The sequence below is a fragment of the Populus alba genome, chromosome 3 (assembly GCF_005239225.2).
Source record: "Populus alba chromosome 3, ASM523922v2, whole genome shotgun sequence".
In the NCBI taxonomy this organism is placed as follows: Eukaryota; Viridiplantae; Streptophyta; class Magnoliopsida; order Malpighiales; family Salicaceae; genus Populus; species Populus alba.
In genome coordinates, this window is record NC_133286.1 from 3048108 (window position 1) to 3167538 (window position 119431).

General features: G+C 35.7%; 12 protein-coding genes and 2 long non-coding RNA genes across 19 annotated transcripts; 12 read left to right on the forward strand and 2 right to left on the reverse strand.

Annotated features, from left to right (window-relative positions):
• Positions 1-501: 501 nt before the first annotated feature.
• On the forward strand, positions 502-4270 carry LOC140955407 (uncharacterized). The gene is made up of 7 exons (XM_073408144.1): positions 502-1279; positions 1439-1535; positions 1863-2061; positions 2149-2757; positions 2851-2988; positions 3100-3320; positions 3535-4270. Exons 1-7 carry the CDS (start codon positions 502-504, stop codon positions 4268-4270), a joined length of 2778 nt encoding a protein of 925 aa, XP_073264245.1.
• Positions 4271-4279: 9 nt separating this feature from the next.
• On the forward strand, positions 4280-6486 carry LOC140955408 (uncharacterized). Its single transcript, XM_073408145.1, has 4 exons — positions 4280-4522; positions 5138-5479; positions 5663-5993; positions 6134-6486. Exons 1-4 carry the CDS (start codon positions 4280-4282, stop codon positions 6484-6486), a joined length of 1269 nt encoding a protein of 422 aa, XP_073264246.1.
• Positions 6487-29120: 22634 nt separating this feature from the next.
• Positions 29121-36168, forward strand: LOC118029196 (uncharacterized). Its single transcript, XM_073408146.1, has 21 exons — positions 29121-29245; positions 29408-29500; positions 29629-29677; positions 29788-29849; positions 29950-30134; positions 30226-30406; positions 30489-30532; positions 30616-30904; positions 31139-31291; positions 31562-31741; positions 31974-32153; positions 32432-32611; positions 32844-33023; positions 33262-33438; positions 33673-33852; positions 34088-34240; positions 34503-34679; positions 34917-35093; positions 35327-35506; positions 35742-35921; positions 36130-36168. The coding sequence occupies exons 1-21, from the start codon at positions 29186-29188 to the stop codon at positions 36166-36168; spliced, it is 3099 nt and encodes a 1032-aa protein (XP_073264247.1). The 5' UTR covers positions 29121-29185.
• A 12-nt stretch (positions 36169-36180) lies between these two features.
• LOC140955335 (uncharacterized) lies at positions 36181-37430 on the forward strand. Its single transcript, XM_073407806.1, has 3 exons — positions 36181-36334; positions 36568-36747; positions 37028-37430. Exons 1-3 carry the CDS (start codon positions 36233-36235, stop codon positions 37253-37255), a joined length of 510 nt encoding a protein of 169 aa, XP_073263907.1. The 5' UTR covers positions 36181-36232; the 3' UTR covers positions 37256-37430.
• Positions 37431-46803: 9373 nt separating this feature from the next.
• Positions 46804-48207, reverse strand: LOC140955333 (uncharacterized). The gene is made up of 2 exons (XR_012169297.1): positions 48148-48207; positions 46804-47105 (listed from the first exon to the last, which is right to left on the reverse strand). It is a non-coding gene; the product is annotated as an uncharacterized lncRNA (long non-coding RNA).
• Positions 48208-52273: 4066 nt separating this feature from the next.
• On the forward strand, positions 52274-66986 carry LOC118029202 (uncharacterized). Its single transcript, XM_073408147.1, has 18 exons — positions 52274-52388; positions 52542-52634; positions 52704-52752; positions 52863-52924; positions 53008-53192; positions 53284-53464; positions 53547-53590; positions 53674-53962; positions 54198-54377; positions 62007-62186; positions 64114-64293; positions 64563-64730; positions 64987-65166; positions 65403-65567; positions 65813-65992; positions 66226-66405; positions 66639-66806; positions 66957-66986. Exons 1-18 carry the CDS (start codon positions 52365-52367, stop codon positions 66984-66986), a joined length of 2538 nt encoding a protein of 845 aa, XP_073264248.1. The 5' UTR covers positions 52274-52364.
• LOC140955391 (uncharacterized) lies at positions 54687-57224 on the forward strand. Its single transcript, XM_073408125.1, has 8 exons — positions 54687-54788; positions 54997-55176; positions 55317-55332; positions 55429-55592; positions 55826-55993; positions 56239-56406; positions 56652-56819; positions 57042-57224. Exons 1-8 carry the CDS (start codon positions 54687-54689, stop codon positions 57222-57224), a joined length of 1149 nt encoding a protein of 382 aa, XP_073264226.1.
• LOC140955392 (uncharacterized) lies at positions 57538-61941 on the forward strand. The gene is made up of 13 exons (XM_073408126.1): positions 57538-57615; positions 57871-58050; positions 58284-58457; positions 58693-58860; positions 59107-59286; positions 59524-59692; positions 59801-59829; positions 59940-60119; positions 60353-60532; positions 60766-60945; positions 61179-61346; positions 61592-61759; positions 61912-61941. Exons 1-13 carry the CDS (start codon positions 57538-57540, stop codon positions 61939-61941), a joined length of 1884 nt encoding a protein of 627 aa, XP_073264227.1.
• On the forward strand, positions 66948-69113 carry LOC140955409 (uncharacterized). Its single transcript, XM_073408148.1, has 6 exons — positions 66948-67231; positions 67464-67643; positions 67879-68049; positions 68283-68462; positions 68696-68866; positions 69075-69113. Exons 1-6 carry the CDS (start codon positions 67001-67003, stop codon positions 69111-69113), a joined length of 972 nt encoding a protein of 323 aa, XP_073264249.1. The 5' UTR covers positions 66948-67000.
• Positions 69109-70373, forward strand: LOC140955364 (uncharacterized). The gene is made up of 3 exons (XM_073407924.1): positions 69109-69279; positions 69513-69683; positions 69974-70373. Exons 1-3 carry the CDS (start codon positions 69178-69180, stop codon positions 70127-70129), a joined length of 429 nt encoding a protein of 142 aa, XP_073264025.1. The 5' UTR covers positions 69109-69177; the 3' UTR covers positions 70130-70373.
• Positions 70374-77227: 6854 nt separating this feature from the next.
• On the forward strand, positions 77228-84195 carry LOC118029235 (uncharacterized). Its single transcript, XR_004684149.2, has 2 exons — positions 77228-77934; positions 83782-84195. It is a non-coding gene; the product is annotated as an uncharacterized lncRNA (long non-coding RNA).
• LOC118029216 (partner of Y14 and mago) lies at positions 83084-88109 on the reverse strand. Of its 6 annotated transcripts, none has more exons than XM_073408265.1 (6): positions 87773-88109; positions 87528-87644; positions 85739-85972; positions 84607-84650; positions 84438-84497; positions 83247-83386 (listed from the first exon to the last, which is right to left on the reverse strand). In XM_073408265.1, exons 1-5 carry the CDS (start codon positions 87920-87922, stop codon positions 84455-84457), a joined length of 588 nt encoding a protein of 195 aa, XP_073264366.1. In that variant the 5' UTR covers positions 87923-88109; the 3' UTR covers positions 83247-83386; positions 84438-84454. The 6 variants fall into 6 exon arrangements, 5 of the variants coding, with proteins under 5 accessions (XP_034888936.1, XP_034888945.1, XP_073264366.1 ...); XM_073408266.1 differs by having other exon boundaries at positions 83268-83386; positions 84441-84497; XR_012169436.1 differs by lacking the exon at positions 84607-84650 and having other exon boundaries at positions 83298-83386; positions 84438-84559; positions 87773-88107.
• Positions 88110-90199: 2090 nt separating this feature from the next.
• On the forward strand, positions 90200-92125 carry LOC118029241 (putative pectinesterase/pectinesterase inhibitor 45). Its single transcript, XM_035033078.1, has 2 exons — positions 90200-91187; positions 91431-92125. The coding sequence occupies exons 1-2, from the start codon at positions 90200-90202 to the stop codon at positions 92123-92125; spliced, it is 1683 nt and encodes a 560-aa protein (XP_034888969.1).
• Positions 92126-94930: 2805 nt separating this feature from the next.
• LOC118029252 (separase) lies at positions 94931-117147 on the forward strand. Its single transcript, XM_035033091.2, has 27 exons — positions 94931-95728; positions 95904-96081; positions 96167-96271; positions 98322-98456; positions 98561-99051; positions 100042-100147; positions 100292-100417; positions 101528-101821; positions 101904-102020; positions 102161-102379; positions 102533-102634; positions 102773-102919; positions 103007-103372; positions 103470-103559; positions 105582-105845; positions 105944-106067; positions 106172-106918; positions 108187-108418; positions 108644-108746; positions 111455-111652; positions 112671-112726; positions 112804-113033; positions 113118-113364; positions 114369-114777; positions 115679-115918; positions 116076-116163; positions 116266-117147. The coding sequence occupies exons 1-27, from the start codon at positions 95052-95054 to the stop codon at positions 116781-116783; spliced, it is 6609 nt and encodes a 2202-aa protein (XP_034888982.1). The 5' UTR covers positions 94931-95051; the 3' UTR covers positions 116784-117147.
• The last annotated feature ends 2284 nt before the right edge of the window (positions 117148-119431 follow it).

The following is a 119431-nucleotide window of genomic DNA, read 5'->3' on the forward strand; positions in this document are numbered from 1 at the left end:
AATGGACAATGAAGAGAGAGCTCAGTTAGAAACTCAACACAAAAAAGAGATGGAAAGCCTAAAGGAGGATATAGCAAGGCTTACTAGTCTACTCGAGCAAGCTTTGAAATCCAAATATGGAGAAGGAACATCTTCTTAACCATCGTTCACAACTCAATTACAGCCAATGCCTACAGCTTCATTTCGCCATCAGAACCTCATGATGTTGCTCATTTCCTACCTGCTCAACCAGCATTCCCGATAAGGATTCCCCATATTGTTCCAAGAGAAGAGGAGCTCCAAAGGGATAGAACGGTGGACGAGGATGGTCAGGAGAAACTAGCTGCTTTAGAAGAAAGAATTAGGGTCATCGAAGGAAATAATTTGTATGACCCAGTAAAGGCTGTCGAAATGTGTTTAGTGCCTAATGTGGTTATTCCCACGAAATTCAGAGTACCATAGTTTGTCTAGTATACTGGAACTCAATGCCCGATAACCCATCTTAAAGCATATTGCAATAAGATGGCGAAGGTGGTTCATGATGAGAAGTTATTAATCCATTTCTTCCAAGACAATCTGAGTGATGCTGCTCTTGCCTGGTATATGCATTTAGATAACACCAAGATTAAAGGTTGGAAGGACTTGGTGGATGCTTTTATTAAGCAATATAAGTTTAATATGGATGTTGCCCTAGATAGATCAAGTCTACAAGCTATGGAAAAGGGAAATAAAGAGTCTATAAGAGAGTATGCCCAAAGATGGCGTGAGGCCGCTGCACAAGTTAACCCTCCATTGCTAGAGAGGGAAATGACGGGTTTATTTTCAAACACTTTCAAAGCCCCGTATTTTGAGTACTTGGTTGGTAGTGCCGCACAAAATTTTTCTGATCTGGTTTTCATAGCTGAAAGGATTGAACACGCTATTCAAGCGGGAAGAATTGTAGATCTAATTGAAAAAAGAGGTTTTGTTGGAAGGAAGAAAGAATCAGAAATTCATAATGTCGAGAGGGGAGGAAGAGGAAGGAAAGTCTACCAGGACAATTATAACTTCAAAACCGTCACACCTACTCCTTCCATATCTAAAATAAAATTTGCTTCACCTACCCACAACCAAAATAACCCCATAAATAACCCAAGCAACAATACCTACCGCCCAAGAAGAAATTTCTCAGAGGAACAAGTACAACTTCCGCCATTGCCTCTAACTCTCGCCGAAATGCATAAAAGGCTTTTGAGCATCGGCCAAATATCACTTGTTCCTTTACCCCCTTTACAGCCACCATTCCCTGCTTGGTATAAACGTAATAAAAAATGTGAATACCATGCTAGTGCCTCCGGTCATAACATTGATGGATGTATTGCATTCAAAAGGAAAATACTCCAACTTATCAAAGCGAGGTGGATTTCCTTTAATGATTCCCCGAATGTGTAATCCAACCCTTTACCAAACCACGCTTCAGGAAGTGGGGGAGTCAATAGCTTGGAGGTGGGAAAAGAGGGTAAAACAATACTGAAAGTCACAATGGATAGTTTGTATGAGATGTTGAAACAAGCTGGGTATCTCAAAATACCAGTCAATGTGCATGCTGTAGGAGGCATGAGCGAATATTGCAAATATTATCAGCAGTTTGGGCATGATATAGACTCTTGTGAGGAGTTTAATTGTGAGGTGGAAAGCATGATGATGCTAGGGGTGTTGAGATTAATGAAACATGAAGAAGATGATTTGGTAGGAACATTGAATGGTTATGGCAATAAGGAGGAAGTTTGTTGATATCAACCAACTGAAGGGGGTCTACCTAAAATGATCCTAACCAAGCCTCCGAATACTGCTAGCGGAAATTATAATGCTTTGCCTTATAATTATGGTTATTCCTTTTGTAGCCCGAGCCCTACCCTAGCTTTCAATGCCGAGGTAGGAGGACTCACTAGAAGTGGGAGATGCTTTACTCTCGAAGAGTTAGAAAACCATAAAAAGGATAAAGGGAAGAATGTGGTAGAGACAGAGGAAGTTAATAAGCCAGTAAGTGATGAAGAAGCTAATGAGTTTTTGAAATTGATGAGGCATAGTGAATATGGCATGGTGGAATAGCTTAAAAAGATGCCAGCTAGGATTTCCTTGTTATCACTGATATTAAGTTCAGAACTCCATCGAAATGCCCTCTAAAAGGTTCTCAACGAGGCATATGTTCCTCAAGACATCATATATGATTCTATAGAGCATTTGGTGGGTAGAATTCAAGCCACCATCTATCTTTTCTTCACCGATGATGAACTTGATCCTGAGGGGGCCGGCCATAATAAGCCGTTGTACATCACCGTAAAGTGCAAGGATTGTGTTATTGCGAAGGTGCTCATAGATAATGGCTCTAGTTTAAATGTGTTGCCAAGACATGTGCTGGATAAAATGCCTATTGATGCCTCTCACATGAAGCCTAGTACCATGACTGCTAGAGCATATGATGGGTCACCTAGACCAATCATCGGGAATATTGATGTTGAACTGGTTATTGGCCCTTGGCCGTTCCAACTAACGTTGCAAGTAATGGATATCCATCCATCATATAGTATTTTATTGGGGAGGCCTTGGATCCACGCAGCCCGAGCCGTCACATCTTCTTTACATCAACGACTTAAGTTCATCATCAATGGGAATTTGGTGATAGTGAAAGCTAAGGAAACTCTGTCAATGACAAGAAATATATCGATCCCTTACATAGAAGCTGAAGGAAGTACATATGGAAATCTGCATGCGTTTGAGGTGGTTAATGCTGAACAGGTACTAGAAAATACTACACAAAGAAAGCCAGAAATTTTTTATGCAGTAAAAATGGCTGCTAAATACTTTCTAAAGCACGGGCTGCCATTCCAGTATGACCCTACAACAGGAATGCCGGAGAGGATCAATGTGATAAAAATGAAATGCGCTGATCAGAGGTTTGGTTTGGGTTTTAAGACACGAAAGGCAGATTTTAAGAGAGCAATCGAGTCTAAAAGGAGAAGGAGGTTGGCTCGAATCGAAAGAAGGGAGCCTAATAAAGATAGGATACAAATTCCACCAATCCACGTGACATTCCCATGACCTGCACAAGTGATAAAGTTTGGTGGTGAAATTAAGAAGGTGAGCAAGGAGTTTAGTGGTGCTACCATTCACTATCTGGAAGGAACCAATGAACAAGAACCCCAAGGAGATTTTGAAGATGAAGAGAGCCCCTTTAAAGCACTACCCCAATTAACTGTGGGAGCTCTAGAAGATGACCCATCTGGATTCGTGAGAGAATTAGTTGATGGGGAAAAGTTAAACAATTGGGAAACTATGGAAGTCCCAATTGTTTTCAAAAAGTAATGCTTTCTTTACACTTTATTGTTTGAATAATTATGTGTTGCCAATAATGATGGCTCAAAGTATTGGCAATTAGGTTTTGTTTGAGCCCTTCTATCCTTTGAATTTTAATGAGATCATGCATGTTTTCTTTCAATCATACCTTCTTGTCTTTGATTGTTGTTTACTTTCCTGGAATTATACAGTCATAACCAAAAAACTTTCCGCTTTCAGGAAATCTGAAAGTGGATTATCGATAAACTCACAAACTCATTACACTGAAAATAATTGGCCCAAATTTGATGAAACTATAATTGTAATGGATGAGGAAGAATTTAGAGAGGAAGACCTCAAAAAGTTCACAAAGCTGGTAGAACAATCTGAGCATACATGGAAGCCTGCAAAAGAAGAACTAGAATTGATAAATGTGGGCACCAAGCTTGATAAAAGAGAGTTGAAAATAGGGAAGCTAATTGCTGCTGACATAAGAACAAAGTTGATTATTCTTTTACAAGAATATGTCGATGTGTTTACCTGGTCATACGCTGACATGCCTAGTTTGGATTCTGATATTGTGGTGCATAAATTACCTTTGATAGAAGGTTGTAAGCCCATTAAGAAAAAGTTGAGGAGGACAGGACCTGATATTCTGATCAAGGTAAAAGAGGAGATAACAAAACAATGGGATGTTGGATTTTTAGAAGTAGTTGATTATTCTCAATGGGTCTCCAACATTGTAGTAGTACCCAAGAAAAATGATAAGATCAGGGTATGTGTTGATTTTCGTGATTTGAATAAAGCAAGCCCAAAGGATGATTTTCCTTTACCCCATAAAGATGTACTTGTGGATAATACTGCTAAGAGCTCTACTTATTCATTTATGGATGGTTTCTCTGGGTACAATCAAATTAAGATGGCTGAGCAAGATAAGAAGAAAACAACATTCGTCACCCCATATGGAACTTATTGATATAGAGTGATGTCTTTCGGGTTGAAGAATGCCGGAGCAACTTATCAAAGAGCGATGGTGACATTGTTCCATGACATGATATACAAAGAGATTGAGGTATATGTGGATAATATGATAGCCAAATCCAAGGATGAGGAAAACCATATCCCAACTCTAAAGAAATTATTCGGAAGATTGAAGGAATATCAGTTGAAATTAAACCCCGCGAAATGCACATTTGGGGTGAAATCTAGGAAGTTGCTAGGTTTCGTGGTAAGCAACAAAGGTATAGAGGTAGACCCTAACAAAGTAAAATCCATACAAGTTATGCCAGCTCCTAAAATTGAAAAAGAAGTTTGAAGTTTCTTGGGGTGTTTAAACTACATTGCTCGATTTATTTCACAACTTATAGTCACTTGTGAACCAATATTTTGATTGCTCCGAAAGAAAAACCCGGGGGTATAGGATGAAGATTGTTAAGAAGACTTTGATAAGATCAAACAATATTTGCAAAGGCCACCCCTATTGATACCTCCTGTGCCTAGGAAGCCTCTCATTTTGTATTTAACAGTGACCCAATCAGCAATGGGTTGTGTGGTCGGCCAACATGATGAGTCCGGGAGAAAAGAGCAAGCTATCTATTACCTCAGTAAGAAATTCACAGAGTGTGAATCCCGTTATAGTATGGTAGAAAAATTGTGTTGTGGTCTGGTATAGAGTGCAAAGAGGCTCTGACAATATATGTTGTACTACACCACCTGGTTAATCTCAAAGATAAACCCTCTAAAATATATCTTTGAAAAACCATACATGTCAAATAGATTAGCAAGATGGCAAGTGTTATTAGCTAAATATGATTTCATCTATAAGACCAGAAAATCTGTGAAGGGAAGCGCAATTGTTGATCATTTAGCCGATAATGCCATTAAGGATTATGAGCCACTGAAGTTTGACTTTCTTGATGAAGATGTGCTAGTAACGGAAAAGGAAAAGAAGAGTGGTTGGTGGGCCATGTATTTTGACAGCGCAGTAAATGTATCGGGCAACGGGGCAGGTGCTGTGATAATTTCCCCAGAAGGAAAGCAATATCCCATTTCAGTAAAGGTGCATTTTAGTTGTACAAACAACACAGCTGAGTATGAAGCTTGCATCCACGGATTAGAAGCTGCATTAGAGATGAAGGTAGGGAAATTAGAGGTATATGGAGACTCAATGCTAATAATATGTCAGGTAAAAGGTGAATGGCAGACAAGGGATGAAAAATTAAGACCATACCAGGAATACCTCTCCAAATTGACTGAAAGCTTTGATGAAATAGAATTTACTCATTTGGGGAGAAACAAAAATCAGTTTGCCGATGCGTTAGCTACCTTAGCTTCTATAGCTATAATTGATTGTGGTGCCAAAATTTAGCCTGTAAGCATCGAGATCAGAAATTCTCCCTCTCATTGTTGTTCAATAGAGGAAGAAACGGACAAAGACCCATGGTACACGGATATAAAAACATTCATCCAGCATCAAGAGTACCCGTCAGGAGCCTCGAAGATAGATAAAAGGACCTTGAGAAGAATGGCTATGGAATACTACATAGATGGGGAGATTTTGTATAAAAGGTCATTTGACGGGACTTTACTAAGGTGTCTGAGTGATTTGGAAGCCAACAAGGCCCTCCAAGAAGTGCATGGAGGAATTTATGCTACCCATGTAAACGGACACATGATGGCTAGGCAGATGCAAATAGCAGGTTATTTTTGGCTGACCATGGAGAAGGATTGCATAAATTTTGTCCGAAGGTGCCATAAATGTCAAGTGTATAGCAACAAAGTTAATGCACCTCCTTATTTAACATGGTGTCTCCTTGGCCCTATGCAATGTGAGGAATAGATGTGATTAGGCCTATTAATCTAAAAGCCAGTAACGGACATCATTTTATCCTTGTAGCGATTGATTACTTCACCAAATGGGTAGAGGCTTGCTCATATGCCCATATGACTCAGAAAGTGGTCAAGCGATTCATCGAGAAAGATCTAATATGTAGATATGGTGTACCCGAGAGAGTAGTGACTGATAATGCTCAAAACTTCAATGGAAAGATGATAGCGGAGCTATGTATAAAGTGGAAGATCAAGCATTCCAACTCGTCCCCTTATAGACCCAAGATGAACGACGTTGTAAAAGCTGCTAATAAAAATATAAAGAAGATTGTTCAGAAAATGGTGATTACTTACAAGGATTGACATGAATGGCTTCCTTATGCTCTCCATGCGTATTGAATAGCAGTGAGGACATCAACCGGGGCTACACCATACTCTTTAGTATATGTAATGGAGGTAGTGGTACCATTTGAAGTAGAAATTCCCTCTTTGGGTCAAGATATGATATGAGCAGTTAAACATGATCGGTGAAAAAAGACTAGCTGCAATTTGTCACCACCAACTATATCAAAAAAGGATGGCAAGAGCATATGACCGAAAAGTTCAACCAAGAGAATTCAAAGAGGGAGATCTTGTATTAAGAAAAATCCTACTACTTCCTAGTGATGATCATAGCAAATGGGTGCCCAATTATAAGGGCCCATATGTAGTAAAAAAGGCATTCTCTAAAGGAGTGTTGATATTGACAGGAATGGATGGAGAAGATTTGAGAAGACTAGTGAACTCTGATTCTGTAAAGAAATATTATCCATGATTGTATAAATCCTCATCAAATCAATAAATCAAAATTTCGGCCAAGAACTTCTCTTTGTATACCTTCCATCTTTCTCATAAATGTTTATCGATATCAAAGAATCCATCAATACACCTTTGCAACCTCGTATGATCTCATAAACTCGATTCATTTCCCCCAACCAAATGCTAGAATGAATTTTGAAAACATGAATTTGCTTTTTGAAAAAAAAATGATTTGAGGTTTGTTTAAAGACAATATTTTGACATTCTATCACAGAGGTGACCAATCTTTTTTTAAAAAAAATGAATAAACACCCTGACCCCATGACTCTTAAATCATGTGTTTTTAAATGTATGAATAATGATATGTAGTGAACTCATTGCTTATGACTCATGAAATACATCTTTGCAAAGACCAAACCATCATACTAGATGAAGTCAAAGTTTATTGATCATAGCTGCTTGCGCTTGAAATGAGGAGAGGCCATCTTTGTTATTCCTTTCACATTCTAAAATAAGTACATCCCTTGCGATCCCTCTTTGAGCCTGAATAATTTTTCTTTCATGGAAAAAATCATGACTAAGATCACACCCCACACAGGGGGTAAGTGAAATTTCAATGATCAAGAAAAATGATAAAGCTGTGAGAAAGCCAAAAGGCAAAACAGCCTAAGAAACTCAAATGCTAGGGGGCATGCCCAAATCACAAGAAAAAGTGATAACCAAGATAAAGTGAGTATGCTCTAGCAAAGCAATAAAAAAAAAAGGCAAATCAAAGAAGAGTGGAAAAAGAAAATATGAATGACGTCAATAGTCAAACTATTGATAGTGATCTTTAGTCTTTGAAAACCTGAAACACTTTTTGAGCCTTATGAATCCTTTTCTTTCATAGCAAAAAACCACAGCATGTGTTACATGCCTGTAGAAGTCCTTTCTAATCAAGCAAGCAAGCAACTTAGAACAATAAACAATGCTCTCAAAATGCAAAGAATACTTTTTCATAAGATTCATGCCATCAAGAACAAACTATTCATTATTATTCATGCTGATAAAAATGAGTGTTCAAAAAGAGACAAGTTTTTTTTTCAAATAAAATCTCGAGCTTTTTCTCGAGCCTTCCACTCAGAAAACCTATAAAAACAAAAGGTCATCTCATGATGTATTTTCACCGAAGACTTCATTGCCAAACATAAGAGAAAATAATCTCTTTTCCAAGAAAGAAAATAACTAAGGAGTTGCAAGATTTCAAAAGCAAATTATTTTAGACTCATATCGAAATAATTTTTATTTTCAAAATGCAAGATCAAGATTTCAAAATTCATTCTAGACAAGGTTTTTTTTATTAAAAAAAAAAAGGAGAGAAGGGTTACTCAAAACCATCATTTTTCTGAGTGTATAATGGAGCACACTTTAGAACAATGACTCGTACAAGGGGGCAACATTATGCTTAAAAAAGGATTTGATCCTTTCGGGGAACAAAAGAGGTAGGAAAATTTCCTACAATCAGTCAAGGGGACATTCTTGTTTGCAAAAGGCATCTTGATCTTTTCAACAAGTGACATCGAATGTTGTTGATAGTGAGATAAGGAATTATTGAATGATTGTCTCAAGTTGATCAAATTTCTAGCAAGTGAAAGGGTCACCATGGGCCCCGTAAAGGATGAGCTGTGTAAATTATAAATATTTTGGAAAGGACTTACAAAAGTTAACTCGAGTAGGCTAGAAGCCAAGCGACAACGAGGACCTAAATCAGAGGTAGCAAGTCCTCATTAATCAAACGACAAGAAGATTAAGAAGAAATGGGGGCCTATATTTCAAATCAGGTAAAGATGCATACATATCATCTAAACTTTGAGACACTGGAAAATGAGTTTTGTAAATTTCATAAGAGAAAATTCTAGCGGAATCCATCAAGTGGAAGGCCAACTTGAAATGGCCAAAGATTGAAATTGCTTTTGAAAATTTTCATTTTTGAGAATTTTTCAACCTAGGTAGGCCACCCATGATAATTAGGCCACTTGAAAAATCTCTGTGTTTTTCCACTTCCTTCGAATGCGCCTTTGAACCCTTGACCATCCAAGGTAATGTGTTTCCTACCCTACCTCCTTTCGAGTGTGCCTTCGAGCCCTCACCTCATTTCTTTTCGAGTGCGCCTTCAAGCCCTCGACTATCAAAGGTAGTGCGTTTCCTACCTTACCTCCTTTTGAGTGCATCGTCAAGCTCTCACCTCCTTCGAGTGTGCCTTTGAGCCCTCATTTTCCTTTCTCTTTTTACTGGGTAGGTAACCCATTACAATGTGAGCACTTTTGAAAAATCCTTATATTTTTCTAATTGGGATGGTAACCCATTACAATGTGACCACTTTTGAAAAATCCTCGTAGTTTTCCCACTGGGCAGGTAACCCATTACAATATGACCACTTTTGAAAAATCCTAGTATTTTTCTAAATGGGCCGGTAACCCATTACAATGTGACCACTTTTGAAAAATCCTCGTATTTTTCCCACTAGGCAGGTAACCCATTACAATGTGACCACTTTTGAAAAATCCTCATATTTTTCTCCCTGAGCAGGTAACCCATTACAATGTGACCATTTAAAAAAAAAATCCTCGTATTTTTTCCCCTGGGCAGGTAACCCATTACAATGTGACCATCTGGGCTGGTAACTCATTACAATGTGACCATTTTTGAGAAATCCATGTATTTTTCAAACATCGAGTAGGTTGCTTAGAACAATTAGACCACTCATGAAATTCTTCGCGTTCTTTTATCATCGGGCAGATTGCCCAAAACAGTTTCATCCATTTCAAAAAAAAAACAAAAAAAAAAGGTGGATCACCTTCCAAATGACTTGTTTCTTAATTTCTACATCTCTCTGTAAAGGTCGTGTGTCAATCTACTGTTTTCAAAGTTTTCAAGACTAAAAAACAAAAAGGTTCTTTCTTTATCTACTTTTCTTTATAAATTTACTACACAAACCTAAAAGAAAATGGAATTTTCCAATATCTTTGCATTGTAAATATTATAAAGAGGGCGCAACTGTCATAACCCAAATTTTGACCATTTTTATTTTAATTATTATTACTATTTTATTTATCGAAAAGGATAAAAAATGATGATAAAAAAATAATGATGATGAAAAACAAGTAAAATGAAGAATGAATTAAAATTTGGGTTAAGGGCAACATGATGGAAAGTTTTGGGGTTTAATTAAACTTTGTAATTAATCTAATTAATCCAATCAAGGGCTTAATTGGAGAATTGATAAGTTTTGAGACTTAATTGAGCTTGTAATTAATTTAATTAATCCAATTAAGGGTTTAATTGGAGAATTGATAAGTTTTGAGACTTAATTGAGCTTGAAAATTAATTTAATTAATCCAATCAAGGGTTTGATTGAAGAATCGATAAGTTTTTGGACTTAATTAAGCTTGGAATTAATTTAATTAATTCAATCAGGGACTTAATTGAAGAAATATCAAAATTTGGGGTTTAATTGGGGTTCAAATTGCAAAAATTAAAATCCAAGGACCAGCTTGAAAGTGGCCCAGAAATGCAAGGATCCAATTATATTTTAACCAGGGGTTTGATTGCAAAATTATGAGAATTACAAGGACCAAATTCGCAGCCCTTTGGAACATGGAAATGGGGTCGTTTTGCGAACTGTTCACCGTCTCTTTACTCTGCAACGGCTCTGCCATTAAAGGCAGAGGCGTTTCGTTTGTTGGTAGCCAACGCGGACGTTTCTTCGTTGAAGGCATCGGTTATGGAGCATTTAAGAGGCCGGCCGTGACCACCACCGAGGCTACCACTGGCTCTATAAAGGCTGAGCAAAGGCGACCTCGCAAAGAAAAAAAAAAAGAGCAAGACAGAGGGAAGAAACCCAGCAAAACAGAGAGAAAGAAAGTACACAGAGCAAAAAACAAAGACCAATACTAGTAATAAACCCAGAAAATCAACTTTGATATCACCGTCTTCTCAATCGCCCCTATGCAAACCAGAGAAAGAAGAACCCAAGCAGCAAGCCGTGACCTTCATCGTCACCAAAACAAGAGGAAATCATAAAGGGGAAGGTCATACACAGACGAGAGCAAAATCACTTTGCTGCAAGCCTCGCAATCTCCAGAAGCAGGTAGGTCGCACACCATCTTCTCTTCATTCTTGTTTGAAATTGTGCAATTGTAAAAATTGTGCGAAGGTAATTTAATTACTTCGCACAGTTGATGCACGCATGAAATTGCTTCACATGTGCATCCAATTAACACCAGCCGGGCCATTGGCTTGGGCCAGTGGTCGGGCTAGCTGGGCCCAGTCAAGCCCATTTTGGGCTGAGTTGGGCCCGACCCAAAAAAAGTATAGATAATAAAAAGTGTAGAAATTTTTTTTTGCATGTCTTAGAAATTTTTTTTTATCAATGTGTTGGTGTTAAAAATTTCATATGTTCTAAAACAAAATGTTTTTTTTTTATTATTCACTGATATTAGGATCAGGAATAATATATATATATAGGCTATGAATTTTTACCAACATTAGAGTTGAAATTATTCGTGGTGGAATTTTCAATTGGAATTATTTGTGGTGGAATATTTACCAACACTAGAGTTCAACTCCAGAGTTATTCGTGGTGGAATTTTTAATTGGAATTATTTGTGGTGGAATATTTACCAACACTAGAGTTCAACTCCAGAGTTATTCGTGTTGGAATTTTTAATTGGAATTATTTATGGTGGAATATTTACCGATGCCAGAGTTGGAAATATTCGAGATCAAATATTCATTGACGCCAGAGTTAGGATTATTATGATCAAACCATCATTTAAAAAAAAAAATACACATGCATTGATTTAAATTTATTTCTTAGGTTTATTCATTGAAGTTGGAGTCAATAATATCATACATTCTTACACACAAATCAACAAAAATTTTTAGCAAGTTAAGATTAAAACAGCAATGCAGCTTACCTCTGGTAGGGTGCGCTAGGGGTGCTAATACCTTCCCTAGTCTCAACCAGTCCTGTACCATAGGATCTCTCTTGACCAGTTAGGGTTCCTAATGACTATAATACTAGGTGGCGACTCCTTAAACGATACCTTTTTCCTAAAAGAACAAAATGCCAGAAATCTGTTCTTTTACCCTAATCAAGATTTAATTTTAAGGTCGCCGCGACGTCGAGTGTGACATTCATAATGCATTCCTCAATGGTGTTCTTGCTGAAGAGGTCTACATGAAACAATCTCCAAGTTTTGTTGATTCTACTCTTCCCTCTCATGTGTGCTGGTTGCATAAATCTCTATATGGTTTAAAGTAGGCCCCACAAGCATGGTACACTCGTCTGAGTGACTTTCTGCTTTCTGTTGGTTTTCATGTTTCCAAGGTTGACACCTCCTTATATATCTTGTTTGTTGGTGATGATATCTTCTATCTTCTGCTTTATGTTGATAACATTCTGCTTATGGGTAACAACTCTACTATACTTCACCGCCTAATACAATTACTCAACTCAGAGTTCAAGCTTCATGACTTAAGCAATGTTCACTATTTTTTGGGCATTGAGGTTCAATCCATTGCTATAGGTTTGATGTTACAACAACATAAGTATTTCATTAACATCCTTACTCAGGATGGTATGACTTCCTGCAAATCAGTTAACACGTCTATCTCTACTTCCAAAGTCACCATAATGCCAAATCCTTTATTTTCTAATCTTACACGGTTTTGTTAGATTGTGAGTGCTCTTCAATATCTCACCTTTACTAGACCATATGTCCACTTTGCAGTTAACACAGTTTGTCAGTTTATGCATGCTCCTACAGATTCTCATTGGGGTGCTGTTAAACGCATTATATGTTATCTACAAGGTACTACCTATGGCTTACATATCACTCGCAGTTCCTCCTTTGATCTACATGGCTTTACAAATGCAGACTGGGCAGGTAGTACTAATTATCGCAAATCCACGGGTGGTTATCTTGTCTTCTTTGGTCAAACGTCAATTTCATGAAAATCAAGCAAGCAACGCACTGTTGCTCGCTCCTCCACTGAGGCTGAGTATAAAGCCTTAGTAGATGGCACTGCTGAGGTTATCTGGCTTCAGTATCTATTAAGAGATCTGCAAATTCGTTCTACTTTTGCTTCTATTATTTGGTGTGATAATCTTAGTGCTCCTTATTTATCTGCAAATCCTATCTTTCATGCTCATACTAAACATGTTTAGGTTGACTATCATTTTGTACAAGACAGAGTTGTGAAGAAAGAGATTCAGATTTATTTTATCTCCTCTCATGATTAACTTGTCGATGTTCTTACTAAGCAGCTTCCTATTACTCCGTTTACTCCTTTTCGATTCAAGCTTCAGGTTGATCCTCCACCCTCAGCATGAGGGGGCATATTATAGAAAATATACTATATAGAAAATATTATAATCATACTCTTATGTTGTAATCTCCACCATTACTATTGTATATTACCCTATATATATATATATATATATATATATATATATATATATATATATATATATAGTTGAGAATAATTGGGAGGCTTGACCTAATGGTTAGCCAATCTTTTCTATATATATATATAGAAAAGATTGGCTAACCATTAGGTCAAGCCTCCCAATTATTCTCAACTCTTCAAGATGACATTTTAAAAAAAATATTAAGACAATGACATATTGGATAGACCTCGGTCCCCCGGCGACCCGAGTCATGAACTCTAATAGGATTAATAACTTTTTTTTATAAATTTTTTTATTTAATTATATGATAAAAATAGATACTAAGAAAATTGAGCGCCAACCTCAAAATAGACATTTATTTGAGACAATTATCCCCATAAAAACAAAATAAAATCCATAAATCAGCTTATTTCTCAACCAATCCAATATTAAAAGATGAAATCAAAAATTAATAAATTAAAAACAATTAAAAGACAAAAAAAAAAAGCATATCTTATCGGTAAGTAAACTTATCAAACATGTTAATCGGGTAAGCCGAGCTAGCATGCCAAACTTGTGAACTGAGTTATGGACTTTACTTGGATTATAAATTTTTTTTAACTATTTTTTATTTAACTATATGATAACAAAAATAGACGATTGCGAAATCAAATACCAACCCAATACCAAGATTTTTTTTAGATCGCAATAACCTCATAAAAGGTGAAACAAAACCAATTATGAAACTAAATTGTCAATTAACCTAGTATCTAAAGATGAAATAAGAAAAAAAAAAACTAACTGAAAAAAGTTAAACTTGTCAAACCCACCAACCAAATCAATCAGCCAAACATGTGAATAGGTTCATGGATTTTATAAAGTTTAATAACATAAATTTTCTCTAAAATTATTTTTTTTAACTATATGAGAAAAATAGACAATAAAAAATGAATTTCAATTAAAAAAAAAAAGACACCCCACCAAACTCGTAAACCATGGCAACTTGGGTTACCCTGACAAATCCGCAAACCATGCTAACCTTATAGAAATGTAAATAAAAAGAAACAAATTATGAAGTTAAATTCTCAATCATCCCAATATTAAAAGGTCAAATTGAAAAAAACATATTTGAAAAAAAAAGTATAAAAAAAAATTCAAAAAGAAAAAAGAAAGAAAGCAAAACATTATGGATTATTATTGCCATTTATAGTGCAATGCGAATGGGTGAATAGTGATTTCCTTACAACCTTTAATTCTTGTTTCTTTATAAAGTTTAATAACATGACTTTTCTCTAAAAAAATTTTTTTTAACTATGTGAGAAAAAAATAGATTATAAAAAGAAAAAAGTCAAGTTCAATTATAAAAAAAACAACCCACCAAACTTGTAAACCGAGGCAACCTGGGTTGCCTTGGCAAACCTTTAAACCACACTAACCTCATATAAAGGGAAAATAAAAGGAAGTAAATTATGAAGTTAAATTCTCAACAATCTCAATTTTAAAGGATGAAATCGATAAAAACATATTTAAAAAAATCATAACAAATTTTTTTTTTAAAAAAAAAAACAAAACATTATGGATTACTATTGTAACAATGCAAGTGCTGGGTGAACAATGATTTCCCTCTATCTTTTAATTTTTTTACTTTATATAGTTTAATAACATGATTTTTCTTTAAAACTATCTTTTTAACTATAAAACAAAAAAATAGACTATAAAAAGTCAAGTTCACTTAAAGAAAGAGAAACGAAAAAGGAAAAGAAAAAGAAATTAACCCCACCAAACTCATAAACTAGAGAAACCTGAGCTACCTTGATTGATAAATTCGAAAACCATGCTACTCACATAAAGAAAAAACAAAAAGAAAAAAATTTAACAATTTTTTTTTTAAAAAAAAGCATAACAAAAAAAAACAAAAAGAAAAGGAAAAGAAAAAAAATAATGAGATAAACACTATAACAATTCACAAATTTATGTTAATTTTTCTTATAAAGAAACCTATAGTATTTTCTCTAGTGCTTTAGTTTATGTTCATTTTTCTTGTATATTATAAGGATATCCTAGGCTGCTTTTTATAAGCAATAAACCAGTACATTCAACCTAAATAAAAGAGTCATATTAACTAATAACAAAAAGAATTGTGGTTACTGTTGTTTTTCAAAGTGTTTTTCACTCGGAAATGCATCAAAATAATATTTTTTTTATTTTTAAAATTTTTTTTTGATATCAGCATATCAAAATAATTTGAAATTGTCAAAAAAAATATTAATTTGAAATAAAAATAAAAAAAAATTAAATTTTTTTTAAAATATTTTTGAATTGCAAAAACATCTACGGGCATGCAACGATCTTCCACGCCCAGCCCCTCATCCATCATACCTGTGATTTGGTTATAGGCCTCTCTTGACCGTCGTCGCGTAACCGTACTCCCACCTTCAAGTGGACTCATGTCCTTGAGGTCCCCATATTGAAACTGTTCAAGCAGAGACTAATCCGTCTCTTACATGGCCTCCTCTTCTAGTAGATGCTTCCATTAGGCCAAGTTTTCTTCCTCAAATTTATCCCCTCGTTTAACCCATTGGGTGTATTAGTATCCACTAAAGGCTGAGTTATAGTTTTGTACCTGACATTTTGAAGAACTCTTGCCAAAATTTGTTGATAAAGACAGGGTCCCAATCACTAATGATAGACTTGGGTAAGTCGAGCAATTTGATTACTCCTCCAACAAATTTTTCAGCCATGATTTTAGCAGTGGAAAGATGAGATAGGGTTAAAAAATGTGCAGACTTACTCAACCTGTCAACAGCTACCAAGATCGTGTCCTTGTTGAAGGAGATTGGTAATCCTTCAATGAAATCAAAGGTGATATCATCCCATATTTGATAGGAAATGGGAAAAGGTTGCCGGAGCCCAGCCGGAGACACTATTTTTAGACTTCATCTTTTAAACAGATTTCATTGTTTCTTGGTGTACTCTTGGATTGCTTAATACATTTTTGGCCAATAAAATTGTTGAGCCAACCTTTTGAATGTCCGCAAAACCCCATATGACCACTTATTCTTGTTTTGTGGACTTCACACAATGGTTTGGTAATATATTAGCGTGGTTCCTTAACACTCTCGAGGCATTATATAGACTTCTCAATGGTGAAGAAGTCATTGAAATTAGGCATTGTCATGAAAGTAAGGGTAGTTCTCATTTCTTGTTTAAGAGCCAAGAAAGTTGCTTCAGCTTTATAATGCCAGTTGAACTTTCCCTTTTTAAGAAGGTTGGTGAGCGGTCGAGCTATCCTGCCATAATTTTGAACAAAAGAGGCTTAAAAAAATGTGTAATTCAGAAATATTAGTATGAGTTAGCCATGCTAACATTGCTGCAATTTGTTTTTCATCAACTTTCACCCCTTGATGAGTGATGATATGCTTCAAGTATTCTAATTCTTGCTGGCGAAACACGCATTTTCTTGTTTAAAATATAGTACCTCGAAGTCTTTAAGGTATGTTTAACATACATCATATGCTTATCCCAAGTAGGACAATATACTGGAAATTCATCAAAGAAAATAGGGTCGAAATATTGAGTTCATGATGGCTGAAATGTCGAGGGTGTATTATAAATTAAGAACAAAAGGCATTACTGGATATTTTTAGTGGTGATTTATGAGTTTGAAAAGTAGTTCTAGGAACATCAAGAGGATTTACTCTCACTTGATTATAGTCGGCACTCGGTGGAACTTGAAAAGTGAGAGGCACCATATATACAATACATCAAGCTTGTCATTTACCGTAGGAATGGTAAAGCGGTCCTTGATGGTGGCGACATTAAGTGCACGGTTGTCTGTACAAAATTGCCAATTTCTATCTTTTTCCTTCATTAGGACTACAGGTGAAGAAAATGGACTGGTGCAAAGATGAATGAGCCCTGAGTTCAGCATCTATTGGACTTGCTTCTCAATTCCCGCTTTCTGGAAATGGACATATCTATACATACAGACGTACATTAACTTGCTCAGTCCCTTCTTTGAGTACAATGCAATGATCTAGCTACCTCACGTGTGTTGGTGGGAGAAACCACTGGTGGTGGCTTTGAAACACTCAGAGGGGATAAAACACAAAGTTTTATTACAAAAAACAAGAAGCTTACAATAACACAAAAGCTTTAATACACACCCCCTCTCTCTCTATCTAGTGTTTCTCTCTAAACTCTTCACACATAATAACATAAGCTGAGCACTCTATTTATACACAAATTCAAAACAAGAAAATTCAACCTTCATGTGTGAAGGCGGCTGACGACTTGCGGCTAGGCGATGGCCGCTGGTTTCTGGCGGCTGGTCGGTGACAGCTGGTGGCTGGCTGCTAGTCGGTGACAGCTGGTGGCTGGCTGGGCGGTGGTTGCCTTCCTTGACCTTCTAGATTGAGTTTAAGTTCAACAAATCTCCCTTTTAAACTCAATCGAGAGATGTCATGCCAAGCATGCATTTTAGTCTGATAAATTCTTCTCTCTTCAATTGCTTTTCTCTGTTTGTAGCCTTTAGCCACTAATCTGGCTTTATATATTTGCACTTCTCCTTTTGCATTCTTCTTCATCTTGTAGACCCATTTGACACCTACTTTCTTGTTTTCTGGTAGATAAGTCAGCTTCCAGGTATCATTCTTCTCAATGGCATGTATTTCTTCATCCATTGCTTTAATCCATTTCTCTTCTGTGACAGCTTCATTGAAGCTTAATGGGTCACTATCTGCAAAGAAACAAAACAAAGTTGTATCTTCCATGACTTGAGTGGCATCGTACAGCTCTTCAAGATTTCTCATCCTTCATGGTCCTTCTGATGAGGATGCTGATGGTTGTGTTGATGATGATGATGACTCTGGTGTGTTCCTCCTGTTGAATATAGGGAATCTGTGTACCGGACTTTGTGGTTTAGCTGCTGGCACAATCGATTCTTCTACAAGTACTGTTGGTACTTCTTCATCTTCAAGGATCAAATCAGTGTTGATCCATTTGACTGCTTCTCGGTCATCATTCCATTGCCAAGATTTATCTTCTTCAAAGATAACATCTCTACTCATAATTACTTTCTTCATGATGGGATTATACAGCTTGTATCCCATTCTTCTATCACCATATCCGACAAAGATGCATTTCTTGCTTTTATCATCGAGTTTTGTCCTTCTTGCATCTGGGATCTTTGCATATGCCACACAACCAAAGACTCAAAGATGAGTAACACTTGGTTTGTGACCACTCCATGCTTCTTCTGGAATGACACCTTGCAAATTTTTGGTTGGGCAGCGATTCAGTAGATACACTGCACATGATACAGCTTCAGCCCAGTATTGCTTGGGCAGCTTCTTTGCTTTGAGCAAACTTCTTGCAATGTCAAGAATCGTTCGATTCTTCCTCTCAGCTACACCATTCAGCTGTGGTGTATAAGCTGGTGTTGTTTGATGTCTGATGCCTTGTTGTGTAAAAACAGCTTCAAAGTCATTTGCTGTATATTCTCCACCTTGATCAGATCTCACTGTTTTGATCTTATAGCCACTTTGCTTCTCCATAATTGCTTTAAAATCTTTAAAACAATTGAATACTTCTGACTTCCTCTTCAGAAAGTATATCCACGTCTTTCTACTAAAATCATCAATAAAAGTGAGGAAGTACCTATTTTGTCCAGTCGACATAGGCTTTATTGGGCCACACACATCTGTGTGCACTAACTCCAATGACCTCTTTGCTTTCCAGTTGACTTCTTTGGCAAAACTGGATCTGTGATGTTTGCTGAGGACACAACTCTCACAGACTTTATCTGGATGATCAATGTGAGGCAAACCTTTGACCATCTTCTTGCTTGCTAGCATCTTCAAACTTGTGAAATTCAGATGTCCAAGCCTCATGTGCCAAAGCCATTCTTCACTGTTGGTGATGGCGCTCAAACATGTTGCTGCATAGTTCGCTTGCTCACATATCTCTAACGGAGCTTTTCTTTGACATTCAATGCTATAGTGCCCAAATTGATTGCAACTATAACATTGGGTATTCCTCTTGTCACGGTTATTGTAACCGCCTCCTCTTCCTCTAGGAGTGAATGGTTGTTGTCCTCGACCTCCTATGGTGGTGTTTCTACCACCTCTTCCTCTAAATCTTGTATTCCAAGATCCTCTTCCTTGGAATCCCTGAAATCCTCCTTTGGATTGTTGACTTCTTGCTTGAGTGGTATATCCACTTGTTGAAGTCTCCCCTTGCTCATATATGTCTTTGAGAGACAGCTTTGCTTGTAAGGCATGCTCAGTGGCCTTATCTCCATTTCGCTTTACAATCTTCTGCTCATAAGCTTGTAAAGAACTTATAAGTTCATCAACTGTCAACTTGTCCACTTCTTTGGACTCTTCAATCGCGACAACAACAAAATCAAATTTTAGATCTAGGGATCTCAAAATTTTCTCAGTAATTCGAGAATCTATGATGGCTTCTCCATTTCTCCTCATCTGATTGACTATCACCATAATTCTTGTGTGATAATCAGAAATAGATTCTGAGGACTTCATTTGCAATAACTCAAATTCACCTCGTAAAGATTGAAGACGAATCTTCTTGATTCTGTCAGCACCTTTGTATTTTTGTTAGAGAGCCTCTCATATGTCATGTGATGTTTCAGCAGAAGCAATGATCTCGAATGTATCTTCATCAAGACCTTGATAGATGATGGTCTTTACTTTGTTGTCTTTCTTTCTGTTGACTTTCAGGGCTTGTTTCTGTGCCTCTTGTAGAGTATCTTCTGCTTCTTTAGACTCTAGTTCATCATAACCATATTGTACAATATCTAAACACTCTTGTGAACCAAGAATTGCCTTTAATCTAATGCACCAACTATTGTAGTTGTCTTTGGTCAGCTTCGAGATGAGTGTTTGTGTATTTTCTTCAGTCATTTTGCTCTTTGAATGACTATATCACCTTTTAGGAACCGAATTTGACCAAATGAACATTGTAGATCGATCCGGAATGGTCCAAATAGTAGGGAACCGGTCTGACTTTGTTGAACTCGAGTCAAAAATGGGGTGAACCGGTCCAAAAACCAATTCTGTACGGCGGGCAGTTCACTAGGATCGAACCGGGAATATTCTAGGGAATATTCGGTCGACTCGGCTGCGGCTGGGAAAAAAGCATGGTGCGGCGCGCATACGATGCTGCTTGAAGGCTCGGCTCGGCTCGGGCATGGCTCGGATTAAGGCTCGGCTGGACTCGGCTTGAGGCTCAGCTAGGACTCGGCTTAAACGGCTCAGCTCGGCTCAATATATGACACGCATGGACGTCAGTCGTTGTCTACCTCTAGCGCATGTGGTATGCGCGTGGTCGTCGTGTGGATCACCGCGGTCTTCGATCAAGCTGATTCTTGCACCAGTGAGTTCGTATGGAGGAGCTTTATACTGTGGAATGATCAAAACTTGTTTTTGACAACTTTGAAAATTCAGGTATACCCCAAAACTCTTCTGTTTTCTGATGAACGAGACTCTGATACCAATTGTTGGTGGGAGAAACCACTGGTGGTGGCTTTGAAACACTAAGAGGGGATAAAACACAAAGTTTTATTACAAAAAACAAGAAGCCTACAATAACACAAAAGCTTTAATACACATCCTCTCTCTCTCTATCTAGTGTTTCTCTCTAAACTCTCTACACATAATAACATAAGCTGAGCACTCTATTTATACACGAATTCAAAACAAGAAAATTAAACCTTCATGTGTGAAGGCAACTGGGGGCTTGCTGCTAGGTGGTGGCAACTGGTGGCTGGCGGCTGGTCGGTGACAGCTGGTGGCTGGCTGGGCGGTGGTTGCCATCCTTGGCCTTCTAGATTGAGTTTAAGTTCAACAACGTGCAGCTGGTGGCAAACTTCAGGGTTCTTAGAACACATCATCATATTCTTTTGACATTATCTGCCTTTTTTGTTGTTTATTATTAGGTGTTTGCATCATGTGATGTTGCTCTCATGGTGGGTTGTAAGCACATGCAAACAGCGTATGACCCTAGCAAAATTCATTTTAAATTTCTTTTAGTAAAGCCTACTGAATAGCCTGCATGTCTATTCCTTGTAGCCTTTGAGTCTGATTGTCCCAAATAAAATCCATGGTCAACTGTTAATTTCCAACTACAAACCACGAATCCCAGCATTTCAAGTCATTGGATGTCGGTGCCAGATCAAGACCTGACAAGGGTAGAGAGAAAAGAGTGAGGTAAAACTTGGTGCCTTATAAATCCACCAGTAGCTTATCAAGATGCCCTTGACACTTTAGCCTTTCTTCGATGGCCTCCCTGATAGTAAATCTTTTTGTATGTACCACTGGTAACCTGAGCATGTTTGCCGAATGATCGCCGATGAGATTATGGGTTGACCCATTATCAGTCAGCACTACTACTTCATTGTATCCCCCACTTGGCTGTCACACGCATGGTTCTTAGGGCTGTCCATCAGGTCAACGCATGCAACGAGATTAATTTTAGGTTTGAGTCTAGGTTCTTGTACTTGCTGATCATTGATGTCCCCCATGTTACCCGCATGTCCCTCCAAGAACAATAACTGGGATTTTTTGCATCTATGTCTGGCTGTGAAATTATCATTGCAATGAAAACAGAGACCTGGTGCTCTCTTCTTTTGCATTTCCTCTCATGGTAATCGCCTGACTGGAGCAACAGACATTGTGGGAGCATCACAAGCTGCTGGTGGAAGAGCTAGAGGAGATCGTGCAGGTAGAGGTGGCCATGAGAGATTTAGCTTTCGTGTGAGCTGATCATCTCTCATCCTTGCCAAGCTAATGGCATCCTTCAGTATTTTTGGTTTGAAAATCTGAATCCCATCAGCAATTTCAGCCTCCATGCCACCCATGAATGTCCCTGCTAATGCCTTTTGAGACGTCATGGAACTCTCTTGCCAACCTATTGGGATTTGCTATTAATGGGTATTATATAATAAGAATCTAATATAAGATGTTGTAATCATTACAGTTACTCATGTATCTATCAGAATAGGATTCCAATATAGGATGTTGTAATCATTACAGTTACTGCAGTGTTATATTGCCTCTATATAAATAGGAAGGTTGGCTAAGGCACAACCCAACACATTCCATTATTCTCAACTTGGTATCAGAGCCCCAAAACCCTAAAATAAATTAAACCTAATTTTCTCACAGCCTCCCAACCTCCCTTCTTCAATGGAATAGCCACCACATACATCTTCAAATTCTGCAGCACCAGCAGTCCAGCTTTCTTCTTCTCCGACAGTGCAGCCCTCTTCTCTTGCAGCGCCTCCTCTGCTTTCCTCTACTACATCACCGCCTGGATTCTCCTCTGCCATGGCTGGTGAACGCCTCCTCTTGCAGCCCACGTTTGCTGCCTCTACTGCCGCAAGCATTATCTCCCTTTCTCACACTCATCAAGTCATCTCCCTCAAATTAACAAACATCAATTATTTATATTGGCGTATGCAAATGCTGCCTTATCTCCAACACATGTTCTTACCCATGATGGTATCTCTCTTCAGGTAAATCCGCTTTTTCAAACCTGGAAACAACAGGACCAACTCATTCTAAGTGCTCTTCTTTCCTCCCTATCTATGGAAGTTTTGCATCTTGTTGTTGGCTGTCAAAGTTCTTGTTAAGCTTGGGGCACTCTTGAGCGAGCTCTAGCTTCCACCTCCAACTCTCGTATTATGCAACTTCACAGCTCTCTTCATGATCTTCGACAAAGTGATAATCCACTTCAACATGCTTTTTTTAAAAAAAAAAAATCTATTCTAATTTAATTTCACCATTAGGTTTTCTTTTGAGATCGTTTTGCTTTTACAATTTTCCCGAACCCGAAAGAGGCAGGAGAGAGAGAGAGAGAGAGAGATAAACTATAAATTAAAGTATTCCCTCTCCTTCTTCCTATAATATTCTTTGATCTAAATAATACACGCAACTCAATTTATGCAAAAAGCGAAGGCCTTATTTGATGAATTGGCCGCTGCTAGTCGGCCAGTTTCACTTGAAGATTTCAATTTATATGTCGTGGTCTTCGGGAAGAGTTTAAAGACTTAGTTACCAGTCTTATTACCAATGTTGAACCTTTATCATATGCAGATCTTCACAGTCATCTCCTCACACATGCATTTCTTCACAAATCTTCTGCTGCCATACATGCTCCTCTACTGCCCACACCCAGCATTCCATCTTCTGCTCTTGTTGCACAGCGCCAGACTTTTGGCAATTCTGGCCGTAGTAAGGGCCGCTTCAATGGTGGCTGGCGTCCCAACCAGTCCAACAGCAGAGGCAACCGATTTGCTGGCTCTAAACCTGATCACCACAGCTTCTAAAACTCCTACTTCGGTGACAATAGGCAGGGCTCTTGGCAGCGTAATAGGGGGAAGAATCCACGCTGCCAACTGTGTCAGAATTTCGGCCATACAGCTCCCCATTGCCCTCAATTCCAGTAGCGAGGTTATGGCCAACCTACTGCCAACCTGGTGCAACGCAATCTCTCCTCAACCGATTCTATTGATTGGTTTCCAGATACTAGTGCCAATCAACACGTCACACCTGATCTTGCCACCTTGACCGCTTCAGAACCGTACCTTGGTAATGATAATTTGCATGTTGGTGATGGTAAGGGCCTTCCTATATCTCATCTTGGTCATACAAAAATATATACACCACATCGTTCTTTCACCTTATCTAATGTTCTTCATGTTCCTGCAATCACAAAACCTCTTCTCTCTGTTCAGAAATTTTGTCTTGATAATAATGTTTATTTTGAATTTCACCCTCGTGTGTTTTATGTCAAGGATTTCAACACCCATGAATTCCTTCTCTCAGGTTAGAGTAAAGATGGTCTCTATGCCCTGACCAAGTCTTCCGTCACGTCAGTTCCTCAAGCCTATTGGTCTCCCTGCACTTCTGCCTCTGTCGATTTATGGCATCGTCGACTAGGTCATCCTACTTCACGTATCTTTGAATTGTTAATCTCGAAAAATAAGATTATTTGTAACAACAAATGTCTTAATTTTCAATGTCAATGTTGTCCTTTAGGAAAATCATCGCGTTTGTCTTTAGGACCTACTAGTCACAAAACTTCTGCTCTACTTGAATTAATTTTTAGTGATGTATAGGGCCCTGCTCCTCTTTTTTCTTCAGATGGCTATCGTTATTTTGTTATCTTCGTTGATGCTTATACTAATTATGTATGGTATTATCCTCTAGTTGCCAAGTCTGATGTTTACTCTGTTTTTCATCAATTTCAGACTCTTGTCGAACGTCAATTTTCCTTAAAAATAAAAGATGTTCAAACTGATTGGGGCGGTGAATACCGAAAACTATCCACATTTTTTCAGATCATTGGTATTCATCATCGTCTAATTTTTCCCCACACTCATGAACAAAATGGAACAGTAGAGCGTCGTCATAGGCATATTGTGGAAACAGGTCTCCGTTTGATTATTTATTTCAACGGTCTCCTGATTATCATTTTTTGCGTACCTTTAGGTGTCTCTGTTTTCCTTTTCTGCATCCATATAATAATCATAAATTGGATTTTTGTTCCTCTCCATGTGTGTTTTTTGGATATAGTTTCTCGCATCTTGGTTATCGATGTCTTGACATTGCATCTCACTGTATTTATATTTCTTGTCATGTCCGCTTCCATGAACATGTGTTTCCATTTGATAATTCCGAACAGATTGCAAAGGTCTCCACCACAACCCCCACCCCACTCGCTACTGTCACCCTCCTAAATTTTCTAAACCACCCACCGCTACCCGCTTTCACTAGCCACCCAAACAGCCCACAACACTCCGCTTTGCCACTCCAAACAGCCACCTGACCACAGCCTCCACCCATCCCTTGGCCATCATCCCATGCTTGTTTATCCAACCCTTATGATGCAGGTTCAGATCGTCAATTGGTCTCCTCTCCTCATGGTCTTGGGGCACTTTCCAGTCCCTCCTCTGCTTCACCCTCCCTAGCCAGCACTCCTGCAGCTTCAGTCTCTACCTCCAGCCCCTCCTCTACTGACAGTCCTATGCTTGAGGCTGCTTCTTTATCATCCTCTCCCGCTGGTCTGCAACTTATGGTTGATTTGTCTTCTTATCAGCTGCCACAGGTCTCCTCGCTACAACTGTCTTCCCCTACGTCTCCACCAGCACACAGTAGACATCCTATGACTCTTAGACCACGGTAGCCGAAGACAGCTAATCTAGTTGCTTCCGCTGCCGCTACTTCTACCTCCACACAGGTACAGTATTCTCCCTCTTCTGAGCCTTCTGCATTCTCTGATGCTGATCGGTATGCAGTTTGGCATAATGCTATATGTGATGAGATCGCCGTTTTACGCGAAAATCGCACTTGGTCTTTGGTTCCATTTCATCCTTCGATGAACGTTGTTGGTAGTAGATGGGTATATCGGATTAAACGTTGTGTTGATGGTAGTATTGAGCGCTATAAAGCGCGCCTTGTTGCTAGAGGTTTTACCCAGCAGGAAGGTATTGATTATTCTGAAACCTTCAGTCCAGTTATTAAACAGGCCACTATCCGATTGGTTTTCTCTATTGCGGTTTCGTGAAATTGGAAGATTCATCAGCTTGATATTCATAATGCCTTCCTCAATGGTGTTCTTACTGAAGAGGTCTACATGAAATAGCCTCTAGGTTTCGTTGACTCTTCTCTTCCATCTCATGTGTGCAGATTGCACAAATCATTGTATGGTTTGAAACAGGCACCGAGATCATGGTACACTCGTCTAAGTGATTTTTTTCTCTCCATCGGTTTCCGAGCTTCCAAGGTTGACACCTCCCTGTTTATCTTATCTGATGGTACTAATATCTTTTATCTCCTAGTGTATGTTGATGATATTCTACTCACAGGTAGCAACTCTGCTATGCTCCATCACCTTATACAGTTACTCAGCTCTGAGTTCAAGCTTCGTGACTTAGGTGTTGTTCACTACTTTCTGGGTATTGAAGTTCAGTCTACCAGTATGGGTTTAATGCTGCGTCAATATAAATATATTCTTGACATCCTCACCCGAGCTGGTATGACTTCCTGCAAACCAGTTGATACTCCAGTCTCCCCTTTGAAAGTCATTTTATTACCGGATCATTCATTCTCTGATCCTACACGATTTTGTCAAATCGTGGGTGCTCTTCAATATCTTACCTTCACCCGTCCAGATATATGCTTTGCTGTTAACAGAGTCTGTCAGTTTATGCATGCTCCTACAGATTCTCATTGGGCCGCTATCAAACGTATTTTACGCTATCTTAAAGGTACGGCATCTTATGGTTTCCATATCACTCAAGGCTCCTCTTTTGCTCTACATATCTTTACAGATGCAGATTGGGTTGGTAGTATTGATGATCGCAAGTCTACGGGCAACTATCTTGTCTTTTTTGGTCAGACGCTGATTTCTTGGAAATCCAGCAAGCAACGCACTATTGCTCGCTCCTCTACTGAGGCTGAGTATAAAGCCCTTGTTGATGGTACCGCTGAAGTCATTTGGCTTCAATACTTGTTAACAGATTTGCAGGTTCCCTCAGTCTTTGCCCCTACCATTTGGTGTGATAATCTTGGTGCTACCTATCTCTCAACAAATCCTATCTTCCATGCTCGTACTAAGCATGTTGAAGTGGATTATCACTTTGTCCGTGACCGTGTTGCCAAGAAAGAAATTCAGATTCATTTTATTCCCTCTCAAGATCAACTTGCCGATGACTTCACTAAACCGCTTCCTGTTGCATCCTTTACTGCTTTTCGATTCAAGCTTCGAGTTGATCCCCCACCCTTAGCTTGAGGAGGCATATTATATAATAGGATTCTAATATAGGATGTTATAATCATTACAGTTACTCATGTATCTATCAGAATAGGATTCTAATATAGGATGTTATAATCATTACAGTTACTGCAGTGTTCTACTGCCTCTATATAAATAGGAAGGTTGGCTAAGGCACAACCCAACACATTCCATTATTCTTAACTATGGACAACCTACTCTGTTTAGGGTTATCATTTGTCAATGGTAGTTACACCCACCATTGACAAATGCATCAACCCATGTGCAGCTGTTGTTGTTGAAGAAGAGGAGCCACCATTCTTGCCTATAAATAGGCAGCAAGAGAGCAGAACAAAGTGTAAGCGAGTGTAGAGAATGAGGTGAAGAGAAGAAAAGAGAAAGAGGAGGCAGCAGCCCTACTGCCATATGCAGCAGTGTATGTGAGTTGGGAGTTGAGTTAGAGTGGATGTGATCCTCCTCCATGTATTTGTTTTGTATTTTTTCTCTATCTCTAATAATATTAACTCTCCCGTGGATGTAGGCAATTTGCCGAACTACGTTAAATATTGTGTCAGTGTGCTTCCCCTCCTTTGAGCAAAGATCAGTACATCACCGGTCGGAATTCCCAACACAACCTTCTCAAACCCTCGCTAATAGTACTCATCAAAGTTTTCGCACTCTGAAAGCCCGAAACAAGCCCATAGCTCTTTTTCAATTCAATAAAAGTTTACATTTTTTTTTATATACTATTTATTTATGTGTTTAATTCCTTTTGTTTTTTTTTATTACAAAAAAAATGAAGAAGTTAAATTCAGTGCATATAATGTATTGAATTAAAATACTAAAACAAATTTTATAAATTGATTTAATTTTTTTTATTTAAGAACCAAATATTTAAATTTGAGTTGTATGGTGAGGCACAAATAATATTTAGTATTTGACTAGATAATTGCATGTATTATGTTGCGGGTCAAAATAATTTTTTTTTTTAGATAAAAAATATTCAGGCGTTGTTAATCTATTTTTTTAGAAGAAAAAAATAAAACTATATAAAAATTGATTTGATGTGATATTGTCAACTTAACAAGTTCAAAAATAACTCGAATGACCGAGAAAAATATAATTTAATTTAAAAAAATCAAGATTTTTTTTACATTATTAAAATTACAACATATTAGATCAATTCGAATCAACTCGGGTTAATTTGTTAAATTTGTTACCTAAGTCATGAGACCCTAACAACCTTTTAGAAATAAATAAATAAAGTTAAACCAAAATCAAAATCAACCTGAAAAATAAATCAAATAAAAATGATAAAATAAAGATTCAAATCAATTTAAATTAACTTAATATTAAAATAAATACACAATATTGTTCTGGCATTCAGTCTGTTTTATTTCTTGCCCTGAGTTTGTGTCTGTGCGGGTGAGAGAGATGCTAAACTAGAATTCCCTGGTCAAAACGAATCAAGATGATGCACCACATTTCTCATTTGCTAGGTGTTCTGGCTTGAAAAACTCTTGGCTAAAAGCGGGCAGTCTTCGTTTGTTTGTTTAATGATGTTGTCTTTTTTATTTAGTTTTGCTGTTTTTTAAGGTATCTATTGAAGCCTCTTAGGAATCTTCTTCCATGGGTGAAATTGCAGGTTGTGTCACAGGGTGCCATTAGGGCACCGATGCTGCGAAATCATCTCAGTTGATGTGGTTGGCCAAACCTCTCTCTCTTTCTTTCTTTTTTTTAATGAATTTTCGTCTTCAATCCTTGAATCATGATAAAATGGTTTCAATTTCTTCCTGAATCTGATCCTTTACTTGACTGGTAAATCTGAATCAAGTAAAGGAACACAGGTGGCATCCCCGTAACAGGAACAGATGGATACCAGTACCAGTTCGACAAGAAACGCATCACTTTCCTGGGCTTATAAATAAAAACCTGTAAGCTCACATAAGTTCAAAATAAACTCACTTTCCCTCCTTTTCTTGTCACTTCATATTTTCCCATCTCCCAGACTCTTCCCTTGTGAGTAACTGCAACATGAAGGTATCATTGTCTCCCAAGGTCAGAAAACGTATGGAGGGTCTCAGAAATCTTCAGGTTGCTCTACATATCCATCTACATTCCACAACAATCATTGTGCTGTTCATCAGCTTATGTTATTTTATAGCCAAGTTTAGAACATTCTTGTTAATGTTTATTACACGTATACATGATCATGGTACGCTTAATTATATATGTGCGCATTGATGTCTTCTGCAGAGCCAACATGATGAGCTGGAGGCACAGTTTCTTGAGGAGAGAAAGGCATTGGAAGCTAAATACCAGAAGCTTTATCAACCGCTCTACACTAAGGTATATATTGTCTTGCATTATTACTTCTGCATGTGTTACGTGAATGCTGGATCAGGGGTAGCATGCATTACAATTTTTGTTCTGTATTTCTGTTCTTAATTTAAGTTTTTGATGGACACTTGGCGCAGAGATTTGAGATTGTGAACGATCAAGAAGAAGCTGAAGGGGCTACAGAAGGTATTAGTGAATATTTTTAAGAGTAAATGTCGTTTTCGGCAAACATACACGAAGTATTTGAAAGCAATGCCTAATCTTGAACTTAAGAGTATAATACTTCTTTAATGCAGAGAAGGGGGTGCCTGAATTCTGGCTCGCTGCAATGAAAACTCATGAAGTACTAGCAGCGGAGGTATATATTGATCATGAAGTACTCAATGAAAACACATGATATTTCTTCCTGTTGGATTGATCATTGTGTAATCAGATTTATCAATTGATTCTTGCAATAGATTAAGGGACGAGATGAAGGAGCTCTGAAGTTCATTAACGATATCAAGTGGTCGAGACTTCAAGGTCCTGAGGGTTTCAAGCTGGAGTTTTACTTCAATCCTAATCCTTACTTCAAAAACTCTGTCCTGACAAAGACCTATCACATAATTGATGGACTTGATCCTATTTTGAGCCAAGCAATTGGGTAGTTAGTTATACCAATGTTGTCGTGTTGAGAATCTTTAATCTCTTCCTTTTTAGTTTTCCTTTTTGTAATGTTTCGTTCGGTTTTGTAGGACGGAAATTGAATGGTATCCTGGGAAATGCTTGACGAAGAAGGTGATTGTGAAGAAGAAACCAAGAAGGGGGTCAAAGATTGCCAAAACCATCACAACAATTAAGAAGAGCAAAAGTTTCTTCACATTCTTTACTCCTCCTTGGATCCCTGAGAACAAGGATGACCGAGATGATGATGTTGTAAGTTCTACTTTGTTATGTACAAGGAAAGCAATGTAACTGTTGATATGTTAACTGATGTCTTAGTCTCTTGTGTTCACAGTATGATGAACTTCAGGACATGATAGAACATGACTACAATGTAGGGTAAGTCCCACATTCTTCATGTGAACTTCTCTTGGTTTGATCTGTGCATCTTTGTCCTTTCGTTAAGTTTTTTCCTGTGGTAGTATGATTATTCGGGACAGAACCATTCCTCATGCTATGTCATGGTTTATTGGAGAGGCTTCCAAGGATGATGAGGCTGAGAAGAAAAGGGAAAGAAAAGAAGGCGTGAAGAAGGATCTCAGTGAGGACCACGATGAGGAAAAAGAAAGGGCCCTGAAGAAGGACGTTGAAGAGGAAAGCAAAGAAGCCATGGAGGACGTCAATGAAGACAATAACAAGGAAGAGGGGGGGAAGGGGGCCCTAAAGAAGGATGTCGAGGAGGAAGAGGTAGAAAAACAGGTCGAGAAGAAGGTAAAAGACATCAAAAGGATAACTTCTGACTCTCTTCTATATATATTTTCCCTATCGCATGCATATTTGTTTAGACTTCCATATTTTTGAAGATGCTAACATGTTCTTCCGCTGTTTCTTTCCAATGTTCTTTCAGTCATCTGATATTGAAAGTTCATTATTTTGAACTTTTAATGCTATCTGTTTGTTATGTGAATAAATTTCAGTCTGATTTGGTTATATTACTTGCAAAAGGATGTCAATGAGGACCACGATGAGGAAACAAAAAGGGCCCTGAAGAAAGGCGTCGAAGAGGAAAGCAAAGAAGGCATGGAGGACGTCAATAAAGACCATAACAAGGAAAAGGGGGGAAAGGGAGCCCTAAAGAAGGACGTCAAAGAGGAAGAGGCAGAAAAAAAAGGTCGAGAAGAAGGTAAAAGACATCAAAATGATAAATTCTGAATCTCTTATATATATATATATATATATATATTTTCCCTATCGTATGCATGTTGGGTTAGACTTCTATATTTTTGAAGATGCTAACATGTTCTTCCGTTGTTTCTTTACAATGTTCTTTCAGTCATCCGATATTGAAAGTTCATTATTTTGAACTTTTAATGCTATCTCTTTGTTATGCGCATAAATTTCAGTTTGGTTTGATTATGTTAATTGTAGAAGGATGTCAGTGAGGACCACGATGAGGAAAAAGAAAGGGCCCTGAAGAAGGGCGTCGAAGAGGAAAGCAAAGAAGCCATAGAGGACGTCAATGAAGACCATAACGAGGAAGAGGGGGAAAAGGAAGCCCTAATGAAGGATGTCGAAGAGGAAGAGGCAGAAAAACAGGTCGAGAAGAAGGTAAAAGAAATCAAAATGATAAATTGTGACTCTCTTTTATATATATATTTTCCCTATCTATGCATGTTTGTTTAGACTTCCATATTTTTGAAGATGCTAACATGTTCTTTCGCTCTTTCTTTGCAATGTTCTTTTAGTCATCCGATATTGAAAGTTCCTTATTTTGAACTTTTAATGCTATCTGTTTGTTCTGTGCATAAATTTCAGTTTGATTTGGTTATCTTAATTGCAGAAGGATGTTAGTGAGGACGACGATGAGGAAAAAGAAATGGCCCTGAAGAAGGGCGTCGAAGAGGAAAGCAAAGAAGGCATGGAGGACGTCAATGAAGACCATAACAAGGACGCTGGGGAAAAGGGAGCCTTAAAGAAGGATGTCGAAGAGGAAGAGGTTGAAAAACATGTCGAGAAGAAGGTAAAAGACATCAAAATGATAAATTCTAACTCTCTTCTATATATATATATATATATATATATATATATATATATATATATATATTATATATATATTCCCTATCGTATGCATGTTTGTTTAGACTTCCATATTTTTGAAGATGCTAACATGTTCTTCCGCTGTTTCTTTGCAATGTTCTTTCAGTCATCCGAAATTGAAAGTTTGTTATTTTGAACTTTTAATGCTATCTGTTTGTAATGTGCATAAATTTAAGTCTAATTTGGTTATGTTAATTGCAGAAGGATGTCAGTGAGGACCACGATGAGGAAAAAGAAAGGGCCCTGAAGAAAAGCGTCGAAAAGGAAAGCAAAGAAGCCATGGAGGACGTCAATGAACACCATAACGACAAAGAGGGGGGAAAGGGGGCCCTAAAGAAGGACGTCGAAGAGGAAGAGGCAGAAAAACAAGTCGAGAAGAAGGTAAAAGACATTAAAATGATAAATTCTGACTCTCTTCTATATATATATTTTCCCTATCTATGCATGTTTGGTTAAACTTCTATATTTTTGAAGATACTAACATGTTCTTCCGTTGTTTCTTTACAATGTTCTTTCAATCATCTGATATTGAAAGTTCATTATTTTGAAATTTTAATCCTATCTCTTTGTTATGCGCATAAATTTCAGTCTGGTTTGATTATGTTAATTGTAGAAGGATGTCAGTGAGGACCACGATGAGGAAAAAGAAAGGGCCCTGAAGAAGGGCGTCGAAGAGGAAAGCAAAGAAGGCATGGAGGACGTCAATGAAGACCATAACAAGGACGATGGGGAAAAGGGAGCCTTAAAGAAGGATGTCGAAGAGGAAGAGGTTGAAAAACAGGTCGAGAAGAAGGTAAAAGACATCAAAATGATAAATTCTAACTCTCTTCTATATATATATATTTTCCCTATCGTATGCATGTTTGTTTAGACTTCCATATTTTTTAAGATGCTAGCACGTTCTTCTGCTGTTTCTTTGCAATGTTCTTTCAGTCATCCGAAATTGAAAGTTCGTTATTTTGAACTTTTAATGCTATCTGTTTGTAATGTGCATAAATTTAAGTCTGATTTGGTTATGTTAATTGCGAAAGGATGTCAATGAGGACCACGATGAGGAAAAAGAAAGGGCCCTGAAGAAAAGCGTCGGAAAGGAAAGCAAAGAAGCCATGGAGGACGTCAATGAAGACCATAACGAGGAAGAGGGGGGAAAGGGGGCCCTAAAAAAGGACGTCGAAGAGGAAGAGGCAGAAAAACAGGTCGAGAAGAAGGTAAAAGAAATCAAAATGATAAATTGTGACTCTCTTCTATATATATTTTTTCCCTATCGTATGAATGCTTGTTTAGACTTCCATATTTTTTACAATGCTAACATGTTCTTTTCGCTCTTTCTTTGCAATGTTCTTTCAGTCATCTGATATTGAAAGTTCATTATTTTGAACTTTTAATGCTATATGTTTGTTCTGTGCATAAATTTCAGTCTGATTTGGTTAAGTTAATTGCAGAATGATGTCAGTGAGGACCACAATGAGGAAAAAGAAAGGGGCCTGAAGAAAGGCGTCGAAAAGGAAAGCAAAGAAGCCAGTGAGGACATCAATGAAGACCATAACAAGGAAGAGAGGGAAAAGGGGGCCCTAAAAAAGGACGTTGAAGAGGAAGAGGCTGAAAAACAGGTCGAGAAGAAGGTAAAAGACATCAAAATGATAAATTCTGACTCTATTCTATATATATATTTTCCATATCGTATGCCTGTTTGTTTAGACTTCTATATTTTTGAAGATGCTAACATGTTATTCTATTGTTTCTTTCCAATGTTCTTTCAGTCGTCTGATATTGAAAGTTCATTATTTTGAACTTTTAATGCTATCTCTTTGTTATGTGCATAAATTTCAGTCTAATTTGGTTATCTTAATTGCAAAGGATGTCAGTGAGGACCATGATGATGAAAAAAAAAGGGCCCTCAAGAAAGGCGTCGAAGAGGAAAGCAAAGAAGGTATGGAAGACGTCAATGAAGACCATAAAGAGAAAGAAGGGGGAAAGGGGGCCCTAAAGAAGGACGTCGAAGAGGAAGAGGTAGAAAAACAGGTCGAGAACAATGTAAAAAACATCAAAATGATAAATTCTGACTCTCTTCTATATATACATATTTTCCCTATCCTGCGCATGTTTGTTTAGACTTCTATATTTTTTAAGATGCTAACATGTTCTTCCGCTGTTTCTTTACAATGTTCTTTCAGTCATCCGAAATTGAAAGTTCGTTATTTTGAACTTTTAATGCTATCTGTTTGTAATGTGCATAAATTTAAGTCTGATTTGGTTATGTTAATTGCGAAAGGATGTCAATGAGGACCACGATGAGGAAAAAGAAAGGGCCCTGAAGAAAAGCGTCGGAAAGGAAAGCAAAGAAGCCATGGAGGACGTCAATGAAGACCATAACGAGGAAGAGGGGGGAAAGGGGGCCCTAAAAAAGGACGTCGAAGAGGAAGAGGCAGAAAAACAGGTCGAGAAGAAGGTAAAAGAAATCAAAATGATAAATTGTGACTCTCTTCTATATATATTTTTTCCCTATCGTATGAATGCTTGTTTAGACTTCCATATTTTTTACAATGCTAACATGTTCTTTTCGCTCTTTCTTTGCAATGTTCTTTCAGTCATCTGATATTGAAAGTTCATTATTTTGAACTTTTAATGCTATATGTTTGTAATGTGCATAAATTTAAGTCTGATTTGGTTATGTTAATTGCGAAAGGATGTCATTGAGGACCACGATGAGGAAAAAGAAAGGGCCCTGAAGAAAAGCGTCGGAAAGGAAAGCAAAGAAGCCATGGAGGACGTCAATGAAGACCATAACGAGGAAGAGGGGGAAAAGGAGGCCCTAAAGAAGGACGTCGAAGAGGAAGAGGCAGAAAAACAAGTCGAGAAGAAGGTAAAAGACATCAAAATGATAAATTCTGACTCTCTTCTATATATATATTTTTCCTATCGAATGCATGTTTGGTTAGACTTCCATATTTTTAAAGATGCTAACATGTTCTTCTGATGTTTCTTTGCAATGTTATTTCAGTCATCTGATATTTAAAGTTCATTATTTTGAACTTTTAATGCTATCTGTTTGTTATGTGCATAAATTTGAGGTTGATTTGGTTATGTAAATTGCAGAAGGATGTCAGTGAGGACCACGATGAGGAAAAAGAAAGGGCCCTGAAGAAGGGCGTCAAAGAGGAAAGCAAAGAAGCCATGGAGGACGTCAATGAACACTATAACGAGGAAGAGGGGGGAAAGGGGGCCCTAAAGAAGGACGTCGAAGAGGAAGAGGCTGAAAAACAGGTCGAGAAGAAGGTAAAAGACATCAAAATGATAAATTCTGACTCTCTTCTATATATATATATTTTCCCTATCGTATACATGTTTGTTTAGACTTCCATATTTTTGAAGATGCTAACATGTTCTTCCGTTGTTTCTTTCCAATGTTCTTTCAGTCATCCAATAGTGAAAGTTCATAATTTTGAACTTTTAATGCTATCTGTTTGTTATGCGCATAAATTTCAGTCTGATTTGGTTATGTTAATTGTAGAAGGATGTCAGTGAGGACCACGATGAGGAAAAAGAAAGTGCCTTGAAGAAGGGTGTCAAAGAGGAAAGCAAAAAAGCCATAAAGGACATCAATGAAGACCATAACGAGGAAGAGGGGGAAAAGGGGGCCTTAAAGAAGGACGTCGAAGAGGAAGAGGCAGAAAAACAGGTCGAGAAGAAGGTAAAAGACATCAAAATGATAAATTCTAACTCCCTTCTATATATATATTTTCCCTATCGTATTCATGTTTGTTTAAACTTCCATTTTTTTCAAGATGCTAACATGTTCTTTCAATGTTTCTTCGCAATGTTCTTTCAGTCATCCGATATTGAAAGTTTGTTATTTTGAACTTTTAATGCTATCTGTTTGTAATGTGCATAAATTTCAGTCTGATTTGGTTATGTTAATTGCAGAAGGATGTCAGTGAGGACCACGATGAGGAAAAAGAAAGGGCCCTGAAGAAGGGCGTCGAAGAGGAAAGCAAAGAAGCCATGGAGGACGTCAATGAAGACCATAACGAGGAAGAGGAGGAAAAGGGGGCCCTAAAGAAGGATGTCGAAGAGGAAGAGGTAGAAAAACAGGTCGAGAAGAAGGTAAAAGACATCAAAATGATAAATTCTGACTCTCTTCTATATATATATTTTCCCTATCGTATGCATGTTTGGTTAGACTTCCATATTTTTGAAGATGCTAACATATTATTCCTTTGTTTCTTTGCAATGTTCTTTCAGTCGTCCGATATTGAAAGTTCATTATTTTGATCTTTTAATGCTATCTGTTTGTTATGTGCATGAATTTGAGTTTGATTTGGTTATGTAAATTGCAGAAGGATGTCAGTGAGGACCACGATGAGGAAAAAGAAAGGGCCCTGAAGAAGGGCGTCGAAGAGGAAAGCAAAGAAGGCATGGAGGATGTCAATGAAGACCATAACGAGGAAGAGAGGGGAAAGGGGGCCCTAAAAAAGGACGTCGAAGAGGAAGAGGCCAAAAAACAGGTCGAGAAGAAGGTAAAAGACATCAAAATGATAAATTCTGACTCTCTTCTATATATATATATATATATATATATATATATATATATATATATATATATATATATACTTTTCCCTATCGTATGCATGTTTGTTTAGACTTCCATATTTTTGAAGATGCTAACATGTTCTTCCACTGTTTCTTTGCAATGTTCTTTCAGTCATTCGATATTAAAAGTTCATTATTTTGAACTTTTAATGCTATCTGTTTGTTATGTGCTTGAATTTTAGTCTGATTTGGTTATGTTAATTGCAGAAGAATGGAGCACAAATCCAAGAAGGTCAGAAAAAGGAGCTCCCTCCTCCTCCTTCTCCTCCTTCTCCTCCTTCTCCTCCTCCTCCTCCGCCTCCGCCTCCTACTCCTCCTCCTCCTCCTCCACCGCCACCACCTCCCCCTCCGCCTCCCCCTCCGCCTCCTCCCCCTCCTCCGCCGCCTCCCCCTCCGCCTCCTCCCCCTCCTGCTAATGAGTGCAGGCAACTGTAGTGTTGGGTCACACTTGCACGCACACAAATGACAGGAGCAGCTTAAAGATTGTAGCACCAACAGTGGCCCGGTTGATCAAAGCTTTAGCTCTATGGCATTGGTTATCTATCTATCATTTACATATATCTATACTTTTTTTGTTCTTTTCCTTTCTTTTCTTTTCTTTTCTTTTCTTTTATGGTTATTTTTATTTTTTCTTTTTCATTTTAGGAATTTTTTTTTCTATTTTTAGATTAAAGTTTCTAAACATGTATTTTTTTTATTTTATCACTTAAATGAATTAAAAGTTCGTAATTTTATTAAGAAAGGTTTATCTAATATCTATTTCTTTTTATGAGAAAAACTAGAAGAAGAAAAAAAGGAAATTGTCTCCAGATGAAAGGTTTATCCAATATCTATTTCTTTTTATGAGGAAATTGTCTCCTCCTCCTCCGCCTCCTCCTGCTGCTGAGTGCAGGCAACTAAAGTGTTGGGTCACACTTGCACGCACACAAATGACAGGAGCATCTTAAAGATTGTAGCACCAACAGTGGCCCGATTGATCAAAAGCTTTAGCTCTCTGGCATTGGTTATCTATCTATCATTTACATATATCTATATTGATTGTGTTCTTTTCCTTTCTTTTCTTTTCTTTTCTTTCATAGTTATTTTTATTTTTTCTTTTTCATTTTAGGAATTTTTTTTTCTATTTTTAGATTAAAGTTTCTAAGCATGTATTTTTTTTTTTATCACTTAATCAATTAAAAGTTCGTAATTTTATTAAGAAAGGTTTATCTAATATCTATTTCTTTTTATGAGGAAAACTAGAAGAAAAAAAAAAGGAAATTGTCTCCAAATCAATCTTATCCAAACCTCTTAAATTATTTAAAATTTTATGATAATATAATAGTTGTGATATTTTTTTTAATTGACTATGGATCGAAAAAATAGAATATATTATATACACATATCCTAAAATGATTTTTTACTACCATATCTTAATTCTTTTCTATCAATATCAAATAATAAATAAGCATGTTTGGATTTATTATGGATTCTTTTATATATATATATATATATATATATATAGTCCTACATATATAAATAAGAAAGGTTAGCTAACTAATAGGTTAAGCCTCATATTTTTCTTCAACTTGGTATCAGAGTCTTAACATATTAAAACTCCTCTCTCCCTAATGGACTCTACTGCTTTCAACTTCTCCCTCCACCGAATCGATGTTGTAGCACCATCGGCCGACCACACACAGCCTACTGCCAGTGGCTCCTTCCCACAGCAGCAAACCCCCTCCCTTGCAGAGTAGAACAATGGTTCTTGTTCTCATGTTTCTATCATGCCTCTTCATATTATGGGACCTCAACTCCAGCCATAGTTGCTTTGTCCACTACTCAGCAAGTTATTTTGTTGAAGCTTACAAACAACAATTATCTCTATTGACAAATGTAGATAAAGCCATATCTTCTTAGTCAGGGTACCTTCCACTTTGTTGATGGCTCCGTTTTGTGTCCTCCTTCTCATATATCTGAAATTGATAATTTTATTGGTTCTTCTCCACATATCAACCCTTTCTTTCTTCATTAAAAGCAACAGGATCAACTTATTTTAAGTGCATTGCTTTCCTCTCTTACAATAGATGTACTGCATCTTGTGGTAGATTATCAGATCTCTCATTGTGTTTGACATACTCTTGAGTAAGCTCTCACCTCTTTATCTAATTCTCGCATTATATAACTTTATAGGTCTTTTCAAGATCTTTGGCAAAGTGATGCTTCGGTTGTTATGTATATGCAGCAAGCAAAATCCTTATTTTGATGAATTGACTTTTGCTGGTTGGCCAATATCTCTTGAAGATTTCAACCTCTAGGTTTATTCATACGGGTAAATCTAAAATTATAAACCATGGATAGATCACCAATCAAGAAATCATCAAAACCCATCAAACCACATAAAACCACAAAGCAGCTTACCTCATGTAGAGTGCGTTAAGGGTGTTAATGTCTTCCCTAACCATAATCAGTCTCTTATATTTGAATCTCTAACAATACTAATACACTCAGGTTTCCTAGTGACCTTAAACCAAACAACTAGGTGGCGGTTCCAAACAACCCCCCGATGTTGTGCATCCACGAGCAACAGAATGGTAACTCCATTAGGGATAGATATTTTTTTTTTTTTACAGTATTGGATTAAGCTTTGTGTATTTTATATGGTTTATCTATTTTGATGTGTTTAATTTTTTGAATTTTGGCTTATTTTATTTTACTTATGCTTTAGCCCATATGCATATGTTTTCATGCATCATTAATTTATTTTTGATATATCATTTTGGGATGAGCACATGGAAACTTTAGTTTAGGTGAGGTAGTAATGGTTATGACTTTAAGTCAAGGTTTAAGTTCGTGAAACCATCCAACTCCTTATTAAGTGCTTAGACTAGTAATGATTGGTATACGAGTCATCTCACTACCTGTTGAGCCCTCCTTATATTTTCTTTACAATGGTGATCACTGGGACAGTAAGAAACCTTTTTTAGAAACCAAGTAGTAAACTTACTGCATGTGTCATGTAAAAGGATTAGAACCATCCTTTATGGTGCTTGCTCCTTACATATTTATTTTGCATCAAGACAAGTCCTTGAAGCATCTTGAATTCAAAACTTATGGGGGACACAATGACCAGTACTTGAGAAATTTTCAGCCTGTGTTCTTTTCTTTTCTTTCATGAGCTATGCATTTGGAGTGAAACTAGAATCAATATGACTGTGTTATCCTTAGTTTCATCACCACATATAGTAGAGGATGGTTTTTAATTAATGAGCTTGTGTTCCAAAAACGTCACATGGTTTTTTATTGATGTCTCAACTTGAGGATAAGTTCCTTTCAACTCAAGAAAAGAAAGACTAGTTCATGAGTTTTTTTAGCAAAAAAATATTTTACAAAGTTATTTTTATTTCTTCTTTTTCATTTTAAGAATTTTTATTTTTTTTTTCTATTTTAAGATTAAAGTTCCTTACAATGTTTTTATTCCACTTAAATTAATTAAAAGTTCGTGATTTTATTAAGAAAGATATATCAAATATTTATTTATTTTTATAAGTAACACTAGAAGAAGAAGAAAAAAGAAGGAAATTATCTCATACTAGATCAATTCTTATCCAAACCTCTTAAATGATTTAAAATTTCATGATAATATAATAGTTGTGATATTTTTTTTAATTGAATATGGATTGAAAAAATAGAATATATTATATACACATATCCTAAAATGATTTTTTACTACTATATCTTAATTCTTTTCAATCAATATGAAATGATAAATAAGCATGTTTGGATTAAATAAGTGTAAAATAAAATGTGTTTTGAGTTGTTAGTATTTTTGTATACAAACTTCAAAAAATTAGGTTAATAATCATATTTCACAAGTATGGAATTTATTACCTTTTTTTATGCCATAACCCAATTTTAACCCTTAGCTTTTTAATCTAATTTTAAGGCGGTTAAAATTTGAAATTTAAAAAATCATGGGCTTGAATGCAAAATTTCAAAACTTCAAGAACCAAATTGAGAAATGGGTCGCCCCAGATAGAAACAACGTCTTTTTGTCATTTCCATTTTTCGTCTTCATCCTCTGGAAACAGAGGAGACCACCTACGGAGGAAATACAAAATGCCACCCAGAGAGGAAGCTCACACCACCAGACACGTTGCAATACACACGACTTCTATCACTAGTTTCTCAATTCGTTTTCGAGTCCTTCGCCCGCCATAACAAGTCATTGAGGTGTGAAGGAAACCATCACCAACAATCCAACAAGGCAGGACTGTTGGTGTCCCAATCCAACCAAAACATGAAGTCTCCAATTCTATCTCCACATGAAGATCAGCGCCCGGGGAAGATAAGGATGAGCCTTACACGAGAAAACCTATAAAAGGCCAGTGAAAGGGTGGAACAGGGGGGAAAGATGGTGATACGGTTCAGCCATATGATACGACCTAAGTAAGGTCAGATTCGGATTTTGGCGTAAAAAGCGCAACGGTCCAGGTTTACGGCAACAGTCATAATTGTCAATTTGACCGTTGGATCGGGATGATATTTTATGTGGACTCTCCAGACATATCTTAATACCTTGGGTTAAAAATTCAAGTCAATCGGGGTTCGGGAAGGAACCGCAATACTGGTCAATGGAGGCTGTACGAATTTTGTTATTTACTTCCATTTGACTTGTGGACTTCCTATTTGGTTAAGATTCTTTTCCTACAAGGATGTGGCAGCTGGCTTTGGGAATTTCCTAGTTCCATAAGGATCTTTAATGAGCTGCAATATAATCTACAAGTGTGGCAGCGATTCACTAACCTGTCATTAAATACCATCAGCCCTTCTTTCCTTGTGTAGCTAGGATGAATAAGGAATCCTTCCTTGGGGCAAGTTTTCATTGTGTCACACTCATATCAGACCTATTTTGGCTTTCCGGGATCACATCTCAATCTTGATTGTGGGTTGCATGACCACGTGATCACGAGGTTCGCATCAGATGGAGAGGGAAAAAAAAGCATAAAAGAAAGAGAGACAATGAAAAACAAAGGAGACCCAGAGAACCAAAACAAAAACCAAAGAAAATTATACGAATAAGAAGAACAAGATAAAGAGAGGAAAGAGAGCAGAAAAGAATAAAAACGGAAGAAAACATTGCCCTGCACCGCTTAGTTCTCATTCAAAGGCTCTACAAACTAGGTAAGCTTTTGCTCTTCCCTGTTTTGCATTTTAATTACATAGGTATTGTAGCAAGCGTGCGTGAATAGCTCACGCACGCTTGCTCTTTAGACCAGCCGGGTCATTTGTGGAATTCCTGCGAGAAGTATTTTTAGGTACCTTTTTAACATTGGATCCTTGTTTGTTAGGCATTGTGCCTTGCAATACCCACAACATATTTTTTGGAATGTCATTTTTCTTTAATCTATATTTATATGATACATGTCCTTGCAAAAATCACATATAGCAAAAACAATTATACATGTTATATTGATTAATATGTGACGCGGGACAACGAATAAAAAGAATTAAAGCAAGAAAAGAAAGAAGCTTTAGAGAAAGAAAGAAGCTAAAGAAGAGAAAGAGACGGATTGGAGAGATGCAAAACTTGCAAATTTTCATTAATCATCAAAAGTCCCTTAACATTTAGAAAAGTAGGGTATTTATACTAAAACCCTAACTAGAATAAACGGGTGGGCTTATAGCCCACTAAATAAAATACTTAACATTAATTAAATCAAGCCCAACAAATAAAGCCAAATTACTAAAACCCATCTAAAAGTTCATATAAATTAAACCCAAAACACAAGTTAAAGCCCAATTTCTCAATGGTTTGACTATCCTCCATCGTCTATGATCATAAGCGTGCAAAAATAATGTTTCCGGTTCGGTGTCCCCATCAATTCTCTCGGGGTTGGAAGAACTCGACCCCGTCGAGTATAGGTCAAGACAGCTCCGATAATGCTCTCAATGACAAGGATCAAGCTGTTGTGATGTTCCTCTGATAATCCAAGTATAGTCTGAATCTGGTCGTCGAGTCCATATACTAGGATTTGCTGAAGTTCACCATCCCTAGTAAAATCAACAAACCGAAAAGTAGAGTAATTTACCGACAAAGATTTAAATTGATCACGGATAGGCCTCAGATTATGTGTAAGCTGACGTGGCAACATGTGATGATGTGGCGCTGCATGATGACATGGCGTGGCTGACTGAACTGATATGGCTCCAGACTGCTAATGTGGTTGATGACGTGGTTTTAGAGAGTTGGCGTGGCGGATGATGTGGCAGGGTGAATTAATTTCGCCTCCAATGTCTTCTGTGCTGCAATCTCTTTGTTGAGTTTCCTTTGTTGCTTTTGCTGGCGACACGACGTGATTGCTGAAGGCGAGGATAGTTGTAGTCTGTTGAAGGGTGGTTGCCTCCGGCCGGTTCTACTGCTTTGTCTGTGGCTGACGGTTGAGGGCAACGACACTAGGGGCGGTGGCAGATGAAGAGCTATTGATGGCGCGGAGAGGATACTAGTTGAGGCGCTGCCACCGACGAGGATTTACTGTTGCTGGCGTGGGCGACCTGTTGTGGCTGCTGAAGGCAATGGCACTGTGAACGGTGGTAGATGAAGATCTGTTGTGTTGCCTTTGTTGCGGTGAACCACCAGTCGGTGATGGCTGTGATGGTTGGCTGGCTGCGTCTGGTGGTCTGTGTTGTTGATCTGTGAAACACCTATAATGAGTGTTGTGGGTGGCTGTTGCTGGTGGTTTTGTGCTGCCGAAGCCGGAGATCTACTGATGCCTCTTGCGGTGTCGATCTGGTGGTGCGAGATGGTGGCTAGATGGCAGATCTGTCAATGGCGTGGAGAGTGGCCTGCTGTAGGAGGTGATGTGATCTGTCGCCGTGGATGTTGTAGAGCGCTGTCGTGGGTTTTGGTGGCTATTGGGGATGCCCAATCTGCTCTCTCGTGAGGATGGTGTGCCCTGCAACGATATTTTTCTATGATGATGAAACAGTGACCAATGTTGATTGTGGTGACAATTTCGACTTCGGCGTTGATGCAGATCTGGAGAAGATGAGATGAACAATAACTTTTTTTTTATGAACAGTAACTTTTTTTTTTTGTTTTTCAGATTAATCTAGGGTTAAACATAACACATAGATCGATTAATTGTAAAAACAATTAAAAAAGTCGTGCTCTGATACCAAATTTAACGCAGGACAACAAATAAAAAGAATTACAGCAAGAAAAGAAAGAAGCTTTAGAGAAAGAAAGAAGCTAAAGAAGAGAAAGAGACGGGATTGGAGAGATGAAAAACTTGCAAATTTTCATTAATCATCAAAGTCCCTTAACATTTAGAAAAGTAGGGTATTTATAATAAAATGCTTAACATTAATTAAATTAATCAAGCCCAACAAATAAAGCCAAATTAATAAAACCCATCTAAAAGTTCATATAAATTAAACCCAAAACACAAGTTAAAGCCCAATTTCTCAATGGTTTGGACTATCCTCCATCGTCTATGATCATACGCGTGCATAAATAATGTTTCCGGTTCGGTGTCTCCATCAATATGCTCATTTAATTTTTGTTTTTCTATATAATTGAAACCTAAACCACTTTTATTTAGGTTTTTGTTTTGTCCTCTCAATAAAACATCCAAGTTATCTCAACCTTGAGTAAAGTTGGCTAAAGTTGAAGTCAAGTCTTTAATTTGTTTTCTAAAGAGCATCATTTTCATTTTTCAAATCCTTTAAAGATAAGAAATAACTAGCAATATCTTAGAATGATTCATTTACTTGTGTTAATCTATCACATTTTTCAAGTAAATCATTATTTTCATTTTTCAAATTTTCATGCATCTTTTCCAAGTTTTAATTAGTCTTTCTATACACCTTGTTCTTTTTATTTAAGTCTTCACATAAGGTAATTAAATCATCAAAACTCATATCGACATCTCCATCTTGTTCAGTGAAGTTTAAGTTAGGTGATTCTATATCATCTTCTTCATATACTATAGTCTTAGAAAATCTAAGTTCACTGATATCCATGATCTTTAACTCTAAGATGGTTAAATCCTAAAACAAGAACACAAGCTCTAAAATCAATTGTTCTAGGATTAAGGCAACACAAACATATAAGATGGGGGAGAATTAGGTATGCAAAGTAAAAATATAAACTAAAAATGTGTTACTGAATAACATGAAATTCTAAACACTCAACCAAATATGGAAGCAATAAACAATAGAAATGAGATAATTAAAGAGTGCGAGTTTAGAAAAAGTGCACCAAGATTTATAGAGGTTCAGCAAATTGTCTACTCCTCTCCTTGAACTTCCATGCAAGAGTTTTACTATTACACACTGGTCTTCTTAACGAGTAAGACCAAACCATTACATAATATTTTAATTTGTTGTTACAAGATCAAACTCAATCCTTTTATAAGATTAGGATCAAAGTATTATCCCTAATCTTTTAAAAGGCTAAAGACTAGAAAACATTTCACCAATACTTGTTGAATAACAAGTATTAAACCACTCAAAATTTTATCTCTGAAGACTTTCCCAACTTTTTAGAGTGTCATTTGCACTTTGCACAATATACTTTATAAGTAAAGCTGATTGGGAATAACAATTAAGCTCTTTGGGAGAATTTTGTCAATTCACACCCAACCTTGTTTTTTTAATGATTACAAGTGAAACAAGAGTATTATAAGTTGTTTTTTAAAAGGAGTATGCTTAGATTTTTGCCTTAAAAGTTCTGTTTTGGACAAGTAAAAGCTGGCTTAGAAAAGAAAGTAGTTGTTAGACACAGTTTTATACTCGTTGGCAGAACCAGTCGGACCATTTTAGAATTAGTTAAGATTGTTTTGAAAAACCCCAAAAGTTTCTTGAAATTTGATATAAATAGACTAGCCATTTTGAGAAATGGCTAAACTAGTTTGAGAAATGGTCTGATTGTCTCAAAAAGTGGACATATATATTATGTTCATATTTGATATGGCATTATTAACATATTCTTATTTAAATCATTTAAGCATGGAATATATTATGATATTAATAAAGTGATATACATATATCAAAACAATGTTTTATTATATCCAATGTTTATGTTATCATCAAAACATATAATTAAATCATTATCTTAGCCATAAGGCTAACAATATGCAACTAGCGAGTTGTATATATGATTTTTTAAAAAATTATAAAATGGTCTACAAATAATTAATTTGATGAGAGAGGAGGAAAAACAAGAAAAAAAATATCGGAAGCACATTGAAATTCTGATGACAACATTACTGCTATCATAAAAAGAAAACTCGACAAAATAAATTTAACGACATCAAGAAATATCATTAATGAAGACTGAAGTAAACCACATAAGTTGCCTAAATTTTTAATAATTTCTAATGCTTTCTATCCAATCATAAAATAATAAAAAATATTTGATTACCAAATAACTTTTGTTTTTTGCATTGAATTCTATATATAATTGTGGATCTTGTAAAAACTAAAATACATTTTTTATTCTTTCATGAAAACTTGCTTATCATTTATTTTTCATATAAAAATTCATCGCATAACAATTTTAACTAAACACATTTTTTAAACCTTTTTTTTTATAATGGCAACTAAAAAAAAAAATTAAAACTATAATCACAAAAACTACCAGAATATCAAATAAACACTTAGAGCCATACAAAATTTATTTATTTATTTATTTTGCATAACCAAATTCTTCTCATAGAAATAAAGTAAAGACCAGACGTCAAGTGAGAATATGGAAGTCATGAAAAGGAGTTCGAACCCATGTCAGCTTGCAAAAGGAGGCATGGTAAGAAAATTTACGTGCCGCAAAAGATCCTGAAAAATTCCCAAAGGATTCGCCTAGATGGTTTACAGCTTGCTCTAAGGTGGCATGTCATTTAGGGACAAGTGGAGTTTGATTCCCTTGAACGTATGATGTAAACAAGCACACTTGCACCATGAACACAGACATCAATCCGAAATTAACGGATAAAGGTCCCTCATCAACGAAGAAGAAATAATGATTTCTAAACCAAAATGGTTCTAGCAGATTGAAGAGCCATGGTTGAAAAATTCTGGATTGGTTAATCTTGTTCCTCACTGAAAGTAAAAAAGCAAATGGAAAACTACACAGTTTTCTCACACTGAAACAAAACAGCATTCATGACGATGCCTCTTCAGCTTTTTTACCCTCCAAGAGCTGAAGCTCTTGGCGCCAGCCTTCCAATTTTGTCATCTTCTCCATTTGCTCTGGCTTCATTTCCTGTGACATAGTTTTCTGCTGCTGAGCTTCTGCTAGTCGAATCTGGATACGGAAACAACAATCAAGCATACCAATCATTAGTCTCTACATCAGTTCTCACTCATTTATAGAACAAACCAGCTCAATTGAAGGCAAGAACTTAATAAAGAGTGTATGAGCTTGAATCACGTTAAATTGTCATGATGTCCAATGTGTTTGAAGGATGCGTAGAATCACTAATGGCTGTTTAAGCAGGCCAGAACCAAGTAAGCATGCCACAGCTCTAAAAATAAATTGTAGGTGAAAGTGAAATATTTTTTCTAAATAAATAAAAGCATTTCCATGAAATGTAAAATTAATTTGTATGAGCTGGAAAAAAAGGCTGACCAGTCAAGATGCTCTTTTATTATTATACTTTTTTCATTAATTTTTCACCTTGGTGCTTGAATTTTTTTCCAGGGTAAGAATATCTCAAGCTACCTCTGCTCCAGAACTAGTTCGATTTCTAATGGCTTTGTTCCATGGAATATAGAGGCACCATGTAAATGTAAGCATGTGCAGTGATTTGCTTAAATCTATGAAGGACCCAGTATCAATCCCAAACTAGTTGGGGTCAGCCATATGAATCCTGTTGCAGCATTCCAAGTGATCATGTGCCAAATCCGCCTCTTATAAGTTCTATGTATAAGCCTACAACAAAATGACAACCACCATAAAATTTGTTCCCACATCCCTCACCCAAACCTTCCAGACTCTCCAACAATCCTGTTGCACCATTCCTGTCTTGATGTAGATACATCTCCGTTTTCCTACCTCTAATAAAGTTTCCAATGTTCTCTAAATAAATAACTAAATCCTACTCTTGTGTAAACTTCATACCTTCTAATTTTTAGTATATAATTAACAATGAAAAGACAAAAAACATTGTTAGATCATGCAAAGGCAGTGCAGTTTACGGCTCCTTACAACCTATGCGGATACGAGAGATGATCTTGTTTCAGATTAACATCTCCCATACAACATAATTTACCATGTTTGCCTCCAAAATAAATTAAAAGAGAGAGAGAGAGAGAGAGAGAGAGAGAGAGAGAGAGAGAGAGACCACCATATGCTTGCAACTTAAATCATCAAATCTTTGTGGCAAGTCCATATACTTATCTCTCTTGCAACTTAATAATTTTGAACAAAAAAGGCTTAAAAAAATGTGTAATTCAGAAATATTAGTATGAGTTAGCCATGCTAACATTGCTGCAATTTGTTTTTCAGATGAGTGATGATATGCTTCAAGTATTCTAATTGCTGGCGAAACACGCATTTTCTTGTTTAAAATATAGTACCTCGAAGTCTTTAAGGTATCTTTAACATACATCATATGCTTATCCCAAGTAGGACAATATACTGGAAATTCATCAAAGAAAATAGGGTCGAAATATTGAGTTCATGATGGCTGAAATGTCGAGGGTGTATTATAAATTAAGAACAAATGGCATTACTGGATATTTTTAGTGGTGATTTATGAGTTTGAAAAGTAGTTCTAGGAACATCAAGAGGATTTACTCTCACTTGATTATAGTCGGCACTCGGTGGAACTTGAAAAGTGAGAGGCACCATATATACAATACATCGAGCTTGTCATTTACCGTAGGAATGGTAAAGCGGTCCTTGATGGTGGCGACATTAAGTGCACGGTTGTCTGTACAAAATTGCCAACTTCTATCTTTTTCCTTCATTGGGACTACAGGTGAAGAAAATGGACTGGTGCTAAGACGAATGAGCCCTGAGTTCAGCATCTATTGGACTTGCTTCTCAATTCCCGCTTTCTGGAAATGGACATACCTATACGTACAGACGTACATTAACCCCTTCTTTGAGTGCAATGCAATGATCTAGCTACCTCACGTGCAGCTGGTGGCAAACTTCAGGGTTCTTAGAACACATCATCATATTCTTTCGACATTATCTGCCTGTTTTGCTGTTTATTATTAGGTGTTCGCATCATGTGATGTTGCTCTCATGGTGGGTTGTAAGCACATGGCAAACAGCGTATGACCCTAGCAAAATTCATTTTAAATTTCTTCTAGTGAAGCCTACTGAATAGCCTGCATGTCTATTCCTTGTAGCCTTTGAGTCTGATTGTCTCAAATAAAATCCATGGTCAACTGTTAATTTCCAGCTACAAACCACGAATCCCAGCATTTCAAGTCATTGGATGCCGGTGCGAGATCAAGACTTGACAAGGGTAGAGAGAAAAGAGTGAGGTAAAACTTGGTGCCTTATAAATCCACCATAGCTTATCAAGATGCCCTTGACACTTTAGCCTTTCTTCGATGGCCTTCCTGATAGTAAATCTTTTTGTACCACTGGTAACCTGAGCATGTTTGCCGAATGATCGCCGATGAGATTATGGGCTGACCCATTATCAGTCAGCACTACTACTTCATTGTACCCCCCCCCTGGCTGTCACACGCATGGTTCTCAGGGCTGTCCATCCGGTCAACGCATGCAACGAGATTAATTTTAGGTTTGAGTCTAGGTTCTTGTACTTGCTGATCATTGATGTCTTCACATACCATGTTACCGGCATGTCTCTTCAAGAGCAACAGCTGGGATTTTTTGCATCTATGTATGGCTGTGAAATTTTCTACAAATCAAATTTTACCGTGTGTTATTTTATTTTAAAAATAAAATAAAATAAAATTGAAATAAATAACATGGAAAATAAATAAGTATTCATATATTTTTTGGTCAATAAAAAGTTGACACTTAAGATGAGATATTCAATATATCTTGTTATAAATACAAGATCATATCAGATATCTTGTCATAAATGCAAAATCCCGTCAATAAATATCAACCAATAAAATTATGTCATGTGGCATTGAAAAAGGACCTGAGAGCCTCTAGAGATCTCTATAAATAAAGGGCCTCAACCTAAAGGAGGGGATTATTCCAAGAGATACAAGTTTTCTTTAAGACAAGCTTTTCAAGTAAGGAAGCTCTCTTTCAAAGAGTTCTCAAGCCTCCTTTATTTACGCTTGAAGTCTAAAAAAAACGAAACTCTGTTGGATCAAGACAAAACATTCCATAAGAGTTATTTAACAACACTTTGAAGACAAATCGAGGTACTCTTCAAAGTGTCAAATCACAACATCTCGCTTCGCAATACACGTTCAAATTCGCGTTCTTGTAAAGCACAAATCTTGGTTTGATTATTCAAATAAATCAAGTTATCATACATCAAATCTAAGGGAAGAATTAGAGGATTGCCATATTTTTTTAAAAGAATATGTTATATAGAAATTATATCCATTCATATATTTAATAAAATTATATTTTTGTACACATGTGCTTGTTTAATTTGAAGTGCTTAAAATTTTATCTACACTAGTGCTCTCTTCTTTTGATTTCCCTTTCATGGTAATAGCCCGACTGGAGCAACAGACATTGCGGGGGCATCACAAGCTGCTGGTGGAAGAGAGCTAGAGGAGATCGTGCAGGTAGAGGTGGCCATGAGAGATTTCGCTTTCGTGTGAGGTGATCATCTCTCATCCTTGCCAAGCTAATGGCATCCTTCAGTATTTTTGGTTTGAAAATCTGAATCCCATCAACAATTTCAGCCTCCAAGCCACCCATGAATGTCCCTGCTAATGCTTTTCGAGTCCATCATGGAACTCTGTTGCCAAGCTTCTCAAACGCTCGCTGATAGCCCTTTGGAGTCCCTTTCTACCTAACCCGTGAGAGGGCCTCATCAAAGTTTTCGCACTCTGAAGGCCTGAAACGAGCCCATAGCTCTTCTTCAATTCAATAAAAGTTTTCATTTTTCTTTTATTTTTTATATACTATTTATTTATGCGTTTATTTCCTTTTGATTCTTTTATTAGAAAAAAAAAAGAGTTAAATTCAGTGCACATAATGTATTGAATTAAAATACTAAAACAAATTTTATAAATTGATTTAATTTTTTTTTATTTAAGAACCAAATATTTAAATTTGAGTTGTATGGTGAGGCACAAATAATATTTAGTATTTGACTAGATAATTGCATGTATTATGTTGCAGGTCAAACTAATTTATTTATTTTTACATAAAAACTATTTAGGTGTTAATTTATTTTTTTAGAAGAAAAAAAATAAAATTATGTAAAAATTGATTTGATGTGATATTGTCAACTTGACAAATTCAAAAATAACTCGAATGACCAAGAAAAATATAGTTTAATTAAAAAAAATCAAGACTATTTTTTATATATATATTATTGAAATGATAATATATTAGATTAATTCAGATCAACTCAAGTTAACTTTTTAAATCTATTATCCAAATCAAGAGATCCTAATAATTTTTTAGAAATAAATAAATAAAATGTTTAACCAAAATCACAATCAACCTGAAAAATAAATCAAATAAAAAATGATAAAACAAAGATTCAAATCAATTTAAATTAACTTAATATTAAAATAAATACACAATATTGTTCTGGCATTCAGTCTGTTTTATTTCTTGGCCTGAGTTTGTGTCTGTGCGGGTGAGAGAGATGCTAAACTAGAATTCCATGGTCAAAACGAATCAAGATGATGCACCACATTTCTCATTTGTTATGTGTTATGGCGTGAAAAACTCTTGGCTAAAAGCGGGCAGTCTTTGTTTGTTTGTTTAATGATGTTGTCTTTTTTATTTAGTTTTGCTGTTTTTTAAGGTATCTATTGAAGCCTCTTAGGAATCATCTTCCATGGGTGAAATTGCAGGTTGTGTCACAGGGTGCCATTAGGGCACCGATGCTGCGAAATCATCTCAGTTGAAGTTTTTTTTTTTTTATATCAAAATTGATATTTTTCGTGATCGTGATTTGGTTGGCCAAAACCTCTTTCTCTTCTTTTTTTTAATGAATTTTCCTCTTCAATCCTTGAATCATGATAAAAATCATGTCTTAAAACAGGAAAAAAAAATACAAGGATCAAATATACTGAAAAGAAAAACTTTAAGACCGAAGTGTGCTCTTTCCGAGATGAAAAAATGGTTTCGATTTCTTCCTGAATCTGATCCTTTACTTGACTGTTAAATTTGAATCGATCCCAATGGCTCGTATGCTCGAACCACAGGTGGCATCCCCTTAACAGGAACAGATGGATACCAGTACCAGTTCGACAAGAAACGCATCACTTTCCTGGGCTTATAAATAAAAACCTGTAAGCTCACGTAAGTTCATAATAAACTCACTTTCCCTCCTTTTCTTGGCACTTCATATTTTCCCATCTCCCAGACTCCTCCCTTGTGAGTAACTGCAACATTAAGGTATCATTGTCTCCCAAGGTCAGAAAACGTATGGAGGGTCTCAGACATCTTCAGGTTGTCCATCTACATTCCACAACAAACATTGTGCTGTTCATCAGCTTATGTTATTTTATAGCCTAGTTTACAACATTCTTGTTAATGTTTATTACATGTATACATGATCATGGTATGCTTAATTATATATGTGCGTATTGATGTCTTCTGCAGAGCCATCATGATGAGCTGGAGGCACAGTTTCTTGAGGAGAGAAAGGCATTGGAAGCTAAATACCAGAAGCTTTATCAACCGCTCTACACTAAGGTATATATTGTCTTGCATTATTACTTCTGCATGCATTACAATTTTTGTTCTGTATTTCACTTGGCGCAGAGATTTGAGATTGTGAACGGTCAAGAAGAAGCTGAAGGGGCTACAAAAGGTATTAGTGAATATTTGTAAGAGTAAATGTCGTTTTCGGCAAACATACACGGAGTATTTGAAAGCAATGCCTTATCTTGAACTTAGGAGTATAATACTTCTTTAATGCAGAGAAGGGGGTGCCTGAATTCTGGCTCGCTACAATGAAAACTCATGAAGTACTAGCAGCGGAGGTATATATGCAAGGCGCGTGCACACACATGATATTTCTTCCTGTTGGATTGATCATTGTGTAATCAATTGATTCTTGCAATAGATTAAGGGACGAGATGAAGGAGCTCTGAAGTTCATTAACGATATCAAGTGGTCGAGACTTCAAGCTCCTGAGGGTTTCAAGCTGGAGTTTTACTTCAATCCTAATCCTTACTTCAAAAACTCTGTCCTGACAAAGACCTATCGCATAATTGATGGACTTGATCCTATTTTGAGCCAAGCAATTGGGTAGTTAGTTATACAAATGTTGTCGTGTTGAGAATCTTTAATCTCTTCCTTTTTAATTTTCCTTTTTGTAATGTTTCGTTCGGTTTTGTAGGACGGAAATTGAATGGTATCCTGGGAAATGCTTGACGAAGAAGGTGATTGTGAAGAAGAAACCAAGAAGGGGGTCAAAGATTGCCAAAACCATCACAACAGTTAAGAAGAGTGAAAGTTTCTTCACATTCTTTACTCCTCCTCGAATCCCTGAGAACGAGGATGAACTAGATGATGATGCTGTAAGTTCTGCTTCGTTATGTACAAGGAAAGCAATGTAACTGTTGATATGTTAACTGATGTCTTAGTCTCTTGTGTTCACAGTATGATGAGCTTCAGGACATGATAGAACAGGACTACAATGTAGGGTAAGTCCCACATTCTTTCTATGAACTTCTCTTGGTTTGATCCATGCATCTCTGTCCTTTTGTTAAGTTTTTTCCTGTGGTAGTATGATTATTCGGGACACAACCATTCCTCATGCTCTGTCACGGTTTACTGGAGAGGCTTCCAAGGACGATGAGGCTGAGAAGAAAGGGGAAAGAAAAGAAGGCAGGAAGAAGGATGTCAGTGAGGACCATGATGAGGAAAAAGAAAAGGCCCTGAAGAAGGGCGTCGAAGAGGAAAGCAAAGTAGCCATGGAGGACGTCAATGAAGACCATAACAAGGAAGAGGGGGGAAAGGGGGCCCTAAAGAAGGATGTCGAAGAGGAAAAGATAGAAAAACAGGTCGAGAAGAAGGTAAAAGACATCAAAATGATAAATTCTGACTCTCTTATATATATATATTTTTTCCCTATCGTATGCATGTTTGTTTAGACTTCCATATTTTTGAAGATGCTAACATGTTCTTCTGTTGTTTCTTTGCAATGTTCTTTCAGTCATCCAATATTAAAAGTTCATTATTTTGAACTTTTAATGCTATCTGTTTGTTCTATGCATAAATTTCAATCTGATTTGGTTATGTTAATTGCAGAACGATGTCAGTAAGGACCACGATGAGGAAAAAGAAAGGGACCTGAAGAAGGGTGTCGAAGAGGAAAGCAAAGAAGCCATGGAGGACGTCAATAAAGACCATAACGAGGAAGATGAGGAAAAGGGGGCCCTAAAGAAGGACGTTGAAGAGGAAGAGGCAGAAAAGCAGGTCGAGAAGAAGGTAAAAGACATCAAAATCATAAATTCTGACTCTTTTCTATATACATATTTTCCCTATAGTATGCATGTTTGTTTAGACTTCCATATTTTTGAAGATGCTAACATGTTCTTCTGTTGTTTCTTTGCAATGTTCTTTCAGTCATCCAATATTAAAAGTTCATTATTTTGAACTTTTAATGCTATCTGTTTGTTCTGTGCATAAATTTCACTGATTTGGTTATGTTAATTACAGAAGGATGTAAGTGAGGACCAAAATGAGGAAAAAGAAAGGGCCGTGAAGAAAGGTGTCGAAGAGGAAAGCAAAGAAGCCATGGAGGACATCAATGAAGACCACAACATGGAAGAGGGGGGAAAGGGGGCCTTAAAGAAGGACGTCGAAGAGGAAGAGGCAGAAAAACAGGACGAGAAGAAGGTAAAACACATCAAAATGATAAATTCTGACTCTTATATATATATATATTCCCTATCATATGCATGTTTGTTTAGACTTTCATATTTTTGAAGATGCTAACATGTTCTTTCGCTGTTTCTAAAATTAAAAGTTCATTATTTTGAACTTTTAATGCTATCTGTTTGTTCTGTGCATAAATTTCAATCTGATTTGGTTATGATAATTGCAGAAGGATGTCAGTGAGGACCACGATGAGGAAAAACAAAGGGCCCTAAAAAAAGGCGTCGAACAGGAAAGCAAAGAAGCCATGGTGGACGTCAATGAAGACCATAATGAGGAAGAGGTAGGAAAGGGGGCCCTAAAGAAGGACGTCGAAGACAAAGAGGCAGAAAAAAAGGTCGAGAAAAAGGTAAAAGACATCAAAATGATAAATTCTGACTCTCTTCTATATATATATATTTTCCCTATCGAATGCATGCTTGTTTAGACTTCCATATTTTTAAAGATGCTAACATGTTCTTCTGCTATTTCTTTGCAATGTTCTTTCAGTCATCCGATAGTGAAAGTTCATTATTTTGAACTTTTAATGCTATCTGTTTGTTTTGTGCATAAATTTCAATCTGATTTGGTTATGTTAATTGTAGAAGGATGTTGGTGAGAGCCACGATGAGGAAAAAAGAAAGCGCCCTGAAGAAGGGCGTCGGTGAGGAAAGCGAAGAAGCCATGGAGGACGTCAATGAAGACCATAACGAGGAAGAGGGGGGCAACGGGGCCCTAATGAAGGACGTCGAAGAGGAAGAGGCAGAAAAAAAGATCGAGAAAAAGGTAAAACACATCGAAATTATAAATTCTGACTCTCTTCCATATGTAAATTTTCCCTATCGTATGCATGTTTGTTTAGACTTCCTTATTTTTGAAGATGCTAACATGTTCTTCCGCTATTTCTTTGCAATGTTCTTTCGATCATCCGATATTGAAAGTTCATTATTTTTAACTTTTAATGCTATATGTTTGTTCTGTGCATAAATTTAAGTCTGATTTGGTTATGTTAATTGCAGAAGGATGTCAGTGAGGACGACGATGAGGAAAAAGTAAGGTCCCTAAAGAAGGGCGTTGAAGAGGAAAGAAAAGAAGCAATGGAGGACGTCCATGAAGACCATAACGAGGAAGAGGTGGGAAAGGGGGCCCTAAAGAAGGACATCGAAGAGGAAAAGGCAGAAAAACAGGTCGAGAAGAAAATAAAAGACATCAAAATTATAAATGCTGACTCTCTTCTATATATATATTTTCCCTATCGTATGCTTGTTTGTTTAGACTTACATATTTTTGAAGATGCTAACATGTTCTTCCGATGTTTCTTTGCTATGTTGTTTCAGTCATGCGATATTGAAAGTTCATTATTTTGAACTTTTAATGCCATATGTTTGTTCTGTGCATAAATTTAAGTCTGATTTGGTTATGTTAATTGCAGAAAGATGTCAGTGAGGACCGCGATGAGGAAAAAGAAAGGGCCCTGAAGAAGGGCGTCGAAGAGGAAAGCAAAGAAGCTATGAAGGACATCAATGAAGACCATAGCGAGGAAGAGGTGGGAAAGGGAGCCCTAAAGAAGGACGTCGAAGAGGAAGAGGCAGAAAAACAGGTCAAGAAGAAAATAAAAGACATCAAAATTATAAATTCTAACTCTCTTCTATATATATATTTTCCCTATCGTATGCATGTTTGTTTAGACTTACATATTTTTGAAGATGCTAACATGTTCTTCCGCTGTTTCTTTGCAATGTTGTTTCAGTCATCCGATATTGAAAGTTTATTATTTTTAACTTTTAATGCTCTCTGTTTGTTCTGTGCATAAATTTCAGTCTGATTTGGTTATGTTAATTGCAGAAGGATGTTAGTGAGGACCACGATGAGGAAAAAGAAAGGGCCTTGAAGAAGGGCGTCGCAGAGGAAAGCAAAGAAGCCATTGAGAACGTCAATGAAGACCATAACGAGGAAGAGGTTGGAAAAGGGGCTCTAAAGAAGGACGTGGAAGAGGAAAAGGCAGAAAAACAGGTCGAGAAGAACATAAAAGACATTAAAATTATAAATTCTGACTCTCTTCTATATAAATATTTTCCCTATCATATGCTTGTTTGTTTAGACTTACATATTTTTGAAGATGCTAACATGTTCTTTCGCTGTTTCTAAAATTAAAAGTTCATTATTTTGAACTTTTAATGCTATATGTTTGTTCTGTGCATAAATTTCAATCTGATTTGGTTATGATAATTGCAGAAGGATGTCAGTGAGGACCACGATGAGGAAAAAGAAAGGGCCCTAAAAAAGGGCGTCGAAGAGGAAAGCAAAGAAGCCATGGTGGACGTCAATGAAGACCATAACGAGGAAGAGGTGGGAAAGGGGGCCCTAAAGAAGGACGTCGAAGACAAAGAGGCAGAAAAAAAGGTCGAGAAAAAATAAAAGACATCAAAATGATAAATTCTGACTCTCTTCTATATATATATATATTTTCCCTATCGAATGCATGTTTGTTTAGACTTACATATTTTTTAAGATGCTAACATGTTCTTCTGCTGTTTCTTTGCAATGTTCTTTCAGTCATCCGATATTGAAAGTTCATTATTTTGAACTTTTAATGCTATCTGTTTGTTTGTGCATAAATTTCAAGTTTGATTTGGTTATGTTAATTGCAGAAGGATGTTAGTGAGGACCACGATGAGGAAAAAGAAAGGGCCCTGAAGAAGGGCGTCGAAGAGGAAAGCGAAAAGAAGCCATGGAGGACGTCAATGAAGACCATAACGAGGAAGAGGTGGGAAAGGGGGCCCTAAAGAAGGACGTCGAAGAGGAAAAGGCAGAAAAAACAGGTCGAGAAGAAAATAAAAGACATCAAAATTATAAATTCTGACTCTCTTCTATATATATATTTTCCCTATCGTATGCATGTTTGTTTAGACTTACATATTTTTGAAGATGCTAACATGTTCTTTGTTTTCTTTGCAATGTTGTTTCAGTCATCCGATATTGAAAGTTCATTATTTTTAACTTTTAATGCCATCTGTTTGTTCTGTGCATAAATTTAAGTCTGATTTGGTTATGTTAATTGCAGAAGGTTGTCAGTGAGGACCACGATGAGGAAAAAGAAAGGGCCCTGAAGAAGGGCGTCGAAGAGGAAAGCAAAGAAGCCATGGAGGACGTCAATGAAGACCATAACGAGGAAGAGGTGGGAAAGGGGGCCCTAAAGAAGGAGGTCGAAGAGGAAGAGGCAGAAAAACTGGTCGAGAAGAAGGTAAAAGACATCAAAATGATAAATTCTAACTCTCTTCTATATATATATTTTCCTTATCATATGCGTGTTTGTTTAGACTTTCATATTTTTGAAGATGCTAACATGTTCTTCCGTTGTTTCTTTGCAATGTTCTTTCAGTCATCCGATATTGAAATTTCATTATTTTGAACTTTTAATGCTATCTGTTTGTTCTGTGCATAAATTTAAGTCTGATTTGGTTCTGTTAATTGCAGAAGGATGTCAGTGAGGACCCGATGAGGAAAAAGAAAGCCATGACGAAGGGCATCGAAGATGGAAAGCAAAGAAGCATGGAGGATGTCAATGATGACCATAACAGGAAGAGGTGGGAAAGGGGCCCTAAAGAAGGATGTCGAAGAAAAGAGGCAGAAAAACTGGTCGAGAAGAAGGTAAATGACATCAAAATGTTAAATTCTGGCTCTCTTCTATATATATATATTTTCCCTATCATATACATGTTTGTTTAGACTTCTATATTTTTGAAGATGCTAACATGTTCTTCCGCTGTTTCTTTGCAATGTTGTTTCAGTCATGCGATATTAAAAGTTCATTATTTTGAACTTTTAATGCCATTTGTTTGTTATGTGCATAAATTTAAGTCTAATTTGGTTATGTTAATTGCAGAAGGATGTCAGTGAGGACCACGATGAGGAAAAAGAAAGGGCCCTGAAAAAGGGCGATGAAGAGGAAAGAAAAGAAGCAATGGAGGAAGTCCATGAAGACCATAACGAGGAAGAGGTGGGAAAGGGAGCCCTAAAGAAGGACGTCGAAGAGGAAAAGGCAGAAAAACAGGTCAAGAAGAAAATAAAAGACATCAAAATTATAAATTCTAACTCTCTTCTATATATATATATTTTCCCTATCGTATGCATGTTTGTTTAGACTTACATATTTTTGAAGATGCTAACATGTTCTTCCTCTGTTTCTTTGCAATGTTGTTTCAGTCATCCGATATTGAAAGTCATTATTTTGAACTTTTAATGTCATCTGTTTCTTCTGTGCATAAATTTAAGTCTGATTTGGTTATGTTAATTGCAGAAAGATGTCAGTGAGGACCACGATGAGGAAAAAGAAAGGGCGTTGAAGAAGGGCGTCGCAGAGGAAAGCGAAGAAGCCATTGAGGACGTCAATGAAGACCATAACGAGGAAGAGGTTGGAAAAGGGGCCCTAAAGAAGGACGTCGAAGAGGAAGAGGCGGAAAAAATTGTCGAGAAGAAGGTAAAAGACATCAAAATTATAAATTTTGACTCTCTTTCATATATATATATATTTTCCCTATCATACGCATGTTTGTTTACGCTTCCATATTTTTTAAGATGCTAACATGTTCTTCCGCTGGTTCTTTGCAATGTTCTTTCAGTCATCCGATATTGAAAGTTCATTATTTTTAACTTTTAATGCTATCTGTTTGTTATGTTCATAAATTTAAGTCTAATTTGGTTATGTTAATTGCAGAAGGATGTCAGTGAGGACCACGATGAGGAAAAAGAAAGGGCCCTGAAAAAGGGCGATGAAGAGGAAAGAAAAGAAGCAATGGAGGATGTCCATGAAGACCATAACGAGGAAGAGCTGGGAAAAGGGGCCCTAAAGAAGGACGTCGAAGACGAAAAGGCAGAAAAAACAGGTCGAGAAGAAAATAAAAAGACATCAAATTATAAATTCTTACTCTCTTCTAGATATATATATTTTCCCTATCGTATGCATGATTGTTTAGACTTACATATTTTTGAAGATGCTAACATGTTCTTTCGCTGTTTCTTTGCAATGTTGTTTCAGTCATCCGATATTGAAAGTTCATTATTTTGAACTTTTAATGCCATCTATTTCATCTGTACATAAATTTCAGTCTGATTTGGTTATGTTAATTGCAGAAGGTTGTTAGTGAGGACCGCGATGAGGAAAAAGAAAGGGCCTTGAAGAAGGGCGTCGAAGAGAAAAGCAAAGAAGCTATGAAGGACATCAATGAAGACCATAGCGAGGAAGAGGTGGGAAAGGGAGCCCTAAAGAAGGACGTCGAAGAGGAAGAGGCAAAAAAACAGGTCGAGAAGAAGGTAAAAGACATCAAAATGATAAATTCTTACTCTCTTCTATATATATATTTTCCCTATCGTATGCATGTTTGTTTAGACTTACATATTTTTGAAGATGCTAACATGTTCTTCCGCTGTTTCTTTGCAATGTTGTTTCAGTGATCCGATATTGAAAGTTCACTATTTTGAACTTTTAATGCCATTTGTTTCATCTGTGCATAAATTTCAGTCTGATTTGGTTATGTTAATTGCAGAAGGTTGTCAGTGAGGACCGCGATGAGGAAAAAGAAAGGGCCCTGAAGAAGGGCGTCGAAGAGGAAAGCAAACAAGCTATGAAGGACATCAATGAAGACCATAGCGAGGAAAAGGTGGGAAAGGAAGCCCTAAAGAAGGACGTCAAAGAGGAAGAGGCAGAAAAACAGGTTGAGAAGAAGGTAAAAGACATCAAAATGATAAATTCTTACTTTCCTTTATATATATAGTTTCCCTATCGTATGCGTCTTTGTTTAGACTTTCATATTTTTAATGATGCTAACATGTTCTTCCGTTGTTTCTTTGCAATGTTCTTTCAATTATCCGATATTGAAAGTTCATTATTTTGAACTTTTAATGCCATCTGTTTCTTCTACGCATAAATTTAAGTCTGATTTGGTTATGTTAATTGTAGAAGGATGTAAGTGAGGACCACGATAAGGAAAAAGAAAGGGCCTTGAAGAAGGGCGTCGAAGAGGAAAGCAAAGAAGCCATGGAGGACGTCAATGATGACCACAACGTGGAAGAGGGGGGAAAGGGGACCCTAAAGAAGGACGTCGAAGAGGAAGAGGCAGAAAAACAGGACGAGAAGAAGGTAAAAGACATCAAAATGATAAATTCTGACTCTCTTTTATATATACATTTTCCCTATCATACGCATGTTTGTTTGCACTTCCATATTTTTTAAGATGCTAACATGTTCTTCCGTTGTTTCTTTGCAATGTTCTTTCAGTCATCTGATATTGAAAGTTTATTATTTTTAACTTTTAATGCTCTCTGTTTGTTCTGTGCATAAATTTCAGTCTGATTTGGTTATGTTAATTGCAGAAGGATGTTAGTGAGGACCACGATGAGGAAAAAGAAAGGGCCTTGAAGAAGGGCGTCGCAGAGGAAAGCAAAGAAGCCATTGAGAACGTCAATGAAGACCATAACGAGGAAGAGGTTGGAAAAGGAGCTCTAAAGAAGGACGTTGAAGAGGAAAAGGTAGAAAAACAGGTCGAGAAGAAAATAAAAGACATCAAAATTATAAATTCTGACTCTCTTCTATATATATATTTTCCCTATCATATGCTTGTTTGTTTAGACTTTTATATTTTTGAAGATGCTAACATGTTGTTCCGCTGTTTCTTTGCAATGTTGTTTCAGTCATGCGATATTGAAAGTTCATTAGTTTGAACTTTTAATGCCATCTGTTTGTTATGTGCATAAATTTAAGTCCAATTTGGTTATGTTAATTGCAGAAGGATGTCAGTGAGGACCACGATGAGGAAAAAGAAAGGGCCCTGATAAAGGGCGATGAAGAGGAAAGAAAAGAAGCAATGGAGGACATTCATGAAGACCATAACGAGGAAGAGGTCGGAAAGGGGGCCCTAAAGAAGGACATCGAAGAGGAAAAAGCAGAAAAACAGGTCGAGAAGAACATAAAAGACATCAAAATTATAAATTCTGACTCTTATATATATATATATATTTTCACTATCGTATGCATGTTTGTTTAGACTTACATATTTTTGAAGATGCTAACATGTTCTTCCTTTGTTTCTTTGCAATGTTTTTTCAGTCATCCGATATTGAAATTTCATTATTTTGAACTTTTAATGCCATCTGTTTCTTCTGTGCATAAATTTCAGTCTGATTTGGTTATGTTAATTGCAGAAGGATGTCAGTGAGGACCCTGATGAGGAAAAAGAAAGCGCCATGACGAAGGGCATCGAAGAGGAAAGCAAAGAAGCCATGGAGGACGTCAATGATGACCATAACGAGGAAGAGGTGGGAAAGGGGGCCCTAATGAAGGATGTCGAAGAGCAAGAGGCAGAAAAACTGGTCGAGAAGAAGGTAAATGACATCAAAATGATAAATTCTGGCTCTCTTCTATATATATATATATATATATATATATATATTATATATATATATATATATTCCCTATGGAATGCGTGTTTGTTTACACTTTTATATTTTTGAAGATGCTAACATGTTGTTTCCGCTGTTTTCTTTGCAATGTTGTTTCAGTCATGCGATATTGAAAGTTCATTAGTTTGAACTTTTAATGCCATCTGTTTGTTATGTGCATAAATTTAAGTCCAATTTGGTTATGTTAATTGCAGAAGGATGTCAGTGAGGACCACGATGAGGAAAAAGAAAGGGCCCCGATAAAGGGCGATGAAGAGGAAAGAAAAGAAGCAATGGAGGACGTCCATGAAGACCATAACGAGGAAGAGGTAAGAAAGGGGGCCCTAAAGAAGGACATCGAAGAGGAAAAAGGCAGAAAAACAGGTCCAGAAGAAAATAAAAGACATCAAAATTATAAATTCTGACTCTTATATATATATATATTTTTTCACTATCGTATGCATGTTTGTTTAGACTTACATATTTTTGAAGATGCTAACATGTTCTTCCTCTGTTTCTTTGCAATGTTTTTTCAGTCATCCCATATTGAAATTTCATTATTTTGAACTTTTAATGCCATCTGTTTCTTCTGTGCATAAATTTAAGTCTGATTTGGTTATGTTAATTGCAGAAGGATGTCAGTGAGGACCACGATGAGGAAAAAGAAAGGGCGTTGAAGAAGGGCGTCGCAGAGGAAAGAGAAGAAGCCATTGAGGACGTCAATGAAGACCATAACGAGGAAGAGGTTGGAAAAAGGGCCCTAAAGAAGGATGTCGATGAGGAACAGGCGGAAAAATTTATCGAGAAGAAGGTAAAAGACATCAAAATTATAAATTCTGACTCTCTTTTATATATATATTTTCCCTATCGTATGCATGTTTGTTTACACTTCCATATTTTTTAAGATGCTAACATGTTCTTCCGCTGTTTCTTTGCAATGTTCTTTCAGTCATCCGATATTAAAAGTTCATTATTTTGAACTTTTAATGCTATCTGTTTCTTCTATGCATAAATTTAAGTCTGATTTGGTTATGTTAATTGCAGAAGGATGTTAGTGAGGACCGCGATGAGGAAAAAGAAAGGGCCCTGAAGAAGGGCGTCGAAGAGGAAAGCAAAGAAGCCATGGCGGACGTCAATGAAGACCATAACGAGGAAGAGGTGGGAAAGGGGGCCCTAAAGAAGGATGTTGAAGAGGAAGAGGTAGAAAAACAGGTCGAGAAGAAGGTAAAAGACATCAAAAAGATAAATTCTTACTCTCTTTTATATATATATTTTCCCTATGGTATGCGTGTTTGTTTACACTTCCATATTTTAGAAGATGCTAACATTTTGTTCCGTTGTTTCTTGGTAATGTTGTTTCAGTCATGCGATATTGAAAGTTCATTATTTTGAACTTTTAATGCCATCTGTTTGTTTTGTGTATGAATTTCAGTCTGATTTGGTTATGTTAATTGCAGAAGGATGTCAATGAGGACCACGATGAGGAAAAAGAAAGGGCCCTGAAGAAGGACGTCGAAGAGGAAAGCAAAGAACCCATGAAGGACGTCAATGAAGACCATAACGAGGAAGAGGTGGGAAAAGGGGCCCTAAAGAAGGACGTCGAAAAGGAAGAGGCAGAAAAACAGGTCGAGAAGAAGGTAAAAGACATCAAAATTATAAATTCTGACTCTCTTCTAGATATATATTTTCCCTATCGGATGCATGTTTGTTTAGACTTACATATTTTTGAAGATGCTAACATGTTCTTCCTCTGTTTCTTTGCAATGTTGTTTCAGTCATCCGATATTGAAAGTTCATTATTTTGAACTTTTAATGTTATCTGTTTGTTCTGTGCATAAATTTAAGTCTGATTTGGTTATGTTAATTACAGAAGGATGTCACTGAGGACCCCGATGAGGAAAAAGAAAGCGCCATGACGAAAGGCATCGAAGAGGAAAGCAAAGAAGCCATGGAGGACATCAATGATGACCATAACGAGGAAAAGGTGGGAAAGGGGGCCCTAATGAAGGATGTCGAAGAGCAAGAGGCAGAAAAACTTGTCGAGAAGAAGGTAAATGACATCAAAATGATAAATTCTGGCTCTCTTCTATATATATATATATATATATATATATATATATATATATATATATATATTCCCTATGGTATGCGTGTTTGTTTAGACTTTTATATTTTTGAAGATGCTAACATGTTGTTCCGTTGTTTCTTTGCAATGTTGTTTCAGTCATGCGATATTGAAAGTTCATTATTTTGAACTTTTAATGCCATCTGTTTGTTATGTGCATAAATTTAAGTCTAATTTGGTTATGTTAATTGCAGAAGGATGTCAGTGAGGACCACGATGAGGAAAAAGAAAGGGCCCGGAAAAAGGGCGATGAAGAGGAAAGAAAAGAAGCAATGGAGGACGTCCATGAAGACCATAACGAGGAAGAGGTGGGAAAGGGGGCCCTAAAGAAGGACGTCGAAGAGGAAAAGGCAGAAAAACAGGTCGAGAAGAAAATAAAAGACATCAAAATTATAAATTCTGACTCTTACATATATATATATATATATAATATTTTCACTATTGTATGCATGTTTCTTTAGACTTACATATTTTTGAAGATGCTAACATGTTCTTCCGCTGTTTCTTTGCAATGTTCTTTCAGTCATCTGATATTGAAAGTTCATTATTTTTAACTTTTAATGCTCTCTGTTTGTTCTGTGCATAAATTTCAGTCTGATTTGGTTATGTTAATTGCAGAAGGATGTGAGTGAGCACCACGATGAGGAAAAAGAAAGGGCGTTGAAGAAGGGCGTCGCAGAGGAAAGCGAAGAAGCCATTGAGCACGTCAATGAAGACCATAACGAGGAAGAGGTTGGAAAAGGGGCCCTAAAGAAGGACGTCGAAGAGGAAGAGGCAGAAAAAATTGTTGAGAAGAAGGTAAAAGACATCAAAATTATAAATTCTAACTCTCTATTATATATATATTTTCCCTATCGTACGCATGTTTGTTTACACTTCCATTTTTTTTAAGATGCTAACATGTGCTTCCGCTGTTTCTTTGCAATGTTCTTTCAGTCATCCGATATTGAAAGTTCATTATTTTTAACTTTTAATGCTATCTGTTTTTTATGTTCATAAATTTAAGTCTAATTTGGTTATGTTAATTGCAAAAGGATGTCAGTGAGGACCACGATGAGGAAAAAGAAAGGGCCTTGAAGAAGGACGATGAAGAGGAAAGAAAAGAAGCAATGGAGGACATCCATGAAGACCATAACGAGGAAGAGGTGGGAAAGGGGGCCCTAAAGAAGGACGTCGAAGAGGAAAAGGCAGAAAAACAGGTCGAGAAGAAAATAAAAGACATCAAAATTATAAATTCTGGCTCTCTTCTATATATATATTTTCCCTATCGTATGCATGTTTGTTTAGACTTACATATTTTTGAAGATGCTAACATGTTCTTCCTCTGTTTCTTTGCAATGTTGTTTCAGTCATCCGATATTAAAAGTTCATTATTTTGAACTGTTAATGCCATCTGTTTCTTCTGTGCATAAATTGGAGTCTTATTTGGTTATGTTAATTGCAGAAGCCTGTCAGTGAGGACCGCGATGAGGAAAAAGAAAGGGCCCTGAAGAAGGGCGTCGAAGAGGAAAGCAAAGAAGCCATGGCGGACGTCAATGAAGACCATAACGAGGAAGAGGTTGGAAAGGGGGCCCTAAAGAAGGATGTTGAAGAGGAAGAGGCAGAAAAACAGGTCGAGAAGAAGGTAAAAGACATCAAAAAGATAAATTCTTACTCTCTTCTATATATATATTTTCCCTATGGTATGCGTGTTTGTTTAGACTTTTATATTTTTGAAGATGCTAACATATTGTTCAGTTGTTTCTTTGCAATGTTGTTTCAGTCATGCGATATTGAAAGTTCATTATTTTCAACTTTTAATGCTATCTGTTTGTTTTGTGTATGAATTTCACTGTGATTTGGTTATGTTAATTGCAGAAGGATGGCAGTGAGGACCACGATGAGGAAAAAGAAAGGGCCCTGAAGAAGGACGTCGAAGAGGAAAGCAAAGAACCCATTAAGGACGTCAATGAATACCATAACAAGGAAGAGGTGGGAAAGGGGGCCCTAAAGAAGGACGTCGAAGAGGAAGAGGCAGAGAAACAAGTCAAGAAGAAGGTAAATGACATCAAAATGATAAATTCTGACTCTCTTCTATATATATATTTTCCCTATCTTTTGCATGTTTGTTTACACTTCCATATTTTTAAAGATGCTAACATGTTCTTCTGTTGTTTCTTTGTAATGTTCTTTCAGTCATCTGATATTGAAAGTTCATTATTTTGAACTTTTAATGCCATCTGTTTGTTATGTGCATAAATTTAAGTCTAATTTGGTTATGTTAATTGCAGAAGGATGTCAGTGATGACCACGATGAGGAAAAAGAAAAGGCCCTAAAGAAAGGCGTTGAAGAGGAAAGAAAAGAAGCCATGGAGGATGTCCATGAAGACCATAACGAGGAAGAGGTGGGAAAGGGGGCCCTAAAGAAGGACGTCGAAGAGGAAAAGGAAGAAAAACAGGTCGAGAAGAAGATAAAAGAAATTTAAATTATAAATTCTGACTCTTTTCTATTTATATATTTTCCCTATCGGATGCATGTTTGTTTAGACTTACATATTTTTGAAGATGCTAACATGTTCTTCCGCTGTTTCTTTGCAATGTTGTTTCAGTCATACGATATTGAAAGTTTATTATTTTGAACTTTTAATGCTATATGTTTGTTATGTGCATAAATTTCAGTCTGATTTGGTTATATTTATTGCAGAAGGATGTCAGTGAGGACCACGATGAGGAAAAAGAAAGGGCCATGAAGAAGGGTGTCGCAGAGGAAAGCAAAGAAGCCATTGAGGATGTCAATGAAGACCACAACGAGGAAGAGGTGGGAAAAGGGGCCCTAAAGAAGGACGTCGAAGAGGAAGAGGCAGAGAAAATGGTCGAGAAGAAGGTAAAAGACATCAAAATTATAAATTCTGACTCTCTTCTATATATATATTTTCCCTATCGTACGCATGTTTGTTTACACTTCCATATTTTTAAACATGCTAACATGTTCTTCCGTTGTTTTTTGCAATGTTCTTTCAGTCATCGGATATTGAAAGTTCATTATTTTTAACTTTTAATGCTCTCTGTTTGTTCCGTGCATAAATTTCAGTCTGATTTGGTTATGTTAATTGCAGAAGGATGTGAGTGAGGACCACGATGAGGAAAAAGAAAGGGTCTTGAAGAAGGGCGTTGCAGAGGAAAGCAAAGAAGCCATTGAGGACGTCAATGAAGACCATAACGAGGAAGAGGTTGGGAAAGGGGCCCTAAAGAAGGACGTCGAAGAGGAAGAGGCAGACAAAATGGTCGAGAAGAAGGTAAAAGACATCAAAATTATAAATTCTGACTCTCTTTTTTATATATATATTTTCCCTATCGTACGCATGTTTGTTTACACTTCCATATTTTTGAAGATGCTAACATGTTCTTCCGCTGTTTCTTTGCAATGTTCTTTCAATCATCTGATATTGAAAGTTCATTATTTTTAACTTTTAATTCTCTCTGTTTGTTCTGTGCATAAATTTCAGTCTGATTTGGTTATGTTAATTGCAGAAGAATGTCAGTGAGGACCACGATGAGGAAAAAGAAAGGGCCCTGAAGAAGGGCGTCGAAGAGGAAAGCAAAGAATCCATGGAGGACGTCAATGAAGACCATAACAAGGAAAAGGGGGCCCTAAAGAAGGACGTCGAAGAGGAAGAGGCGGAAAAAATTGTTGAGAAGAAGGTAAAAGACATCAAAATTATAAATTCTGACTCTCTTTTATATATATATTTTCCCTATCGTACGCATGTTTGTTTACACTTCCATATTTTTTAAGATGCTAACATGTTCTTCCGCTGTTTCTTTGCAATGTTCTTTCAGTCATCTGATATTGAAAGTTCATTATTTTTAACTTTTAATGCTCTCTGTTTGTTCTGTGCATAAATTTGAGTCTGATTTGGTTATGTTAATTGCAGAAGGATGTCAGTGAGGACCACGATGTGGAAAAAGAAAGGGCCCTGAAGAAGGGCGTCGAAGAGGAAAGGAAAGAATCCATGAAGGACGTCAATGAAGACCATAACGAGGAAGAGGGGGGAAAGGGGGCCCTAAGGAAGGACATCGAAGAGGAAGAGGCAGAGAAACAAGTCAAGAAGAAGGTAAATGACATCAAAATGATAAATTCTGACTCTCTTCTATATATATATTTTCCCTATCTTATGCATGTTTGTTTGCACTTCCATATTTTTAAAGATGCTAACATGTTCTTCCGTTGTTTCTTTGTAATGTTCTTTCAGTCATCCGATATTGAAAGTTCATTATTTTGAACTTTTAATGCTATATGTTTGTGATGTGCATAAATTTAAGTCTGATTTGGTTATGTTAATTGCAGAAGAACGTCAGTGAGGACCACTATGAGGAAAAAGAAAGGGCCCTGAAGAAGGGCGTCGAAGAGGAAAGCAAAGAATCCATGGAGGACGTCAATGAAGACCATAACAAGGAAAAGGGGGCCCTAAAGAAGGACGTCGAAGAGGAAGAGGCAGAAAAAATGGTCGAGAAGAAGGTAAAAGACATCAAAATTATAAATTCTGACTCTCTTTTATATATATATTTTCCCTATCGTACGCATGTTTGTTTACACTTCCATATTTTTGAAGATGCTAACATGTTCTTCCGTTGTTTCTTTGCAATGTTCTTTCAGTCATCTGATATTGAAAGTTCATTATTTTTAACTTTTAATGCTCTTTGTTTGTTCTGTGCATAAATTTGAGTCTGATTTGATTATGTTAATTGCAGAAGGATGTCAGTGAGGACCACGATGTGGAAAAAGAAAGGGCCCTGAAGAAGGGCATCGAAGAGGAAAGGAAAGAATCCATGGAGGACGTCAATGAAGACCATAACAAGGAAGAGGGGGGAAAGGGGGCCCTAAGGAAGGACATCGAAGAGGAAGAGGCAGAGAAACAAGTCAAGAAGAAGGTAAATGACATCAAAATGATAAATTCTGACTCTCTTCTATATATATATTTTCCCTATCTTATGCATGTTTGTTTACACTTCCATATTTTTAAAGATGCTAACATGTTCTTCTGATGTTTCTTTGTAATGTTCTTTCAGTCATCCGATATTGAAAGTTCATTATTTTGAAATTTTAATGCTATATGTTTGTTATGGGCATAAATTTAAGTCTGATTTGGTTATGTTAATTGCAGAAGAATGTCAGTGAGGACCACTATGAGGAAAAAGAAAGGGCCCTGAAGAAGGGCGTCGAAGAGGAAAGCAAAGAATCCATGGAGGACGTCAATGAAGACCATAACAAGGAAAAGGGGGCCCTAAAGAAGGACGTCGAAGAGGAAGAGGCAGAAAAAAAGGTTGAGAAGAAGGTAAAAGACATCAAATTAATAAATTCTGACTCTCTTCTATATATATATATATATATATATATATATATATATATATATATATATATATATATATATATATATATTTTTCCCTATCGTATGCATGTTTGTTTAGACTTCCATATTTTTGAAGATGCTAACATGTTCTTCCGCTGTTTCTTTGCAATGTTCTTTCAGTCATCCGATATTGAAAGTTCATTATTTTTAACTTTTAATGCTATCTGTTTGTTATGTTCATAAATTTCAGTCTAATTTGGTTATGTTAATTGCAGAAGAATGGAGGAGCACAAATCCAGGAAGGTCAGAAAAAGAAGCTCCCTCCCCCACCTCCGCCGCCTCCCCCTCCTCCTCCTCCGCCTCCCCCTCCCCCTCGTCGTCGTCCTCTTCCTCCTCTTCCTCTTCCTCCTATTGAGTGCAAGCAAATGTAGTGTTGGGTCACACTTGCACACGCACACAAATGACAGGAGCAGCTTAAAGATTGTAGCAGCAACAATGGCCCGGTTGATCAAAAGCTTTAGCTCTCTTGCATTGGTTATATATCTATCATTTACATATACCTATACTTCTTATGTTCTTTTCCTTTCTTCTCTTTTCTTTTCTTTCATAGTTATTTTTATTTTTTCTTTTTCATTTTAGGGATTGTTTTTTTCTATTTTTAGATTAAAGTTTCTAAGCATGTATTTTTTTATTTTATCACTTAAATCAATTAAAAGTTTGTAATTTTATGAAGAAAGGTTTATCTAATATCTATTTCTTTTCATGAGGAAAACTAGAAGAAAAAAAAAAGGAAATTGTCTCCAGATCAATATTATCCAAACCTTTTAAATTATTTAAAATTTTATGATAATATAATAGTTGAGATATTTTTTTAATTGACTATGGATCGAGAAAAATAGAATATATTATATACACATATCTTAAAATGATTTTTTACTACCATATCTTAATTCTTTTCTATCAATATCAAATAATAAATAAGCATGTGTGGATTTGTTATGGAATATATATATATATATATATATATATATTGTCCTACATATATAAATTAGAAAGGTTAGCTTACTAATAGGTTAAGCCTTATATTTCTTTTCAACTTGGTATCAGAGTTTTAACATATTAAAACTCCTCTCTCCCTAATGGACTCTACTGCTTTCAACTTCTCCCTCCACCGAATCGATGTTGTAGCACCATCGACCGACCACACACAGCCTATTGCCACTGGCTCCTTCCCACAGCATCAAACCCCCTCCCTTGCAGAGTAGAACAATGGTTCTTGTTCTCATGTTTCTATCATGCCTCTTCATATTATGGGACCTCAACTCCAGCCATAATTGCTTTGTCCACTACTCAGCAAGTTATTTTCTTGAAGCTTGTTGTTACTAATTTTTTAAGTCATACGTGCTAATGGAGATGGTGTATATCCCCTTTAAATTGAAGGCAGGAGTTTAGTTCAAGATTGCTGAGAGATTGACAAAAACAAAGGAGAAGGAAATGTTTTTCGGACCATGTTTCAGCTGGCATCTACTCTTCTTATCCTTCCCCTTTGTTGCCGAAATTATCAGGATTTTTAAGCTAATTAGGAGTCTTTAAAATGCTAAATTTGTTCCTTTGTTATCTGGTCTCTAAGGTTGGATAAATCCCTCAGAAGCTGCACTAAAAAAACTGGCTATGCCATTGTCGCAATTTTTTGTTCCAACTTAGGCTTTGATCCTAATCTGGTTCCATGCAATATTCGACCATCCTGGCTATATTTTGTCACTCATGACATGTTGAAAAATTGACCTACACTTTTATTGGGTTCTAGGGCTCACTATTTTTATGGCAGACTCTCAGTCAAAGTAGGATGCTTGGCATCGTCAGTTTCCTGATTTAGATCAGGAGATCCTTTTTGACCAACCAGGTTGCAACCAATTTCTGTACTTCAAAATGAATTTTTCTCATTCTTAATCCTTCATGAAAGTTGTAGTCCTATACGTGTAGATGAATTTTGGTTTTTGAATCACCTTATTTTGATATCAGAAGCTCAAAATATCCCCGTTTGAATATCTCAAAATGAAAGTAGAGAACTCTGCCGCGAGCAAGATTCTGACCCGAATTTCACACTAAAGGCTTTGCTTCCATCATGATTGTGCTGGTCTTTATTCTTAGGTTATACTCTCAGTCATATCGGGATGCTCGGCATTTGTCAGTTTTTTAATCCGATCAAGAGACCATTTTTACCAACCAGATCGCGACCCGATTCTGTTCTGTAAAACGATTTTATCTCATCTCGAATCCTCATGAAAGGTGTAGTCCTACATATGTAGATGAATTTGGGTTTTATATCGCTTGATTTCGGTATCAAAAGCTCAAGATATTCACGTTTGAATATCTAATGAGGAAGCAAAAATTCTGCCGCAAAATTTTTCTGCCGCAGGAAGGATTTTACCCCAAGTTTGCAGGACTGAATTGGAGAAAAGACTGAAATAAGGGAATTAATTGCAGATAAAAACTGGAAGAAACTTGGCTGGGTTTTGGAAGAAATAGAAAAACAGGGATAGGATAGAAAATAAGAATCTGCCACAACAAAACGACACTGTCCTTATACATTACTTCTCTTCTTCAGCTAAGGATATAAGACAGTCCCATTTTGAATTAATTAGCATGGTACTGTTCATTTGTTTTTTGAGAACAGTACCCGTCCGCAATTCTTTCCCTCCTCTGCAGCCGTTCCTGCTGGCCTTTTATTCTCTCGTCCTTGCGCCCGATTTTCGGCTGCACATCTTAGTTTTAGCTTCAGTCCAAAGGAGACGGTTTTTGCACCTCACTGTGCCAGCTGTGAAAGAAGACGCAAAGAGGAGCCTCACCACCATTTAGTGGCTGGGATTTTCTCCCTAAAAGAGACGTCTGGGATGAGAGGGTTGGAGAGTGGTCTTCAAGCTTGGTTTGGGTATATAAACCAGTGGGCGGTACAACAGAAAAAGAAAAAAAAAAAAGGGGAGAGTGAGGGCGAAAAAAAAAAACAGAGAGAAGAGACCAAAAACAGAGGGAGGAGAAAGCAGAGAGAGACGCAAAGAAAGAGTGAAGAAAAAACCGAGAGAACCCGCATAAGGCTGAGGTGATATACACAGAAAAACGGTGAGAACGAGAGGCTTTATTTGGTTTTCAGAGGCCGAAAGGCAAAGGCTTTTCCATCTATCTGAACTTCATCTTCTACATTCAGACAAGTAAGATCTGCAGGTTAGTTTTCCAGTTTTTTTTCTTTCTTCCTTGCTATATTCAAACTTGGCATCTGTTGTTTTTTTTCTGTCCAAACCTGTTCCTTCCTTTTGCTCTGGATATTCGTTTCTGGTTGGACAAAAAGACATATGCTTGCCCACAGTTCATGCATGGCTTGGAGTTTAGATTTTTTGTTCATGTTAAAGTTACGTTTCTTTTTTTATTCTCTTGCCGTGAGGAGCCGTGAGGAGCCGTGAGCTTTAAAGGGTTTCATTATCTTTCCCTTTCTTTGTCCGAGTGTCTCTTTGCCTTAGGATGTGCATTAGTTTGAGTTTGGCTCCTAAATAAAGTTCTATCTAGAAAGTGAAACACGAGTGAAGTCCCTTTACTGTCAAGGCGGTCTTTTAGCAGACTTTCGGTTCACGTTTTCACTTTGATTGTTTTTTTCTGAAAAAAGAGCTAGCTGGCCGTTGGTTTGTGTTTGTAGTTCTGTATTTGCTTCATTATAAAGGTGTTGCTCAAGTCGTTTCCTTTTGCATGAGACTAACGAGTGTGGCAGTATTAAAGATCAGAAAAAGGATGGGTGTTGAGTCATGGTTACTGTTATAGGTTTTGGTTTTCAGAATTGTGGTCTTCTAGTGCATACAGACTTGTTATTTTTTTTTAGTTATAGGATTTGGGTTAAAATGGACGGACTGAATCTTGTGTGAGTAGAGTTTGGCTTTAGGAAATTTATTTTATATATATATCAGTATTTTAGGCCTTTTGCAAATTTTGAATGGATGTGTATGGCTTGTTTTTTTTTTCCTTTTTTGTGATGCTTGTGTTTTGACAAAAAAAAAATATAAAAAAATGTTTTTACATGTTACATACGGCCAATATCCTATATCCTAACATGTTTTTAACATATATATATATATATATATATATATATATATATATATATATATATTAGAAGTTTTAAAAATGTGTGTTTTGCATGAATTTCTTAAACACAACAAAAAAAAAAATTATTTCCTTGCATTTCTGGATTTTACAACATGTTTGTAAAATTCCAAAGGGTATTGGCCAATATTTTCAAAAAAATACAAAAATCTTAGTTTTGGGAACTCGTCTTTATTCGCTATTAATATTTGGATAAAGAAATCTCAAATGGATAAATATCCAAAATATTATTAGGAACAATTTATTATTAACTATTCATTATTAATGTTTGGATAAAGAAATCCTAAAGAGGTTACTATCCAAAATATTATTATGAATAATTTGTTATTATTCACTACAAATGTTTGGATAAAGAAACCCCAAAGGGGTTGATATTCAAAATATTATTGGGAATAATTCGCCAATTGTTCACTGTTAATATTTGGATAAAGAAACCCTAAGTGGTTAATATCAAAAATATTTTTCTAAGAATAACAAGTCATTATCCCTTAATAATATAAGGGCAAAGAAACCTATGAAAGGTAAATGCCCAAAATATTGAACAACTTGTTTATTTTTAACGTATAGGCAGATTTATGCCTAAAATTTTATTTAGAACAATTTAATTGCACACCTTTGAAAGAAGCCTCAATTCTAATTGGGGATGTTTCAAATTTTGATTCCGTAGTTTATGAGTCATGAAGATATGAAATACTAAGGCAAAAATGGGCTTTTAAAGCACCTTGAATTTCCTTAGATTTCTAACTTAGTTTTTTTGTTTCTCTTCCTTGCAATTTACGAGTTGCAAACACTTGAAATACTAAGGGAAAAATAAGCTTTTAAGCGCATTGAGTCTCCTTAGATTTCTATCTTAGTTGTCTCTAAATTCATAAATTCATAAATTTATTTCAAATAAAACATAGACTTCAAGAGATCTGCACCATTCCTCTTTGACACTCTATAGACATATCTAAAGGTATGATCCATATTGGCCAAGGGTTCTTTCCCTTATATTTTGAACCCAAGTTCGTTAATCATAGCAGACTTATCCTAAGAAACTGATGGGATTAGAGAACATCAACACCATAGCAATTATAAGGCAAACCAAACACCAAGTAGCTTACCTTAGGTAAGGCGTACTAGGGGTGTTGAAACCTTCCCTTTACGCAACCAGTCCCTTGCCTTAGAATCTCTGAAAGACCAGTTAGGTTTCCTAGTGACTATAATACTAGGTGGCGACTCCTTTTTTTACAAAAACAAAAACCCCGACATCAATCCCTGCACCAGGAAGGGTCGCCTCGACGTCAAGCTCTCGAGAGGGTATGACAAAGCTTACAAACAACAATTATCTTTATTGACGAATGCAAATGAAGCCATATCTTCTTGGTCAGGGTACCTTCCACTTTGTTGATGGCTCCGTTTTGTTTCCTCCTTCTTATATATCTGAAATTGATAATTTTATTGGTTCTTCTCCACGTATCAACCCTTTCTTTCTTCGTTAAAAGCAACATGATCAACTTATTTTGAGCGCATTTCTCTCCTCTCTTACAATGGATGTACTGCATCTTGTGGTAGATTATCAGATCTCTCATTGTGTTTGACATACTCTTGAGTAAGCTCTCGCCTCTTCATCTAATTCTCGCATTATATAACTTTATGGGTCTTTTCAAGATCTTTGGCAAAGTGATGCTTCGGTTGTTATGTATATGCAGCAAACAAAATCCTTATTTTGATGAATTGACTTTTGCTGGCTGGCCAATATCTCTTGAAGATTTCAATTTCTAGGTTTGTTCATACAGGTAAATCTGAAATTATAAACCATGGATAGATCACCAATCAAGAAATCATCAAAACCCCTCAAACCACATCAAACCACAAAGCAGCTTATCTCAGGTAGAGTGCGTTAAGGGTGTTAGTATCTTCTTTAACCATAATCAGTCTCTTACATTTGAATCTCTAACAATACTAATACACCCAGGTTTCCTAGTGACCTTAAACCAAACAACTAGGTGGCGATTCCAAACAACCTCCTGATGTTGCGCATCCACGAGCAACAGAATGGCAACTCCACTAGGGATAGGTATTTTATTTTTTTTTTACAGTATTGGACTAAGCTTTGTGTATTTTATATGGTTTATCTATTTTGATGTGTTTAATTTTTTGAATTTTGGCTTATTTTATTTTACTTATGCTTCAGCCCATATGTATACGTTTTCATGCATCATTAATTTATTTTTGATATATCATTTTGGGATGAGCACATGGAAACTTCGGGTTAAGTGGGGAAGTAATGGTTATGACTTTAAGTCAAGGTTTAAGTTCGTGAAACCATCCAACTCCTTATTAAGTGCTTAGACTAGTAATGATTGGTATACGAGTCATCTCACTACCTATTGAGCCCTCCTCATATTTTCTTCACAATGGTGATCACTGGGACAGCAAGAAACCTTTTTAAGAAACCAAGTAGTAAACTTACTCCATGTCTCATGTAAAAGGATTAGAACCAACCTTTATGGTGCATGCTCCCTACACATTTATTTTGCATCAAGACAAGTCTTTCTTGAAGCATCTTTAATTCAAGACTTATGGGGGATACAATGACCAGTACTCGGGAAATTTCCAGCCTGTGTTCTTTTCTTTTCTTTCATGAGCTATCCATTTGGAGTGAAACTAGAATCAATATGACTGTGTTATCCTTAGTTTTATCACCGCATATAGTAGAGGATGGTTTTTAATTAATGAGCTTTTGTTCCAAAAACATCACGTGGTTTTTTATTAATGTCTCAACTTGAGAATAAGTTCCTTTCAACTCAAGAAAAGAAAGACTAGTTCATGAGTTTTTTTAGCAAAAAAAAATATTTTACAAAGTTATTTTTATTTCTTCTTTTTTCATTTTAAGAATTTTTATTTTTATTCTATTTTAAGATTAAAGTTTCTTACAATGTTTTTTTTTCCACTTAAATCAATTAAAAGTTCATGATTTTATTAAGAAAGATATATCTAATATTTATTTATTTTTATAAGTAAAACTAGAAGGAAAAAAAAAGAAGGAAATTATCTCATACTAGATCAATTCTTATCCAAACCTCTTAAATTATTTAAAATTTTATGATAATATAATAGTTGTGATATTTTTTTTAATTGAATATGGATCGAAAAAATAGAATATATTATATACACATATCCTAAAATGATTTTTTACAACTATATCTTAATTCTTTTCAATCAATATGAAATGATAAATAAGCATGTTTGGATTAAATAAGTGTAACATAAAATATGTTTTGAGTTGTTAGTACTTTTGTATACAAACTTCAAAAAATTAGGTTAATAATCATATTTCACAATAATGGGATTTATTACCGTTTTTTATGTTATAACCCAATTTTAACCCCTTAGCTTTTTAATCTAATTTTAAGGTGGTCAAAATTTGAAATTTAAAAAACCGTGGGCTTGAATGCAAAATTTCAAAACTTCAAGAACCAAATTGAGAAATGGGCCGCCCCAGACAGAAACAACGTCTTTTTGTCATTTCCATTCTTCGTCTTCATCCTCTAGAAACAGAGGAGACCACCTACGGAGGAAATACAGAACACCACCCAGACAAGAAGCTCACACCACCAGACACGTTGCAATACACACGACTTCCATCACCAGTTTCTCAATTCGTTTTCGTGTCCTTCGCCCGCCATAACAAGTCATTGAGGCGTGAAGGAAACCATCACCAACAATCCAACAATGGCAGGACTATTGGTGTTCCAATCCAACCAAAACACGAAGTCTCAAATTCTATCTCCACATGAAGATCAGCGCCTAGGGAAGATAAGGATGAGCCTTACACGAGAAAACCTATAAAAGGCCAGTGAAAGGGAGGAACAAGGGGGAAAGATGGAGAGGGAAAAAAAAAAAGCAGAAAACAGAGAGAGACGATGAAAAACAAAGGAAAATCCAAGAGAGAAAAAGAGACCTAGAGGAGCAAAACAAAAACCAAAGAAGATTATATGAATAAGAAGAACAAGATAAAGAGAGGAAAGAGAGCACAAAAGAATAAAAAAGGAAGAAAACATTGCCCTGCACCGCTTGGTTCTCATTCAAAGGCTCTACAAACTAGGTAAGCTTTCGCTCTTCCCTGTTTTGCATTTTAATTACATAGGTATTGCAGCAAGCGTGCGTGAATAGCTCACGCACGCTTGCTCTTTAGACCAGCCGGGTCATTTGTGGAATTCCTGCGAGAAGTATTTTTAGGTATCTTTTTAACATTGGATCCTTGTTTCTTAGGCATTGTGCCTTGCGATACCCACAACATATTTTTTGGAATGTCATTTTTCTTTAATCTATATTTATATGATACATGTCATTGCAAAAATCACATATAGAAAAAACATATTGATTAACATGCTCATTTAATTTTTGTTTTTCTATATAATTGAAACCTAAACCACTTTTATTTAGGTTTTTGTTTTGTCCTCTCAATAAAACATCCAAGTTATCTCAACCTTGAGTAAAGTTGGCTAAAGTTGAAGTCAAGTCTTTAATTTGTTTTCTAAGAGCATCATTTTTATTTTTCAAATCCTTTAAAGATAAGAAATAACTAGCAATATCTTAGAATGATTCATTTACTTGTGTTAATCTATCATATTTTTCAAGTAAATCATTATTTTTATTTTTCAAATTTTCATGCATCTTTTCCAAGTTTTAATTAGTCTTTCTATACACTTTGTTCTTTTTATTTAAGTCTTCACATAAGGTAATTAAATCATCAAAACTCATATCGACATCTCCATCTTGTTCAGTGAAGTTTAAGTTAGGTGATTCTATATCATCTTCTTCATATACTATAGTCTTAGGAAATCTAAGTTCATTGATATCCATGATCTTTAACTCTAAGATGGTTAAATCCTAAAACAAGAACACAAGCTCTAAAATCAATTGTTCTAGGATTAAGGCAACACAAACATATAAGATGGGGGTGAATTAGGTATGCAAGGTAAAATATAAACTAAAAATGTGTTACTGAATAACATGAAATTCTAAATACTCAACCAAATATAGAAGCAATAAACAATAGAAATGAGATAATTAAAGAGTGAGAGTTTACAGAAAATGCACCAAGATTTATAGAGGTTCAGCAAACTGTCTACTCCTCTCCTTGAACTTCCATTCAAAAGTTTTACTATTACACACTGGTCTTCTTAACGAGTAAGACCAAACCGTTACATAATATGTTAATTTGTTGTTACAAGATCAAACTCAATCCTTTTATAAGATTAGGATCAAACTATTATCCCTAATCTTTTAAAAGGCTAAAGACTAGAAACCATTTCACCAATACTTGTTGAATAACAAGTATTAAACCACTCATAATTTTATCTCTGGAGGCTTTTCCAAGTTTTTAGAGTGTCATTTGCACTTTGCACAATATACTCTATTAGTAAAGTTGATTGGAATAACAATTAAGCTTTTTGGGAGAATTTTGTCAATTCACACCCAACCTTTTTTTTTAATGATTACAAGTAAAACAAGAGTATTATAAGTTGTTTTTTAAAAGGAGTATGCTTAGATTTTTGCCTTAAAAGTTCCACACATGTTTTGGGCAAGTAAAAGGCTATTTATAGACTTAGAAAAGAAAGTAGCTATTAGACACGGTTTTATACTCGTTGGCAGAATCAGTCCGACCATTTTAGAATCAGTTAAGATTGTTTTAAAAAACCCCAAAAGTTTCTTGAAATTTGATATAAATAGACTAGTCATTTTGAGAAATGACTAAACCAGTTTGAGAAATGGTCTGACCGTCTCAAAAGGGTTGGACTGTTTTGGCTATTGTCTTGTTGTTTTCAAAACGATGAGATCGTTTTGGCTACTATTCAGATTTTTTTCTATTTTTGTATTTTGATCTTTTCTTTGTTTTTTTTTGTTCTTTTGGGTTTGTTTAGGTCATAGTTTTGAAACCCGACCCGGTCATTGACCCGATCGACCTTCTGGGTCACGGGTCAGGTGGGTTGACCCGGGTTAACCCGGGTCAACCCAAAAAAACCTGTATAAAAAAAAAAAACACATAACTAATTACAATACAACACTTACTTAAACCAAATTTAAATTATAAACCAACAACATAAATTTAATTCAATATCCAAAATACAAACCAAATATAAATTATAAAATATTTAAAACAAAACATCCAACCACATAAATTCCAACAACATAAATTCTAAAATATTTAAAACAAAACATCAAAATTTAAAACAACAACACATTCACTTATGTTGAATTAACACATTAAGTTATTCTGTCTCCATGGAAGAAAAATTTGGATCAAATGTCGATGGAATGGAGCCAATCTCGTCAACACCTAATAAATCATCAGCATGCTCCTTTGAAACTTCATCGTCACAATCATCTTCAATATCATTAACATTTATGACATCTACATTTCAAACACAATTAAGAAATAAATATTATGTGTTAAACAAAATTTTATTTTAAATAATATTTATCACCCCTTTAAAAAAAAAAAAAAAAAAAAGGGAATGTAACAGTTGAGTTGCTAGGCATTGAAAAGGAAAAATACAGAAGAAACGAGTGAAGCAGTAAAAGCTGAATGATTTGCAGGTTCTTTAAATAGTCTGCGAGGTATACTTTTCCAGGTAATGATGCAGGGCATATATTAAAAAAGGAAATTCATTGCAATTCATTACTTTTCCACGGATCCATGAAACATTGAGGTCTGATATGAAGTTGGAGTTGAAATACTTGCGTAACTGTAGACATTTGTTTAATCTACAAAATTTAGTGAAGAAAATAACAGCAAGACTCAAAAAACAATTGAATGCCAAAAGGGGTGGATAATGATCTGTTGACACTGATAAATTGAGTGAATTGCACATTGTCATTAAAAAACAGCAGTGTGCCATTACTTGCTGCATGCAGCCTAGACACTTGACTGCTTCCGCAACAACATTTTCCAGTCAATCGACACAAACTCTTCCAAGCATGATTGAACATCACCAAGATTCTAGTCTTTTAGTTCACCTTAAACTAAGCAATTCAAATCCCATGCACTACTTTACTCTTTCTTTTTTCATATAATCTCAGCAGGTGAACGATAAAATGATGAAATTGTGTATCTATTACATTCTATGAAATAGAAAAAACAAATTGCATGTTTAGTACAACACACAGTGCCAAAAGGCCTTGACATTGCAGCAGCCTAGACACAGCAACATTTTCCAATTTAACTTTCACACACTTTGTTTTATTTATTTATTTCATTTGGGTTAAACAGCAACGCAGATATTAGCGATAGAAATGTATTCACAAAACAATATAAATAGCAATCCTGTAAAGGAACAGACGTCAAGTATCAAAATCAGAATAATAATCAAAATCATGGTAACAGTTCATCATGCAAACAAACAACACAGACGAATTGAATTGATGAAGAAAATACAGACACTGTAGCAGCAATCGGGTTGGAGAAACATACCTGAGGGCTGAGGTTTCTTCTTCTGTGAAATCGATGGCAGCGAGTGAAGAAACACAGAAGTATGAACTTGAATCGGGTTGAAACTTGAAACTGAAATTGATGCCAGAACCCAGAAATGAGAAAACGGCGAAGAATAAACAAAACAGAGAGTGAAAGAAGGAGATTCAAACCTTTTTCGTTCTTCTTTTGCTTTGTTCTTCTTTTGCTTCGTTCAATTCGGGCGAGACAAATTAGGTTAAGTTTTTCGTTCTTCGTCTGTCTTCGCTCTTCGTCTGTCTTCGCTCAATATGTTTTTAGAGTCATTAAACAGCGTCGTTTAATGACAGGGAGAGTAAAAAAAAAAAGTAGTCGGGTCTCACCCGGGTTTGGCCGGGTTGACCGGGTCCCGGGTCGACCCACCGGGTCAACCGGGTTTGACCGGGCCAATTCCCAAGCGGGTTTTGGCCTCCACCCGGACCGGTTCCATGCCCGGGTCAGCCAGGTCCCGGGTCGACCCGCCGGGCCGGTCCGGGTTTAAAAACTATGGTTTAGGTTGATATTCTGAACAAATCTAGTGCTATTTGGCAAAATCCTATTACAAATTCTTGATTAACAAAGTTGATATTGTAATTTCTACAAGTTTTTTGTTCTTGACCTTCATGAAACCTTTACTTGCTTGTTTGATGATTTCTTGAATATTGTAAACTTGTCTATTATCATTACAAGGGTGTGTGCAACATATAATATATATGTTCATATTTATATGGCATATTAACATATTCTTATTTAAATCATTTAAGCATGGAATATATTATGATATTAATAAAGTGATATACATATATCAAAACAATGTTTTATTATATCCAATGTTTATGTTATCATCAAAACATATAATTAAATCATTATCTTAGCCATAAGGCTAACAATCTGCAACTAGTGAGTTGTATATATGATTTTTTTAAAAAATTATAGAATGGTCTACAAAGAATTAATTTGATGAGAGAGGAGGAAAAACAAGAAAAAAAATATTTGAATCACATTAAAACTCTGATGACAACATCACTACTATCATAAAAAAAAAACTCGACAAAATAAATTTAACGACATTAAAAAATATCATTAATGAAGATTGAAGTACGCCACACAAGTTGCCCAAATTTTTAATAATTTATGCTTCCTATCCAATCATAAAATAATAAAAAAATATTTGATTACCAAATAACTTTTGTCTTTTGCATTGAATTCTATATATAATTGTGGATCTTGTAAAAACTAAAATACATTTTTTTTTCTTTCATGAAAACTTGCTTATCATTTATTTTGCATATAAAAATTCATCGCGTAACAGTTTTAACTAAACACTTTTTTTAAACCTTTTTTTTTATAATCGCAACTAAAAATTATTTTTTTTTAACTACAATCATAAAAACTATCACAATATCAAATAAACACTTAGGACCATACAAAATTTATTTATTTATTTATTTATTTTGCATAACCAAATTCTTCTCATAGAAATAAAGTAAAGACCAGACGTTAAGTGAGAATATGGAAGTCATGAAAAGGAGTTCGAAACCATGTCAGCTTGCAAAAGGAGGCATGGTAAGAAAATTTACGTGCCGCAAAAGATCCTGAAAAATTCCCAAAGGATTCGCCTAGATGGTTTACAGCTTGCTCTAAGCTGGCATGTCATTTAGGGACAAGTGGAGTTTGATTCTCTTGAACGTATGATGTAAACAAGCACACTTGCACCATGAACACAGACATCAATCCGAAATTAACGGATAAAGGTCCCTCATCAACGAAGAAGAAATAATGATTTCTAAACCAAAATGGGTTCTAGCAGATTGAAGAGCCATGGTTGAAAAATTCTGGATTGGTTAATCTTGTTCCTCACTGCAAGTAAAAAAGCAAATGGAAAACTACACAGTTTTCTCACACTGAAACAAAACAGCATTCATGACGATGCCTCTTCAGCTTTTTTACCCTCCAAGAGCTGAAGCTCTTGGCGCCAGCCTTCCAATTTTGTCATCTTCTCCATTTGCTCTGGCTTCATTTCCTGTGACATAGTTTTCTGCTGCTGAGCTTCTGCTAGTCGAATCTGGATGCGGAGACAACAATCAAGCATACCAATCATTAGTCTCTACATCAGTTCTCACTCATTTATAGAACAAACCAGCTCAATTGAAGGCAAGAACTTAATAAAGAGTGTATGAGCTTGAATCACGTTAAATTGTCATGATGTCCAATGTGTTTGAAGGATGCGTAGAATCACTAATGGCTGTTTAAGCAGGCCAGAACCAAGTAAGCATGCCACAGCCCTAAAAATAAATTGTAGGTGAAAGTGAAATATTTTTTCTAAATAAATAAAAGCATTTCCATGAAATGTAACATAATTTGTACGAGCTGGAAAAAAAGGCTGACCAGTCAAGATGCTCTTTTATTATTATACTTTTTTCATTAATTTTTCACCTTGGTGCTTGAATTTTTTTCCAGGGTAAGAATATCTCAAGCTACCTCTGCCCCAGAACTAGTTCGGTTTCTAATGGCTTTGTTCCATGGAATATAGAGGCAACAAGTAAATGTAAGCATGTGCAGTGATTTGCTTACATCTATGTAGGACCCAGTATCAATCCCAAACTAGTTGGGGTCAGCCATGTGAATCCTGTTGCACCATTCCAAGTGATCATATGCCAAATCTGCCTCTTATACGTTCTATCTATAAGCCTACAAAATGACAACCACCATAAAATTTGTTCGCACATCCCTCACCCAAACCTTCCAGACTCTCCAACAATCCTGTTGCACCATTCCTGTCTTGATGTAGATACATCTCCGTTTTCCTACCTCTAATAAAGTTTCCAATGTTCTCTAAATAAATAACTAAATCCTACTCTTGTGTAAACTTCATACCTTCTAGTTGTTAGTATATAATTAACAATGAAAAGACAAACATTGTTAGATCATGCAAAGGCAGTGCAGTTTATAGCTCCTTACAACCAAATCAAGTCGGCATCGTATTTAAGTATGAACCTATGCAGATACGAGAGATGATCTTGTTTCAGATTAACACCTCCCATACAACATAATTTACCATGTTTGCCTCCAAAATAAATTAAAAGAGAGAGAGAGAGAGAGAGAGAGAGAGAGACCACCATATGCTTGCAACTTAAATCATCAAATCTTTGTGGCAGGTCCATATACTTATCTCTCTTGTATGAAAGATTAAAGCAACAAAATCTTACATCCTTGCACAAAATCAAACGCTAGAAACCTACGATGTACAGAAAATGAATACTCATGTGTGATAGAGTTTATAACCTGGTTACTAAACTGAGGAGGAAACTTGTGATTTCTTGAAGGACCTCGAGAAGTACATGAATAGGATTTACTTTTAGGAGATAATATGTAAAACATTAAACAAAGCAATAAATATCTATACGGACCATGCCCTCAGTCTCCAAAACTTGAAATTGAAGTAGTTATTAATTCAGAAGGGAAATAGAAAACCAGTACAAAGTCAAATTTATACTTGGGACTAAGAAATTAATGGTGATTAGTGCATAGAATTAGAATTTTGCATTTTTATCAATATTCATCTGAGCACTTATTTGGTTCATCATTTTGCAAATTGAGCAAGATTATTACTTCCCCCTTCTGCACTGACTTCAAGGGTTATTTTGCATCATGCTAGCATAATACAAGTTTGGAGCACATATGTAATCCAGCCCTTTTGCAATCATAAACCATGGTTCATCCCTCATTATGGCAAAAACAGATGTACAATAATATAACACTGGAGAAAGTTACAGCTTGATGCATATTATGCACCTTGGCAATTTAATGAGATAAAGTAAGATGCTTACAGTATGTCAAAAGAATACTCGTTTCTCACTCAAGGAAATAGTAATAATTTTTTTGATCTCATAATTGTTAGTCCTCCCCTGACAATTTAAGATGACATACAATTCTTTTGTTCACAATCATCAGTAGTTGTATAGGTTTCTACAAATTTTCCTCCACTATCCTCATTCTTTCATCTATCTGGACAACTTTGAAAGAAAAAAGTCCAGAGAACGCCAGCAATATAGATGTTGCCAAAGGAAAAGGTACTTTGAGGAATAACCGTGATAATAAAACATGCAAATTTGAAGAAAGAGATCAAATCATTCAACATGCAGAAAATGCCCATTTGCTTTGTTAATCATGCCCCCAAATAATTCCAAACCTGTAAAATCTTCAGTTTCTTACTGAGATTTTTCAATATGAAGAATGCACATGTTATCTTCGGTTTCTTCAGAGAAGATTATTAGTCAGTTCAAATTTTAGCATCATTTTTTGGCAAGCCTATGTAGCATAACTTACATAATTCCTTAGAGTACATAATAAGTGGAAAACATGTTAGCCATTATTATCACTAGAGAAGGCTAAAAAAGGCAGGATTAAAATATACCTTCTTTTTAAGAGCCCGAATTCTCTTATCAATATCTTGAAGCTGAGATTCCATATTTGAAGAATCTGCCAGGCCTACAGAGGAATTTGAAGAAACAGCTAGCTCATTCATCTGAGATGCCAATGATTCAAAAGATTCAGATGCACAGCCTAAATCTTCAGCAGGTAGCACTCCCTTTTCCATGTTCCCATCTTCCATGGCTTCAGAGTTTTTTCCCTTTTCAAGTGCAGCCTGCTAAGGAGCATGTGTAGGATATAATTGCATCAAATTGAAAGGAAGGCAAATAAAATTACTAAACAGTAACCAAAAAAAAAAAAAAACACTTGCACACTGTATCTCACAAGCTCTAACAAAGTTGTCTTCCATCTGCAAAGATTTTAAAACTAATATATAAGGCAGAAATTTTAGTGGCACTAACTGCAATAATACAGTTGTATAGTTTTGTTACAGAAACCAACTTTAAATGAATAGCAAAATTCGAGTTGAGGGTTAAAGTTATAAGTATTAATCGATAAGCATAAATATAAAAAAAAAGGCTTCTCGAATTTTGCATGTGTAGGTTGTCGATTAATGTTTATAACTTTAACCCTCAATTGAAGCTTAACCACAAAAGCTTCTCTAAATTACAAACTATACTGTTTCAATTGTACGCTGCAAAAGACATCTTTGATATCATTCGTTGCTGGTTAATGGTTGGAGAGAACTACGCTATCTCCTTATCTGACTTTTTGAAACATCTTGATCTCAAGGGAAAGGAAAAAAAAAAAAACAGTATTCCATTGAATAAGTCTCCTTTAGTTCCTTTGATATTTGATTTGTTTACTTTTTAAATTAAATATAAACTAATATGTGCAAAAAAAAAAAAAAAACAGCATTCCATTGAATAAGTCTCCTTTAGTTCCTTTGATATTTGATTTGTCTATTTCATTTGTTTACTTTTTAAATTAAATATAAACTAATATGTGCATGTTTGAATGCTACAAAATGTTGTTGTAATCTACATTTGAGTGGCTTGGTTTCTTGGTCACATTATAGTCGTGAAATGCATTGCCTGATTATTTAAGATGCCTAAATTTCGAACCCCACAGCTGCAAAATTTCTACCCATACAAATTATATTATAATTCATGAACTCTTGATTTACAAGTGCTTCTTGACAGATAAATCGATTTGCAACAAATTTCAATGACTGGTAAAGGTAGTATACAGAATACACAAAGAGAAGGGCTGGATTAAGAAAGTAGATATAAATAACTATTAGCGCCACTGGTATTTGAACATGAAGATAAAATATCCATGCTTACAATTGAAAACATTATACACTAACACAGAATTTTGCAACATTTAACTGAGACATTAGAATGCTGGAGAATTTAAAAAATTAAAATCCAAGTAAGAGTCGAAAAAACAATCCATCAAATACATGTTGCATCTAGTGCCACGTAACTAGATTAAATATGATAACTTCGAATGTTGTATGCTAGCAAAAATGACTGTTGGCAGCTGGAAACCGTGTGGATTCAAATTTGTCATGTAGAATGAGAGGTCGGTACTCAATATATAAGAACATCTTGATCTCAAGAAACAGCAATTTCAATCATCATTCAAAGGCCAAGACTCCATTCGAAAAGACGGGTACTTCTACTTTACTTGCTAGTTTCACAACCGTATTCAAAATTTGAAGCAGATTATAGATTTCTTCGACGGAAACCACATGGGAAGTTCAACGATGCGCAGATACAGAGATTCCTAACTAGTAAATCAAAAATAAACGGTAGCAAGGAACATACCTGAAGCCGCTTTTCCTTCTTTCTTTCATTCTTTTTAACAGACTTAGTTTTTGGCTTTGTAGGAACAACAGGATCATAACCCGGGGGAACTTCCTGAGTCTGCGTTTCCTTTCTCCACTGCATCACACATTAGAACAAAAGAAACCAAACCCATATCAAGCTTTCTTCATCCACATACACACACAGCAGAAAATTTAAGAGAATGGAACCAAACCCATGATTCTCCAGATCAAAGAAGAGCATACCAGGGCCCCTTTGGATTGGTAGACAGCGACTTCATCTTGGGGGATATAACCAGCCCGAATCCGAATGGGTTTTCTAAGGGTACCGTCAGGTCGTCTGCTGGGAGTCACAATTCTCTCCCCTTCTTCTAGGGTTTTGCTTAAGTCTGCCATTCTTTTCGATTCTTCTCCTGCTGCTCCTATCTTACTACTACAGTTGTTCTTACTGCTTGCCTTTATTGATTTTGCAATCCTCTTTAAAAGAACACTTTACTCTTTTCTTTGTCTTTTATTTTTAATCCTTGTACGTGTAGTAAAACGAGCTGGATTGGACAGCTCTTTGGGATTGGAGCTGTGTTCGGATTCCACTTTCGTTTGTCTCCACGAACCATCTTTATAGCTGAAGTGGACAGCTTTTACCAAACACATGAATTTAAATTTAATTAACTATAATTAAAAATATTTTCTCTAAATTTATTTTTTCTTAGTAATTGCTAGTAAGATATTATTGTCTTTAAAGTTAAATAAATACTTCCAAACATGTATAATAAAGACAATCACTTAAATGTTATTATTACATATACTTTTAATTATATTTTAATTAAAATCCTGATATAACTATCGAATATTAATCATTAAAATTCTTTTAATCACACTTGAGATTCCATTTCTTTTATTTTTATTAGCTTGTTAAACGGTGATATAACAAATAATGCTCTTATACTATTGTTGTTTGGTAACCAGTGATTCTTTATTAAAAATATATTAAGATAATATTTTTAAAAATATATATTATTTTAATTTTTATATTAACACATTAAAATCAAAAAAAAAATTATAATGTCCATAAGAGCAACTAGTGAAATCTTATTAGTTATTCTATAAACCCACTTTGAATAAAGAGACAAGCACAAAAATAAAAGATAAAATAAAACAATCATTTATTAGGTAGCACAGTGATAAGAATTTTGGATTAAAGGGTTTGTTTTTTTTGTGGTCTCAAGTTTAAGTCATATGGTTGCTAATATAATGGTCATTAGAGGCTTATATGTTCGTTAACTTCAAGACCCGTGAGATTAGTCGAAATATACGCAAGCTGACTCGGACACCAACGTTAATAAAAAAAATTACTTATTACCCACAAAGAATCATAAGAATATCTTTACTTCAAATTTATCTCTTATATTTATATCTATGTTTTATTTAAAATGAACTCAAAAAATAACTAATACTATATTATTAATTACTCTCATTGCCATAAAATTTCCCAACTAAAACCATAAATAAAAAGACATTAATACACAATGCCAACACTTAGTGGTTTAAAGTTTGGTGGGGTAGTGGACAAAGAGAAGAATAATAAGAGAAAAATATGGGAAAATTGTCTCCTCTCCTTCAACAATTACAAAATGAGGAGGAAAAAACATTAAAAACGCAGCATTGGTGGGGAATTAATATACGGGATAGTCAGGATAATAATTAGGGTTTTATTGTAGGTATAGAAATACCTTCTTTTTAAAAAAAAAAAAAAAATTGTCAATGGACACATTAATTACAGCAGCATATTTTACCTTTCATTCTCTGTTTTGTAATGTAGATATAAGATATTTTTAGAGTAAAAATATATTAAAATAATATTTTATATATATTTTTTAATGTTAATACATCAAAATCATTCAAAAAAAATTAATTTGAAAAAAAAATTATTTTTTTTCAAAAATAATTTTAAAATATAAAAACAAAAAAAAGCATTGATAGTGTGGTTGCAGTTGTTTTTCAAATAATTTTTCGTATTAAAATGTATGTCAATGATATTTTTTTATTTTTAAAAAATTATTGTTAATATCAGTACATCAAAATGATTTAAAAATACTAAAAAAAACCTTAATAAACTTGAATGAAATGCAAACTAATTTCCGAATATACCCATTACCATCGGGAAAAAATACCTTATCCACAAATAATTTGTTGCATGTTGTGTGTGTACAGTAAGTATATATGTGCTATATATCTATAAGAATGGAGGCGAGGAGAGTGGTCAAGACAAGGAGCTCTTAATTAACAATATCCCTCCATTCTATGATTAATCTTTGGAGAGAGCTAGTGAAAATGGCAACATAATTAACAGATTCTTCTAAAAATATATGAACTTGCAATCAAAAAGCTTATCCAGCTCATGACCCAACTGAAACTGCGCTCTACCATTGCCGAATCATCGACATTCCCTGCATGCATGCAGAAAACCTTATTTTAGAAAATGACATGCACTATAAAATCTTCGCACCGTCCCTTCTTCACCATCAGCCTGGCCGTACAAACAGAGCAAAGTCTCTGTTTGCATCATCGCTATCCTTCTCTTCCATCCATATATTTTTCTTCTTCTTCTTTTTACCTGTAGAAATCAAGAATTGGGCGCAATTAGCCAGGTATTGACACAAAAAATAGAAAAAAATGTTGCGAAAAGTAGTTGTTTCTGCTATTTCCCTCTTTCTTATTGTTGGTGCTGTCATTGGGGTGGTGGCTCTGGTGCAACCCAATCAGAAGGGATCCGATGGAGAAAACGAAGCAGGAAACATATCTGCATCAATGAAGATCGCTAATCAGCTATGTCAACCGTCAGATTACAAGGAGGCGTGCACCAAGACCCTAAGCTCCGTGAACAGCACCGATCCTAAGGAATTTGTCAAGCATGCTATATTAGCTGCCTCAGATGCTGTGAAGAAATCATTCAACTTCTCCGAGGAATTGATCGTCAAGGCCAGTCAAGATAAGCGCGAGAAAATGGCCTTGGACGATTGCAAGGAGTTGTTGGACTACGCCGTTCAAGAACTTCAGGCATCAACGTCAATGGTGGGAGATAACGATTTGCACACCACAAATAACCGAGTTGCAGAGTTACAAAGTTGGTTGAGCGCTGTCCTTGCATATCAAGAAACATGCGTGGACGGGTTCGATGATAAGAGCACCATCAAGCCTATCATTCAACAGGGTTTCGTTAATGCTAGCCAGCTGACAGATAACGTTCTGGCTATCATCTCTGGCTTGTCAGACTTCCTCAAATCCATGGGCCTCCAGTTTAACATCCCTTCCAACTCTCGTCGCCTTCTTGCCGAGGATGGATTTCCCACCTGGTTCTCCGGGGCTGATCGTAAGCTTTTGGCTGCACAAGACAATGGTAAGGTCAAACCAAATGCGGTTGTAGCTCAGGATGGTAGTGGACAATTCAAGACCATCAGTGCAGCCATTGCTGCATATCCCAATAAACTCAAGGGACGATATATTATCTATGTTAAGGCTGGAACTTATCGCGAGTATGTTACTGTTGACAAGAAGAAACCCAATGTGTTCATCTATGGTGATGGACCCAGGAAGACCATCGTCACCGGAAGCAAGAGCTTTGCCAAGGATGGTCTAGGCACATGGAAGACCGCTACTTTTGGTAACAATCAAGCTTCTTTTTTTGCCATTAATCTTAAACATATATAATTATACACGATGGGTTCACGATTAATATTTAGCTTAATCTTGGTTCGGGTGGTTAAAGAAGTATACTCCCTTTTCTTGATTTTCTATTTTTTTTTTATTAAATCCCTCTCAATGCACCTTATCGATTCGAAGAAATGAATGGCGAGACCTGTCTTAAAAAGTTTTTCTTTACCTCGATTAATTTCTGCTTGTGCAGTGGCTGAAGCTGATGGGTTCCTTGCCAAGTCGATCGGATTCCAAAACACCGCTGGTCCTGACGGGCACCAGGCTGTGGCACTCCGTGTAAGCTCCGACATGTCAGCGTTCCTCAACTGCAGGATGGACGGGTATCAAGACACGTTGTTGTACCAAGCCAAGCGTCAATTCTACCGCAACTGTGTTATTTCTGGCACAGTTGATTTCATCTTCGGTTATGGCGCTGCTGTGATCCAAAACTCCTTGATTGTCGTCCGAAGACCTAATGACAACCAGCAGAACTCAGTGACCGCAGACGGCAGGAAAGAGAATCATGCCACCACCGGTTTGGTCATCCACAACTGCAGGATTGTCCCTGAGCAGAAGCTGGTTGCTGACAGGTTCAAGATCCCGACATACCTCGGCAGGCCATGGAAGCCATTCTCCAGGACTGTTGTCATGGAATCAGAATTGGCAGATTTTATTCAGCCTGCGGGGTGGATGCCATGGGCCGGAAGCTTACATCTTGACACTTTGTACTATGCAGAGTATGCCAACAGAGGCGCCGGTGCAAATACCAACAAGAGGGTGAACTGGAAAACTTTCCATGTCATTAACAGGAACGAGGCTCTTCGATTCACCGCTGGCCAGTTCCTTCAGGGCGCTGCTTGGATTAAAAATGCTGGAGTGCCTGTCCTGCTTGGCCTGAAACGATGAGGAGATTGAGAGAGGTATATAGGGCATGATCAAAATGCAACCCATACCCAGCTAGATTTTGAGATTGTACAATGAAAAATTGATTCATTTCGATTGGTACATAATATATGTACGAATCGTGATTGCATTGCTCTCCTTCGTAGACCTCTTGATCCATTTGGGTGGTTTGTGCTTGGTGTGCTATCCTGTTTACACAAGTTTGTTTTTGTGTTTTAGAGGTGTTTTTAATGAAATTTTTTTAATTTTTTTTACTTCAAATTAATATTTTATTATTATTTTAGATCATTTTGATGTAATAATGTTAAAAATAATTTTTTTAAAAATAAAAAAAATATATATTATTTTAATATTTTTCTGAATAAAAAGCATTTTTAAAAAGCAATCGTTACCACAATTTAAATACTCTTTTAATCTCTAGACTAACATTATATAAACAGAGATTTTATAAAATTCTTCATGCAAATACATATATTTTTGTGCATGTGATAATCACTTAATTTTATTTATTTATTTATTTATTTAAAAATAATATTATTTTTTAGATATTAACATATCAAAGCAATAAAAAAAACTATAAAACAAATAATTTTAAATAAAAATAAAATAACATTTTGCACAACCCATTTGCAATGCAATATCAAATGGTGGCTCAGTGTGAAAAAAATGTATGTAGATCAGTTTTTAAATGCCAGTAAATCATTTTTCCTAATCTATTATACATTATTGAAAACACTAAAAGTGTATTTAACTTTGAAGGTATGGTGGCTTTTTTTTAATACAACATTCTTTAAACATAAACCATACATTCAAAAGCTATAAAAAAAAAAATATTTTTACTTAAAGAAAAACACAAGCTACCTCCCATCCAAACACACACACTAAAAGATTAGCTTTTCATGGTGCTAAATTGCATTGCGAACAAACTAACGAAATACTGTGAATTTTAATAGTGATTTTTTTTTTAATATTTTTGTTATTAACCTTTTTTTCTATGTAATTGACTCTTTTTATAGCTAAATTGATGGTTAATTGTTTCTAATTTGTTGAGCAAACGAAAATATTTAAAATCAGATACCATGGTGAAAAACACAAGAAAACTATGTGGCATTTCCAAATTTGGCATGCAAAGTTAATTTTGATCCTCCTACTTTCCAACTCACATAGTTATGGTCCCTTTGATTTTTAAAATTCAAAACTTTATTTTATTTATTTTTCAATCCTTTAATTTAAGAGATAAGAAAGTTTCATCGCATTTCAATTGAGAAAAAAAATCATTATTGACACTAATTTTTTATCATGAGAATAGTTAATATTGATGATAATAAATTCTATTCAATGAGACAATTTCACTTAAATATTATTTGGCTTTCATCTTATCAAGATAGTAGATTTGACTTGAGAGAAGCTTTTTGAATTTAGGTTAATTTTGATTTTTTTTTTTAATCAATTTTAGATTATTTGAAGTTACAAATAAATTTATTAAATTTTTTAGTGTGACTTTTAGGTATTTTTGGATAAAAAATAAGTTAAAAAATAAAAGTTTAATTATCAAATACCCTTGTACTAATATTCAAGGAATTAAAAGATCACTATCATGTGCCCCTAGTTATATATGTAAAATCTAGGTAGTCTAATAGTAAAAGCTTGGAATCAAAAGATTTGTTTCTCCTGTGATCTCAAATTCAAGCCCTGTGGTTGCCAATATTGATGACCACTAGAGATTTTCTTGGTTGTTAACTTGAGGGCCCGTGGGGATTAGTTGAAGTATGTGTAAGCTGACCCGAACACTACACGTGAAAAAAAAAATCTTTTAATGGGCGACCTTTTTTGTTCTTATTTTTCTTAAATTGTTTTCTTTGTATTTTATAACAAAGTCAGTTAAAATAAATCAGTTACAAAATAGTTTGATTTTTTTTATCATATACCATTGAGTTTTTAATTTTCACGTAAGGACATAGTTTTTTTAGGATAAAAACCGATTCAAACTGGTTTGGCTTGATTTTTTTCGGTTTGGGTTCGATTCGGTTTGGTATTTTCGGTTTTTAAGCTTATAAAACTAAAACCAAACCGAATCTATCAGTTTTTTTAAAATTTTAATTGTTTAATAGGTTTTTTTCAAGGTTTGGTTTTTTCAGCTATTTTTTTTATTTTCTTGATTTAATTGGTTTTTTGATTTTTTTCTCACCCCTACTTGCTTTAAATCAATTAGATTTTTTTTTTCTTAATTCTATTTGCTTGCCATTTTTTAAGATTAGGATTTTTTTTCATTTAAATAAAATATGTTAATTCATTTTTTTTTCCCTTGATGTTCTGAAACACATCCATGCTTAACTTTTTTTTTTTTTAATGCTTTGGCAAAAATAATAGTTCTAACGAGCAGCGGAGCGTGGAAACATTTACAATGCAAACCTTAAAGAAGTCCCCAACTTACAAGGTAATCTCAATGAAGATCCTTACTCTCTTTTTTTTTTATCTCGATCAAGTCCCCAACATGTTAATGAATTCTCAACCAAGTCCTTTCTTTTTATTTGCATCCTCAAAGCATACTGTATTTTTCATTGTTATTTAACTTAGGGCCAAACAGGTTGGTTTAATAACTTATTAATTTAAAATTTAATTTAAATTGAATTTTATTTTAAATTATTCTAGATATTAATTTGATTAAACTCAAATAATCCAGTAGGTGACTTGACCAATCGCACAACAAGACTTATCAAGCTAAGATATTTTTTTTAAAAATTTTTGTTCATATATGATATATATAGTCTCATGAATTTACATCTACCCTCTTATTCGGTGGAGTAGTTCACTCGAGTCCGTTTCTTTCTTTATGTATTCAAAAATTTAAAACTGGCTAAACTCCCGCCCTTGAAAACGAACACATCAAAGCACAATCTCTCGCTCACCCTCTCTCTCGCTCACAGCAATGGCGGCGTCTGTGGAGGAATCTTCTGCTCTAATCTCCAAACTCGAATCTCCATCCATTTCCACACCAATCTATTCTCCGTTATCAAATTACCTTCTCCCATTCACCGATCTCTCCAAAAAGCCCCTAAATCAAAACCAAACCCTAACCCTAACCCGATCTCTCGCCAAGAAGTTCCTTCCATTCGTAAACCGCTGCCTTTCCATTCTACCCAAACGCCTCTCCGATCTCCTCAACTCACCCTCCTTCAAGCAAGACGATGGCGGAATCCCTGAACTCGTCATCGAAATGTTCGATGCTTACCGGCTCTGTTTGGATTGCTTGGAATCGGTGGCTTCGCAGTTGGCCGGTAAGCCCTACGCGGTGTATAGGCAGAGGTTGAGGCTGGCGTGTTGTTTGGATACTTGGGGATTGTACAGGGAGGGTGAGAATGAAGGGTTTCGGGTTCTGGAGAGGCTTAGGGGTTTGGATTCGGGACCGAAGTCGAAAAATAATAGGAAGAAGAAATTAGGGGAATATTTGCCTGTTTTGCTTGAGGATGGGGATTTGGATTTTGCGAAGATGGTTGTGGAGGTTGCGGTGGCTATTTTGAAGTGCGTGGCGTTAGGGCAGAGTAAGAATGACGAGGATTATAAAAGGGTTATTGGAATGGTACATGAAGTTAAACCCTGGTTCAGGTGTGTTTGAGTTTTTAATTTTCTTAAAGCTTAATTAATCTTGATTGAATTTAACTTATTGTAGATGCTGGTGGAATTAGTGGATGTGCAATTCACCTTTTGTTTGAAGGAAAATGTTGCTCATGCTCATTGGGTCCGTATTGCTGACTAGTATATATCTGAATGAATGTTTTAGGGTGTTAGATGCCAATTCACATGAGAAGTTACATAGGATGCTCGTGACCTACCTACGGAAGTGCACCCAGTTTCTCGCAGGGGAGCTAATGATTTTTGATGGAGGTACTGTGTGTGCTTTCTGTACAGCAACTTTAAATGAGTATGCAGAGTCGTCTATGAAGGATCAAATTTACAAGGTAATCTAGTAATCTATGGTTGATTTATGGCCACACGGATTGCTGGGAGATTTATGTGTTTCTCTAATTGTTTTCTGGTTTGCAGTTTGCTCGTTATATCTGCTCCGTTTTCTTCCTTCAAGTTGATAGATATTCAGTCAAATTTGACATACTGATGTGTGTTTTGGACTCACTTGCCCAAAAATGCAAGGTAATTTGAACACATATATCATTTACATTACCTAATTGATCACTGGCATTTTGTTTATTAACTGTTAAGGTGCATGCTACCTTTGAACACTTTTACAGAAGTGTTTCCTATTTAATTTTTATTGTAGCAGAAAGTCCATGAAATTGGCAAACGCCTTGATTTACTCTACTTAGAGAGTTGCATTTTATTAGAGGTGCAGATTGATTCATTATCTGGTCCTAGTTATTGTTTCTGCCTTCTGCTCTTTTCAGTCGGATTATGCAGTTTTTATGCCAGGATAGAAATGCTCTCTTGCAACTTGTTTAGTTCATTTCATATGAAAGATATGTTGGGTGGCCTGTTCTGTAGGTTATCTATTTAGAACTTTGTCACAAGATAAATTTAATATTTTTTTTTTGTCAAGGATAAGCAGTCACGATAGTACCAATCATTGAATATATGGAATATGAACTTTGAGCTAGGCTATTATTTGACTTTAATTGCTCTTCTCCTTGGTGAATGACGAGTATGATTTGCTATGTATTTCTAATTACTTTTCTTGAAAATAATTCCACAAGATATATTTCTTGTTTGTGTATCTTTGAGTAAATTTGAAATTACTATCCAAATCTGGAATCCTGGTAGTTCTTGAAGTTAAAATGTACATCATAATGAACAATACCTTTTCATTTTATGAGAGTTGGAAGTTAGTTTGCAAGTGGATTATTTAGGATAATACTAAGGGTGAAAAGGAGATGTGCTGAGCTGAATACAACGCTGATCAACCTTGGATCGAAAATTTAACTGCTAAACATATATTGTTTTGCCTTGAGCTATTCTTTTAGCTAAACGCTCAAGCTTAGCTTGTCAAGCATTTATCGAGCTTGGCTGCTTAGTCCAGGCAGGAGCTTCAGATCGGATTCTAGTTCATTATTAGTCCTACTAAGTTTGAATTGAATAGCATATTTAAGTCTGAAAATGTAAAAGGAGACTTGTACTTTTTTGCGTGGCAAGTATTGACACACACAAAAGTGAATATATTCCATCAAGTATCTTAACTCATGATTTTGTGACCTTGCCTTTTAAAAAAGAACACTCAGGACCTTTACCAGAAAATTAGTTTGTGAAAAAAAAACAATAAGAAATAAAAAAAGGAATTATTAGTAATGAAGATTGACAAGATTAACATTTATCCATTAAAATCTAATTAATCAAGTAAACCTTGCTAAGTCTAAATTAAATGCAACATCTATCAATCTTTCAAGATCCTAATTAAAAAACATGTATTAATTGCACCAAGAACTTCCCTCCTCTCCTTCCATTCAATCTGTGTGGAGGAATTTCTTGCTTCATTTTGTTAGCTATACTCCTCAATAAATCTGAGAGGAGAGATTTTGTCTTTAAAGAATACATTTTCTTTTTCCTTGAAAAAACATATTCTTTTAAGAAATAACAAACCATTTTGTTAACCGCATGAAAGCAGTGGCAAGTGATAAACTTAACTTACAATCTTGGGGAGGAGGAAGTGGAATTGTTGAATCTGCTAAAGAAGAATAAAACACAAAAGTGGAGTTTTAATGCATCAAGGAAAAGAATTGGACTACCACTAGTAATCAGTGAACAAAGAATCTATAGTGGTTTGAATGTGCTTTGTTTATCTGCTGTAGAATATGAAGTCAATGCTGGATATACATCAGGATTAAGGGAACTTGGTTCCATTGCACTGAACACATGCTTCATCAATGGTTAAAGATAAGGGAGGGATTGGCTTTTAGCTTTATACATGCCACTATGAATATGACAAAAAAAAATTCAATTGCCTTTATGCTCATGAACAAAGTGAGTTGATCTACAAATAGCTTGTGATCGGCTCATTTTCTGAATGAGCTTAAAAGTTGCTCAAGATTGGCTTGAAATCTACTCTGTACGAGTAGGACCAAGCCACAAACAGAGTAGAGTTTGAGTTTAACTCAAACTACTCAGTTCAAGTTACACTCCTAGATTTTACTTAATTTCTGTATTTAAGCTCTGTCTGGAGTGATGATATTATTTTCAACTTTTTTTTTGGCAGGTTGAAGTGGAAATTTGGGGAACAGAATTGGTTGAACTTGTCGCTTATTGTGCCAGTAAATGTCATGCTGCAACCACAATTTCTTGTAGTACTTTTGCAGAATGCCTAAATGACTTAGCTGGTGTTTTCTGTCAGGTATTTGATTTAGTTATAGGCGTCCGTCTATTGTACTTTGTGCAGCAATCACATCATTATGTGGATGTACTTGTATATGCTTTGAAATTTAACATGCTTGGCAGGTTATGACACCATTGGAAATGATTATCAGACTTTATGCCATTGGATTGTCCTTCATTGATCATAATGCTAAGTCCATGATTGGTGATGTTATGCCATCCAAGGGTGCAAAAGATGAGCATGCAGTTGGTATTCTTGATGGAGTTACACTTTGCAATTTAACACCCGTACTTGGTTCCTTACGAAGCTACTTTTATGATAATTGCGAAGAGCACTGTGTGTCATGTGGGATTGACTACCAAGATCTTGCTTCTGATATACATTTAGATTCTCACCATGGAACCTCATTAAATTGCACACAAAAAAGTAGAGAGGTTTATCTATTGGCTTACTTAAATGTACTGAAGTTCCTTTGTAAGCCGCTTTCTGAACGTGTGATCTCTCAGAACAAACAGATAATTTTCGAAAGTGACGTTGCTTCTCTTTCTATGACGCTGTGTAGTATCCAAGAAGCATTTCATCAGTTCAGTGACATTGTTTTATATTTTCACAGGTAATTATGTATAATTTTCTGCATCTTCTTTTCTATAAATAACAAGAGTAATATTTGCATCCTCTAGCAAGTGAGTTCATCTTTTCCATTTCATTTAGAATCTCACAAAGGGTATTGTGTTTGATTAAATATTTGTTTTTTTTTTCTTGGAGTAACAGTACTTGTTGCTTGTGTCTGTCGATAATCAGTTTGAAACCAGGAGGATAGTGCCTTGTTGGAGGACCCTATATTGAGTAAAGTAGAAAAAACAGTTGGAGGTGTATTAGAATTGTTTTAACCTCTATAAGATGCACAGCTAGCCAATTAAACTTATTTTAGGATTAATTTTTACCAAGGGATATTATGTTTTCTCATTCTATTTCCTTTTTAGTTTATACCACTTAGGTTTTCGTGCTACATGACTGTTGATTTATTTGAGATAGCTGTGATTTTGAGTCTTGAAAAAAAAGACTTTTGAGAATTGAGGAATATCAAGCAATCTGTCCTTACAGTGAGTTTCAATCTGTTCCTATGCTTCTAGTTGCATTTATTGTATCCATCATATATAACAAAATGCGCATCAGGACCTTCTTTTAGTGATATCTTTTAAACTTAATAGATGAGAAGCCAGCATGTTGCTACACATGACTCCCCATTTTCAAATTTTAACATTTCTAGTGCATGATATATGCTGTCTCCCCGTGTTCGTTAAAGGAAAGGCCTTATTGGAGATCCTGTTAGATGTCAAGGATAAACTAGATGCAATTAGAAGTTAAATTTTAGATTTGAGGCTAGCTTGAAAGTATAATTGGTAGATCAAAGTTAGGTCCTCTGCAATTAATTTCTTTGTTTTTCCCTTTTCTTTTCTTCTCCTTCCCCCCTGTTCTCCTTTCCTCTATATCATAAGGTTCCTTTACTATTTAAAACTATCCGTGGATGGAACTTTGACTGTCATCTTTAGCTACCAATATTATCTAGCATTCTCTGAATAATTCTAATACATGGGTGCAGAAACAAATCTAAGAGGGAGGCAGCTGGTTTTGATGAGAACAAGATGATTCTTACTGTATCTGTTGCTACTTTCATTCTATCCAGCAGAACAAAACACAAGTTGCAGGTTCTCTCTTTCTTGTAAAATTAAAAAATCCAAAGTGATTGCCATTCACTTAATAATGAACTATTGATCCTATATAAATGAAAGACAATATGTTGCTTTTTCAAAGTTTGATTTTGCTGATGGGTTTTCCCTTTCTTATTACAGAAGAGTGTTCATCTAATTAAGCAGATCATTGCTAGCGAATGGATCCAACCTCAGGGGTTGAAATATATATCTGCTTCCCTATACAGTGTTGGCTTGCTTTTGTATAGAAATAAACAAGTGAATGAGGTAATTTCTTATGGATGTGATTTCTAACTTGGAAAACATATTGGCATTAACTTGATATCATATCTGGCTAATAAACAAAAAAAATTTAAATTATAAAAAGCCAATTCCGCTTTCATTTCCTTTTGTTTGCATGATGTTATTGGTCTTTTTGCAAGAATTTTGCTTAAATAATGGTGCCAAATTTGAACTTCATTGAAAATTCAATGGTTAAGAAGTGCATTGAGGATGCAGTCATTTCATCATATTTGCTTTAATGCAATGCTACCACTTGTTTATAGTGCTTCTTTTAGAGTTTAAAAGACATTTGTGAAGGTAATACATAAATGTACCTTATAAAGGACTACATGCTGCTGTTTGCCCTGTGTTTTGCTGACACATTTTTGGTGTAAAGAAAGTGGTTGAAGTTACTGGTGTCACTTGACCTCTTAGGAACCTTGAAATGGGACCATGTATCTTGAATTGGCTACGTTTTGCATTCTGAGATTACAACTATGCATGGCTGGATTGCCAAAATTGACAATCCAATATATAATTTAGGTTTTGTGCGTGGTGAAAGGTGTGAGATAAAGAAACAAAGGGAGAAGAAACATACTTTTGTTAAATGGCTTAGAAACACTTTTTTTAATTAATGTGAAAAACATGCCGTGCTTCTTTTGGAATTTACCTCCTAATGTTTGACCAAAATAATTTTAAGGGGCACCCCTAATCGATAAGACTGCCCCTTACATACCACAACTAATCTAAATGGCTTTCCTGTGGCTTACACGTTCCATGAACCAGTATATACTGTAATTTACTGTGTTCTAGGCAACTGTGATATACCCAAGGTAACAATTACGGTGGGAGTGGTATAATGAGAAGAGATGTGGACTGTTATCTGATGGATTAAATCATTAAAGGAGTGTTTTGAGTGTAGACATATGATCACCTGGATACATGGAAAGCAGGTCACGGAGTTAACTTCATATATGCATAGATGTGCATGTTGATTACTATTCCTTTGGTATCACCTGGAGTATATGTTGTTGTACCTTTAATTCTCTTGAATCAAGATCCATGTTTTATTACCTTTTTTTAAAGCCTTCTTTTATTGATCATTCATCTTTGCAGGCTTTGAAGCCATTGAAATTATGTTGCAGAGCATCATGGAAATGTGTCAAACTTCTATCTGAGATGTCTATGCAAAAGTCTGAAGGGTTTGTTGGTGATCTTTCAGAAGATGCTATTCTGGATTTTGTCACTGAGGCATGTAACCAAACAGTTTTTCTTTTGGATGTTCTCCATAAATCTGGCAGTCTTAGGGTGAAAAAGATCATTGTAAACAGTCTTGAAAATTGGTCTGCTGCTGAAGATTTGTTCAGAAGGCTGTCAGGTCCTGTGCCTCTGGTGAAACAATGGGTGAAGGTAGCATCTGCAAGATTCCAATTGTCTTCAGTATGTTTTTTATTTTTGTTTTTTGGCTGTCTAAATATAGTTTAATTTCCAGATGCAATGTGAGAATAATAAGAACATGATTGTGGATGATGATGCTCCAACCTTGTACTGTTTGCTATCATCGTCTATGAGAGTGTCAAAGAGGACAATTGGTAAAATTTTACAGCAGGTCTGAGCATTTTTCATGTTTACCTTTTGACAGATGTTATCAGTCCATTCCTTTTGCATTTTTTGATTGTGGATTAAGTCTTTTTTACTTCTCACCGTTGGCTTTTTTCTCTTCCTTTTCTTTGTCCCTAACATTTTCAGGAGCTTCTTGCTTACGAAGAAATGTATGCTGTGCATCCTGAATTTTGTCAAAGAATGCAAATGGAAGTTATAGATATCCTCTTGAAAGATGTATATGTCACAGATAGTCATTTGCAGAAATCAAGAGTTTTGATCAGAAAAGGACGGGCACTGAGGTCCTGTGGTTCTGAAGGTTTGGAGGACTGTATACAATGCTTGTCAGAAGCAATCTCTGTAATTGTGAGTTTTTTGGCCTCAGTGCATGTTTCTTGCTCTTACCTTCTCTTTGGTTTTTGTTTTTTTGATTAACTTCTTACCTCTTTTTCATGATTAAAGGTTCAGTAGATGCTCTTTGCTGTGTACAATGATTTACTGATATACTCGCTTGAACAGAATGATGAATCATGTAGCCATGGAACTCCTGCCTGTCATCATTTAGCCGTGACATATTGCCTACGTGCGCTGTGTACCCAAGAAGTGGAACCAAACTCAAAGGTGTTAATCACAAAAGGCTAGTTCCCTGATTTCACTACTTAATGCTTTAAGGACTGTCTGTGTTAGTATGCAGATACACAATTGCTAATGAAGCTTTCTATTGTTACTAAATGTTTGCTTGGTTTTCCTTACAATCAGCAAGTCTTTCAAGATATCAAAGCTGCCTTGGATCTTTGGTTAAGCATTCCAATCCTAGATTATGGCATTGCGTACGATGAGGGTATCATGTCGCCTGACAGTGCACTTTTGTTTCTATATAATATAGTTGATTTGCTAGCAATGAAGGTATTTTTACGAGTTTATCGTTTTCTTTTATCATTCTTTACTTTTCAGCTCATAGCATCATTGCTTTTATCTGTTCTTTGTATTCAGGGTTCTATGGAATTTCACAATGGCATATATAAGTTGATGATTAGATTGTTTGAATGGAAGAATGTCCAACTGGAGATGTGCTTATCCATTTTGTGGGAGAGTAGAAGGCTTACCCATGCTCTTTGTGTTTCACCTGTAAATGAAGCCTTGATAATGACCTCACCAGGTTTTTCTGGAGAACAATTCAGGTCTATTGATTCCTGGATTCATTGTCTAAAGGGGTCCCCACCTTTATTAGTTGGGTTCCAACATAACTTTTCATATCTATTTACAAACTTTCATTGTGACCCTGACAATCACAAACCTTACAAGTCTGATATCACTGTTGATGATGTTAAAGAAGCTACCTTTAAACTCATTTCGAGTGTAAGATTTCCCCTAGGACCTAAGTTGCCTCTTTCATTAATTTCATAATCTGTCGTGACACAAAACTGTTAATAGTTTTCTATTATTCTTCTCATAGGTTCCTGCCACAAGCTATTCTTTTTTCATTGCTGGACATCTTTACTATGATTTGTGTGAAAGACTAATTGCAAATGGGCGTTTGTTTGAGGTAAGGGAGCAGTCTCTGGAAATCTTGTTTCTTGATTTTCTGAGACCTTGATTTCACTTTTTTTATTCTATTCTGTGCAAAACAGCACGCCTAATTTGGATGACTTTGTATTGAATAACTACATGCCAGAATGGCCTACTATTTCTGATTTCACTTTTTCCTAGTATAGGATCTCAATTAAATTGTTTTGTGGGAATTCATGATATCTTCGCGAAACAAGAATATATCTCTTGTTTTAGACCAGTCAACATTGTAGGTGAAAAATTAGAGTAGACTGTTGATTGGAGTGTGCAAAATAGGAAGTGATATCTGGATTAAGTATGGGAGAAGCATGCTTGGAATGCAAAATGTATATGCAACCATACCATTACCATAGTTTTATGTAGACATTAGCAACATTGACAAAGAAGGGCATCAGAGGTGTAAGTGAAGCATGTTAGATATTGCAATTGCAAAGGTGATTCAGTAAGTGCTTTGAGTGGGTCTTACAAAAGAATGATGACCATCATTCAGGAGGGGATTGTAAACTCTTCACCAGTAAATAGTTTGATTCATATGTTGCATGATGAAAGTGGATTATTGAATAATTCTTGAATCTGTCTGCCCAAAACTTTTAGTCTGGCTATAAGCTAAATGGCAGATTTTGTTGTTTGTAAATTTCAAAACAACACTGAAATGGAATTGTGCCCTTAAAGCACCTGTTCAGCATATTAGACCAACTTTATGTGAATCCTGGAGCACTTCTGGATATTGCTTTTTTTGGATATAGCTGCTATCACAATGCACATTTAATTGTTTTGAATTTGAGCACTCATTAGATCTGCATGTGAGAGATGTAAAGCACCAAACTCAACCTCGTGGACACATGGGTTGTCAGGAATAGCGGTGATTGTTCTAATGTAATGTTTATAATCAAATTTTGGTCTTTTGAAGATTACATGCCCCTATTAATTCATCTTAATTCTGTTTTTTCCATTGCAATTAAAGTACTTTTGTTCTTATACCATCTGCCTTTTCTGGTGCCCTACACTTGTCCTATTGTTTCAGTTGCATTTTCCACTTTGTTCCTTATTTAAGCTGTCAATCTGTTTTGAGTCACTTGTTACTAAAGCAAATGTCCACTGTTTTGTGGCCTAAGTAAGTTTATTCAGCTTTTATAAAACATGTCTCAAAAGTAGCTTCTCATGTTTGTCTCAGTTTGGCTATTTTGTTTTGGTAATGTAAGGCATGTTAGCTGTTATCCACATACACTTGTGTTATTTCTAGCCTGAAATTGTTTCATTGTTATCTTTCTTTTCTTCTCTTTTCTTTCTGTACTGTGAAATTTGACTGTTTATGTTGTAAAGGATTATTAAAGAAAAATGGTCAGGCATCCAAATGGAATCATGATAGTAGTTAAGATAATTGGTAAGCATTTGCAAATAGCAACAGAGATTGACCATATTTGATTATATTTTGATTTTTTAATATGAACAAATCAATAAGCTATGGAGTTTCCTTAGCCTGTACATATGTATTTCTAGAAAGTCCCACTTTTTTCTTCCATTTTCTAATGGTTTGGGAGAAGTTTATCCATGAGGCTCTTCAAAGTTGAAAAGCCATCCTGTAATTCCAAAAAAGAATCATATTCTGCTGTCCCACCTAGTTCACAGGCTTATTCCTACAAGATGCTTAGAAATTACTTTTTTTCTCAATGATATCTCGATTTTGGTAAGTTATAATTTCCCCTCTTCTCTCTCCACCGGAACAAAACCACTCTTATACTCTATCTGCAAGCCTGTGTTTCTTTTTGTTATAGCTTTGCAAATAACTTTGTTTCAACTTATGCTCCAGTTCACTAGTTATACTCTCGTATACTTTGTACATATGGCATTGCTTCTTTTTGTTGTTGTTTTGAGATAGTAATTTTGCGCACTGCACCCTTATATTGGTTCCATAACGGTTAGTAGTTAATCTTGATGTTTTAACGCCTCCTGCTGCTCATATGATTTTAATTTGACTATTTTTATCTCATGTTTGTAGGCACTTTCATATGCTAAAGATGCTCACCGGTTGCGTACTAAACTCTTTAAAGAGAAATTTATGTATACTGTTGAGAAGCAATCAGAAAACTGCACTGGAGCTGGCAGTGATATGCAGAAGCATACATATGGTCTTTCTGATGTAAGAATGCAAAAATCAGTTGCTTGTGAAGTTTGGTCATTTGATACCCTTCCACAGGACATGGATGCCTGTTATCTTAGCCCATGGAAAATACTTCAGTGTTACCTTGAAAGCACTCTCCAGGTCACCCCTTCTTTGACCAACACCTTTCTGACCTAGAAATTTAAGGCTGATTCTCTTCTTTGCATAGAGTTTATTGATTTTCTTTGGATTCCTTGCAGGTTGGAACTATCCATGAATTAATTGGAAATGGAAATGAGGCTGAAATTTTTTTACGGTGGGGTAAAGACATCTCCCGCTCCCAATGCTTGCCGCTATTTATAGTTGCCTTTTCCTCTGTTTTAGGTATGAATTAATTAAGATCATGCTACCTGTTTCCCTGTATTAATTTCTGTGTTACACAATAAATTGTTTTGTCTATCCTCTTACTATATCTGTTAAAACATCAGGTAAACTGTACTGCAACAAGGGGTCTTGGGATCTGTCAGAAAAGGAACTTCAAAATGCCAAACACGTTTTGGTACATGGCTGTGCAGATTTTTCTTGTTTAAAGTGTGGATTGATGCTTGAAGCCACAATTGATCAACGACTTGGTGATTTATCCTATAGTCTCTTTAATACAACAAGGAGTATAGAGAGACTATCTCTTGCTGAAAGTTTGTACAGATCAGCCCTGGACAGACTAGGTCATCCTGAATGGAAAAACTCTGTTAGCTATTCCAAAGATGTGGAAGAAACTGAGGGATCTTCTGTCTGTTTCCCTACTTGTCAGGTGGGGTCTAAATTGAAGATGGAAAGTCAAAAGTGTAGAAAGACTAAAAAGGCAACAAAATGTTTGCTAAAGGAGCAATCTTCTGTAACGGAGCACAATCCCAGATTAACTCGTTCCAGATATCATTCTTTTCAGAATCAGAAAGTAGACAGTTCTGCTGAGGTACAAGTTGGCCCTTTAAATCAATTGAAAGGAAACAAAACATGCGATATAGTTGATCCTAATGGTCAGAGGCAGTGGCTCTCTGGAAGAAAAGGTTGCATGGTTGATTTGGGGTGTGAAATCATTTGCATTTGCAATGGAAAGAAGTGTTGGTTTTGTCTTGCGAGGGAAGTTAAGGAATCTGGATTGTTGAGCAATTTCATATATCTGAAATGGGAGTTTGCTCGTAGGCGGCTATCAATAAGGCTACTATCTGGCATTGGTTAGTGGGAACTGAGTATTATTTCTTAGTTTGGTTATTGTTGCATGCACAAGAAATCATAAAATTATAAGTTCAAGAAAATAGTCTAATTTTAGTGGATTATTTTGGTCCGCTCGATGATCACTTAAAGAGTGATGCAGAAGAGTTGAGAATTGATCCTTCAACAGAAAAACAAGGACAACTTATTTGGGATATATGAGTGGATGGGCATTTGTTGTGGTACTGAGAGTATTAAAGCCTAATGATTAAATGACATATATTGACTTTTGCATGCAGGTAATGCAGGAACGCATAAGGGATGTTCTGGTACTGTTTTTTAGGAGCTATGAACAGTGTTTATAATAGGGATTTTACGTGTTTTAGTTATAATAGTTATATAGGATTGATTGGGTATGAAGGTTTGGATGCTTAGTAGTTCAATGTAGATGTTTGATGGTTAGAATATAGAAGTCTGTTTTCTGGAAATTGTAGAAAGATGTAGGGAAATACTACTTTTCCTTCATAGTTGGTTTTCTAATCCTACAAGGACTTGGACTTTTGAATAAGAAAATACTTTTCCTACCTAAACCTACTTAATTATGGACTTCTTGCCAATGAACTGTAGCTCATCAGGCACTAGTGCCCCTCCTGTCCCCCAAGAGGTCTTGAGTTAAAACCTCTCTTTCATAACCAAACATATTTTAGGACTTTTTAGTTAAAACTAAGAGAAGAAAAAACTTAGATCTAGATAATTTTGAGCAAATTTGAAATTAGAGAAATACCCTTGTATATGAATATTTCGCTCTGATTATTTTATTGTACACAAACATATCAAATATCACACATGCTTCAATATTTGTGTCGGTGAATTCATGTAGAGTTTTATTTTTTTGTCAACGGGACATGTTTTTATATTTATTTGTGAGTGTGCACATACATTTTTAATGTCATTAGATTATTCTATGAAGTAATTTAGTGTAGCCATAGTGATAAAGTAGATACGAGATTTCTTTAGAAGTTTTTATAGCAAGAAAAATGATGCAAAGACTTTAACGTGGCTTATTTGTCTAAACAGTAGACTGGGAAAGGTTATGAAACTTTTTCCTCATAGTGTATTTTTGTTCATTCATGCTGATAGTAGCACACATTATACATGTAAATATGCACACAGTTTTTCCCAGCTAATATAAGGACTAACTATGACCTTGATATGTATGGAACTTCATTCATTCTTTCTTTACTCTTAATTTTTAGATCCATCCAATATTATCTATGTTGTTTAATTTCAGGAAAATGCCTGGAAATTCAAGGCAGATTTCATGAAGCACATGAAATTATTTCACAAAGCATCTCTGTCCTAGTCAGCCGAAACCCGTTCACTCATGCTCGAATTCCATTCACTTTCTTGCTTGATCTAGTTGGAAAAGAGGTGCCAGGGGATGTATTCAGTATAGAGCGTGCAGCAGTACTTTACGACATATCTTGGTGCTCTCTAAAGAGCTACTCCTCAAAGGATAATGGGTATTTGTTTTAATGGATACTTCCATTTTGCATCTCCATGTTTGCATGTTTCTCAATGATTCAATGACTCCCAGGGGAAGAGATATTTTTTTCATTAGCTTTTCATCTTGTTTTGTAATCTAGACTAAAATCCTAGCCTACTTAGTAATCAGTTTTATAGCTTGGTGTTGTAAGTGGGCTTTTTAACTAATTGACTTACTTTTGTCTTGATATAATATGCTCCAGGACTATCTGCTGTGATCTATACCATGTTCAAGTACCAAAAATAGTGTCTTGGTTGATGCTAGCATTTGTACTCTGCCGGCAGGTTCCTGCAGTTCTTCAGAAGGTCAATCTGTTTTTTTTTTCCCTTCACATCATTAACCATTTCTATTCACTTGTCTCATTAATTTCGATTGGTTTTGTTTTTTTTTTTTTTTTTTTTTACTTTTTTTATCCCTTGGTTTTTGTATTGTCTTTTTATATGTGTGATGACTTGGTAGAGGTTTTTTTGGTTCTTTGCTTGGAAAAATGTTTAACTTGTTTAAGATATAAGGCCTTCAGATATTGTGCTGTGTTCCTATATGTTGGACTTCCAGTTACTCTTCTACCTTTACTTGATTAGTTGGAGTTGGGCTAAGCCCTGTTTTTGTATTTGATGGCTCAACTCCTCACAGGAAGTTTCATGGGTTGTCTTTGTTTGTTTGGGATGATAATTTTGAACTGAACAATTCAGGATCAGTTTAAGAATTTCTGATGCTAACTGAAACAAAATTAATAGAGAGCTAAGCTAATTGAATAGAGCGAATATTGTTGGCACTGTTTAGTGAACTGTGGTTTGTGAAATAAAAAACTTAAGTCCAGGTGAGGTTAAATTTACTACTCAATTAGGGTTGTTTATGCTGGAAGGCTCCTTTAAAATTTTAAATGTTCACAAAATGTTTGCATGGTCCAATATGTAATGCCTCACCAAACCAAGCTTAAAATAGATTAGCTTTGGAAACCACATGCAGACATTTTGGAACCCTTCTAGCCTATTTTTAATTTTTGTCAATTTAGTGTTCAGGCAAAAAAAAGAAGCGACCTCAAAAAATCTTGATTTTTTTGGAAGCAAGCTGGATTCTCTGTTAGCATCTGTTAAAAACTTATCTCAAAATACATTTTACAGGGGGTTTTGGTCTTGATCAAAGGTTGACCCATTGACTAATAGTTAAATCAAAAGTAGGCTGACATATGGGGCAGCATTTGCCCAAAAATGATTGTTAAAAGACTTAGCTGACCAATTTAGTAGTGCAAGCCTTATTGTTCTGCAAGCCTTATTGTTCAAAAACAAAAACTGCGAAAAACCTTTTAATATGAGGACAGGATAATAGAATAAAATTACTTCCTCAGCCACAAAATAGGCAGTCCATAAATGTTAAGAATTAAAATGACATTATGTTATGCTCAACTCGTAAAAGACTAAAAGCTATTTGATTTGAATGAAACATATAGAAATTAAAATTGAATTTGTAATGTTAGTGGCTCCTTATTTGGGATGACGGGCATATTTTTCATTCTATCGGAGTTTGGGTATTCTAGGCTTCTGAAAGTCGTAAGGGAATGGAACCAATTTTCTTGAGGTTTTGAAATGCCAAACAAAGCCATATAAAGTGATGACTACAAAATAGACCAAAGGGAACCAATGATATTGTTTTCTTGCGTGGAATGAACACTCCTAATGCCAGTGCAGCTTCTGTTTTCATTCTGACTGAAGACAAGGAGACTTTCTAATGTAACAAAAGTTTCTCTGTTTCATTAAGCATGAATAAAACAACAATGCCTAACGATCTCCTTTTTGTAGGTATGATATTTATGAAAAAGTCTGATCTTTTTTATTGGAAGTACATGGACTATTATCATACTAGGGGAATCCAAAACAACAGGACCTGTTATAAGCATTTGTTTTCCTTGTAATTGATTATTCTGAATATCGATGGTAGTGTGGATTTTCTAGACCAATTTTGCTGACATAAGTTTGCAGAGGTTACAACAATATTTTACCATGAACTAAGTTTAATCAAATGCATGTTTAGTTATATGATGTGACTCTATCGAGGTTTTTTTTTTTTTTTTTTTTTTTGTGTGTGTGTTCTGGGTTATAAATTCTTTGTTGGTGGATTGACTATCACGCACTCCAGGATGCTAATTTTGTAGATGAGTTTCCTATCATCTCATTTCCGGTCATGTATTGGAATGTTGCATGAGGAATTTTTGGGAATATGTGGATGCTTTGAGCTAAACAAATCCTTTCTCTGGGTTTGTACACCATGGATTTGGTTTAAGATGTGGGATTTCTTTTAGCAATCATGGTTTGCATTCATGCTTGCAGTTGTGGTGTCATTGGGCCATTGATTGTGTTATGAATTATTTTCGTCGTTGCAGCTGTAACTTATAAAAAAATACAGATAACTTTTACACAAACCTAAAAATTTAAGACTGCAAAACTTTTAACAGCGTATACAACATTTATTACTCAAAGAAAGATAAAAATGATGTTTCTAGTGCAGTGGCTGTGATTGTCATGTAATGAAAGTTAGAGCTGCTATGCTATTGAAGCGAACATCACCAAATCCCACTGGCTATAAAATCCCATTAAATATTTCTATCCAATCATTGGGCTCTTCTAGTGGACCTAAAAGGATCTCAGCAGCTGATTTTCATTAGTAGTATATTGAAGTTTTTCTAATTTCTATGGGGCACTAAGCTTACCGTGGTTGGTTTTATGCTCTTAGATGATAATGCACTTAATCTTATTGCAATCAAATCTGAACATTATCTTGGATTTGAAGGAGAGCATTCTTTTACACTAATAGATGAAAGCAATGCAGAGGTTATATCAATCTCTTTTGATCAGAATTCTGGTTTTTTAATGGACTTGGCATGTCTGATCATTATAATCTGAGTTTGCCTTTCCTTTTATCTTAATTTCACTTGTTGCTTGCAGCTCTGGCTTTACTTGTTTTTCCTTTTATGCCATCTTGAATTGGTTTTTGACTTGCAATCATACTTCAACAGGTTTCCAGATTACTTTCAGCTATATTTGTACTTTCTTCTTCTAGCAAGACATTTTCGTTGTCAAATTATAGCAAAGTTCTCTCAGAAAGTCATTGGGCTTCATTTTTTCATCAAGCTTCACTTGGAAATAACCTTAACTGTCAGTTCCTCTCAAATACAACTCTGAAACATAAAGCACAGAACTTTGCCGATGATCAGGTAGACCTGCATGCTTATGATTTCACGCTTCAGCTGGAATTGCTTTATTTGATGAGTAGCTTCTTGAAGAAGTTTATGGTTTATGTTTTATTTTTATTTTTTTTGCTTACCTTACTTTTTCATGGTTTATATGCCAATCATTTTGAGATGTCATTGGTCTCTCCATACTATGGTTTAGAGAGTTCCAATAAAAACTCTGAAATTTGTTTAAGTTTGTATGGAAACAATTCCTGTTTTGATTTCAATCGTAATTTGTTGCAATCTACATCAATGATTTGCTTTGTTCAAAGCATGAAAGAACTCAAACAATTAAGAATAGTAGGAAGCAACGCATTCTCTGTGGTATGGTGTGTTTTCTCAATGCTGGCTCCATTTATGTTTCCATGTTTATTGGGAAGTACATGATTAATTAAACCTCTTTTTGTGTAATTCATATATCTTCACATATGCATGGAAATATCCTGTTTTAGATTTGCATATGAATACATGCAAGCTCTTTGTTTGAGTCCAAGTCTGTTCCTCTTTTTATTTAAGAGGAAAAAAATTGGGAAGCGCTTTGTTTTGTTCTGTTTGAGTCCAAGATTGCAGGGTGATGGAGTGTTAGGTTTTAATGTTGGTGATGGTTAAAACTAATCCTAATCACGGGCCTACTTTTCACCATGATGAATGTTGTCTGTTTCAGTAAACTTTTATTAGCATAAAAGTAATTCTAAAGATCTAAAGCTGCAACTCTAAACTGCTTAATTTTAATGGTCTGAGCTGTCTTGTTTTTTGAGAGCTTGGTTCTTTACAGGAAATATATGCTTTGTGATTAGCAAGCTTCTTTTGGCTCATATATATATATATATATATATATATATTCTGTAGGTTACCAGTTGATGGTGTCAAAAATGCAGACCTAGAAATTAGGAACCTGTGCCTTTTCTCAAGTATCTCAACCTTCGTGTTGATTGTGCGCATGATTGGCTGGCATATTAATACCTCATGCTTTTTCACAATTTAATAATTTGTTCTTCAGGGCTCATGTGTGACTGCTTCAGCTTGGGAAGGAGCAGAAACATGCAACTTACCAAGGTTTCTGCTGTCTTTTGCATACTAAAGCTTTCCATGGTTCTAAGCACATTCTCAGATACCTTTTGTTCATGCTGCAGGCTTGCTCCCGAGTCTTTTCAAGATTTGGAACAGTTTGTGACAGAATTTTATTCAGGCCTTCCTTGTACAACAGTCATTTGCATAAGTGTAATCGGAGGACCTTGCGCAAATTTATTAAAAGATCTACTGCAATATCCTTCATGTATTAGTGCATGGATGTTGTTGTCACGCTTGAAGTTTAAGAGTCAACCTGTTATGATGCTTCTGCCTGTGAATAAAGTTTTAGAAGGTACACTGATTAACATATGTATGGATAGCTGGAATTCATGATTTTCACGCAGATAGTACTGAATAATTTGCAACACTTTGTCAGAAACTTCAGATGATGATTGTGCTATGTCTTGCCCTGGAGAGTTTCTTGCGAGCAACAACTTGGATAAACACTGGCATTGTCCCTGGGGTTTGACAGTGGTTGATGATGTGGCTCCAACATTTAGATTTATATTGGAGGAGAATTACTTATCTTCGTCAAAATTTCCCCTGGAAGACACAAAAGAGAATAGAAATTTATGGTGGGCGAAGAGAAAAGAGCTTGATCATCGACTTGGCAAATTACTGAGGTAGTTTCTATTGCATTTTTAAATTGTTTGTGTCAGTTTCATGACTCAAACATAGTCAGATTAGGGTTAACACCATAACTAGTCCTAAAACTTTGTATACTTCTTGATCAGGTCTTAAAACTTTTTTGTTAGGTTTATCAAATATTCAAGCATTTTAGATTTTTATCGAATCCACATGGTCAGTTAAATATTCTAGAATTTTTAAATTTCTTCTCAAGTCCGCAAGTTGTTGCCCGTTAGAAAAGATGTTGAAGGCTCACATTGTAACTCATTATTATGTTGATGTTTAATGAGAAATTAATTTGCCTCATTGTTGCCACAGAACAAGTTTACTTCAGGCTTGTGTGTGGCCATCTTGAAACTTCAAAGTCTAATTGTTTGATCAGGAAACACTGTTTTTTGGTTGGGAGTTTTGCTATTAGAGTGCTGCCATCTTCTACTGATAGCACTAGTGATTTTTGGTGGGAGGTTGATTGTAAAATACTGTGCATTGACTAGTTCTCTTGTGAATTATTTTATGAAAAACAAGAACGTGAAAATCCATCATTCATTTTTCTATTAGGTGTTTTTTTTGCAAAACAAATGCCCTTAGTTGAATATTCCATGTCACAATTGTATATCTAATTAATCTTCACTAATTTTCCATGTTGGGTTATGACTTGAGCATTTAAGAGCCATGTAATATTCTTTCAACAAAGTCCACTGCTGACTTACTTTGACATAAGGTAACATGTTTAGATGCTTTATTGACACCAATTTAGTTTTAGGACTCTAGTAGGAATCTTCAAAGTTTCTTGGATTTTTTTCTGGTGCCTGTTAGAATTTCCTGTTTGGCTCAATTAAGTTAGCTTTAGCATTAAGCTCTTATTAGTGGCTGTTGATGAACTCTGTCAGATATGCCACCTATCCATATGTACTTCTATATAACAGCTTTGGAATTGTTTCTTAAAATTACTTAATATTTTATCTTGGTTCTAACTGAATATGATGCCTTTATGAACCAGGAAAATTGAAGATTCATGGCTAGGCCCTTGGAGGTGTGTTCTTTTAGGAGATTGGTTCAACTGCTCACGCCTGGATTCTATTATGAAGAAGCTGGTGCATGATTTGAAATCCAAATGCAAAATCAATACAAATGAAAGCTTTCTTAAGGTTATTCTTCAAGGTGCAAGACATTCTTTCAATGAAGAAGCTTGTATTTCGTCATTAATGTCTCTTAAAAAGGGTTGCTTCATTGCTCAAGCTGGATATTCAGAAGAGAAAAGGTGTGAGACATTTTCTGAAGTGTCTGAAGGGGCCGAGAAACTGTCTGACCTTGCTGCCCAATTTGTATATAATGCTGTGAATGAGCTTCAAGAAGAAGAGTCCACAATTAGAGAACCGGTAATTTTGGTGCTTGACTATGAGGTGCAGGTAGGTCTTTGTTGGTTTTTCCCTTCCCTTATCATTATGAGATTGAACTTGACTATCTTGTCAATTTTTCCATCTTTATAACTGTGATGGTAATTGGCTATATGATTGTTGAGTTCTTTGTAAACTTAAATGCAAGCATGCAAACAGGAGGGGTTAGCTTTAAAAATGAATGATGGGGTGGATTGTTTCTTCTGTATATAATTGAGACTGGATACCTTGTCCATTAGGTTTATGATTAGAAATCTGAAAGGTTCCTCTATGATATGTTCTGTGAAGTTACAACTAATGTGAAGTATAATAGATGATGGAAACGACTCTATTGAAGGCCACAGTATAGATAAAAAATACATTTCATTATATTGTTATGTCATCCTGCTGATAAATCAGTACACAATATTTTGCAAAAGAATACTGATAATTCTCATCTTTTCTAAAAAAAAATTAATTGGAAAGAAAAGGTATTGTAGGTAAACTATTTATAGTATTGATTCGTGAACACCTCAAAGCCGTTTATCTCCTATTATTCAACGATGACTAATCAAGTTGACTTCAAAGCTGAACTGACAAACCTTATAACTGGCTGACTTGTAACCCAGCCTTTAGGGCAATGGGTTTTCAGATATTTTCCTGTCATGCTTCATCAGTGGAACTGTTCCAGGTCACTTTTGATAGTATTTGCTAGATAGTTTATCTGAGTGATAATTTGAATGTTTTGATATTGGTTATATATATCTTTATCTGCAGTCCTTATGCGGATACGAACTAAATCCATATATACTGACAATTGTCTCCTTTCGAACTTTGACTACATCCCTTTGGAGTGGATTTGATTAATTTGTTTTTCGTTCTTTTGTGCTCTTTTGTTTCATTTGTAACTTGTTAGACTGGTTGTTATATGCAGATGCTTCCATGGGAGAACATTCCGATACTAAGAAACCAGGAGGTTTATCGAATGCCATCTGTTGGCAGCATCTGCTTCACACTTGATAGAAGCTGCCGCCAACAGGAGCAAGTTGACAAGTTCACCACTGCCTTCCCTTTGATAGATCCCTTGGATGCATTTTATTTGCTGAATCCTGGTGGTGATCTTAGCAGCACACAAGTGGAGTTTGAGAACTGGTTTATAGATCAAAATTTGGAGGTAATTTCTTCTTGCCATGAAAAGCAAATTGTGTACTTGATAATATATGCGCAGAAGTCTCTGGTAATATTGGAAAAGCAAATTGGTGGAAATTTTTTGCACTCTTTTTTTTTTCCCGAATTCTTTCTCCAAATAATGTTAATTGACATCCATTCAGGGGAAGGCTGGATCTGCACCCACTTCTGAAGAATTGTCCTCTGCCTTGAAAAATCATGACCTCTTTATATATTTTGGCCATGGAAGTGGTATGCATGTTAAATATGCTACATCGTGTTTTCTTTACGTTGTGCATAGATAAAAATAATTACATTGCAATGATGTTGATTCTGTGACTGTGTCTGGTGTAGGCGCACAATACATTTCCCAGCAAGAGATTCAGAAACTGGAAAATTGTGCAGCTACTCTTCTAATGGGATGCAGTAGCGGTTCATTATCATTAAATGGGTGCTATGCCCCCCAAGGTACTGCGCTATCATATCTACTTGCTGGTTCTCCTGCCATTGTAGCTAATCTTTGGGAAGTGACAGACAAAGACATAGATAGATTTGGGAAGGCTATGCTTGATGCTTGGTTAGAGGAAAGATCTAGTGTTTCCTTAGGATGCGATCAATGCAATTTAGTAGCCAAAGAATTTGAGGCAATGAACATAAAGGCTGGTAAAGGTAAGGCAAAGAAAAAAGTTCCGAAAACAAAAGCTGCCAGAACATTTGATGGCGGTGCTGTAATAAATTCTTGCGACCATAGACCAAAGATTGGAGCATTCATGGCTCAGGCTCGAGAAGCTTGCACCCTCCCTTTCCTCATTGGAGCATCACCAGTTTGTTACGGAATCCCCACGAGTATAGGGATAAAGAAAGATTTATAGCGAAGTGGGAAACTGGCTGGGGCTTTGATACGAAATTCAAATACCAAGTATCGACTCCTTGCTTGATTTTCTACTTGTGATAATAGTATTCAATCAAAGTAAAATGCTTGTCCCCTGCCAAGATTTTAGGACATAATTTATGGAGTCCTTGCAATGCTTCCCCCATTTTTTTTATTCCTCTTTGGTAAATGTAAATCTGCCTGAGTTATTGGATCAATTCCTGATCCTTGAGCAAGGCAATGCCTTTGGATAGTGTAGATAGATTAAGGGAAATTGCTCGGTTTTTTAGTATTTCTATACGACTTTCATGATCATGCCTATGTGGTTGGTTGACCAGTCTAGCTATCTTCCAGCTTTCATGTCATATCTGATTCCGCTTCAGAATTTATTTTATTTCTATAGTATTTAATATCATTTATGTTTTTATTTTCAAGTTTAAGTAATTTTATGAATACATTATATTTTGATAAATACAAGAGTATGAAATGTATTTTTGTAAATTTTTTAAGTAAGGAATTTTTATTTTTTTGTATTTTTTCTGAAATTTTGAAAAAAAAAGCACGTATGTTTAATATCGAATAAATATTTATAATGTGAATTTATATCCTAAATATTAAATAAAATGGTTGGAAAATATTTAAGGAACCCACAAATAAGTTTAAAATTATTTTTAAATTTTTTTAGGATTTTTGAAAATTATTTGAGGTTTGATGGGCAAGAGCATAAAAATCAGAAAATAAACAATACTGGAAAAATAGTAAGTTGTATTTGTCAAACATGTTCTTAACTAAAAATTAGCATTAAAAAATATCTTAAGATTATGTTTGGTAAACAAGTTTTAAAAACAAAATATTATGTTTCATCTTAGGTAAAAATTGAACATGTCACACTTTCTATAACTTGATCTAACCATTTGGATGTGCTTCCAAATATGACCCAAAATCAAAGAAGAAATAACAAAGAATTCATGTGGGAATATGAACTTAACCCAATTAGTTGAATTCACTTAAGAACACTAAAAATTCATGAAGAAATCTAGAAACTAAGATTCAATATTAGATTATGTGAAATTAAAGGCACAAAACTTGTATAATCAAAATTAAACAAGATTTTAAGGTTAGATTATCACAACAAACAACCTAAAGTAACAATTATTTGATTTTATGCAAAATATAAAAGAAAAAATTTGGATCAAATGTTATGATTTAAGTGTTTTCAAACCCTTGAGATCCTAGATTAATGATAAAAAAGATATGTAAAACATGGATCCAGGACAATCTTCAACAAATGAAAATGAAACCCATAATATAACAAAACCTAGAAATGCCTAAAACCCAGGAATAACAACTAAAGCCTTGCAACCAAAGCTTAAAAACACACAACACAACTTGCTTGAACCATCAAAACAATAAGAAACAACAAATCAAGAGTAAAATAGCAAGTAAATCCATGCCTATAGCAAGCTAAAAATTGCATCTCCTTATGCATAAAAATTGTTCCATGATTACACTTATTGTTCTTGAGTTCAAATATCATGCTTAAAACTTCAACAAAACAAACAAATTATCCTAAAACAAACCTAAACTACAACAACATTAATACTTTACACATTTTGCCATGGCTTCAAAAATAATTAACTAAAAATGCAAAACAATATATATTATAATATACCATTCCATTATCATATTCAAACACATCAAAACAAGACAATTAACAATACTTGAGCATGTAAAAGCATGCTTAAACATTTCAAAACAAAAATTATGGCTTTTAAACTAATAAAAGACTTTAAAGAATGCATAACTAACATTGTGAGGAAAAAAAAAGACAAAATAAAGAGGGAGGAGGTTTTACCCCCTCATCAAAGTTTGGAGGTTTACTTTGTAAAGAGAATGTTGATTCCTTCTCTGGATTCTTTGCTTCTTTCCTCTTGATTTTTCACTTCTCAAATTGATCTAGATTCCCCTTTCTTTTTCTAAAACACAATCTTTATCACCTTCGCTTTAATTCTGTTCTAAGTATTTTAATGATTTTTATGTATATGTTTTTTTTTTTCTTTGTGATTTTTCTCTTCAGGGTCCTTTTCTCTGTGATTTCCTTTTCTTTTATAGTCTCAAAATGGCAGGTCATTGTGAAACTATTTGTGGGATTGAAGGAGGTTTTTTGAAACTAGATCATGAAGGCTTATTTTCTTTGATTTGTTAAGAGACAATTCTTTTCTCATCTTCTTATGTTTTTTCTTTGTCTGGATGTCTAACATACTCTAGAGCTTCTAAAAAACATTGGGAACTTCATAACTGAAACATTATCATATTCAAACACATCAAAACATCTCTATGAATCAATTGTGGCAAACAAAGGGTCATTGAATCTAATCAAGATATAGATTCTATAGAGGAGGTTATTCTTAAACTAGATCAAGTCATGATTGATTTGGTGGTATGTAGCTTTCCTATCATCAATCCAAAGTTAGATGTAATAGTGTCAAAAGAAGTTGAGAGTTTCCATGTAGCAGGAGGAGCACAAACTTTGAAACAAAGGGTGGCACGAACATGTAAAGGGGAATCTCCCCTATCAAATGGTGGTGGTTGGAGTCTCTAAAGTGGTCGAAGATGCCATGTTTATTCGCTTGAAGGTGGCAACTCGAT

Excerpts from the sequence above, each read along its gene's own strand:
- LOC118029202 (XM_073408147.1), top strand. The coding sequence starts at position 52,365 with ATGGAGGGTCTCAGACATCTTCAG. Across the intron at positions 62,187-64,113 it reads AAAAACTGGTCGAGAAGAAG|AAGGATGTCACTGAGGACCC; the intron begins GTAAATGACATC and ends TGTTAATTACAG. Across the intron at positions 64,294-64,562 it reads AAAAACTTGTCGAGAAGAAG|AAGGATGTCAGTGAGGACCA; the intron begins GTAAATGACATC and ends TGTTAATTGCAG.
- LOC118029216 (XM_035033045.2), bottom strand. The coding sequence starts at position 87,922 with ATGGCAGACTTAAGCAAAACCCTAGAAGAAGGGGAGAGAATTGTGACT. Across the intron at positions 87,645-87,772 it reads ACCAATCCAAAGGGGCCCTG|TGGAGAAAGGAAACGCAGAC; the intron begins GTATGCTCTTCT and ends TGTGTGATGCAG. Across the intron at positions 83,387-85,738 it reads TTCGGGCTCTTAAAAAGAAG|ATTCGACTAGCAGAAGCTCA; the intron begins GTATATTTTAAT and ends CTCCGCATCCAG.
- LOC140955391 (XM_073408125.1), top strand. The coding sequence starts at position 54,687 with ATGGAGGACATCAATGAAGACCACAACATGGAAGAGGGGGGAAAGGGG. Across the intron at positions 54,789-54,996 it reads AAAAACAGGACGAGAAGAAG|AAGGATGTCAGTGAGGACCA; the intron begins GTAAAACACATC and ends TGATAATTGCAG. Across the intron at positions 56,407-56,651 it reads AGGAAGAGGCAGAAAAACAG|AAGGATGTTAGTGAGGACCA; the intron begins GTCAAGAAGAAA and ends TGTTAATTGCAG.
- LOC140955392 (XM_073408126.1), top strand. The coding sequence starts at position 57,538 with ATGGAGGACGTCAATGAAGACCATAACGAGGAAGAGGTGGGAAAGGGG. Across the intron at positions 58,458-58,692 it reads AAAAACTGGTCGAGAAGAAG|AAGGATGTCAGTGAGGACCA; the intron begins GTAAATGACATC and ends TGTTAATTGCAG. Across the intron at positions 61,347-61,591 it reads AGGAAAAGGTAGAAAAACAG|AAGGATGTCAGTGAGGACCA; the intron begins GTCGAGAAGAAA and ends TGTTAATTGCAG.
- LOC140955407 (XM_073408144.1), top strand. The coding sequence starts at position 502 with ATGGCGAAGGTGGTTCATGATGAGAAGTTATTAATCCATTTCTTCCAA. Across the intron at positions 2,062-2,148 it reads GGCATAGTGAATATGGCATG|GTTCTCAACGAGGCATATGT; the intron begins GTGGAATAGCTT and ends GCCCTCTAAAAG. Across the intron at positions 2,758-2,850 it reads AGGTGGTTAATGCTGAACAG|TATGACCCTACAACAGGAAT; the intron begins GTACTAGAAAAT and ends CTGCCATTCCAG.
- LOC118029196 (XM_073408146.1), top strand. The coding sequence starts at position 29,186 with ATGAAGGTATCATTGTCTCCCAAGGTCAGAAAACGTATGGAGGGTCTC. Across the intron at positions 29,501-29,628 it reads ATCAACCGCTCTACACTAAG|AGATTTGAGATTGTGAACGA; the intron begins GTATATATTGTC and ends CACTTGGCGCAG. Across the intron at positions 30,533-30,615 it reads GAACATGACTACAATGTAGG|TATGATTATTCGGGACAGAA; the intron begins GTAAGTCCCACA and ends TTCCTGTGGTAG.
- LOC140955364 (XM_073407924.1), top strand. The coding sequence starts at position 69,178 with ATGGAGGACGTCAATGAAGACCATAACAAGGAAGAGGGGGGAAAGGGG. Across the intron at positions 69,280-69,512 it reads AGAAACAAGTCAAGAAGAAG|AAGAATGTCAGTGAGGACCA; the intron begins GTAAATGACATC and ends TGTTAATTGCAG. Across the intron at positions 69,684-69,973 it reads AAAAAAAGGTTGAGAAGAAG|AAGAATGGAGGAGCACAAAT; the intron begins GTAAAAGACATC and ends TGTTAATTGCAG.
- LOC118029252 (XM_035033091.2), top strand. The coding sequence starts at position 95,052 with ATGGCGGCGTCTGTGGAGGAATCTTCTGCTCTAATCTCCAAACTCGAA. Across the intron at positions 100,418-101,527 it reads GAAATAAACAAGTGAATGAG|GCTTTGAAGCCATTGAAATT; the intron begins GTAATTTCTTAT and ends TCATCTTTGCAG. Across the intron at positions 106,068-106,171 it reads TGCCTTTTCCTCTGTTTTAG|GTAAACTGTACTGCAACAAG; the intron begins GTATGAATTAAT and ends TTAAAACATCAG.
- LOC140955409 (XM_073408148.1), top strand. The coding sequence starts at position 67,001 with ATGTTTGTTATGTGCATAAATTTCAGTCTGATTTGGTTATATTTATTG. Across the intron at positions 68,050-68,282 it reads AAAAAATTGTTGAGAAGAAG|AAGGATGTCAGTGAGGACCA; the intron begins GTAAAAGACATC and ends TGTTAATTGCAG. Across the intron at positions 68,463-68,695 it reads AGAAACAAGTCAAGAAGAAG|AAGAACGTCAGTGAGGACCA; the intron begins GTAAATGACATC and ends TGTTAATTGCAG.
- LOC140955335 (XM_073407806.1), top strand. The coding sequence starts at position 36,233 with ATGGAGGACGTCAATGAAGACCATAACGAGGAAGAGGAGGAAAAGGGG. Across the intron at positions 36,335-36,567 it reads AAAAACAGGTCGAGAAGAAG|AAGGATGTCAGTGAGGACCA; the intron begins GTAAAAGACATC and ends TGTAAATTGCAG. Across the intron at positions 36,748-37,027 it reads AAAAACAGGTCGAGAAGAAG|AAGAATGGAGCACAAATCCA; the intron begins GTAAAAGACATC and ends TGTTAATTGCAG.
- LOC140955408 (XM_073408145.1), top strand. The coding sequence starts at position 4,280 with ATGTCTTTCGGGTTGAAGAATGCCGGAGCAACTTATCAAAGAGCGATG. Across the intron at positions 4,523-5,137 it reads GGAAGTTGCTAGGTTTCGTG|GGAAGCGCAATTGTTGATCA; the intron begins GTAAGCAACAAA and ends AAATCTGTGAAG. Across the intron at positions 5,994-6,133 it reads TAGGCAGATGCAAATAGCAG|ATGTGATTAGGCCTATTAAT; the intron begins GTTATTTTTGGC and ends TGTGAGGAATAG.
- LOC118029241 (XM_035033078.1), top strand. The coding sequence starts at position 90,200 with ATGTTGCGAAAAGTAGTTGTTTCTGCTATTTCCCTCTTTCTTATTGTT. Across the intron at positions 91,188-91,430 it reads ATGGAAGACCGCTACTTTTG|TGGCTGAAGCTGATGGGTTC; the intron begins GTAACAATCAAG and ends CTGCTTGTGCAG.